Below are 122496 nucleotides of genomic sequence, written 5' to 3' on the forward strand. Positions count from 1 at the left end.
TCACTAAGTTTACGAATTTAAAGTATTGCTTCAGATATTGGTCAAATTTTCCTTGTTTTAGTTGAAGAAGTCCCATTTTCCACTTAGAATTTCAAAAGTTGATGTCTCAATGCACTCGGTAATTGTAATTATTTGACCAATTTAACTATAATCGATGTGGGATTATTGGATCTTACACCAATATGGTTGAATTTTGTGTAGGAGTTTAAGGGTCTGTTTGTATTCCATGAAAATCGGGTGAGAAAAATGTTTCCGTAGCCATTTGGCTGGACCAAGAATGTATGAAAATTGATTCTCCTAACAAATAAAAGATGGAAATAAAATCTGAATTTTTTAGTACAAAAAATGTGAGAAAACTATTTTCCTATGGTCACTTCACTTTTTCCGCTCTCTCCTTTACTTTATCTCTGTCTCAACTGCTCCCTCTCTCTTTGCAACTCAAGTAATAACACAACAATAAGAACTGAGATGGAAGGGCTGGAGAACCATTCCTCAAATAATCCCAAGTAATAACACAACCAACACGCTGCAATACTCGACATATTTACTCAGACGGCCTTCACTCTTGGCACTTTCGTGGGTCTGAACTGGCTTCAATCCGTGTTGTTAAAGCCCAGCACGGATTAGTCCGAGTGCCAAGGACTTACCTAGTCCGTGGAGAGCGAATAGAGAAAGCAAGCCTAATGAAAAAGGGGTGCTCATAGACAATTCCCTTTTTATCTTCACACTGAATCATTGAGTCAATAGGCAATGTACTTCCACAAAGACAGCCTAGGAGCTCAGATTCATATCAATCTGAAAACGCTCATCAACTTCTTCTTTGGGCTTTGTGATGTCCGCGTCTCGATCACTCTGCTTAGACACCAAATCTATAACCTCAAATTTCTGCATTTGTCTGTAAATGTCATTTATTATTTGGGAAATGATAAAGTTACAAAAGATTTTGACAAAAAAAGGTTCCCAGCTGATGTGGCGGGTGTGGTTTCAAACTTTGACCAAATCTAGGCCGTTGAGAGATGAAAATCACAACCGCCACATCAGCTGGGAACTTTTTTTTGTCAAAATCTTTTGTGATTCTAGCATCTCTCTTATTATTTTGGCAGCACCTTCTCTCCCAATTGAATATGAGTGCCTATTCCCGCCTTTTTGCTCAGGCCCGCCTTCACTCTCAGCATTTTCAGTGAGTTTTAGACGAAGCAGCCTGAGACCCACAGACAGAATAGTAGGAGGGCACTCGGACTGGCTTGAGTCCATGTTGTGCCCGACACGGGTTAGGCCTAGTCCGAGGGCCCTCAGATTTTCGTAGTCCGTGAGAGTGTCAAGAGTGAAGGCGGACTTGAACAAAAAAAAAAAAAGGCGGGGTGCCTATAGACGCTCCCAATCGAAACTGAGCTTGCATACTGGGACTTGCTCGTCGGAAAGAACAACACCAATTCTGTTCATAATGTCCTGATTTCTCCCTTGCTTTAAAATACAAAGTAGATTTGGACTTCCTTGAGATCTTTTAAGTTGGATGTTCATAAGGTGCCGATGTACATATTATTTGCTTGCTTGATTTTCCACTTTTAAAGTTAACAACGGTAGAGTTAACGGGGTTAAAACTTAATTGGTCGATGATGCAAGTCCTTTTTTTTGTCGATGATGCAAGTCCTTGCACCCTTCTTGAATTAATAAATAGTCGTGCCGATTCCCCCCTTCAACAAATCCAGAACTCAATGATTTTGAATACTACGAGATGCAGTTGGGCTCGGCAAGTAACTCAGAGATCGGATAGGGGAAAGGCCGAGTCAAGCCTCCGAGTCAAGTGTAAAATCTTCTTCTGTCCTTTTCGTTTACTATTTGTGAAAATGAATCTCATTTTGAACCAACAAAGTAAAGTACAGTGACATATTTATCTAAAAAATAACACATATATACACGTACACACACACACACGAGGATATAGTTCGCGCCCGGTGGCCACAAATAGTTCTCGTTTTAAGACGGTTAGAAAACTATATCCTTGAATATAAAAGGGGAACGGAGACTAGAGACTTGAAACGTGTTTGCCATAAGTGAATCGACACCAATGTTGGGATAATCCAACATTAATTGTGGAAGGGAGCAGGGCATGAGTTTATAAGTGTGGAAAAAGCCTTAACCTCATGAACTAGTTTTTGGGGTGAGAGAGACCCTCCTAAGATATGACAAACCTTTCGTGAATCGACACCAAATAATTTGTGAAGATTCACATTTAGAGCTTAAAAACATAGTGATGTTGGCAATGTAATCTTGTTGTAGATCGTTTACTACATAAAATTATAATTTTGGTAAACTTGATTCTAGAAAACGCTTAATAGAAAACAAAAGGACATGACTATCTCTAACAAAATTTAATTCAAAGTTATTATTTGAAAAATCAAAATAGTTAAAATTAGTTTTGAATTCATAATTGCATTTTTATTAATAACTAGGTTTGTTGAGTGCAATTAGAATGTTGCCCGTAAGTGTGTTCCCGAACATGTGGTATCCGATAAAAGCAGCGGAAAATGGCATATAGCGACGATGATATAGGCAATAAAAACACCCTTCCACATTGGTTTTTTTGATGGTTTATCAGGTGCAGAAGGAATAGTTGATTGGATTTTCAGGACCACATTATGGCCTGCATAAGCAAATGCGACATCCCCTAAAACACCGAAAAAACCAAAAACTTTTCCTTGTGGTGTTGAAGCCTTGAGGGCGTAACTAAAATCGGGTACAACTCCTTTGCGAAGTGAAGCACCCCAAGCAATGACAGAATAGCTGCAGAATACATGAAGTAGTTATTAGCATTATCCAATATCGTCATAGTAGAATTCGTGAAGTTGATAAGCCTAGGTCAATCCTGGCGCAATAGCCTCTAATTAACATAGTATAATATCTATTATCTAGTATTTCTGGCATAGTTTGGGACTTCATAACCTTAGTCCATACACGGAGGGCAAGTGTCGAGCGACTCTAGCCCTAGCTTTGAGGGAAGCCCTTTCAAAAGAGTCGGCTCAAATGGGCTTGAAGATTTAAGACACGCGTAATAAGATCGATCGAGATTGAAGGTTAAAGGAAATGGGTATATACCTCAAGGACATGACTGCAGCAACAAGAGACAGCCAAGACAGTTTGTTGAGGTTGGGCGCTTGTGCAAGAAAAAGATGAACCGACGCAAACACCATTATCCAGTAGGTCAGTTTAATATCATTTTCTGGCCAGTATAGATTATGGATCTTCATTAATGATTGCCCACCAGTAAACATATAAACTATATCAACACCAACTTCAACAATCAACTGTTGGGGTACGATGATCCACAATCCAAGTTTTTCACCGAAAGCATGTTGTCCAAGTTCATGGTAACGATCAAAACGTTTTCCGGGAACACTTTCATGCATTTCCACCAGCTGCCATAAGGTGTGCAGCGTAATGACCCATGGTATTATCATTATAGTGGCTCCTGGACCCCTACAATTCCAAAACATTCAAAATAGTCAGACAGACAAATAGATAAACAAACAAACAGATAAACAGACAGACAGACAAACAAACAAAGATAATGGGTTGGAATGAAGGTCACGTACCAGCCAAGTTGAGAAATGGCATAAGGAAGACTAAGAACACCAGTACCAACCGTGGCAGTAACATTATGGAACGTGGAGTACCACCATTTTGCATTTCTATCAGATGCTATAGGTAGATGGTTTGTGGGAATTTCCATGACTGTATAGCTTTAGAACAGAAAATGGGTTTAAGTTTATGAAGAAGAAGAATAAACAAGAGAAAAACAAAGTTTGAATTCTCTAGGAGATGGCCAAAATCTGGTGAAGAAGATAAGAGAGGAGCACTTGTTATTTATGAAGGCAACTATTGTTCTCTATCTCAAACTCTTTTTTGTTGCTTGAGTAAACTATTGAAGGCTCACCAACTTTTGCGATCATTCAAAATTTATTTACCACCAAACTTTAATTTCATTCGAAAAGTGCCTCACCAATATTTTAGAAAAAGACTTCCAGGTACACTTCCTCCAGCACTCCCTTAATATGACAAGAGGTTCATTTATCATTTTCGAAACCATAAATACAGAGCATGAGCCTTTTTTCCAGGGGCGCCCTTAGGCCTAGACAGCCTCCTACGGGCCCCAAAATTTAGAGGCCCCCAATTTATATAACGTTTATTATTATGCGTATTTTTTTATGTAGACAAAAATCAGGTTTATCTGGACGGCAGATTCGGGTAAAGTAGTTGATTAGATAACCTAAGGCCTAAAACGAACTCTTACGTGATTTAGTAAAACCAATTAAAGTTAAAGTATCAAACAAATGTATGCATCAAATAACAAAGACAAAATCATAACTTTTAAACTTAATTAACTACTCGTGAAAGCTTAGAAGACACCTAAAATAAAGAAGAACGAAAATCAAAATTAAATACATATTCTTGTAAAATCTTTTCGTCTTTTTTCTAATTTTTCTTCAAACTTTAATCTCACGTTTCAATTATATTCTCTACAAGGGTTCATTTACACAATAACATAGAGGTAAGTTTCTTGTTCTTTTAATTTTTCTTTGTTTTTTATTTTTTGTTTATGTTTAGATTCTTATTGCTAATTCTAGTGAGTCAAAATATCTATGTTGATTAGTATATACTTTTGTTTTTACCCCATTAGATTGTTATGGCTCCAAAAAAGTATTTATGCGACTCCTAGAAAAGAAAGACAAAGAAATTAGATCCAGATTTAGTTAAACAACAATTGAGAGCTATGGATAAATTCGTTGAGAAAAAACCAACGGAGACTGATAACCCAAATGAAATGTTGGTTGATGAATCATTTTTTTTCAACTTAAATCCATCCATACGTTCACCTAGAGCCGCAAAAAATCAGGGTTGGTACTGACTTTCTCCTGTAAGAACTCTTTTTCTAGGTTTTTACTTAGGTTATGTTTGATAGACAATTTCTCTGGAGAAAAGAGAAAAAAATTCTCTCAAACTTAATTTTTCATAGTGTTTGATAGACATTTGAGGGAAAGAGAAACTAAGAGGCACGTGACTCTTTTTTCTCTATTTTCTTCAAAATTAGAGAATCTTCTTACCCATCTTTTATGGGAGAAAAAGTTTCTCGTCCCTGTTATTATCGCCCAACCCGAACTTCTTCCAATTTCTTTTCCATTCTCCCTATCTCTCTCTACTTTCTCTCACAAGAAATGCCCAAAATTGATTGACAGAGGATATGAAGATGAAACTCAAACAATATGAGATTCTTATTCATCAAAATCTAGTAAACCTTGGCTCTCTTTAGCTCGCCTAATTCATTACCTTCTTCCCCGACAACTATTTCTATTCATCCTGGTCGGAAATCGGAACCGCCATAGCTACATTCTTCTTCGATCTCTTACCTCCTTCTTGTCCCCCTTTAGTGCTTCACATTTTGTTCATAACACTTGGGTTCCTAATAATAATCCCTCTAATTTGGAATCAACTGGGTTAACTTGTAATGGTGGATTTGGTGATTTTATAATTCAAGTGGACAAATTCCATTTAGTTTTAAGAATAAAAAGGTTGAGAATGGTTGTTACTGATGGTGCTGGATTGGTTGGAAGTCATCTAGTTGATCAATATATTAATTAGTTGGGGTGATAGTTTTATTCTTCAATCACTGATAATCTTGATGTGTTTGATTGATGCCCTCCTGTTCAAAGACCCTTGTTGTGAGGACTAATGTTCTCTCTCTCTAGAATATTACCAAGTATGTTTACCAATGTATCATAAAAACTTGTAAATCTGTAGCTTCATAAGCTAATCTCAGTATCTCACTATTGGGGAGAAAACACGTAATCTGATTATGTTTTGCTTGTAAAATCCTGAAATCTTGTATGAAACTTTCCAACGTTTATGTGCAATAAATAATGAAACATGAAATTTGGATAAAACAAAAGAAAATTCATAAGTAAAATAAACAATGAAAATGGAGAAAATGAAAGATTAATTTTTTTTTCTTTCAACGAACCAAACAGCGGAAAAAGTGGAAAGAGTAATGGAGAAAATGTTTCTTTAGTGAAAAAATTTCTCTGAGTAAAATTTTTTCTATTTTTTTTCTTTTTCCCAAATTGCTATCAAACACAACCTTAGTGTAGTAGACTAGTGGTAGTGAAACGTAATGGGGCTATATAAATCTTTGATTTATGGTGGATGACCACCACACTTTGGTAACTCCCACCACCATAAGTTCTCCACCATTATTTGTATTCAAGCACCATTGATTATATGTAACTCTTGTATTAGATATGTAACTCTTCAAAGGCCTATATAAAGAGGTCTCTAGCTAATGTAGCAATGTACCTAAGTGTACCTAAGTGTACCATAGTACCAATGTAGAGAATTCTCTACAAACATATGAATACAAATCAAGTTCTTCTTGTCTTTATCTCTTGGTCTATATTTTCATTATCTTTCTTCTTCCCTACCTCTTTTATGTTTCACAACACGTTATCAGCACGAATTGCTCTATGCTTAAAGGGAAGAAGAAATTATTCACTCCTTGATCAAGTTATAAGCAAATAAAAGATTGGTAAGTTTGGTCAATTGTGATTGGTAAGTTAAAAGGTATTTGAACCTTTCTTTGTTGAATTTACAAACTATTCATTCTTATTTATCGCTAACCATTTATTTTATTGTTGCTAAGAAATATTGAATCATATGAGAAGGATATGAGAATTGCATACATGCTAATAATGAAATAATTAACATTGCGATCAAATATGAATGTTAATGTGATTCATTCGATGGTAAGGTCAAGGTAAGTTATGATTTAAAAAGAAATTGTTATCACTTTCATAACAAATGTTTATTTTTGTATGAACATATCATAAGTGCATATTTTGGTTTGCTAAAGAAGATTTCTCCGAAGAGGAAACTCAACCACCAAAATTTGATTAAGATCAAACTGAATCATCTTTTTGTATATGAGGTTACCAAACCTGAAGTTTGGTGTATATACTTCTTCAAATCTAGAAAATTCTAAAAGAATTACTAGAGTAAATAATCTCTAAGGATGAAAAGATATATCCCTATGAGTTGATTAATTGTCAACAAAAAGGGTAAACCGTTGGAAATCAAATTTACCTACACATTCCTGAAAAATGACAAGTACTGGTATTTCAGTATTGGAATTATTTTCCATTGATTATTAAAGGATTATAATTAAACGGTGATAAGAAAAATCCTACACCGAGTTCATATTGGAAATGGAGTAACAAAATTGAGAATCTCATTTTACTATACCAACGTATAGTTTGATTAAATTTGACAAAGCTCTTCATCGTGGAATGTAATCAATTTTTGTGAAACTCATCATATATTAAGTCGAAATCCAGAATATCTATTCAGGTGATGATGATATTTTCTTACGTGTCTGTAGACAGTGATGAGTTGTAAATTCCTGACAAATAAAATTGTTTGATTATCATATTTCATATTACACCTGAAGTTGTAATAACCAAAGAGAAAGTGATGATGGATTTAATAAATAAAATAAAATAAAATCACATGAAGATGATATATCTCACATGTAATTAATCACACCCGAAGTTGTGATATTATAACAAATTGCTCACACCTGAAGTTGTGATCAGATAATAATTTTTTTCTAACGGAAAATATGATATGAAAATAAAAATCAAATTTGCCTAAAGCAATTGATTTTTCCTTCGTCTTTGTCACATCCTTGAAGTATGTGCTCATAAATAAGACGGAAATCTATCGACATTAGGGGGAGGAAGTCCTATATTCAATGTCGTAAAATACTTGAAAATGATCGAGTTTCTCTCATTTGGAATCAATATACGGAAAACTTGCTACCTCGAGATATTAATATTTTTCCAAGCTTAATATGCTTATATCCAGATAAAGGTAATGGAAAATGATCAGAGTTGATCAAAGTGACATATACTCTTTGACACTGAAGGAATAATTTTTCCTCCTGAAGAGGCTATCAAATTAGAAATGAATGTGATTCATATTCCTAATAAAATCTCCTGAAGAGGATATGTGTAAAAAGAGACACCGACCTTTTACAAAGGTACATACATACATGAGATCATTGAGCTATGTATGCTGTGAGAATTTGAGAAATCAAATAAATTATTTCAGACGATGTATTTATGAAAATATTAGCTACTGGGAGCATGTTGATCCCGAGTTACTCTAAGTAATTGGTAAAACTTTGATAAGATATTTCATTATTTATGGATTTTTGTTACAAAATATTTATGTCTTTAGACATGAAGTCGAAGCACCAACCTAGAGTTACCCTGAAGGTAATGAAGTAGACATACGTTAGAGTTGAATTATAAAGGATTTATAAATCCTATTTTGACTCCTGAAGAGTTTATCAAAGTTTGACAGTAGAGTATTGAAAAAGATTATTCGAGTAACGAAAATCTTGAAAATGAACATATTCTGAATTACTAAAAAACTATAATTCAAAGCAACTCATATTGTCTTAACTTATCATATGTCATGGAAATTCAGGTCCCGAAGTACCTAATATAGTACAGACAATACATTATGTGTGTTGTAATGTGGTTTTAGAAAACAACCATCATTCATATATAAAATGTCAATCACGTTGTACTCTTTTTCCTTCGTTAAGGTTTTGTCCCATTGGGTTTTCCTTATCAAGGTTTTAACGAGGCAACTATGCGTATTGAAAATTATTTTAATTTGTTTAAAAGTTGTAGTCTTTTTTCCTTCGTTCAGGTTTTGTCCCGTTGGATTTTCCTGACAAAGTTTTGGCGAGACAACTCTATTTTAAGACAATAGTCATCGAATGATGAATTTAACACCTCTTATGTGTGTCAAGTGGATTATACAACGAAATGTGATAAGTACATCAATTTCACAAGATGTTATAGTTATCTTACTGATGTACATGATACACAAATACGGATCACTAAATAGTGACTTCAATCGATATCCCTAAAGGATTAACAAGCTTCAAGTTAAAGTATGCATGAACTTTAAGACATTATACTAATGCAACTTGAAATGTCAAATGCTACAAATTGTATTTTGTGTATATATACTAAAAGGAAGCTGACGATAAAAAGTTGAACAATGCCCTCAACCTTCATGAGGGGGAGCAAGTTTATGAAGACACTATATACTATATTTTCACAAAGTACTCTTTTTCCTTCGTTAAGAATTTTTCCCATAGGGTTTTTCTTAACAAGGTTTTAATGAGGTTGTTTATGTGTTCATCAAAGATGTACATAAACAAAGAATTTGTACTCTTTTTCCTTCACTATGGTTTTGTCCCATTGGGTTTTCCTAGTAAGGTTTTAATGAGGCAATATCTGATGTGGTGGACATCCAGGGGGAGTGTTATAAATCTTTGATTTATGGTGGATGACCACCACACTTTGGTAACTCCCACCACCATAAGTTCTCCACCATTATTTGTATTCAAGCACCATTGATTATATGTAACTCTTGTATTAGATATGTAACTCTTCAAAGGCCTATATAAAGAGGTCTCTAGCTAATGTAGCAATGTACCTAAGTGTACCTAAGTGTACCAATGTACCATAGTACCCATGTAGAGAATTCTCTACAAACATATGAATACAAATCAAGTTCTTCTTGTCTTTATCTCTTGGTCTATATTTTCATTATCTTTCTTCTTCCCTACCTCTTTTATGTTTCACAACAATCGGAAGTTCTGTAAGAGTCTTTTTGTCACCTATTATTTCTTGACTATAAACTTCGTAATAACATTCAAATTTGATAGGGATGTTTTAGTTTATTTCCTCTTCAAACTTTATTTCATTTGAAGATAGCTATATTTCTATCTTTGTTATCCGAATGTAATGTGTTGTTCTCTCACTCTATAGATAATAGAGTTAATTCCTATTTGACCCCCTACTTTGCGACCAGCTTCATTTATGGTCTCCTATTTTTCATAAATTCATATATGACCCCCTATTTTAGTGTAAATGTTATAAGTACCTTTTCTATATATATTTTTTCAAAATAAAATTAGTTATAATACAAGAAATTCTACCTCACATCTCTCTTCACCTCACATCCTTCTCCACCTCACTTCTCTCTCTCTCTCTCTCTCACCACCTCACCTCTCTCTTCAACTCACCTCTCTCTCTCTCCAACTCACTTCTCTTTCTCCGACAAGATCGCCGACCGGAAACTTTCCGACTGACGCACTAAACATAAAAAAAAACTCTCATCTCTCTCTCTCTAAACACTCCGGCGAAGGGATTTCCTTTCGCCGGAGTCGGTTTGTTCTTGAACAGACCAGATATGGTGTGAATAGATGCGAGTAGGAGACTATACTTATCTACCAAGGAAGTTTCCTAAGCTTAAGCTTTTAACACCATGTAACTTTTTTTTTGATGAGCATAACACCATGTAACTTAAACTTTAGTTAAGATGAATTCCACTTAATCATTTATTCATGTTAAGTTTGATATCTCCAAACCAATATATCATTCACTGTGACTTGGATTTAGGGAATTTTTTGAACTGCGAAGCTCGACAAGAAAAACACGATGATAGATAAAACTAGAGAATCAAATGAGTGGAGTTTATTCGAATTTCAAAAGTTCGGCAGCTAAAATTGATCCAACATTTACTTATCAAAGAAGGGGCCCCTTGTGTGGCGGGGCAAGGTGCGAGCCCACGGCTCCCACCCCTCACCATACTCTATCATAGAGAAAGTTAGGGAGACTATAAAGAGCCAAAATCGTAGTGAACTTTAGGATTCCCTTAGACAGACTCGACCATTCTCCAATACTTATCTATGATACTGTTTTATAGCGAACAATTGTTATAATGACCATTTTCATCATAACTATAACATCCATCGAGTGGTTTAAACAATAGCTTCTTGTCTAACTTGTAATTGACATGGCAGTTCGAATGGAATAGCCCACTGGAAACTTCGACCATAGTAAAGTGTAAACAATTCTTATCTTAGAAACATTGATTAGAGTAGAGATATATCTTGGGTTCTACCCATCAAGTGGAATCATGTTGTATTTTGATATTTGTGTTAATAATTAAAATATTTAATATTAATATAATAAGAGAAATAGTAAATAAATAAATATATTGGTAAGAATAAAATAATGAGAAGTTGGTCCCCCATTTTCCAATGAGATCTAGAGAAAAAAGACCAACATGCTTTAAACTTTCAAGTGTCCCATTCTTCAAAAACCCACGAACACATTATTTTAAATCCTCAATTACAACAAAAATCATCTCAAAAATCCAAAAAGAATATGAATTAAAAGTTAATTAAGAAGTAATTAAAAAAGCAATAACTTCCTTCAATCCTAAGATATTACAGTAGTTTGTCGTCTATGAGTCGGACTCGAAATTTGGTCAATACAAAACCCTAGGAGGAGGAAAATCTCCTAGGGTTTTTTAATAAGTTGGAGTGGCACCACAAACTTCGGAAAGTACACCCCCACCATTCCCACATTTGCTGGTTTGGGTCATTGAGACATGAGTCTATTTCTCAGTGTTGCGTGTTAGACTCCCCCCTTTTAACTTTTGGGTGGAGATATGATTTTTATGTGGATTTAATCTAAAGAAAACTAATATTCTTTTTTTTTTTTTTGAAATACTAATATTCTTGTTATTTGCAACAAAAAAAATATTCATGTTATTTTATTTTTTTATATATTTATTTTTATTTCATTTGGTCCTAAATTAGTTTTTGGAGAACAAAGAAAAAAATTAAACATTACATATTGAATAGACTTGTATATCAGCACAACTATATAAGTTAACCACTTGGTGAAAAAAATAGAGTTATATAAGCTTGATGAAATTGAGACGACTAGGGAAGGAGTAGTTTGATTAATATGATTGTAATCTAAGTTCTTCTCACGATAATAGATATCCAAAATGGAAATCAAACTCATTTGATCAGGGGGTGTAATTTTGGATGTCTTATTGCTCGAAAACACGTTTTTTTCCCATTTCGTTAACCTTTTATTTTTGAATATATTGAGGAATAACTTAATAACAAGTCAAGTATAAGTGTCGAGCCCGACCTTTTGTGCACGGGACTCGACGATACCTTGACATCTAAAGACCCCTTTATATTCACTACTGTGCAAAAATATTAGATATCGGATATATAGTATCGTGTTATGTATAACAATTTCACAACAACTCTTTCTAAAATCTCTCATTTAAAAAAAAAAATTACATCATATTTGAATGTTTAAAATATCATTATGAACATATTTGCCCTTTAAAACATCATTAACTTTATTTTGACCCACTAAAATATGTTGTAGACCGTGTGAAATCTTACATTATCTTGTGACAAATAGTACCAACATTGACCATTTTCTTTTAAGCACGCCCATGGGGCATGGGCCAACCACTTGTTTCTAAATAGCCATGGGCTGATCCACTATATTTTCTTCGTGGGTCGGTCCAGTGCGGGCGCCCGTTTTACAATGCTACTCAGAAGTCGGATCCCATGAAAAAGTTGAAATTTCTTTATCTTTGGTTAGAAAAAGTGAAAACACAAAAACAAATTAAGTTGAAGGGAGAAAAACCACACAAAAATGAACCCGTAGGTTCTCACTCAGGGTCTGATTTCCAAACACTAAAGAGCATTTTAGGGTTATTGCTCCCTCCTTAAACATTGGATAAAAGCTAATGCTCCCTCTCCTTAAACCTTGGATAAAAGCTAATTCTCATCCTTAACTTTGATTTCAGTAAGAAAACACATTGTCTACTCTAGTAACAAATTTAAAGTACATAATATAAGTTTGAATTAAGAGAACATTATCTAAATGATTTTAAGTGGTTATTATGGCCCTACTTGATACACATCATAAGAGAACTAGTCGAATTTAGACAAACTAATCAAAATTAGATAAATAGAATTAAAACAATCGAATGCAAACGAATCACATAAGATGAATCAAAATTACGCAGCGAGAAAAAATATGACCACCTTGAGATGCGATGAATTAATGAAACATGAACACCACTTTTTGGTGGTAGTTTTTGGACTCTTTGTGCAAAACTCGTGTATTCCATGTCTAATTTCTAGTAGAAGAGACATCTACTATTAATCGAACTTTAGCTAAATAAAATAAAATGGATGAATAAAAAGATTTTAGACCCCCATAGATTGACTTTAGAAGTCTTTACATGGTCTTTTCGGTTCAATACGTCTTTCATAATGACAACGGTAAGGTTTATTCAATTCATGGTCTGTTCTGTTGGAATTAGGAAGTGAACTGACCCCAAGCTTCCAAGGGGGCTAAAGAAAAGGGTAAATCAAATATTACTAGATGATTTGACACATCAATTGCGCCTAAGTTTATGATTTGTGCAGTAAAAGTATAATGGATAGACAAGAACCATACATGCATGATACATGCTCCTGTTGATAGGGTTATTGTAACACCAAAGAGTATTTTAAGGTCAATGGTCCCTTTAATTAGAAAATAAATTATCTAATAATTAAACTTTGTCTTTTGTTTGTTGATGAAATAATTAACTTTGTTAGTAAATGACTACTAAATTGATCATATAACATAATGTCAATAGTGTATATATACTAAATGGTTATTATTAAAAAAAAAGAATTGAGCAAAATCGTGTATAAAAGTGTTCAATTGTAGTTTTAGTTGGAATTAAACATTTTTTGTATGCATATCGTGGTTATAACAATTTTTTCTTTGTTATGATCATTCCTTTCTAGATATGGTGCGAGTTGAAAATGTATCGTGGTAGCCAAGTAGAGAATATTCATGCTAGCACTTCTTACACACATCGACTTCCATTAGTATCGAGCAATTTTTTTTACTTCAATCTTTCTAAACAAAATGGATGAATATTTACAAAATTTGTTTTTATAATTTTTATTTACAAATGAAAAATATGTTATTTCTAGAAAAACAAATTGTGAGAAGGAAATAATTATTTGGGTTTAATTAACCTAAAAAGAAGGAAAATTGTAGGGTAGAAAGCTGAAAATTATAGAAAGAAAGAGGAGGAAAAGGAAACACTCATCATTCATTTGCTTAAAAGTAACAAGGAAAATATTTTCTAGGAAAAATAAATCCCCACATATATCAATAAGGAGAAAAAGTAAGCAAGAAAAAGTCAGTTGCTCGAGGAAGGAAGAAATAAATAAAAATAAAGGAAGAACAAAAAGCACTTATAAGATATATTTGATGAAGAACATCCAAGTCAGTTAATCAATCTTAATTCTTATGGTCAAAGCAGTCAAAGCAGTCAAAACCAACTTTGATAGCCCTAAAAGAATGTACAATACACTAAATAAGAGTAACAACTGCAAGCTAGAATAAATCAGATTTCCTTTATTTGTGAAACATACAAGAAGCACAGGAAAGAAATGATGAAGAAAAATATAAACCCTTATATTTGTGGTTTTGTGTATATTCAAAAAAACATGGGTGAAATACTAACAATAGAACATATGTTTTTCCACAAAATAAATTTCATACATGCTATGTTTTGAATTTATGAATCTTAGATTAAGTTACAGCAAGGTGAATTTATCTGAAAATGTTCAAATCCTCATAGAGAGTTTCGCTTGAACCCTTGAATTTCTTGAGGATTTTGAAACCCCAAAGGAGGGTTTTTTTTTCTTCCGGAAACCATTCTCTTTCGTCAGAGACAAAGAGATTATATCAATGCGACACATTCCCTTCATCAGAAAAATAAGTTACGAGAGAAATAGTGGTGGGGCATCCGATATTGGAGAAGTCTTAAAGGCGCATCCCAATAGTGTTATTCTGACCACCCTGTTGTTGGCGCCTCAATTCTGTATACATGATTAAAGGCCCCTGCTATCAAAGAAGCGACACCCTTTCTTAAGTTTGACCGAACAGTGACCTAATTCCATTAGGTCATTGTTATCTTCTATTCTCTTCGTCTAACGAGAGCGCCCTTTGTTTATCTTGCCACGTCTTCTTCATCCTGCTTCATCGTTTTTTTTTTCTCACTCTCTAAATCTAACTTTCATTTAATCTTTCTCACTACTTTTAGAGTTCCAGTCTCTTTTCTAAATCTTGTATCTCTATTTTTCTTAATCGGTCTCTCTGTTTCTCTATAAGCAAGACACATGAGCACATTATTTTTGCCTTAGATTTTGGAAGTTTAAGTGGTAGCACTTGTAATTGCTAAAAAATCAAGGGAAATGCTAAAGTTACAAAAGATTTTGACAAAAGGTAGTTCCCAGCTGATGTGACAGTTGTAGTTTGAAACTTTAACCAAATCTAGGCCGTTAAGAGATGAATATCACAACCACCACATCAGCTGGAAACTTTCTTTTGTCAAAATTCTTTGTAACTCTAGCATCTCCCAAAAATCAAACACTCTCTAAGAAAGAAAGAATTAACTAACGTCAAGGGATTGTTAGACACTGTCACTTTTTAGATCGTAAAATTAGTCATGGCCAAAACTAAGAAATAGTTTCATGCCCCTTGCTCATCCACATTTTCAAAATAACTTTGAAATAAAGAAAACAAAAGACTATAATATACATCATTTAAAGCTTTTTACAGTAGCTTTTCTTTTTGTCTTTTCACATTTTTTACTTATAGTATTCCAACCAAGGCTGTTTCAATAAAAAAAGTTGTGAGTTGTTTTTCCATATTAATATTTGTCATGGCTATGCCAACATTAATTCATGTTAATCGAATATTGTAATTTTTTCATATAAATCTTCCGATGTTATTAGAAAATGTTAAACCTTATGACTAAATTCAAATAATTATATTATTGTGCACTGGAATCAAATGAGATGACACTTTTGGCTTTTAATTTTTTTTTTTTTTTGTTGAGAGACTTTTGGCTTTTAATTTGATTATGAAAATCTCACACATGTAAATTTTTTAAGATATGGTTATAGTGTTGATCAAATTTGTAGTTTTGGAATGCCTAACTAGCTACATAGTTTCAAGTTTCAACAAAGAAAAACTAGCTACATAGACCTATTGTGTAATAGTGGTTATACCTCTAACAATTTTGATTTTAGGTTAATGAGTTGACATTTAATTAAAATTAAACACTAGATGAGTCTATAAAGAAACTCAAAGAAAAGACTATCTGCAAATGAAAAGAACAAGAGAAAGAGAGAACCCATCCCATCCAATCCAAATTATGGCTTGAATTAAGATTTGCTTTCCAAACCCATGAAAAGTTTTTATGTCTTGATTTGTTTTGAATTGTGAATTAGCTTCTCTTCTCAACTTTTTCTATATATTTTATTTCAATACTTATATACATATATATAATTGTCACTCTTTTTGCCCCTAAACTAACAATGAAAAATGGCAGCAGATTCCCAATCATCCTTTCTCCATTATAGGAAACACCCATCATTGCTCCCAACCATTCTTTTCACCCCATAGAAACCAGAGCTTCCTTCCTTCCTCCTTTCAACCTTCTTATTCTTTCTCTTTCTTTTCTATTTAAATATCTCTCATCTTCTTTCCTCTCCTCCCTCTTCATCCATCTATCTTTTTATTTCTTATTATTACTTCAAAACTCTATCCCTAATAGCTATATGATGGATCCTTCATCTACTTCCACTGTTAATGGCTTCTATTCCTTTATTAATAGAGGAATAGAAGATCTTGAACGTTCATTTTTATCTACAAATTTCATGTCCATTCAATTCCTTCAAAGGGTTCTTTCTCTTCTTAGATCTTTTCATTCTCATTTAACCCTTCTTGTTCAGAAACTTCATTTACCAGTTGGTGAAAAATGGCTTGATGAATATATGGATGAAAGTTCTAGACTTTGGGAAGCTTGTCATGTTATCAAATCTGGTATTTCAGGTATGGAGAATTATTATTCAACTGGAACTGATATTGCTTCTTCTCTTGATGCTCATCGAAATCCAAACCCTCAAGTTTTACGTCAGGTTAGGGTTTCAATCTCTCTCTGTTTATACTAGTCACAATTTATGTTCAAATGATCCTACCCATTATTTATTTTCTAGATTTAATCTTGGGTTTTCAATTTTAATTCGGATTGATGAGAGATTATAATTTAATTTTGGTTCTGTTTTTATTGTTCTGTTTTTTGATACATACAGGTAATTAGGGCAATTTCTGGTTGTAGAAGACAAGCAGTAGGTTTAGAAGAAGAAAACAGAGCTTTAATGGAAACAAGAATTCAAACACTTTCATTAAGATTTGATGAAAAAGTTTCATTAGAATCAAAATTTAATGGGTTTAATGGATTTAGAGGTGTTCTTTATGCAATGAGAAATGTTAGTTCACTTCTTCTAATGATTTTACTTTGTGGATTAGTTTATTGTTGGCCTGATTCGAGTTTTCGAAGAGGTGGGTATGAAGGTGGTTGTTTATTATTTGGATCTACTTTCATGGTATCAACATCAAGATTACAACAAAGTGTAGTTGCTGAAATCAATAGAATTGAAGGAAGACCTGGAATTTTGCTTTATGAATTTAGAAGAGCTAAAATTGCCATGGATGAGTTAAGAACAGAGTTAGAGAGAAAATCCTCTTCTTCAGGACTAATTGATTATGAATTAGAAAATGGAATTAAAGAAAGAATTGATAATTTGAAAAATTGTTATGGGATTTTGAAATCTGGCAGTGAAAGTCTTATTGGGCAACTTGATGATTTCTTTGATGAAATTGTTGAAGGTAGAAAGAAACTTTTGGATATTTGCAGCCATAGATAGAGAGAGAGAGAAAGTGTATGTCTAAGTTAGAGAGAGAATGGTTATGGGGTTTATTTATAAACCCTAATTTTCTACTACTCTTGTTTTGTTCTTGTGTCCTGTTTCTTCAAGCTACTACTAACCAAGTTGGAAGATTTTGAAATTCACAAGTAAAGAGGAAGAAGAAAAAGGTTTATTATTATTCTCTCTGTAAAAAGAACAAAGTTTTTTACATTTTCAAGTCAAAAAAAAGAAGAAGGAAAATGAAGATTGATTCTTCTATTCTCAAAAATTACAGATAAATCCCATGATTACATGTATGAAAAAATTGAGAGATTTTGTTTAAGAATCAAAGAAGAAAGTTATTAGATTAGTATTTTTCTAATTTTTTTTTTTTTTTTTTTTGAATATTTTAGTATTTTTTTTATGATGATGATGATAAATGATTATGGGTGGTTGTGAACTGATGATGAGGGGGGCAGAGGAGGGGAGTTTATTAGAGAAGGTGGTGGTAGTGAGACAGTAGTTTGTTGCTGTTACAGCAGTAGTTTAAAAAATGAGCAATCATTCTCTCTCTATGTGAAAGAAAGAATGATGGAGGAGACTGTGGAAGACTGAAGAGATTCCTGGTTATTGTTTAGCTTTAAACTCAAAAGCAACTTCTTTTCTTACCCTTTCTCTCTCTAGCTTTTGTCTGATCTGATTTGGTTCCATTTTGACAGTAATGGAGTTTATCATGGAAAGGGAACTTCACTCTCTCTCTAGTCTCTCCCCATCTAGCATTACCACCCAAAAACACTGACATCTTTCTCTTGTTACTTTTCTTGCCTCCTTTTGGAGATATCATCTCTCTATCTCTCTCTATCTATCTCTTTCTTGGGATGGTTTCTCTCTCTACATTTTTTAAGTCTTATGCTTGAGAAGAATAGATCAAATTTTGGGTGCATGTCACTATCTGTAAGGTTGCCTCCATTTTCATGCTTCAATCCCTTCAACAGAAATCAGTAGTGTCTATTTCTCTTCCAACCCTTTCCCTTTCAAGTGATATTTCCAACTTCACATCTGACATATAACCAGGCCTAGTCCATGATTATTACCTTCTTTCATAATACAAAAATGAGCCTGACAATATCACTTAAGTATAACAGAACATCACAGACTTGAGACCAAAAAAAAGATGGCATGGTAAGGACTAAGGAGGACTCTAGAGAGATAGAGAGAGAAAGAAAATCTTTAAAGTTCTTTTTGTTTTTTTGTTTTGAACCTACCAAGGAAGGAAAAAAGAAATGAAAAATTAGGGTTTTGAAAACAGGTAATGAATTGTGCTGGTTTTGTATATAGTACCCATAGCTGTAATTGCTTTAAGTTCATACAATAAATTTGATAATAGCATAACAGAGTGATGATTGAAGCTACCAGCCATGGGTTGGTGGTGGGGGCACTTCCCTCCACTCTTTTATTTTGGCAAATCAACATATGGGTGCCCACAACATCACCACATGCTTTCTTTTTTCAGTTTCTACCATCATCTCTGATCTCATTCAAATTTCCTATCTACCTTACCATTTACAAAGAAAATCATTTCCATTGACCTTGCATTGTTTACAAGAAGAAAGAATCCAAGAAATGGTATAGTTTTCAACATTTTTCTCTCACCAAACCAGAATTTTCTTATCCAACCTCCAAGGGTCATAGGGGTGGGAAACAGACGGGGCGGTCACCTACGGTATTATCTTTATCTTTTGGGTGTCTCGGATAGAAAATTTCATGGGGTGCGCTATCAGGTTTGCTTTGTCAGACGCTTGACAAATTTCTTTGTCCAAATTCCCCATTGGATTCAGAATAAGCTAGAAAGGATATGCGTCAGGAGTACGGGCTCCTGAATAGAGATCAAGTTAAGTGCACAAAGGATTTTGACAAATTTCTTGACTTGTTGACTCACCTAAGTAAAAGAACGATCCAAATTGTAGTCAAACTTTGAAAAACTTTATCTTGTAGTGAAAGTGATTCAGCAAGTCCTTTGTGCGCAAAACACTCCCTCCCTAATAACCCCGTAACCCTATGTTTACATCAACAATCCGTGGATTAACTTGTTATATATCCAACAACTACATTAAGATAAGTACTACTCAAGTGTGGAACATGTCTAATAGTGAGGGCCTAGGGTACACCAAGTCCAGTCTCCATTGGCATGAGTACCATAGACTCAGGCGCCTGAGACCCAATTCTGGCCAGCACCCTTACTTTGAAATGTCACAACTGTGTATGAGAGTTGAGGTGCATTTGGAACCAAGTAATTGTTTCCCTATTGTTTTTACTTCCTTTCCTCAATTACACATCGAGAATCATATTCGTAGAACTATTACAGGTGACTTTGAATTTTAACTTAAGTAATCGTAATTCATACACCTACCTAGAAGACCAAAACGAAATACTTATCGTTTGACGTGATCTCTTTCTAGCAATGAGTATTCATAAACTTCAAAGATTTTCAGTAGAAAATTTAAAACTAAGATGCCGTCTGTCAACCAAAAGTATAAATACTTTTACTTGTAGTAGAATAACTTTTACTTCATAAAGTAAAAAAATTATCAAAAATACATTTAGTGAAAATGTTGCTTATAAGTTAAAGCGTCAAAAAGTTAGTTTGTAAACGTACTTTAAAGCATCTCCAACCCCCAGCCTGTCTTAGGCCGAAAAAAACCACTTTTTCACCCAAAATTTTAGGCCTCAGATCAGCCTCTAAAATTCAGGTCCAGTCCCAGCCTCAGCCTCTCTTGAGGCCGAAAATTTGTTCATGTGGGAAACGCGTGTGTGGACTTTTAGTTGGTGTGCGAAAAACGTGTGTGATTTTATGTATATATAAAACACGTGTTTGAACTATTTTCCAATAATATTTTTTTTCCAACATTGAAAAATTATTCGGGGACCGACATTTGGTGGGATGTATTTTAATTATTAATATTTAAGTCTTTCTAAAATTTTAAAAAGAATTAAAACTAACTAAAATTACAAAATTATTATTTACATTAAAAAAATAAATGGGAAAAGATCCTAGCTGTTGATTTTATCCAACGGCTAGGATCACCCCAACATGACCGTTGGGACTCCCCAACGGTCATGTTGGGGAGCCTTTAGTCGCCCCTAATGTTAGGGGGGACTGAAGGTGCGGCTCCAGCCTCCGCCCCAGGCGACAGGGCCTGGAGCACCGGGCGGAGGCCATAAATTTGAATTTATGGCCTCTGCCCGACTGGGATTGGAGTTGCTCTTACTTTTTAATTTTTAAAAAATGGGGATAATAGTTTTTCCCTCTATTTCATTCCTTCTCATTTTATGGAAGAATTTTTCTGTCACCATGTTTTTAATTTATATAAAAAACTGTAACAAAAATAGTCATTCATTAATGGAATTTCACTCAAGAAGATGGAGATGAAAAGAAGATGGAGCAAGGGTGATATAAGAAAAAAAAAAATATTTGACCAAAAAGATGTCAATAGGGGTCATAAAAGAATTTGGTTACAAAATAGGGGTCAAAATTGAAATAAGCCAATAAAATTTCTATTGTGATCGGAGGAGGGTCTTCTGAAATTTCCAATTTGGGGGAAAAGCTTCTCTAAAGTTGACAATGGAGACTTCTTCTCCTCAACTTAATCTATCATATTGTGATTATGTCATCTTAATTTTTCTTCGTCCCTTGTTCGCAATCTCCTTCGTTCTCTCTTTGATTTTACTGGGTACCTTCTCCTTATCTCTCAAGTTCTTCCCATAGTTAAGTGTTTTTGATTTCTTAGTAGTACAAATTTTTTTTAAATTATGAGATAGAATGATAATTCCTTGATGTTTATGCTTAAAGTATTTTCTGTTTTGGGTAATGAAGGTTGGGTTTTGGCTTGGAAATTGGTTTTGGTTCATGTTCCTTGGGTGCAAGATATTTGCAAAAGTTTGAGGAAGAAGCCTCCCAAGGCTAAGCCTCCCATTGGTATGCTTTCTCGATATTACAGTGCTCGTCTCGCTCGTAATCCGACTTCTAATTGGTAACTACTCAACTAACTTCCCATTATTTCCTTTCTTCATTCATATTGTTTGATGAAATGTTTCAATGAACTTCATATATGAACTAGTTACCTTCATTATTTTTATATGAAACACTTGATTTGTAGAGAAAGGATATTATGTGTGAGAATAGTCCCACATGGGAGAAGGACGATCTAGCAACCAATAATATGATGTTTAGGTCCTCTCGACTTAGTGCCAATTGGTTTTGAGTTGGATGACCACAAACTTAACAGTATGCCAACTAGTGGAATGTTATAGGTATTTGAATAAGTTAAATGATATCTAGATTGCAATATCTTATGATTGATAGAATTCACCCTTCTCCCGTGTGGGACTATTATGTGTGAGAATAGTCTCACGTGGGAGAAGGGCGATCTAGCAACCTAGAAAATGATGTCTAGGTCTTCACCACTCAGTGCCAATTGGTTTTGAGTTGGATGATCATAAACTTAACAGTATGCTAACTAGTCGAATGTTATAGGTATTTGAATTAGATAGTTATATCTAGATTGCAATATCTTATGATTGATAGAAATTAGAATTCGGCGTAGTTAAGATATAAGTTAGAGAGAGAGCTAGGACCTTCGAACTGGTAGAAGGGTAAAACCCCATGACCTTTTAGGCTTTTAATTGCCATTTTAATACTTTATACATATTAAGGTGGAAATATGTAACTTATGCGCTTAGACTAAATTAGCTCGAATTTGTTTGGAGAAGTCCCACAAGTACAAAAAGCACGATAAAAACGAACCACATCACATCCAGTCTACCTCTTAAGAATTAAAAAGGGAAAAATATTCGTATGTTGGGGCGGAAAGGGGTTTGGACATGATCTTTAACAGACATTTCATATAAATATATGATTTATCAGTCAGTTGACATTGAATATCTGGTCAGATTGAAAACCAAAATGTTAGTCTGATTAGTTTGATATGTATTGAGATAATAAATAATAATAATAAATGAATTTTTTGGTTTTTTCAATATATATATATTGACAATCTCATCCTGTCTCGCTGGTCACTCGACTCATGGTTTTATGATGGTGGTGGCACAGCCCAAATACCATATACCTAAGTTGTATAATTAATATGACATAGGTGCATCGTCATGGGTTGTTTGAAATTTTCAGACTTCTAGGTTTTCTTTTTCCATTTAACAAGACTCTTACATGAAACTCTTAAGATAATAATCGTTTCTAAAATATACATATCGATGCATTTAGAGATTAATAGGTGGATAGAAAGGGATACTCAAACAAAATGGGGAACAAACATAAACTTAATTGAAGTAATAGTAAGTTAAAGTCCTCGACTGGTTTCCGTTCCTTGCTGAGAGATATCTTGTTTCTCTGTCTTTGCTTTTTGCAAATTAACTTATCCCAGGCTGTTATTTGCTTCTTGATGCAATTATTCTGTTCGAATCTCTGTTCTATTTGTGGCGGGAAGTGGAGTTACCACATACTCTACCTCCCTTTGTCTACCGCGGGTCAGATTTCTTGTACCCTTTTTGGGTTGGTTCTCGATCTGATACTCCAAATTTGGCGTACTTGAGTCTCCAACCTTAATTACCCAATTTCGTTTTAAAAATCTATAGGCCAAACTTGTTGAGTTGTAAACAGTTTTTTTGGTTAACTAGTTACTATTCTAATTTCTAAGATTAATAGAGATAAAATGGATGAGAGTGGGTTTAACTATTTTATATGCATCATAGTGATTAGTGAGTATTTATTGTCTAGTAAAATTAGACCAAAACTTACAGCATACTCCTATGGTAGGATACCTCGGACCGGTATCCATACCACGTAACAGATGGTTAACTTTATAGGTGACTCTTGCAACCATAACATCCATTTTATGTTGGTTCCCCATACTTGACATTGCACAAGGAGAGGGATCCGAAAAGGGGTCATAACACCAGTAGCCAGGATGAGTTTCTAAATTATTTTGAGTTAATTTGCTTAGGATTTTCAAATTGACCAAAATATTTCCACGCCTACCAATGTATAGACTGAAACCGACGTATAATCCTTGATTTTAACATTAACAATTTATTAAATTTAACTAACAGAGAAAAAACAAGTATTATGTTAGGGAACGGCAAGGATTTACCTGATCCTCCATTCAGGATCCACTATTCCTGAGACGCGGTATTCTTTGCTGGGTGGTTGTGAGTGGATTTTTTTCCGAAAAAGGTTGCGACTAGTAGGCAATCCCAACTAAAAACATTTATTTTTTATCCAACTCTTATGCAGGAACCGTGCATCGTCTCCTTACTTCTCAGGAAAAGTGAATAAACAACAAAATACTTCACGCTTACGAGTAAAAATAAGTAGATTTATAATACCAATTAACCTGAAGCTATGGACTTTTTGCCATTGAAATTTAGGAAATAAATAGATTGTGTGACAGTTTGATTGGAAGTATGAAGAAACAATAGTACATGTAAGATTGGGGAAAGGGTGCGTTTTTTTTTCTATTTTAGTTTTAGATCTTGTCAGCCGATAATAGTCTTTAACATTCACTACATTCTTATGCTTCTTGATATCTCCATGATTCTTGTTGCAGAAACAACTTGTGTAGAGGAGAAAGAGGTGGGCATGGATATATAGAGTTGTTAATATATTGTCGAATGCAGAAGCACGTACGTCAACCTTACAGAATCAATTTCAAACTGTTCCAGAACGTTACCTTTTATGTATGTAATAGAGTTCGAGAGCAGTTGGTGTATGAATTTCTTTAGAAGTTCGGATCCTTTTCTGTTTATAAATATAAATGTACCTCTATATTATCGATCTGTATAAGTACTTCCTAGACTAACCTTCTTTTCCTGTTGATTTTGCGGAAATGATTTTATTGTTATTTTTGTGAAGTGTATAAACTAAACTCAAAAAAATGTTGACACAGTACTGTCATCACTTTGTATTTCTTTCTGAGTTCGAGTGGCTATTGTTTTTTATTTCTTTCTGAGTTCACTCAGTCTACTCAAATCATTGGTAGCGGAGTTCGCAGAATCTATTGGTTTTTAATGGGATGATTTTTTGTAGTTCTTTAGTGTAGGCATCGGGCTAAATTGTATAGGGACATGGACAAAGTATCATTGTTGTAGATTTCTCCTTCTACCAATTGAAAAAGAGATTGTTTTCAAGAGGGGAAATTAAATAAATTAATTGTTATTGGGATAAAAACTAAGAATTAAAATAATACAAGTATATTGAAGTTTTCTTCAATATGTATATTATTCTTCCTTTTTTTGTTGCAAAATATTCTTCTTACTTGTAACTCATTTTTGTCATCTCCATCTTATTTAATGTTTATAATTCTGGGGACATCAACGGTGTTTCATTAATGGAAGATAATGCTTCTTTAATGGAAAATAATTCGTTACCATTTTGCACTTCGATACTATTTCACTATATTAATGAAATATTTTCGTTTTCGACCATGGGTGTCTTTCATTTGATTAATTTTGCCATCTTCAACAATGTTCTTCTCACACTTTCTATGTATAAAGAGTTAATAACGAGAGAAGAAGAAACAAATCTAGTGTTCATGGAAGGTCTAATTGAAAGGACAAAGGACTTATCTTGAAAAGTATCCTCTAGTAGTTAGAACGTAGTATATTTGTGTCCTATAATTTTTGGTCGGTGCGGAACAGTGAGTTTTGTCGAATTTTCCAAGGCAACAAAACTTCATCTTCTTCCTCATCTCCCCCTCCATCTGCGACAACCAACTTTGGTAAGCACCATCTCCCACCACCATCATTTCCCTTTCTTTCTTCCCCTATCTCTGGACAAGGTGGAGGAAGTCCTCTCCGCCGAAACTCTAACTAATAGATTGGGGGAATGCCCCCCCACCCCCTCCCCCCGAAACCAGGTGGAACTAGCTTCGGGTGAAACCCCCCACCCCCAAACTAGTTTGTGCAACTGGTTTTTGAGGAAAATCTTCCCCAAAATAATTTCACACCAGTGGGATTCCCCCCAAACTAGTAGCCAATCTGGTTTAGGGGAAATCCTCTAACCAGATCTGACATTCCGGAGCAATCAAAATGAAGGAAGAAGAGAGAAAGATAGAGCAGAGAGAGGGAGGAAAAGAGACAGAAGAAAGAGATGAGAGAAATAGAGGCAGTTGGTAGTGGAGGTTGGAGGAGAGATAAAGATGTAGAAAACAAAAAGATATTAGAAATAGCTGCCAGTGGGCTAACGACCAAGTAGCTCTATCTCGTGTTAAATACATAAAATTCTTGGCAAGTTCAAGTATATGAAGTGACAAATGCGAGCCCTTAAGACGATCATTTCTTTACAATATTGTCATAAATGAATCCTACCCACTTGACCCGATATCCCTAATTGATGAAGCTGATTTATGGGCAGAAGCATAAAGTAAGGTCAAACAGGGAAAGTTTGCAACACATGAGAAAGCTCATGGAGTCATGGGCAACTCCAGAATGGTTCAGACCGTTGCCATTGAAAAACGTCTGGATTCCGTTACGAACTATCCAAGCTCCATAACTGTCAATAGCCAAATTTCCAATTCATTTCTCTTCTACTCTTCCAACAATATCGTCTGTTCAGATCTGAAAACATCAAAAGATAACATTGTAGCTTCTTCATAAATAATCAAAATGAGTTGTACCTGAACGGCTGACCAATCTGACGATCCACTGATCTCCGCAAGTTGCAGAACTAAGATTAAGCTTTTATTCTTGGAGTATACTTTCTTTTTCACCATCTTGATGTCTAACTGATTCATCTTCTTGAATCTTAGATATAGACCTTTCCATTTGCAATACTGAATCCTCTTCTATAACTTCATCTTTCCTACCCACGTCTTCTTGATTCTCATAGTTTTTATCCACTGATCTTCTATCTTCGGATTGCTTTTCAGTTTCAGCGTGAATTTGTGTTTCAATTTGCGGAGGAAGGGGTGGAGAAGTGACAACCATCCCTTTAGAAAGAGAAACATATTTCAGAACAAGCTGTTTGTAATTATTAAGCAGGTTCTCAACGTCATCGACCGTCAAATCACCGACTTGTGCGTATAGATATGGATATTCATGGAATACTCTACTCATTTGATCCTCCTTCAAAAGCTCAGTTGCTCCTTTCTTCTCCAAGTCAGATATAGACGGCCTTTTTGCTACCGGTAAGTCATTATTTGCAAGACCTGATAAAACTGCTCGAGCAGATTCCATGTTATTTTGAAACTCGGTTTCGTCCATTGAGATGGATTTTGCATCAATGCTCGAGATGAATGACTCCGCAGAAAGCATGTTCGTGAAGAAATAAGCTGCTTCTGAGACTAATCGGGATTGAGACCTGTACCTTTGTATATAAAGTAAGTTTGAGTGTAATTGTGGAGGATTTGCCTGCATAAAGTTCACAAAAGAAGAATTACTACTCGAATTAAGATCCAGCGTATATAATATATAATAAACAATAGATGAGCCTCAACTCATTGCATGTGCTCTAAGCTAGAGCGGATACGATACTATTACCACACATGCCACATTGTTACAAAGATAAGTGGATGAAGTTAATCAAAGAGAAGAGAGAAACTAGTTATTTTTTTTTGTTGAAAACAGGTCTTAAAATTGAGCTTAAACAGGTCTTAAAATTGGTGAAATAAATAATTTTTCGAGTTAAACTTTGGACTACAGAACAATTCGCATAATGTTTCCATGTTGACAACAAGGATGTCTTCCTGCAGAAATTATTAGCTGACAAATAAGCCACAATGAAGTTTTGAGAGTACTCCTAACTTATTGAGAGAAGAAACTAGAGACTAAAGTTGCAGACATGGGGAATACTAAAACAACCCTTATATTGTAGTAACTGAAGCAAATACGTCATTTACTGTACCTCCCTCATTGTCCAAAACATTAATCTAAAAAAACTAAGAGCTTGGGTGAGGATCCATGTTTTACAAAACGTCTATTTCAGATGAGAAGCGGTTCCAAAATTGAAGTGTTGGACCATGTTCCCATCAATTAATGAAACGTTATTATATATGAGATGTGATGAGATTATAGAATTATAATAAAGAATGGTAACTCCCCAACACCCAATCAGTAAAGTAAGTAAATGGTGTTTGTGCTCACCTTTATAGTGACATAAATTAGAACTGGGAGGAACTCATCAGCTCCAGGAGGATTCTCATGAGAAGCAATTGAAGCATTGAGTAGTAAGTTGTTGATGACTTTGCAACAATTAAGGATGCAAACTAGTTTATCCCTTGGTGCCTTGTAGATATTGATCTTCTGAAGCTCTTTTTGTGCAAGCTGCGATAAGGAAATAAGGAAGAAAAAATGTCTTCGTTTATACCGGAAGATTAGCAAAATTAAGAACTCACAGCCGTTATATACACCCTCTTAACATCAAAATGCTCATAAAGATGTGAAAGAACACAACAAAAATCAAAATATATTGTAATGTCTCCTGGCATATCTTTGTAAATGAAGAAGTTATGTTGACTAAGTAAGAAAGTGCAGGAAGTGTTACTGAAACTGAGCAAACAAAGATTCCAAATTTTCAATAAATAAGAAGCACTGAGGAAGTCTGAAGCAAGACTTAGGTTGGAAAGTCTAGACTCTAGCAACCAAGTGCAAAACTCACCAGCCATGATGTTTCATTTTGGAATATAGGCTTGATATCCAAGTATTCTGGACGAACAAATTGTTGAATTAACGCCATCTTCTCAGATAGTTGCTCATCAATTTTCACATCTTCCGGTTGTGACGCGAATACGTGTGGGAATAATTTAGTCATGACATACTTCTCTAGTCCCTGCAATTGGAAGGCATTATAATCATCTTAATATGACAGAAGATAAATCTAAAACACACACACTGGAACACATCTACCTTAAGCTGGATATCAACGTCTAAAGATATATACTAACAAAAACGAACCATACACAGTGTCATAAGATAGTTTAAGAAGTAAGGACATCAAGAAAAAGTAGAAATAAAAGATTCATTTCTTGAACAATATAACATCCACTCTCCAATTGGCTTTTCACATGCGTATCATCTTGCTCACAAATGCCTATTATTTCCACCTTTGTTAACAACGTAAGAGAAGGAAATACAATTGCCTCTTACATAATCGAAATGAGTAATCATATTTCATGTTGTGTTTTATCACATTGTACAGTTAGCTGGACAAAAGAACTCTAAAAGCCACCTCATCAAGAATGAGATTAAGTTTCAAAAAGAATTCTAGAATGACACAAGAACTAGGCAAAATAGCTTACTTCGCCGGCACTGTCGAGCTCTTCCTCAGAACAGCCGGCCCAAAGTGAATGAGCTCTAAAAGCCCCTTCCATATTCGCGAGAAACTCTTGCACTGCTGCGCTATCTCTTTCTGGATCAGAAGCATTATTTGAGAAGGAAACAATGAAGCTGCAATATAAAAATATACCCAGATTCAGAACCTCAAATTTCTCAACTCTACTTAACAGATAATCTGTATAAAGATACATGGGTTAAGAATCATAAGTATCATTAACTCATATATTCCCCTCAATTTTGAGCTACAAAGAAGATGTCTGGATCCCAATTAGGTCTCAATTAAAACACATACAAAAAAAAATATTCAATTTTCAGTAAAAGGATTACAATCTTAAATTTGCATTATGGTATCAATAAAAGTAAAGATCAGAAATTATTAACCCTAGTAACTAGTAAGATCTAATAGATTAGTTTAGAATTGGGAAAAAAGTAGAAATGAAAACCCTACCTTTTAATGGATTTAACAAAATCAGCAGCAGTTGGATGTCGCATCCTCTCGAGAAAATCATGCCAGGTTAGTGGCGCCGTCGAAGAACCAAAGACGTCAGCGTTCTCCATTCAATCACCACCACCACTACCAAATTTAGTAGTTAAGACGAAACCGATAGTATAATCAGATCGAGAAGAAGTGAAAATATAGAATTTATGATAAAAAAAAATGAAAATTATTGAAGTCTGGAAGAAATTGATCAGAGAGTGGAGTGAGAAGAAGATGGATAATCCCACACCGACCAGTCAGTCGTCGCGCACAAAGAAAGCAAGACGATGATTTGGTAAGATTGATGCAAACACGACGTTTCAGTCGTGCACAGAGTGTTTTTGTTTGTTATACAATCTGTATCTGATTCGTCTGAATCTTATTCATCTCAGTCAGATCTTGAGGTGGTTCAGCTAGCAGCATATCTTATGGGAGTTTTGATAATGAACAAAGGTCCAACCATTCTAGGGTTTCTAAAGGCCTAGTAGGCATATTGGATAATCCAATATAAGCCTAGGCCTTTCAGAATGCTGGATGGTTTCTGATTTAGTTTAGAAACTTGGGTTATAATATATTGGTGGTGGTTATAGGAGAGGAAGAAAAAAGAGGATAAAAATGGTTGTAATGGTGGCCGGAGTTGGTGGTGGTGGGCGGAGTTGGCAGATGAAGAAGATGCTTTGTTTCCCTTTAAAATTTTACATCCTCGAAATTTGTTAAAATTCACAACTTTCCTTTAAAATTTAATACCTCAGAGATTTTTTTTTTTTGTTTCCCCAAAGTGCAGCCTTACTGAATAATGTTGAGTTATGCTGAGTCAGATGTTGGTCAGTCATGACCAGTCAAGAAGTAAATCGATTGATATGGGTAGCATGTGCCAGAACTCTAAATATGCTAGAGCAAGACTCAAGCAAAACCAACTAAGAGGTGAACCCAAAAGAAGGTGACCAATAGGTGGACAACCAAAATTCTTATACGGACAAATGATATTGGGTGTACACACAATCCGATTAAGGGACAAACGAAATTTTTACGCGGACAAATAGATATATGGACAATCTTATGTCTAACATTTCCTTAGTCGGTAGAATTTTTTTCTTCTTCTTGGTCATGGTAGATGTAGTTTTTGCAATCCATGATTCATTGAGATTAACTGGAGGAGTTGAATGGAGCTAAGATTTCCATCTTCACCACAAACAATCGAATGGAGCAGATGAGTGATGAAGATTTGTTATTTGATTGTTTTGCTTCTTTTTTCTGGTGATGAACTTCATTTTCAAGTAGTAGAACTGAAGGAGATGTCGAATTTGGTGGAGTAATATGACACAACAGATCCGAAGAAAAGAAAATTTTGAACTTTTCTGCAAATAAGATTAGGTTTTCTGAAGAAGGATGAAGATATATGTGATGATGATGAGAATGCCATTGAAGCAAATGTAACTGCTGCTACAGTTGACGCCATTGAAGTTCTTTCTTTGGCATTCTTCACCCTTTTCATCCTTCTTCTTGCAAAATTATCTATTGTAACAAATCTATTTGTAATTTCAGATATGTTTGTCATTCTTTCCACAAAGAGATCCATTTGTGGGTACAAAATAAACAAATCAGATCCATGAAATCCCAATTTCCCCTTTCACCTAATTTCTCCCGAAAGTTTTATAGTATATTTTTAGAGAGAGAAACGATGAAGGGGATGAAGACAAAGGTATAGATGATGAAGGGGAAAGTTATTTTTACACCCAATGTGATTGTCCACATAAGACTTTTGTTTGTCCATCTATTGGTGACCCAAAAGAACTATGAAACGAGAGGTCGACACCAGTCTCTTAGATACCTTGAACTCTGTCAGAACGTAGAGACCAACATAAGGGTATATCCAACTCTACAACATTAGTCCTGAAACTAAAAGTCTACAGAAGTAAACTCAATATCTCGAGCTCTGCTCTGAGAGAAATGTCAGTATCTCAAGCTAGCTAGGAACACAATTGTCAACTCGAGTTATTTAAGACAGTCTGCGCTCTTAATTAAGACTTCACAGAACCCCACGGTCCCAACCAAGAAACAGACTTCTAAAGCCAAAATTCTGTTCTGAAATTGAAAAAAGTTTAACACAACAAAAATGAATTAACAAAATACTCTCCCCTACCCAACATATCACTAGAGTTTATCTCTTAAGAAATGAAACAGAGTAAAGTAAAGCATGAACATTTAACATTAACCCATTTCCAAATCTTATATGGCCATTTTCAAACCTTCTTATATCATTGGAGGCAAGAAAATGTCAAAAAATCATAAAGAAAAAAAAAGTTAAAAAGATGAAACATTAATACAATAATACATACAGTCAGAATAAATGGAAAGAAAGAACACCACTTTCTTCTCCCTCCAAATTCCTGAATTCCCCTCCCAAGTCAGTCATTCAGTCACATGACTATTTGCAGAGGGAAATCCATGTATAAAATTATTTTGGGAAATGATGTTTTTGTACTGAAACTAGGTTTCTTTTTTAACAAACTAAATTACCTGAACAGATTAAATCATCCAAATTCCCATCTAGTTTCTACTTAGGTCGTATTTACATCTGACCTTCGTGAGCCTCTACGTCTTCGTCGCCTACGGCCCATGGCATGACCCATGTTGACAGCGGGAAATTCATCTTCATCATCATCACCTTCCCCTTCAGAAACAACTCCAAATGAAAGTTCTGGAATTCCAATCCCCTCATCTAACGAGCGGGAATACCCACTGCCCCTACCAAGCCTTCTAAGGCGGGAGTTTAGGCTAGTATCTCTTGGTTCTTGAACTGCGTGTAGAAGGTAAAGAATGTTAAATATGTCTCCACCGTTGAAGTTCATACGCGGAATTTCATCGCCATTAGCTTCCCCTTCTTCATCATCTGTATCCAAACCATGATGGTTCCTACCCTCTATTACGTAATCTCCCATTACCATAGCTCCTGGCATTGATGATCTTATCGTGCTGAGAACATCATCTCTTTCTCTCTCATGCTCAAGCTGTCTCCACTTCTGTTCATGTATCGGATCTACTTCATGCGGTCGTGCACATGGGTGTTCTTGCTTAACGTGCTTTCGAAGTTCCTTATAGGTTCCACTAAATGGGCAATCATCATGAGTGCAGCTTCTTTTCTTAGCATTTAGATATTCACGTGCAGGTTCGACTACTGTCATACCTTTGACTTGCCCTCGGCAGAGGGGGCAAGTGAGCTCCATTACTTCACACTTCTCGGACTCGGTAGACGTATGCCATGGTTCATCGTGTGCTGGTGATTTTATTTTGGTATGGGCTTTCTTGAACTGATCAAGACAGTTCGAATAGCGACAGCTAGTGCCACACATATAGGGACGGCAACCTTTGTCATGAGAAGAACAAAGGAGAAGAACTGCATTGTGAGGGTAATCCATGCAAACTGAACAGGTTGAATCTTCCCAATCTCTCTTCTCCAATGCTAAACTGGGCTTCTTCACACTAGCTTCACTATCTAGCCTGTAAGAAGATGAGAGCGAGTATGGAGCTGAACGAAATTGGTGTAGGGCAAATCTGCGGCGACTCCTCATTCCTGTCGTCATCTTCACACGAAACCTGAAAATTCGTTAAAAGAATAATCTTAGTCAACAAGCTCCAATAAATCTGCCGCGACCCCTCATTCCTGTTTTTTTTTATAACCTACACCCGACAAAATCCAATAAACAACCATGACAGTATGACACTAATACAAATTTCGAAATGCACTCCTCTCCTCCAAAGCTAACTGAAGCATGGTGAAGTTTAGCTATAAGATGATTACAGAGAGATCCTTAACACTGACGGGAAAGAAATGACTTCAAATCCTAAGTTCGCCAGACCATGGAGTCCTTTAAATAGAACCACATACTAATACTACGATGCAATTTTCGCTCAAAAACAACCCAATACCACAAAGGTAGTTAAGCGTCTATATTTTAAGTATTTAAATCACATAGGAATGTAAATCTAGGGAATGATGCATTCTCAACATTTCGATGTACTTTACAAATATACATTTCGGCCTCCATTTCTTCTCAAGGAAGAAATAAGCCAATTTTTTATCATGGACATCTAGGAGTATCAAGTATGTAGGTGGTAACGTCAGAACAATAATTTACATCTTTCATTGTCTTGTAGGAAAAGAAGCTTTGAGCAAATCCAAAGCCACTTCAAGCAACTAGGAAAGTGAGGCAGGATATACTTATGAATTATACTGGTACATGAATTAATTACCTGAAATTGAAAGAGCTTACTTCTGATAATGCTTGAATGCGTCTTCTAAGCAAACTGCAGAGATTCAAACAACGGAAAATAATTAACAACTATAACTAAACCAGCCATGTACAGAATCTAAAAGCATGTGTGGAAGAAAATGAATAACACGATAATACGTAACACCGAGCTATTATAATACATTTCTTTCAAAACCCAGTCCAATCTAAATGTAAATCTATGGACAGCTTCAGACAGTGCTGTTCTCTGCAACATCATGTCAAAAGAAAACTGCATTAACGATAAGGTGGAACCAATGTGGTCGCAGGCTACATCTACCGAAGTCAAATTCATAGAAAATTTCAAAAAGGAGAAGCATAGATACTACATTGAATGATCCAGATTCAGAACAAAATCTAAACTTGGAACTTTCAAACGAAAAAAAAACTAGAACAAGCTGAGCCAGATACATTATCAATCTTGTAATTTGATCTATATATGTGTTAATGGATTTACTTTCTGTCCAATCCTTCACTAAAACATGTTAAATGACCAGATCCAACTACGAAAGAGGAGGTTAAGAAATAAATTCCTAGAAGTTAACGACAAAAGTAAAAAACAATCATCTAACACAATATAATAAACTATAAATGCAAATGTTTAAAATCACCATTGTGGTTACTGAGGCGAAATCCCTCAAATAGTGTCGGCCATAGCCTCAAGGTTAAATTGAATGCAAGAGAAACCAAATAAATATCAAACGAATGGGGAGAAAATTATCAAAAAGAGATGCTAAAAAGCCCCAAGCCTCCAACTGAATTACTGAAGATTAAAAGCCTTGACGCTTAAATGATAGTCTCCCCTCGAAGCAAACCTCAAATAACATTTTAACAATTCATTACAAATAACATAATTGAGCTCCATATGGGTAAATGCAAACAGTATGAGGCATCCAAAATGCAACTTTATGAATCCTTATTAAAATTATAATATTTATTTTTATAAACCTATAAATTAATGAGAAAATTAAACTATGTAACGAAATTCTCAATACTTTTCATACATAAACTAAATCATATCTCAATAACAAGAAAACAAAAACCATTAATTTCAACCCATAAGATCATATATGTTTTAAAAAAGATAAACAACTAAGTTCATTATTAGGCAACATAAAGGTCAATATGAAATCCATTAGGTAATTACACAAGAATTCCTCATGTTGATCATTATAAGCTGAATTTGACTAATTTGTAAAACATAGGCTATTTCATGAGAGAACCGATCACAAAACAATCAAGTGGCCAATCGAATCATGACAAAATCGAGATCGTCAACTAAGAAAATCGAATTCGATTTTCAACCTCAAAAGAACTGAATTTTGGTATTCATTTATAAGTAATGAAAACTAAAGCACACAATTTACTTACCTGAAGCTAGAGTATTTCCAGATCCAAACAAGTCAAAACACAAAGAACCCAACTAATCTAATCAACAATATTCCCAGACCTGAACTTCTCACAGATTTGAAACAACACAAAATCAAAATTAAAAACCTAAAAAAAGATCAAACTAACATGGGAGTTTGAATAACCACTAAGATTGACAGTTGGGGATGATTACCCTTACCCAATATATAAAATATCAAAAACCCACCACCAGATTCCATGGAAATATATTAATGGATAATTACAACACAATTACATCATAGGCACATGGATTTAAGACCTAACCACGTGAGATTAAAGATTAAATATAGTAATAAAGGTGAAGAAATAGAAACTAAGAAAATGAAATTAGTGAAATTCTGCAGGAAATGATGTAAAAAAGTTTGAAACCCTAGATAAGAAATTGACGTACCTAGACGTTCATTTAGGTGATGATGGTGATTGGAGGTTGAAGATAAAAGGATTAATGTAGAGAGAGAGAGAGAGAAAGTGAAGTAGAGAGAGAGAGAGAGAAGGGGGGAATCTATCTGATTATGTTTCGCGAAGGTTGCGTGAATCGTGAGTTGTGGAAAAAAGAAAGTTATAAAACCGTAAAAATGAAAAAGAAGGAAGAGTGAATTTCTTGCCAACGTGGGTCTTAAATTACGGTACTGTCCCTTTTAATATCCGTTTAATATCTGTTAATTCTAAGGATATACGTTTGAGAGATGCCAAAAATACTGGTACCCCAATTATTAGGTTTTTTTAATTTTACCCACCCAACACTAATTGGTAGTTAAGGTTAGCCCCTCGATAATTGACATTTCACTCTACCGCTTATTCATGATTTTAAGCAAAATACGGAAACAATGCATGAAAAGCTCAAAATCTAGACCCCAATAAAAAAAACCCACTTAAAAATAATGATAATGCAAAAAAAAAAAACTCATTTTTTTGAACAGTGTTCAAAATGTTGACGACATATATAACTATGTTTTGTTAGCAAGACAACTATACTTTTTCCATAATTCTACTTTTACCCTCGTATGTTTATAAATTGTTGGCAACATATATAATTGTGTTGTTGTAAAATGTTGACAACATAAGTAATAACGTCCTGACTTGGTATGAAGTGTTGACGACATATATAATTATGTTGTTTTTTTTTTTTTGGAAGACGACTACGATCTACGTAAGTCGTGATATTTGGCATTTGATACATCATAGATGTGATAAAATCGATAACCGCCCACTCAAACACTAACAAATCGGGTCAATAGCCCAACAAGACAATGGCCTGAAGCTTAACAACATATATAATGCATTAGCCATAACACTATTTGTCCGTTAATGGGTTTGTCGAATGCAAAGGATAACATGCATAACATTTTAATTTTTGCAAAAGACAAATAAAAAAAATGCTTAAGTCTAAATGTTTCTGTCGAAAGAAAAATAAAAAATGCGGAAATATTTCTTTCTTCACAAGACAAATCAGAAATGTTTTAGCCAAAATGTTACTGTCAGTTTGTGTGTACCAAATGCAAAAGACAAATGCGAAACAATTTTTGAACAAAAATAAATTTGTTCAGAAATTTATAAAATTGTTGAGAGCAAACTAAGATTTGTTCAGAAATTTTCTAAAATGTTTTTTGACACTGATTTGGACGAAAAATTTCATTTTGAGGGTAAAATTGTATGTTTACAAAATGAGTTTTTTTTTTTTTTTACAATATTATTCAACTTTGAGTCTAATTTCCTATTATCCCTCACATTTTGGGTTTTATGATTATCCTCCCCAAAATATAAGGGTCATGTCTGGTGTGAAGAAATTTGAATCATAAGACAAATAATCTACGAACAATAAGTATTTACGAATATATACTTTTTTTTTTTTTTTTGTTAAGAGTTTACGAATATATACTTGACTTAACCTAAAAATAAAGTAAGGTATTACAATTATTAAAATCACATTACCCGATTGTAATACTTGGTAATCATATTTCTTCTTCCACACGCCAAACATTGTCATATGTTTTTATCGAAAGTAGTAAATTTAAGGGTAAACTCAATAATCAATTATTGAGGGAGGTAAACTCAATTATCAATTAGTAATGAGCGGAGAAATTATTAAAACCCCAATTATTCGTGAATAAGCGCCCATCTGAAGTCTTATTGACCCTATAAGTAATTTTTGGAGTATCTTAACAAAAAAAAAATGTAATTTTAAGAGTGGGAGTGTGAGAAAAAAGGGGGCCAGTAACACTTCAAAACGACACCTTTAAAATTATGTATTATTCATTGAACAACTACTTGTTCAGCTAGTAATATATCTGTAGAACTACTTGATTTCCCCACCAAATGCGTAAGTCTTTGGGGTTCCCACCATCAAAATAAATGATTTTTTTTGGAAGGGTGACTGCGAAGTCATGGACCTAAAGCCCATCAAACTAGAGGCCTAAAATCTATAAAATTAACTTTTAATAATTCAAATGTTTCCGTCCTCCGTTGGGAATCGGACTTGATCGCTGGACTCTAATATTGGGGCAGGGATCCCCTCCTAGCCTCTGGACTTCTCGGTTGGAACCCTTGTATAAAGGGCTGGACTCCCAAAATTTGAATTTGAGAACCCTTCCCCTCAGACTTCAGATTTGCTCTTAGAGTGAAAATTAGCTGAGTTGTTTTAAATAAAGTCGAAAAGTTCCAATTGTAGTTTATCTACTTGAGACAGACAAGCTCAAAATAACGATCACCACCAATTTGTGAGGTACAACTTCGAGCTAGTCGAACTCCACCTTTGGTAGCAATACTTCTAACTTAGGACAGTATAAGAGAGATATAGAGTATTTTGAAATCCCAAGAACGCCTTAAGAACTCTAGACGAGCTCTCAAGAGAGAAACGTAGAACTCTCTGAGAAAAAGAGAGTAAAAAAAATGTGCTGCAAGGGAATGGCCTTGATCCTCCTTATAATGCAAGATTAGTCGCCTCCTTAGGAGGTGAGTTTTCCTTTTGAAATCAGCCGTTTTGAAATCAATCGACTTACTTAAGTCGGTTCGGCCAAGGGTCGGCCACCTTCGTCCGACCTACGTCTAGACCCTTGGCTCGATTTGTCAGGCCACACTTGGGTCTAACCCAAGGTCGATCCTACGAGCCCAAGTCCATCTCAGCCCTTGGACTTCGTCGCTCTCTCTCTCTCTCTTCTCTTTTTCCTTTTATTTGACCATCAAGTTGAAACTCGCTCTCCGAGTCAATACTTTTAATCTGTAACCTGCGGTAGGAATTAGTCACCTTTAACTAGACAAACAATTTGGAGCGATGATCGTAATTGGTTTCTAGTTACACACTGCATCAATGTGAACTTGAAGATCTTCATCGTTCAAGCACTCTTAAATGTTTGATGGATTGTCATCTTAATCAAAGGACATGTCCTTCGATTATGGAGTTCCTAGGTTTTGAGAGCGGTGAAAGATTTTGGGAATGCTAATCGATCAGTTCGACAGATACTGACCCAGGGGTAAGTGTGAGTGAAATTCGCCTGGGTCACAGAAAATTTAGCCAAGTCCACCAAAAATATAAGGGTGGCCAGTAGAAGTGGTGAGCCTATGTAAATTTCGCACCAACCTTTTTTTCCTCTGTAAGATCAGAGGAAACGAATTCAAAATACAGAGACCCACTGATCAACAGTCAACCAGCAGCTGCCCATCCTGGGAACTGGATTCCAAGAACACGTCTCCTCCTGGAAGGGACCTTGTACAAGGCTTGGCAGAATTGCAAGGCCAACTGAAAGAGAAAAGGTACTGCACTTTTTCTCAATGGAGCCTTTCCCACACAACAAAACAAAGATAAAAACCAAGAACTACCAAAGGAATCCTATTTTCCCAAAGTCATTCTGTTTATTTTTCTTCCCTTTAGCTTCAAACTGTTTATGTCAAAAAATGGCAAAACCCTAGAAGGTTATAACTACCTTCTTTTTTTCCTTTAACCTCTCCAATACTCAGAAAACTTATAAGAGCACTCTAAATTCGGAAGCAGAAAATACCAATGTCATCACAATGTCTTCCAAGAGCACCTGCAAGATATGTCCCACTTTTCCACTACTACCCTCATCTTTTAGCTTACTTTTCGACTTTCCATTCTCAAATATCAACAAAAAATTTAATATGAAGGGAATAGAACCCTCTACTGTTATTCTTCCAGGCAATGCGATCAGGAGGTTTGACTGCAAATTATGCTTCAGATTTGGAATCACGAGAGTTGAATCTAGAGGATGCACCTCCGACATGAGAGTTGAGCAGCAACTGTATCTTTAACTGCTGAGCTCCCCCACACAGTTTCAAGGCTGGCCTCAGTTTCATGCACTGCACACTCTACCAAACATCATAACCAATATAAGAATTTTGTACGGAAGACTGACCCGATTAACTAATAATAAAGAAACTAGAGGTGTTAGTTAACAGGTTCTTTATTGGCATTCCAATACTCAAAGAGGTGAATCATAAGAAGGAAATAAGTTCCAAGTTTGATTCATTTCCAAGGTAAAGGACTTGCTACCAGTTATAAAGAAACGGGCTACTTTCCGTTGTGTTTAGTAACAAGTTCAGTATTTCAATGGTCAGAGTAGCGTGCCTTTCATTCATTTCCGTGGAACTAGCTTCTTGGTTTGATGCAGGGAGATTTTTCCTGCGTCATGGTATTCCACTCAGCCCGTGGAAAAGAAGCCATTTCCATGGAACACATTTCTACTAATGAGCACAAACTAAACCCAAGATGGGTATGGATTACTAATTACCTGATAGAAACCATTGATTTCCTCTGGTGTAAGACCTCCACCTTCTTCGTTTTCATCCCAGCCAAGTGAACGGAGAAATTTAGCTTCTTCCTCATCTGGGTACACAGTTGCATCAGGACTCACGTTCTCGTTATCTCCATTGTCAGAAACTCCTTGAGAATCTTCACTGATGTTCTCATTTCTGCCTATGTCCTTGTTAATCTCTGGTAAAATGGCAAGACCATCGGAATCTGCCAAAGGGGAATCACTTCCCTGAGGAGAAGAGGTAGTACCAGCATCCTTGATCAGTTCATTGGCCTTCTCTGGGGAAGTTAAAGGGTTGGAATCAGGTGTTGCAGATGGATTTCCAGAAGCTTTCATCCGCATGCGATTGAAGAAATCATTTCGGCTCTTGACTTGAGAGGGTGTCTTCTCCATGGGAGGTGCAAGGACAGAAGGTAAAGGAGATGCCTTGCGCGGGCCAGACACAAGCTTTGAATTCTTTGGGCTTGTTTGAGGAGCAGACGGAGCAATTGCTGATGTATTATTTGTTACTCTGCTTGCACTTATCAGGCTAGATCCATCCTTACTGGTGGTAGATGGGATCCCGTTCTTCTCTTGTGCTGGTTTAAGGACAAGCAACTTCCCACCATGAGACGCCTTTCCATCAGATCTAGAAAGTCCGCCTTGTACCTGGGGATTGAGTTGATGTGACAATACAAGCTGCTGCTGTCCGATTTTGCTAGCCATAGTCATCTCACCACTTCTGCCTCCTACTTTTGGTTTCTGTTTTTCGGAGTTGAGAACCTGAAATGTAAGAGTTTCTAAAGAGTAAGAGATGTGAACAATTTGAATAACCCAAGAAGCCTTTAGTTTCCCACTAATATATTAGCTGGTCAAGAACTGAACTACAGGAGTCATGTGGATACTCTTTTAGTGTGCTGTATATGTATTTGTGTTAACACCCTTTCAGCCACATCTCAAAGCCAAATTTACTCAAAAAGTTACAATTCGAGGGCCCAAAATTAAACAATCCAACTCATTCTAACACCAAGCCCAATGCTAGTATTCTAACTCTAAGCACATAAAAAGATTCACTAAACTGAGAGAGGCTGCTTCCCAAATTCATGTTTTATGGTGGTCTGTGGTTAAAGCAAAACAAAATCAATGCTAACAAAGGAAAAAAAAACAGCTCAAAACTAATTCTCATAAAGAAAACATTGACCCAAATGGACCACTACAAGATTAATTAATAAGGAAGCAAGAAGATATTTTATCACCTAAAGTTCTGGATGTGAAAGAAGTGAATCGATCTATTTTTCAACTGTTCTTCTGTGCAAATTAGTAAGGAGTTGCATTAATATGTAGTATATCATCTAGATAGATATTAACAAACCAGCCAATAAAATTCAAACCCGAAAGAAAAAATCAGCTGATTCAATCCGAAGAATTGAACTCAATTACACCCCAGAGAGAACCAAAATAGATGTTCAAGCTTCAAACACTTTTATGTGGCTTGAACAGCCACACACACCAACACAAAATCCGAGTGCTTTTAGTGCAAGATTTTGTTAAAATATGATAACCATTCCATTAAAGCTAATAAAGTTTCAACTCTTCTCTCGTGACAAACTCGGCATGTTAAGAACTCCGAACCGTAACTATAATTACATAAGGATTGAGGAATGGAAACACAAGCAATTAAGTTTATATACCAATTATCTATAAGTTACTCACTTAGAACAGCAAGAAACAAAGAGAATGCATGAACGAATGAGAGAAAGGAATGCAACAGAGATTGTAACTTGTACTCAAATATCAGATAATCCTGGATCAAATCGATCGAAAGAACTTCTAACAAGAAATATCCATCATTAATTCAGAACCAACTCTAAATGTTCCTGAATAATCTGAAGAGTAAATGAAGATGCAAATGACTTACAAAAGGCAAGGTAAGCTTTAAGCTGGGCGCTTACTCATGATTCGTGAGATAACACAAGCGTATGTATCTTGGGCAAAAAGTGAGTTTTATACGTATATGTGAAGGCTTCCTTTCGACATCATTTAATCTAAGACTGTCATTATCGCAATTTACCACTGAGAATCCAGATTTTATGAACAATAAATGCATGTATGTTATATAACAACCAGAAGTATTTTGTATATAAATGTGGTAACATTTCTTTCCAAATCAAATTTACGCCTTTAATTGAGGCGTGCAACTCGCCTGTTAAGAGCAAACAGCCTCAATGCAGAAACTCTTTTATTTTTTTACATTAACATTAACTAGAGTCGTGGAATCATTGCTTCCTAAAAGGTCTGAGTTGAATGGAAGGGATTATGTACAATTTAATTATCAAACCAAATCCTCTATATATTTTCTACCAACTGTGATGCACACTTACCAGATATCAAGAAAGTCATTCAAACATGACGCTACAAATAAGTTTAATAGAAGTGTAGTGTAAATACTCAAATGTACAACTCCTAACTCCTAAAGAATTATAAAGTGAAGGAAACAGCTCTTACCAAAGCCTTAGGCATAGAAGGTTTCATAGGTACTAGCTGCCTAGATCGATTGAGTGCCAGTTCCTCAAGTCTCAGCGCCTCAACAGACAACTGCAAGAACAATGACAAATAAGAAAGATAACTTCAAACTGAAATTAAATATGACAAAGTCAAACACACTCAAATACCTGGGGAGCAGTACTTCCTCGTGAAGGGGATTGCGCCAATGTTTCAGCCATATTAAGACCAGTGGTTATGCTTGAAGTAGCCGAGGTTGAAGTGATAGGTGAAGTTTGTCGAGAGGAAGAGTGAATATTGTTACTGCCAACAATTGTGCTAGGTGGGTTAACCAAAACAGAAGTCCAACCATCACAAAGCATAGAAGAAGTACCCATTGTGCTTTGAACTGCGCTGACCAAACCAGGGGAAGGGACCCTCCCTATATCCGAGCCTCCTCTTTCTTCAACTCCAAGCGAAGGGAAATCTCTTTCAAAAGTGGCCTTGTGAATGTTGTTAAGGACCTTTCCACCAACACTAACACCATTACTGGTGCTTTTGTTACTGCTAGGGAAAGCTACCGTTTTCTTTGGCCAGACATCTCCTCGATTACCTGATACCATTGACTGAGAACGTCTTAACAATGGGTCCTCAATCCTACTCGAAAGGGCATTGGAGGATATGCCTAAAGAATCAGAATAGTTACGATCCCTGCAGTCAGTTAATAGAGACCTCTCTTTCTCATTAAAACCAATGAGGTCTTTACCCAAGTCCTTCTCACGGTGGCTCCTACTAAAACTACTATAGACCCATGAGTTGGAAGGAGAATCTTTGCCATACCCCATTGAACCATTACTACTGGAACTCCTTCTGAAATACGAAGAGGATGTCCGATCTGAATATCCAGAAGAACGAGGACTATCATAATCGCCACCGGTGCTAGCAGATGATCTAGTCCTTGTGGTTGGTGTGGGAGCATGATCGTCTATAATCACATAATAAATACATAACGGAGGAATCTAATTTCAGATTTAAAGCGCAAGAAGCAGAAAATATAGAAATTTATTAATATGGAAGGATATGAAGTTAAAAATAAGCTTAAATTAGTATTTACCTAAATGCGACAAAGACTGCGCGGAGTGCTGATTGGAGGTGCCGCCGCCAGATACATTTCCAGTACCCTTTAACCATTCTGGAACTAGTGTAGGTTCACTTTTTTCCATATCGAGTGTTGAACATGATCAGATAGGAAAAGAATATCGCTCTGGGGTTTCACTTCAATTTTCTCAATAAATTGAAGTGTCTGTTTATAGAATTAATCCAGTTCAACTCCAGATTCTTCTATTGCTCAAGTGAAATCAACTAAAAGTAATCTACCACTTGTCCCAATCAGTTTTAAGAGAATATGCAAACCCTAACTAGTATTTATTAAGGCTCCTAAACCTCCATCTTTCTTCAATTGTTGGATTAGCAGTAGGCAAGAAAGAACGTTCACAAGACCCTCATTTGTTCAAGTAAATCCAATTGATATCCAGAATAACCTACTTCTCAATCCCTGGGGAACATTGACGGTTAACTTCTCAGACAGAAGTTAAACCCAACCAAAATAGCCTAGAATCAGAAAAACCCTTGAACAATTAATCTAATCAAATCAATATAAGATTAAAATCTAAGAAAAAGGGGAAATTACAAACCTAGCAAAAGAACTTTTTTTAACTAACTAGGGTTTGAACAACAAAAGCAAACAGATTAATAATCGAAACGCTAAATAAAGAAAAGAAAACAACCCTACCTCTTGAACGCAAAAAAGATAGTTTCTTGGGACAGCGACGATACCGAGAGGATCCAAATAGAGAAAACCCTAACCGTCCGATTAATCGTCGTACACTTTCAAACTCTATTTTCTTTCTTTGCAAATAATAATCGAAGGCTTGAAAGAAAAAGATCAGATAGAGAAAGAGAACTGTCAGAGTGATTGATGAAGTCGTCAGAGAAGGAAGATCAGATAGGGAGAGAAAGACGATTTGATAGAGAGAGAAAGAGAGAGTTTTGTGTGGGTGCGAAGTCTTCGGTGCCGCCGAGAAGGAGAAGGTGAAGAAGGTTAAGAAGAGAGAAATGAATGAGAAGGGTTTTATTATCTATCCTCCTCCTTTGAGTTGAGAGAGGTGGGGAGTTTGTTTTGTGTTGGTTTGGGACCGTTTGGGTTGCTGAAACAAAACGTATGAAGAAGAGTCTTTTCTTTCTCTCTTACTTGAAAATTAAATCCCCATTTAATATAAAAAATACTAATAATTTAATGTCTAGGATCTCTAGGATATTAGGGCTTACACCCAATCTTATGTTGGTTTTGGCTACTAGGTACATGTGCAATTTTTTTTTTTTTTTTTTTTTTTGAGCAAAACCTTACTTTCATTCAGTAGTGATAACAATTATAAATTTACTTGGTAGATAATTGTTATTTCTCTCCTATGAAAACTTCATTAGAGTTGCATAAGATAAATTCATAGGACTTTCGAATGCAAAGTGTCTCACAAAGGGAAAGAAATTGACACGACAATGAGTCAAAGAAAAGACCCTAAAGGCCGACAAAAGGAGATCCTGAAGATCTGAGAATTAAAGACCCTAAAGGTCTGACAAAATAGAATTCATAAAACAAATAGAATTGAAGATACGTCTACTTCAGATTTTCTTATTATAAATCTAAAAGATAATACAAACTAAAAAGGAGGAAAATTCGGAGGGGGAATCCCTCCTCCGAAAAACAACAAGATCTAGTTTTCTCTCTCTGGTGAAAAAACAGTTATTCTCTCTCTATACTCCTCTCAAAATATAAATATTTTATGTGCAAAATCCCATTTAATACGATACTCAATCTCAAAAACTCCGAGTGTCCCGTAAGACTTTTAGAATTTTACTTTGGTGATGTCAGAAATTGACTCTCAGGTTATTTTCGTAGTAATCAATTTTATCGGTCTTACTAATGAATCTTCCTTCTCGTCATGGTTGAACTCATGTAAAATGAAGGACTTACAAAAATAGGAGAAAACACTCTCGCGCTGGAGTTAGTAGGAAATTTTTGCAGTTAAAGGAAATAACTGAAAGAGTCTGAGTGGAGAATGTGACCATTGATCTCTTTTAGGGCAAACTTGATATGCTTATATAGATATTGGATGACCATGGCAGAGCACGACTGAGATGATGCAATGGTTAGTCACTAATTCTGATGACAACATATGGGCATGGCCATTTGGAGGGAGATATTTGATGATTGTGTAGCTTCTGGCAATGATAGATTCTCTAACACATAACGGTTTGTGTATGAAAAACGGATATTTGGCCGTATCTGGCCTTCTGCACCATTGATATGCTCTTCAGACAAATTTTGACTTCAAACTACTGAGCTTCCTCTTCTTGAACCCTCTGTTTTAAGTTTCTGGTCGTAGTTAGGTTTGTTGTTTATGTCGTAGCCTTGTGATCTGAGTGGAATCTCCGGCACCTAACGTCTAACACTAACTACTCTAGGATCGCATGCACAAACATGTAATGAACCATTCAAAGCAGAAATCATACCTTATTTCGCTTTGCTTGAATTAAATCGAATTGCTCATTTTTCGAAGATCGTGAACTCTAAGTGTAGTTCATCTACTTTAGACATACGAGCAATTGACTTAATCACTAATCTTTAGGTTAGCTAGAACTGAACCGAGACCATCTTGATTCCTCTTTAATGGTGAAGATATGCTTTTGATGACTAGATAGCTTTATGGGAATAATTGTTTATTTTTCATCTTCTTCCAGAGCTAGAGAGTTAGTTTTAAACTTTTTCGCACTTCTTCTGATTTAATTTTGTCCTTTTATAAAGACTTCAAAAGCCTGAAATTTATAACATTAGGTTTATTTAAAAGACTAGAACTTATATAAAATTGTAGATAAGATGTTATTTAGAATTCTATTATGTTCGGGATTCCCATATGAGGATACGACTATACCTCATCTAAAGGAAAATTTAATGGCCAGTAGGGAAAGTCCCACCAAAGCCTTAGGAATCCCATGGAATGGGATCCCAGCCCGACCGACCTTTAGTGGGCGTGGGAGCTTGCCACAGCCATATAAGCCATTATGGCCAATACCTTTCGAGCCCATGTGCATCCTTCCGCCGGTCTTCTACCCCGCCTTATGTATTTCTCCACTAGTCATTTTCTTCTGACCAAATCAATATTTTTCGCGTGTAATCTGATGTAACATTCAGTTGTAGATCGTAGTTGATTTATAACTAAACGTTACGATCTCTAAAACGACTAAATTTGATAATCATCATTTTCCATCTGACCAAATTGATTGCATTGTCACCCTGAGCGAAGGACTTTTCATTCGATCTCCCACTTGTCATAGAACAAGTGCAATGCTCGGTTATCCTGTCGCTTTATGTCTCATCAAAAAAATCAAACAAGACGAGACATCATCCTTTTCAGAATTTCCTTCATCCTGAGTACAACTGTCAAAACAAATGATTAACTCCTTAAACCATTTGAGCATGATCATGCATCTCCAACCGCCACTCTTCAAGTAGTCTGGAGACATTAATCCTATTGTAATTGGAGGACGTACAGTCTTGTACTCCCACTTACCTCCATGTCTCTCATGTTCTTCCCTAGTATTCGACTTTATAACTTCCTTTTGCAGCGCGAAGTTTGAATAATCTAACATGTAACCTTCCTTATATAAGATAGGTGCAACACGCATATAATTTCTTTAAGTTGTCTGTGAGATCTTCGTTTGGCGTTCATATCTTGTAGAACTTTTACGGTGGGTTGTGCCGTGTATATTCTTCAATCATACACTCATATAATTGACTGCGAATATAAATACATGTTACTAATTATGGAGACTGTTTTGTACAAGTATATTAGAATATACTACAAACATTAATAAATGATCTGGAATTTACTTCAAAAGTGAACCTTCTCAATAATGCACAAAGCAACGCTTTTGAGGTTATTGTTAGTTTTGTAAATAACAATGAAGGGTTATTATTTTTCCTCAACGATGATGGGATTAGAGCAGAAATAACATTTTTATACAATATAATTGCAGCACCATGTCAGAAAAATGCAATACAGTTATTACTGTTGTTTCATCCGGTATTGCCTCATTATTATTGGTCAGAGAAAAAAATAACTCATTCAACCTTTAGGATCCCTCTTGATGTGCATGAGTATTCCATTTGCAACATTAGTAAGCCAACTGCACTTGCGAATAAATAAATTTCTTAATGAGCCTCATTTTCTTGTTATATTAAAAGGAACCAGAGAAAAAAATAGCTCATTCAACCTTTAGGATCCCTCTTGATGTGCATGAGCATTCCATTTGCAACATTAGTAAGCAAACTACACTTGCGAATTTGTTTCGAACATCAAAGTTGATTATGTGGGACGAGGTTCGAAAGCAACAGTAAACCCTTGGTGGTCTGATAACAATAAACCTTTTCGAAAAACATCCATCTTCGTGTTAACACTAAACCCTAACGTCAACATTTTCTTGTTATATTAAAAGGAACCTGAGAACAAATAATAAGAGCCTCATTAAGAAATTTATTTATTGTACAATCATTATGGAGGCGACTCTATCAATTTTAAAAATAACTCAAGACAAAATGATAACTTACCTGTTACTGACAAGATGACTGAAATTGAAGATAGTGATTACTCTTTAAATGCTCGCTACCCAAATAAGTTTCTAAACTCGCTTAATACTTTTGGATTACCACCTTTTTAGTTACATTTAAAATTTGGCTGTCTAGTTATGTTGTTAAGAACCTTTTCCCTAAAAGATGGTATATGTAATGGTTCATAAAAATTAAACAATATATGCAGAACACTCGAATTTGTCTTACTCTCATTTTCTTTTATTCTGAGTCTACAATTCACGACTAACAACACCTTATACAGCTTCCTTACTTGTAAACAAAGCAGACGTTATTATCACTCATGAACATGATTTCAAATCTATTAAATAAATATTAGTCGTAAAATATGAACAGTGATTGTCTCCCTAACCTGATAATTAAACCATTATGTCGAATTTCAGTGTTACTCTATTTACTCTTTCTTCGATGTTTTCAATTCACTACTAACACCACCTTGCACAACTTCATTGCTTGTTAAACAGAAGAAATACACTTTTTTTAATCAATTCATATAAATTGTTACACAAATGTTGGTGATAAAGTAATCATTATACCTTTTCAAACATCCTTTATCCGTAATACTTATGCCATTCTTAGTTATATCAGTCTTTCAGACTGTCAATAAATATTTCAATCTCTTTCGAGCTTCTGCCTCCATGAAAACACTAGTATTACAAGCTCAAATAGTAAGTCACATAATAAAACAAAATACTAATGGACATGTATATATACTTCATGTAAATCAAGAATGATAGTACAAACTTTTTCGATATTCCATCGGAAGTCCTCTTTGAGAAGTCAGAGGCATATTTTTTTCCTTCATTAGTTTTCCTTTACGTTCAATCGGTACATCTTTGTCTTGGTCTTTATTTCTTCCTTAAAAAATAAAGACATATTAAAACAGTGCATTAAAAAGAATTTATTTATGAGAACTAATATTATTATAAAAAATGGAATAATATGTAACATATTACTTCACCTTTATTCTGCTTCAAATTTTTCAGCGTCTTTCTTAAGTTGAAGTTTCTTCCTCTTCTTTGAAACCTTCTAAGTAACGCTATCATTGTCTTTTACATTGTTACATTTTAACAAAATAAGAACAGTAATGTATCAACATTACAAGATATCATTAAGAAGAACTTAACTCCTTTTCTCCAGGAATTTAGATGTGTTCCTCCACTGTCTCTTTAACAACAATTGTCGTTTGCTTCGTTTTTTTTCCTTTCGCTTTTGCTCAACACCTTCACCAACAATCCATTTCTGCTAACCAATTGACATAAATGTTAATTTAATCAAATTTCATGAGGAATATAACAACTTAAAAATATTAAATTCTAGAAAAGAAAGTTAATCAAATAAAATCTCACTTGTTAATAACACACTCTTCAACTATAATCTGATCTTCATTTGTATTGTCGTTGAGGAACTCAACAAGTTGACTATAATCAACAAGTTCTTCAATAATAATTGAGAAACGCGTAATGTTATCAAAAACTTCAGCTCGTCACTTTACAGTAAAAAAAAAATAGCATTACTTAAATTCAACGAATAAGATTTAGGTGTCGTTTGGCAACCAAAAGTAGAAGTACTTTTACTTGTAGTAGAAGTTATTTTGCTTTAAAAAAGTAAAAAAAATTCAAAAGTATATTTGGCAAAAATGTTACTTATAAGTAAATTCAACGAATAAGATTTAGGTGTCGTTTGGCAACCAAAAGTAGAAGTACTTTTACTTGTAGTAGAAGTTATTTTGCTTTAAAAAAGTAAAAAAAATTCAAAAGTATATTTGGCAAAAATGTTACTTATAAGTAAAAAAGTAAAAAAGTTAGTTTGGTAACTTAATTTACTATTGATAATTTTATTTTCTTTCTCATAGAGATATTTGATTTTAATTGAATTTAGTTATGATTTCCATGATTACTCTTGTATACGAAGTAGTGGTGATATTGGTGGTAGTGGTGATGCCATGAAGGTATGGTTATGGGGTATGGTGGTGGTTGAAGTTTGATGGTGGTGGTGGTAGAGGTATGATGGTGGCAACGGACGTATCGTGGTGGTGGTGGTGGTGGCGGTGGCGGTTGTGATGGTGAAGGTACCGTGGTGGTGGTGGTGGTGGTGAAGGTACCGTGGTGGCGGTGGTGGTGCTGGTGGTGGAGCTACGAGGTAGTTGTTGTCGAGGTATGGTGGTGGTGGTGGTGGCGGTGGTGGTGGCGGTGGCGGTGGTGGAGCTACGAGGTGGTGGTTGTCGAGGTGTGGTGGTGTATGGTGGTGGTGGTGGTTAGGTGTGGTGGTGGTTAGGTGTGGTGGTGATAGTTGAGGTAAGGTGGTGGAGAGGTGCAATGCTTGTTGTGGTGGTGGTGGGAGTAGAATGGTATGGTAGAAGTTTTGTTGTGATAGAGGAACGGAGATAGAAAAAAAAATCGTCAAATAAAATTCATGCGTGTCTAAAAAAAGTTACTTTACTTTGAAGTCAAAAGCTAAAAATTATAACTTCAAAAGAAAGTCAAATTTAAACTTAAATAAAGTCGGTAATTTTTGCGTACCAAACTAACTTTTTGACTTTTCTACTTAAATAAGTAAAAAAGTAACTTATTTTGGTGTTGCCAAACGACACCTTAAAGTTAATGTATCAAGAGAAACAAAAATGAATTATTGGGCGGTCAAAGATTAAGATTGCTAAATGAGCAACCTCAACTAGCAAATTTAATCCGAACCAAACACCTAGTGTTACATGTTGCCCACCATTATGTTTCAATTGAATACGACAGACATTGTTTCAAATTATAGATAAAACAATCATATGAAAATAATGTGTCACGTATTTCATTTCTTAAAATAAAACAACAGAGAGAGAAACATATCAAGTTGCTTTCCCAATTATGAGGTGAAAATACACAAAACAAAGACATCTCAACATAATAAATGAAACTTACTATTAGTTTGTTGTGGATCATTGATAGAATGCGACACAAACAAGCTATTGTTGGTGATTGCAGTCGCGATTTCTCCATAAGGTTTACTAAATGAGACATTTATGACTATCAAAGATGAAACTAATAGCATAGTAGAAATAGAACTTCAAGAAAAAAAGTACACGGAGAAAATAAAGTTGAGTTGTATATTCACTTGGTTACCTGATAATAAACAAGTCTCAAGGCTAATCAGTCGCACATGTGGGCATTGACCTACGGTTTCCAGTATTCATTCTGTAGCTCTATCTAGATGTACCGACAACAAGAGATTGCATATATTATTGTCTGAATAATCTAATTTTTTTAATACAACCAAAATTGTCTATAATGAAGTTTTATTGTAGTTATTTTACATAGGTGCATATTTCATTACACTTCTTTATGTGACTTCTCACGTCTTTATGTAGTAATTTTTAATATCAAACTCTCTCCCTTATTATTATGTAACAAATAATCGAATTACTTCAACTAATTAAGGACAATTGTTAAGTAGTTTTCTTTAGCCATTTATGTGAAAACTATACTACATGATATCTTCATCATCCACACACATGTAAAGTACTCAATTTGACTTTCTATGCCCGAGTCATGGTTATACTTAGTTACTGATTCAATTACCTCAATTTAGAGATTGGATTCTTTCTTGATTCAATTGAATCATTTCATGTTGTTGGATTAATGACTCAATTAATTCAGTTAAATCGAGTCAGAATATCTCTAATGTAAAACTTAAATTGTCTTAATTGTCAAGTCTTAATTGAGATTTTGAATCCCAGGTGTCGAGATACAAATCCTCAAATTCTGTTGAATCTTTAATGCAAATCTTTATATGATCTTGTTTACTTATGCGGCTTGGTTAATTTTGTAAAGTAATAATTAGTTATCTTCAAGATTTTGTGAAGATATGATTTATGTTGATGAAATTCAAATATTGATGACCATGAAAACTAGAGATATCTCAAGAGAAACTGAGTGTCCTCTTGAGATTTCTCCATTTAATATGACCAAATCATTTTTGAGATCCTATTTGAATTTTGCATTAGAGCATTTTGCAATAGAGAAATCTCAACAAAATCTGACGTGACACTCGGAGTTCTTACAATTGAGTGTTACATAAAAGATAATATCATGGTCCTGGAATCATGTCATATTGTTGCAATCTAGTCATATGCGAGCGAGGCAGAAAGTGAGTCATTTTTTTAGAGTGAGTAAAAGAGATAGAGATTTGTGGTAGTAGAGAAAGATACTGGATTATAATGGTTAAGTGGCCTAAAGTTCTTCGACAGAGATAGTGAGAGGGACAAATCTCAGCGAATTTGAAATCACAAGGGAGACATGGTATCCTATCGGCTGAATCTAATTCAGTAGTAGGACAAATCGCAACGAACTTCAGCAAACCAAACTGCGACATTTCAATTGTTCCCAGTGTACCCTAGAAACCTACCACATTTCACTACACGAAGCCTTAAAGCATCTCCAATGTAAGAGCATCTCCCAATGGGACATCCAAACTCCAACAGAGGGCCCAAATTAAAATTAATCGAAAAAATTCATATGAACCAAAAAAACTCATATGAACCACCGTTGAAATCTGCATCAGACGCACCGTAAAATCCACCACCAGAACCAGGTAACGGACTTGACTATTGAGACCTTCTTCACCATATTGATCGTAAATTGATCTCTTTTTTTAGTCACTTAAAACTTAGAGAGATTAACAACCAGGTTAGAGACACGGGGAAGAAGAAGATATATGGAAGTAAGTGAGTAATTGCATCATAAGCTTGAGAAATTTGTTTAAATTTTGCTTCACCTAGTTTCTTGTTGTTAAGGTTTTTATTAGGGTGCCATTTCTTTACACACCCAACCCTTTTAGCAAATAGATTCTCAAACTGGTAAATTTGAAATATATTTGAAATTGTTTGAATACAACAGTAGGTACATTCTTTACATACCCAATCCGTGATACTAATCTTATTTCCTTTAACACTTATAGAAATTAAAGCAATTGATACCAATATCATCAGTACCCACTTACTCCCCATTGTTTAAATCTATCTTACAATCAACAAATCAAACAAAACATATGAATAGACTAAAGATAAAGTAAGGCAATCGAAGAACTAGAGGGAGAAAGAGAGGAAAATAAATAAATAAAATAGTTTTAGAGAGAGAAAGTTGGAGGGAAGAAGGTGGGAGACTTGATGAGGAAAGGGACCCAAAATATTTGTTGGTGAGCGAGAAGATATGGGCAAGGGTATTTTCGGCAAAAAAAATCAACTCATTAACTTCTGACGGAGAAAATGACGGACAAATACAAAAGGGGGCCAAATTGAAAGCTGGTCATCTTTAGGGGACCATTTCGTTAAGTTGGTTATCTTTAGAGGGCTAAAATAGAATTAATTTTTTTGTTTTTAACATTGGGCGGACAATTGAGACCCTTTAAGGTGATTCTCTTTCTACTGTTAACCTAATTTTGGACGGTGGCGATTCTTGCCCACGGAGGCTTAAATGTGATCTGGATAAGCTACGTGGAGATATTGGAGGAAATGCGTGTTCTTAACACACTGTTATAGAGATGCTAATTCGGCCACTCATGAGTTGGCTTGTTCCGCTTTAATCCAAAATTAAGTCGTTTTGACTCTTTAGTCCTTATTTAACTTTGTGCTCATGTAAATTTTCCATCTTTGTGATGGTTTTATTTAGAGTTAATTTTGTTTTAGCTCCCGATTTGTGACCAACTCACCGTTTTGGCCCCTATAAGTGTCCGACAGTTCGATTTGACCCCACATTTTTTTATAAGCTTCTCCATTCTACCCTTATTGCAATTCAATAATTTAAATGTGTTTTCTTTCTCTTTGTCCACCTCACCAAGCAATTCCCACGTCACATTTGTCTACATAAGATATCGCCGAAAAATGTCGCGGAGAAAGAGAAAGAAAATAGTCGAGCTCATCTCTCTCCCGGTACCCAATAACCTCCTAAAAGCCCCCCTCGTAGCGTAGGTTCAGTCCGACCAACCACTCCCAGTCTCCAGTTAAGGAGAGAGAGAGAGAGAGAAAAACAGAAGTGCTGGGAATAGATAGAGTGAGAAAGAAACCAGAGAGCCATGAGAGGTGGAACCGCTCTTCTTCTTCTTCTCCCTTCTTTTCCTTCTTCTTCAAAACTCCTCCCACTAACTTCTACAACCCTATCTTCTTCTTCTTCTTCTTCTTCTTCTTCACGTACTCATCTTCATCTTCCCCATAAAAAACTCTCATACATAACCTCCTATTCACCACTCCAATCAAAACCCTCTCCCAAAAAACCTTCTTTTAGGGATTTTAGGGTTAGGGCAGACGATGGAGACGCAGACGGAGGAGGAACCGACGACTATGACATGGAAGATGAAGAAATGGAAGAAGTTGATAACAAGATGGATTACGATGTCGAGTACGACCCTCTTCAACTAGCTACCTCACTCTCCACTTCCGCTGCCGCCGCAAGAGGTGAAGGAAATGGTGGAGAGGAAATAGAAATGTTAGAGCAAAGTAAGAATTTTGTTTTCACACAAGGTTGGGATTCTGAAATGGTTGTTGATTATAGAATTAATGAAGAAGAATTCCACAAAATTAGTTTACTTGAATGTGATTTCTTCATTAGGAAACCTCCTGATCCTGATAATGACGTATTTGATTTTCGTGAAATGTATGTAACTCCACCTGATACTGATGTTTATTCAATCCCTAAAATTCTTGCACCAATGCCTAACAAGGTACTATTTTTATTCATTCATTTCATTTCCCCCAATTTATTTTATTGATTTGTTATGTTATTATCTCTTAGTGATTTTGTTTAATTTGTGAAAATGATGGATGATAGTATATTCGTTGTGCGAAAAGTGATTATGGATGCTATAATGTTACTGAGCCTCCCATTGATGCGCCTCGAGATCCAATGTACAAATCTGAGAGAGAGATTATGAAGGTAATACTACATTGGACTTTTTATGATTGAATAAGTATCTTTACGATCATTTTCGGGTTCAGTTTTTTTGAGGTTGAGATCCTCTTTTCTACCATGACTCAAAAATTTTATCAATTGTTTGTGTTGTGCATTTACGGGTTGGTCTGCCAACTTTGGAGCTTCAAAGTTCTTGTGGCAAGTCAGCTCGGTTCTCGGTTCAACCTATATTGCTTATAACAAAATGAATATGGAGTCGAAAAAAGGGAAAACCTATAATGTATGATATGTACCACGATGGGCCACAAACTGTAGCCCTTCCAATTCTGTTATCAAAGTGTACATAGTACCATTAGGGCTTGTTAGGCGCATATTTTATTATCACATCTTTAACGGTCGATTTATGCATATGCATGGATACTTGATCGGATCCTTCTCATTTCTCTGGAAGGTAATCCTGTACTAGAATTGATAGGTCACCACAGATTGGTAACACACTAACATCAATCAGTTCCACTGTTAAACTAATCCTGAATTTTTTTTTTATCTCCATATTTAGCCTTGTCAAAAGTCATTACATACAATTTAGGCTCTACGTCTACATATTTATTGAATTGTTTTCTCTGACAGGTGTTCTTAACAAAGCACTACAAAAACAGAAGATCGGGTGACCCGGACTTTGTTCTTGATTTTGAAGAGATCTATGTCATTGACTCAAAAACAAAGTCAATAACTAGAGCAAAAGTCTTGGTGAGGGAAATTTATGGACTAAATTGATTATCAAACTGCATGCTCAAGCATTATTTCATGTTGGATCCTCGAGCTCTACTTCTCATTATTCATGCGGTTTAAGATTATAATAATTAGAAGGCAGAACTAAATAGAATTTCTATATAAACTATCAGTATACCGTCAATAACGAATAATATTGTGCATCGTGATGGATCACCCACTGCTGTCAAATTATCTCTGGTCTCGTGGAAGATTATAGGAAGAAAGTGATGAGAATCGAGATCCCCTTAAGGGCATTCCCTACATTAGAAGATCCTGTAACGTCCAAAGGCAGCAAACTTCTTTTATTTCCTTTGGTTTCTATCACACTGAGATATTTTGTGTCAAGACTACATAGGTTCTTCTTCCATGATAAAACAGGGTCAAGGAAACCCTACGATAAATATTGCTCTTTAACTGCTATCAAACTAATTGACCGATCACAGATAGTTTGTCAGTAGTATTGGAGTACTGCAATTCGTTGATTTAACCTTGTTTTGATTGAATAAATTGGTTTCCTTGTCTATAATTTATGTTTATTGACTAATTTGATCTAAAGACAGCTCTGGTTGCTTTCGGTAGGTCACAGTGCCAGGTGGAAGGGAGAGGGATAGGCAGAACGACATGCTCATAATACGTGACAATGGGAATTCCTTCAAAATCGTGGATAGGGTAAGTCAATATATTGCACTAATAAAGTAACCCACTATTCTCTTGTTTCTAATTTTCTTCACTCTTGACTATTCTAATTCAGAGTGAAAGGGATGACCCTACCACTATTATAGAGAGAGAAGAATGGATCAAATCAAGACAAGATATGGAGAGACACCTTCGGAAGCTTCGGGATTTCAACGTCTCAAATTGGTTCTAACTGAATAACGTTTATTTAGCACAATCGCTCCTGAGAGATCTTGAAAAAAGTGAAGTTTCATTTCCTTGAGGATGCACGAAGAAATGAAGGTAAAAAGTTGGTGATTTTGTACTTCTTCTCTTCGTCTCAGTGTTGGAGAACGGGGATGTTGTTTCTATAATCTGTAATCCTTCGTTCATTTTTCTCTAATGCAGTATCTTCTCCTTGGGAAGCACTTCCTATCTTTACAAGACCCAGAAAGAGTGTCTGGTTTACTAAGCTTACTACTTCGATCGATTTCAGTTCATTATAACATGTTAATGTACCAGAGATTTTGACTGAAATGAAAGAGGTGGGGAACTGACAGCTATCACTATTTTACTTGTTGGTGTAAGACAGAAAAGAAAGTTTTGGCATGAGAAATTGTAAATTCTGTCTTGATTTGTGAGAAAGAAATTGCAGTTTTGTATCAGTGGGTTTTAGGTGAACTGTTGTGAATGTTCGCAGTGATTTTTATAGTGATAGTGTAGTTTATCTCCCTCTGTATATTGGTCGGCAATTTGTTACTTCGTTTCAGGATTCCAGACCTAATTTCATTTGGAACTTTGAAGATAATGGATTCTACTTTAAGAGGGGCTAACCACATGGGAGCATATGCATCTGCTCAACCCCGTCTCTATGGATTGATAGATTAGTAAAATGAGTAGAGACCACGGACAAAAATCGGTCTGATACCTGTTGAAAACTTAAAAAAAGAGAAATTATTTTGATTGGATGATTGAATTACAAAGATCTCCCTTAATGATATACAAATGCAATTTTCGATAAAATGTGTAACTAATAAATTAGATGTCAAACAACTCCTCATCCAGAAATAGAACATGAAACTGTAAGCTCCCTAGTAGTGGGATGAAACTGGGGATCTGACTGCGTTGGGTTATATATCCATGACCAGAATGAAGCTTGGGTGAAGCTAAGTGGTTGTTCGAACCGACTAATGTTGAAGAACCAACGGATGAGTTGTGGTTAGGGGTGAAAGGGGTGAAATGCCACTGGAACCCAGACCTAGCTGGTTCTCACCGAAATGCGTCGAGGCACAATAGTTGACTGAAAACTAAAAGCACTGTTTTTAAGTTCTCGGTTCGAAATTCAGGTGTTACATTACCTTTCTAAAAACTGACAAACTAGCTACTAACTTACTTTAACTAACTGAGTCCGACATGTCAGATGAGTAAGCATTTTCAGCTAAAATGAGCTGAATGATTCTTATGCTTAACAATGATTTTGGTTAAGATTTTGTTTCTAATTTTGGGTTGATTGTGGTTTCTGTTGATATTGTTGTTTATTTTTTATCAGGAAATTTAGGAAGTTGTGACTTCTTTGTGAAACGTAACCCTGCTATAATATGATTCATCCAATGCCAAGCCGAAAAATCACAAGTACCACCTTATATTAGCACCCTATATAACAGTACTAATAGACTAGTAGTTCATACGGACTCCATAATAGTGTCTGAAGGCCCTGACAGACAAATTGGGTTGTAAATTTGGTTTGAAATAACATACAGTAACTATATAAGAAACAACAGTTCTCAGTGCGAAATACCATAATCGCCAAATGACAAACTAATTTATTTCACGGTTCACAATTTTACAAAGTTCAGCTTGATATAAACATGCGTATCTGTAGTTTATCGACAACCAATTGAAATCTCTCTCTATATCTTTCTCTCTCTAGCATTGCAACAAACATGAAGTGACATCTCAACTTCTTCTATTCTTCATTGTATTTTCATGCTCAGAGGAAATACAAACAAGATTCCACAAATTATACCATATTTCACAGTTCTAAATGTACCTCTTCATCAGAGGCAACTTGTTTTAGATAGGACAGACTTTTACCAGAGTACCTTGATAGGATGAGGCGAGCAATGTTCTCAGCTGCAACAGCGCCTGTTTCAATGGTGCTGGCTGCGCTTTCAAATGCATTCACGTAGTATAAATGCAAACCGTCCAACATAAATGGGGCAAACACCTCTGGAGCTGTGTAATGAGGATACGCACCCCAGTTTATCCTGACTATCTCCTTCCTTACTCTGTCAAAAATAAACATGACGGCAGTTAGCACTACAGTGTATATACAAATTTATATAATATTATAATATAGGCGTTAAGTTTGTGGAGATCCAACTCAAAACCAATTGGCAAGGAGTAGAGAGGACCTAGAGATTATACTTTAGATTACTAGGGTACCTTTTTCCCATGTGGGACTATATTAATATGCACTCTCACATGTGGCGTTCTTTGAGCCTAGCACAAGTCTTATTTTTGGGTGACGTGGAAGAAACAATATTAAGTACTTAGTGGACATCCAACTCACAAACAATTTACTACGAGTGAAGAGGATCTGATTAATAATATTATGGGTTACCAGAGTACTTTTGATGTAGGACAGAAATGGGAAACTGGAATTAAGGAAGAAACTAACTTGATTATATTATAGATATAAGAAATAACGCACTAGTATCACACCAGTACAAACTAGGAATCACTCCTAGAGCCCTTAGGCATCACACCTTTGGGGTATTTGCATCACACAAACACATAAAGCTTAACTAGCTGCTGGAATACTCTCTGTCTCCTCCTCCAAACAGCAGAATTACATGCCTTATATAGGCCTAAAACCCACCTTTGCTATCTTTACTTGTAGACTATTGAACTTCTAAACTCCTATAGCACTAAAAAACATTATAAAGGACATTTAAGACATTAAAGAGACACTATAAGACATTAAAGACATTAAAGAGACACTAAATGACATTAAAGACACTTAACCATCCTAATACTTAGAAACTAGTAGAATCTCCACAAAGACATGTGGATCTGGCCCGCATTATTCAAGGTTCTAAGTGGGCCATTCATGCAAGACACGCCAAATCAGAATTTGGGTCTGGCAATCCTTCTTTTGACGTCTCTCATATGCCTTAAACAGTTGCTGCCATTCATCTCTATCAATTCTCCCGGCCTTGAGAAAACTCGACCCCGACTAGTTAAATGCATAAAATTTCTCATCAAGGTCCTGGTCAAGTACTTTGGACTCATCATCTTTATCAACTTTTAGTCAAGGAGATGGATACTCTATTCAGATTTAGAGCCTTCTACGTAAACAACGAAGTAGAAACCATTGAAAATCACCATCTTCAGAATTCAGATATTCGATTTCTAATCCTAATCTAAAAGAAATGAAACTTCTTAATGTAAACGGAATTTTAATAAGCAAGTATGCATAAATCTATACTAAATAAGCGAAGGAATCTAGAAAACTAGAAACTAAAACAAAAGCACAATCAACCGGGACTCCCGATCTGAATCCTTGGTTTCTATTTTATGGTGTTTTACCAGTGAGTTGATCCTAGGCTCGAGCAAACAGCCTAGAGTCTAATGCAATAGTTCTACAACCTTCAGTCGTTAGACTCTTTTCTTGATATATTATAATAGGAGTTGAAGTAGCAGTACATAACTGCCGGCTGGGGGTGTGTGCCTTCGTAGAGTGGCTTAATGAGACACGATGGAGATCAATTTTGTAAGTGAGATGGCTAACGATCCTCCTCATAAGGAAGAAACTAAGTCCTTACTCAACTGAAGGAATTCCATTCTCTAGTCTCCGGCCCTCTTGGCTCAGTTTACATCACAGTTTCAAACAAGCAAACCTATAAAAGGTGTTCAGATGTGGCTCAGATTGCCAGTCTAGCTAAACACCAAAATTGCAACAGGCAATTGCAACATATGATTAACCAGGAGCATATAAATAATGTGAAGACCCTGGGGCTGGGGGTGTTGTGTTCTGACTACTAAGACTGCAAGGTAATAGAAATACATCAAAGAAGTATAGATAATTCATAATTCTATCACTTCATAAATCACCAGTAACCACATATTTATACACAAAGCATGGTGTTTTTTAGAACTCGTTTTCTTCCAACTTACCAGCAGCACCTATGCATTGGTAATCTTATCTTGAATCAGTGTTCGCAATTACCACTTCAAATATATTTAGGACATAAAAAAGTTATGTACTGATTAGGTTGCAGATGTTCCATGTGGTTTAATTCAAAAAGTATAAACTTCGAGGACTTTTTGTTTAGAAATGCTCGAAATGTGCACCAGACCAGAACTTCCTTTTCATGTGATATACTGGTATGATCGAAATGTCATCCTTCTTAGTAACTCCGTCTGTTTCTTGACATTAAGTGTTGTTGTTTAAATATACATTAGGTTTTTGTCTGAATCAAGAATACAATATCCAGCTCCAGACGAAGAGAAGTTACTCTGTCGTTACATATTAGTACTAATGAGACAGCAAGGGGGTTCTCTATGGCATTCTGGCATTTTCTTTATTTTGTAGTAGGATTTTCAACTCCTAATACATGAGAAACTCTACCCCAGATCATACTTAAAATTGGATATTAGATGAAGTGAAAGTGGTTATTGTGCTTCGGCGTTATTTTTCTCATATCTTCGGTAAACCTATTATGTAAGCAGTTTGGGGCAGGATCAACCTGACTAACCCTCGTATATATCTGTGCATATAATACTTATACTATAATACTACAGCCAGAAACTCTACTCATATAATTTAAATCTAATTATTCAAAATTTCAAACATAACAACCGACTCAAGGGGTTCAGTATAGGATCAGCTCGGGCTACCACACTCCTGATCCAATCCACGAGGTACTCAGGTAATCAGGTGGATCGGTCGAGGCCAACTACTTAGAAGTATCGTTACTGAAACGTGACAAGTGGGGTGTGCTTATTGTCCTAGAGGCAGGGATATAAGACAGCAACTTATAGAAACCCTGGATCATGCAGGGTCCACAAAAGATGAGTAAAAGGCTGATTTTCAGGGGGGATGTTCTGACTGTGGAATCATCTTTGGTATAACCAGCCTATTATAATACCTTTAAGCATACAACATATAGTTCTGAAATTTACAGTGCAATGGTTACAATTGATGTGGACGAGCTACAATAACCTTTTCATAGTTCCACTAGCCAATTTAGGTAAGGATATTCCTGTAAAGGAGAACAGTCCAACTAAAACTAAGAGGTTGCATGATTACTCGAGTTTGCCCCCAGATTTTGAAGGTTTTAAGTTGAGGTCGACATCCCTCTATTTCTTCTTGTCAACTGTAGTTTGAATGCAAGACCAAGGTTGTGTATTTAACTTTAATTTCCTAACAGTAGAAGACATTTGAAAACGGGAAAAGAAAAGCACCTAAATAACAGTCTTGAACCTGCTTTCGCGTTAATAGAACATGAAGAGATATATAGGAAGGAATACTACCTGAAGAGTTGATCAAGGAAAGAATCTTCCAGTGGTGCGCGAGAGAAAATCTTGTAAGTCACACTGTCTTCACCCTTTCTCTTGAGAACAGATATGCTGGAGAAGGGGATGTTTGGATCCTCTAGTGTTCCCACAAGTTCCGGGATATCCAGCTCAGAGTTCAGTCCAAAATATGCCTTTAAAAACATAAATTTATCAGCTGATGCAGCAACAAGAAGAAATTAAGTAACAACGGATGGACTATGGAATACTCACAGGGTCTAAGATTCCATTAACAAAAGTTGCATGTGTATGTTGCAAATTCCTTTTAGGGATTGAGATTGGTGGGAAAAATTGGATGTCCACTTCATCGAGTGGTGTAGCCACTACCGTAACTTCACAAGAGTAACTATTTCCAGCAGTCGAGTTAAGCTCATAATGACCACCGACATTGGAAACAGACTCAATTTCTTCATGCAGGTGTAATTTGGTATTTGAATGTTTTATCAGTCCAGCAGCAATCTGCCAGTTCCCTTCTTCAACTGACCATAGATTGTCATCATTGCCAGCCAAGGAAACTGCTCCAGCCATCCCACTGATGTTGGTACTTTGACCATAGTTGATTCTTGTGATTACCTAAAAATATGGGTACAAGTAAATTAAGTATGCTTCCCCAGTATTAGCACAAGCTTCATCTCACAAGCTAAAAGGATTTCTTATTAAACATAATTTAAAGCTTTAGAATATACATTCATTTGGGAAGGGTACCAGTAACATGGATACTCCTTTTCAATGTTCTTGTCGTGTCAGATTTGAACATTCATATACGATACTAGGATACTTGTCAGATACTCAGAAGTCATGCCATATCTAGTTATTCTCAGTTTATATAAGGATAAATTTGTTGAGCACTTTTAGGTCATATATGACTTTTAGAGAGGAGTTCAAGTCCAGTAAGGGCTTAATCTGGTCAAGTACAGTAGAGAAGCAGTTGACTGCTTTAAGTAGCATTAAGCCTCTATTTTAAACTGTTCAAAGGAAAACCCAAATTGCTGATCATATCTTTCTGTGCCTATATTTACTACTTATATTTTTTTTAAACTGATTTTATAAATATATAGAAACTCAACAGAAAGCGCACTCTCTCCCGACAAAATTGGTAGGCGAGATCTGCCGACAAGAAGTTTGCAGAGGAAAAAAATTCACGCAGTTGCTGTCGAAGCATCCAACATACAGGAAACTCTAGGTGTACGCCAAATCTAAACCCCTGCTTTAGTGAAAGGGAATTGCGCGGATGCTTTCTATAACTGTGTTCACATAGATTTTTCTATCTCTGAGTATGGCACAGTTCTTCTCCTCCCATAAACCCCACAGGATTGCATGGGTATTACTTCCCGAAGAGCTTCACCTCTCTTCAGAAGCTTCAGCCCCTGACAACTGATGAATGCACTGATCCACCCTTTGTATGCAAAACTGATCCTGAAGCTCCCAATAAAGGAGCTTTTCATGCCTTCTCTTAGTGGCTTCCTATAGTAATTAGTCAATTAAGTCTTGAGCAAGTGCCACATCTCATACATATATCCACAACATACCCAAAAAAATTATTGGAGTCTCCTTTTATCTTAAAGGGTTTTTTTTTTTTTGAAAACTTTGAATTAATATAAGGGAAAAAGAATACAACAAAGGACTATACAAGAGGGAAAGGAGGACTCAAGATACCCCCCCAATTCGACACAAAGTCAAAATACGAAAAAGCCCTGGTCCAGCCTGTCAGGAAAACTATTGTAAGCTAAATTCCTCAAGTCATTTACATTTTCATGTGCGCCTGTCAGGAAAACTTAAGACCAAGAAAATATGTAGCCAATTGCATCTTATTATTTCTAATTTTACTTGTAACCACTTTTTACAGGTGTAAAGGTGGAGATGGGCATTTGTTTAAAAGACAGTCAATAATGACTATAGGCCATAGCATGCTGCTCACAATACTACAAAACTTAAAAGCTGTCTTGAAAGCATAATATGAAGAAAACGAGATTTGTTTCTGCGGGAATAGTCCCATATGTACAAAGGGTACTTCCACAACCAAGAATGTAATATCTAGGTCATCTCCACTCATTGCTTATTGGTTTAGACTTTGTTGATGACCACAAACTTGACAAAGTAATGGTATTGTTTTTGGAAAACCCGCACATAGTACTTACTACTTAGTAGCTGATTATTAATAAGCATTCATAATCAACAAAAAAGAGTTAGATCATCTCCAATGCAACACTCGAACTCTAAAACTTAGAGTGCCCCATTGAGTTTTTAGAGTTTTCTGTAAAAACCATCTTTAACGCAAAATTCAACTTGAATCTCTAATGATGTGGTAGCATTTATTATAAAGATCCTCAAGAGCACACTCTAAATGTAGAGTGTTCTCTTGAGGCTCTCTAATTGCCATATAAGCAATTCATGATTTTATAGTCAAAATCAATGTTCTTAAATACGGTTTTACGCCTCCACGCGGTTTGCTCTCAAAGGCGGTTTGCTCTCATAAGGCAAGGCGCTTTACTCTCACAAGGCAAGGCGGTTTGCTCTCACAAGGCAAGGCGGTTTGCTCTCACAAGGCAAGGCGGTTTGCTCTCACAAGGCAAGGCGGGCCCTCGAAGTGTAAACGGCATACCTTTTTTTTTAAGGAAAACGTAACATAGTTTTTCTCTTTTACTACCGTAATATAAAGTCTTAAATGGTTAATAACAAAAGAACTAATATTTATGTGTTGTCCGGCTACTCTAAAACGTTTTATTCCCGAGTTCAAATATGTACGCCTCAAGACATCAGGTGACAGCCTAAGCCTTGCCTCGAGGCGTACGCCTAGAAAGTTTTATTTAATATTGACTCAAAGTACATAAGTTTTAGAGTGTTTCATTTAATGAGTTCCGCTTTGCACATTTGACACCTAGGATTTTTAGAGTTTTTTCTTGAGTGTTTCACACGAGATGCTCTTAGAAAGATGAAAAAAAATGAGCAAAAAGAAGAATAAGAAGATTTATAGTTACAGTGATGATCTCTGATATGAGAGTTGGAGAGAAGCCAGCATCAACCACTTCCTCTTGCAGAGTCCGACGAGTAAGTTCATACAAATCAGCCCATTTCAGCATCTCCTCCACCGTCTCAAACACAGGCCGAGTTTTGAAATCCATGTAGTATTTTAAGAAACACCCAACCATTTTCTGAGTCAAAAAAAAACATCAAACCCTAAATTGCATCATCAGATCAATATATACTACATATATGAGAGAGAGAGAAAGAGAGAGAGACCTTGACAAAAGGCTCCATTTTGAAGAGAGAGAAACCGTAACGATACAACATAATGAATGAATTGTAAAGAGAAGCAAGTTTCTGTATGAAAGGAGAATCAGACTTCGGACTTAGGGTTTGAAGAATAAACATTTTACCATCCCAAATTCCAAATGAGGAAGAAGAGGATGATGGTTTCTTAACAGTGAGGTTAAGTAATCGAGTGAAATTCAAAGCGTGGTAGTTCTTAGGATGGAGAATAGATGCACCAGCTTCAAATGTATCTCCGGCAATAGTGACTGTGGCTGTTCTACCACCGACAATTCCATGGCGTTCAAAGATACGAATTTGGTCAATGGATGGATGATGAGAAGAAGAAGAATAAGTACGGAGGAAATGAGCTAGAGATGAACCAGAGATTCCGCTTCCTATTATACAAATGTTGTCTATGGTGTTCTTCTTAGTAGTGAAGGAGGAAGAGGAGATGGTATCAGTGGTAGGTTCAGATGATGATGATGATGGATGAAGAGAGGAAATTAGTAGTAGTAAGAGAAGCGGGAAAATAATTGAAGAAGATGATTGAACCATCTTCTTGTCTTCAGTTCTATGCAAAAACAAAAATGTTGGATCTTCAGTTTCACTCTCTCTCTCTCTTTCTCAACACCTGATTTTTCTTCTTCTTCTCTCTTCTCAGACCTTGTCTCTGTTTTGACTTCTCATCTTTTCATTGGTGTGGGATTGTGGATGGAGAGAAATAGAGAATTGGTGGATTGTTTCGCCGAAACAAGAAAAAAAAAATTGTACAACTCCACCACTATTTTACGTGGACAACAAAAAAAATCGCGTAAATTTTTTATACTGACAACAGTTTTTAAAGGGGCATCAAACTTTAGAGACATTATTGATCATGTCACTAAAAAAATCAAAGGAAACTATTGAAGAATCTTCCCCAAACATGAATTATTGAACAAAACCAACCCAATCCATGGCAGATCTAGTCTTCTTCACAAACCCTAGAACCCTCTGAAATCAAAAAATAAAACCCTAAAAAGTTAATTTTTAGTACCAAAACAATAAGCAAATCTGGTTGTGTTTCGTGACAAACAATAAGAAATCTGTCTATATTTTCATGGCAAACTACAAGAAATCTACCTATATTCTGGTAAGCCGTCTCTTTCACTTCGAATTTTGCTCATGAAATCGTTTTCGATTCTTCCAAATTACAAAAACGAAAATAAAATAATAAAAGTTAAGATTTTATCTCATCAATATCATTAATTCCTACGATAGAAACGACTGGGAAAACTTCTTTGAGTGGAGATTGAGGGATTTTATCTTCCTCAACCATCTAGGGTTTGATAAATAAAAAAGTGAAGTGGTAGAAATTGTAGTTTTCTTGTAGTAGCCGTAAAAGAATAAGACTTGTGAGAATAGCCCCACATGGGAGAATGGGTAACTAACAACCAAAAATATAAAGTATAGGTCATCTCCACTCATTGTCAATTGGTTTTGAGTTGGATTGCCACAAACTTAACATGGTATCAGAGCTAAGCCCACACGTGATAAGCTTAAAAGCCACACGAGGAGCGTGTGAGAATAGTCCCACATGGAAAACATGGGAAAATGGGTAACTAGCAACCAAGAATATAAAGTATAGGTCCTCTCCACTCATTGCCAATTGGTTTTGAGTTGGATGACCACAAACTTAACAAAACTAACAAGAAGAAGAAGAAGAAAAAGAAGATGATGATGAATGATAGCTAGATTTTCTATTTTTAACTGTTATATTAGTCAATGGTCCTCAGATTAATTACTGGTTTAATATTTAGAGCCTTATAGAGCTATCCCCTTATTAAATCAAAGTCAATTAAGCCAAACATAATTGACTTACACCAGACCCAGAAATAGTTGTCCATATAAGATAATTGGTTGTTCATATATTGGCTATCAAAAAATTTGGGGAAGAAAGTTTTGTGTTTGTTTCCTCCAAACATTACTACCCACTTTTGATGTTTTTATTTCTTCTTCCTCCATCTTCTTTCCCACCGCCATCAGCTCGGACGACCATTAAATCGACGACAATGACTTCGACCGTCATATCTTTTTTTTTCTCTCTCTTCATCCCTCTCTCATTTCTATTATCTCTCTCTCTCTCTCTCTCTCTATCTTTCCCTCCCTTTCTTCTCTCTTTTACAGTTCCACCGAAGGGAATAAGGTCCCTTCGTCGAAACCCTCATCTTAAAAACCAGACGAAGGGACCATTCCCTTCGCCAAAACTTAGAGAGAGAAGAGACAAAGAAGAGAGAGGGAGAAGAAACAAAGAAGAGAGAGAAGATGTGCAATGAAGTCTCCAGTCGGAGATGTGTTTTTCACTTTTTTTTTCCTGAAATTTTTCTTGTTTTTCCGAAACACCACCCAGAGAAAATGTTTAGGAAATTTTTAATGTACCCAATACAATTATACATCAAATACACACCCACACTAGAGGCACTAGAACGGTAGTTGTTAAAAGAGACTTTTTTTTTTTTTTAGCTTTTGGTGGCTTTTTTTTTTTAAGAATTAAAAATATGAACAAAACATATCTTTTATAGGGATTAAGAAATAGTTATTAGAAATATTTATCGAGTGATTATGGAAAGGCCTTATGGAAAATTCTATAAAACTCCGTCAACATCTTTCTCCACAACTACAAATACCACTAACTACAAGTCTACAACTATTAAATTTTGAGTTCCTTAGATTTCTAGGAGTAAACTTTATCATGTCTTCCTGACATAAAATAATAGTACTTCATTAATGGAAGAAGATGATGGTCTTCTAAATTTGACCAACTACCATATTCACTCAAATAGTAAAAATTTTTGTGAAGACTTGTTTACAGAGGTAAAGTAAAATACTTTTTATTTTTCAATTAAATACAAATCACTATATAGGTGGAAGTCAAAATTTAAATAACCCAATAACTTTTGGTATGTTCAACAAAAAAAAAAAAGTACTAAATATTTGGTTAAGACACGCAAAAATTGAAAGATCGATATTTTATCACATGAGAATGAAAATCTCATTTGAGACTTGACACGTATGACTAATAGAGTCGCTTTTAGTTTGCATTAGAGACAGGACCGACCCTGGGCCTAGGCGACCCAGGCGGTCGCCTAAGGCCCTGTAACATTATGTATATAGATAATATTATTATATGTGTAATTTTATGCACATGTACATCACTCCCATGACTTGCATTTTATTTTAGATGATTTTTTCCTGCTAAAAACAACCTATTTAAGAGTAAAAGTCATAACATTTAAACTTAATTCAAAAAATGAATTTAAACATATATTCTTATATTTTAGTTTATTCTCTTGTCTAATTTCTCTTCAAACTCCAATGAACATGTCAACTATTATATTTTTCGCGACTTAAAGTGTAGGGGACACCGTCGATACGTTCGCCTAGGGCCCCCCAAAAGTCAAAGTCGATACTGATTAGAGATGTTCTTACACGGTTGGTAGGAATGTAGGATCATGGCTAAACCTTTTCTACGTCTTACATAGACAGAGCATCTCCGATGCAAAACTAAAAAAAGAAAAAACAAATTGTCTTATATGTCAATTCTGATATAAAAGACAACTCCAATAAAAGTCTCCCATATCGAGTTTCTTTTTAACACATGATCTTAAAATCATTGAAATTGAGTTTTGGAGCACTAAAAACCTAAAAAACTGAAAGTGACACGTAAAAGTATTGCATTGTTGATGCTTTAAGGCGCCAAAACCCACATTCTTCTTGGGTATCCAATATTCCTCGCAAGTCGTAAGGTTCACTAATTTTCTTCATTTCCCATATAGGATTAATGCTGTTAACTCAACTTTCATCATATTTGGGTTGTTTCACTGACTTGTGATTTATGAAAATCTTCAGTAAGATCAATGATATTATCAATGGGTATTGTTTGTACTAGTAAATTAGTCAATGGTTCATGTCATGATTCCATCAACAAAAGAAGAAAGTTGGAAAGAAAAAGTGGATAGGAAAGATGCACGTTAAGTGTTTGTCATAATATCTGATAGAAGCTAATTTAGCTTACAGAGTCAGGTGGAAGACTGGGTATGAACTGGTGTCTTTCTGTAACCCTATCCTTGTTCCAAACTCGACGAAGCCCAAACTGAGATTGCTATTAGTTTGAAGTTACTGCATTTTTTTCGGTACGAAAGAAGAAGAAGAAGAAGAAAGAAAATGAACAAGAAATGGCTGAACAGCTTCTCTGTTTGGCTCTCAATCGTTACACAAACAAAACCCTTTATGTATTAGCTAAGACTGTTCATGCTAGTGCTCTCAAAACTGGAAATTTTGTCTCAAATCTCAATTTTGCCACAAGGATACTTGTAGCTTATGGTAAGAGTCGTGTCACCGATGATGCACGTAAATTATTTAATGAAATGCTTACATGTCTTCCATTAGACGTAATTTGCTGGAATTCAATAATATCGGGCTGTGTTACGAATGGAAGTGACCAAGAAGCCTTCCAATATTTCAAACAAATGCAGAAGCATACTCAAAGTGATGATCATGGTGATTATAGACCCGACTCTTATACGATATCGAGTCTTCTTTCTTCGACATATTGCCTAGAACAGAATATACTCCTGGGCGAACAACTTCATGGGTATGCAATCAAGACCGGAAATTTATCAAACGTCTCTGCCGGTAATGCTCTTATCACTTTGTATGCTAGATGGTGTAGAATTTGCCACTCAAAGCTAGTTTTTGAGTCCATGCCCACGAAGAACTATGTATCGTGGACTGCGTTGATATCCGGTTGCGCTCAACAAATAGGCTATGAAGAAGAATCTTTGAAGCTTTTTGTACAAATGATGAGAGAGAATCAACAGAGACCTAATCAGTATACCTTCGCTTCCATTTTTAGTTCGTGCGGAAAGTTGGCGTCTCTCTCTCAAGGAGTCCCATTCATCTCAGTTTCTCTTAAGATTGGTCTTCTGTATGATTTACATATTCAGAATTCAATTCTCGGGTTCTTTTCAGAGTGTGGCTGCATTGAAGAAGCTTTAGCAACATTTCAGGCCATAACCAATCCGGATCTCGTCTCGTGGAATTCACTCTTAAAAGGTTATTCTCAACAAGGAAGTGGGCGAGAAGCTCTGCAAGTTTTCAAAGAAATGCAAGAAAGAGGTGAAAAACCAGACTCCATTACTTTCCTTTCCACCATTTCTGCTTGTAAACATACAGGAATGGTTGCGGAAGGGCTCGAACTTCTCAATAAAATGAAGCTAGATTATGGGATTGAGCTCCAAGATGAGCATATTTCATGTGTCGTTGATCTATTAGGCCGAGCTGGTCGCCTTGATGAAGCAGAAGAATTTATAAGAGGAATGAAATTGAATCTTGGTCCTTCGGTTTGGAGAACACTTCTTGGAGCTTGCAGAATCCATGGAAGAACAGATGAAGTAGCAGAATTAGCATCATCAAAGCTTCTTGAACTAGAACCTTATGATTCAGAAGCTCATATTGTGCTTTCCCACATCTATGCAATGAAGAAACAGTGGAATATGGTGGCGAAAATGCGGCATCTTTCTAGAGAAAAAGGAGCAAGTAAGGAACCCGGGTGCAGCTGGATCGAAGTGCGAAATAGTGTCCATTCTTTTGTAGCTGGTGGCTTCGGTCATCCTTCCATTAGTGAGATTCAAATAATATTGTGTGAGCTTACAAACCATATTCATCATGTCAAGTATGAATATCAGAGCATATATAGTGTTTAATGTTGGAAAAAAATTCTACATCTAATAGATCAAAATTCTTGAACTTCATCTTGGAACAAACATAGTAGACATGGAGGCAGAGTGTGACATTAGTGTAGTTTTTCTAGTAATTCCACGGGATACACTTCTTTAGTTCTTTGTGTCCACTACATAACTTCCATGGAATTCGCAGAAATGAACACGGCCCCATAGACTATATTTCATTTCTATCAACCAAACGTATCAGACGTGAATATATGTTTTGGTGGAGCAAAGTTACTGTAATACTCTACATATACTCTCTGTTGCAACGCGTATAATATCTGCCTTAGCAAGGTTTTCAGTCTAGTTGGTCAACATACAATGAAGATAGTTTATAACAGAATTGTTTCATCGGTGAAATTATTTTGTATCGTAATTTTTTAGACAATGTCAACTATATCATTCAAAAAAAATGTTGAAACTCTGGAAAGAAAAATTGAAATAGAATCTTCAATGTTTGACCCAAAAATGTATGTTCTTGAAAATAAAAGAAATATTCCTTTTACCAATTTCAGTAACTTTTTTTTTTTTTTACCCAAAACGTTATTAGTTGAGTGAAACACGGTTCATTAGCTAGATGAATAAGTTTTGACGACTCTTTAACAAAGACATTATTTTTATATCAGTTGACTTATATCGCTTGGAAGTGCTATTAAAGATGAATTATTTATTGTAATTCAAAAAATGAAAACCACTTGATAAGTTTTTTAACATTTACACAAGACACCCTTAGGTTTCTCCTCTATAAACAACTCCTTTCCTAACATATGGCTCTTTTCGAGTTGGGCATCATATTTGTTTTTTAAAACTTCGATTAAAAAAGTCATGTTAGTATTAATATGTTCTATGTTTATTTAAGATTTTTGTTTTTTTAGCACTAATGAAGCAAGTGCCAAAAAAATAATTTCAAGTTTATAATCTTCCTTTGTGGCTCTTGTGGTTTTCATTGACTTTAAACTTGAATATATTGCATCTTGTACTTCTCTCTACCCAAATATGATAGATGAACAAGTCAAAACCGAATGTGTAGATATCGTGCAAACAACTAGTTGCGTAGATAAATATTTATTTTGCTTTTGGTAAACTACTAAAATTTGACCACCACCTCCCAAACAAGTGGTGTAGCCCTGCTTTCTAAAATGTGTATTTTGATATCACTCCCGTCACACTTTCCCTTCTCAAACACCAATAAACATCATAAAGTCCGTCTAAAAGATTGCAGCCTCCATATTACCAACAAACCTGAGGGCATTTCAGTATCGTACAACAATTGTTTGTTAGGTCAGTAATTCCTTCCCTGTTTTATCACTTTCCCACCTATTACTGACCCAAAAAGAAAAAAATTCTGTCGCCCTAATTTCAATTCAATTCTTCCATTATCCGAACTTCAGTCGTGACTAATATTCTGTCGAAATAGGTTTTAGATTACAAAAATGCGGCGGAGGAAAGACATAATAAAGAAAATCCTACAAGGGATTCATTTGTATTACAAACAGAAATTTAAACTGCAATCTAGAAGTTCTAAAAAGCAGACTAATAAATGTACAAATTTTAAAATTTAACAGCGAATGGGGGATCACACTTACATTGATGCAGAAGCCTAGGGTTTGGTATACCTTCAGCCGATCTCCTAATGTTTTTATGGGCATTTTCGAAGGTTGTTTTTCCGGGAAATAATCCCGAAAATGATAGAATGGATATATCGATGGATCTGAACAGTGATCCACATTGCAACACAACAGATTATATAAGAATAACTCAAGAGGGCAATAATACCTGTTTGGTTGGTTAACCTAAATTTTTGCTATTTCCAGGTAACGATCTTAACATCGGATGGTGCCCGAAGTTGCTGGTGGAAGCGTTCCCTTGAGCAGCAGAAGCAGGGAACATACCAGTAGGGGTGGGAGAGGAGAACGAGGTAGATGGGGGCGGGTTAATGGCTGATAGGGGCAACCTGGGGCCATAACCGAACACAGGTTGCCTCTGCATGAATGGCATTTGTGAGATGTTTGGCTGGTTGTTATATCCAGGGATGTTTGTTTGCTGATTTGGTGTGGTATTAACAAACTGTTGCCTCTCATTAACGGCATTGTTCGCCATTGGACCAGGTATGTTAGGATTACTGGTGGCTCCAGCAGGTAAAAACCGGGTCGATGAAAGACGTGCCCTCTCCACTGCAAACCTCTGTCGTGTCCTCTCTACCTGTTCACATTCCCTTGCCAGCAAGCCTTCTAGCTCTGCAAATTGTTTCAGTTTCAGCTCTAGTCTTTTCAACTGCACCAACAAAAGCAAAACTTGTAACTGACAGAACTGATACAAACAGTAATAAATTCTTTCCTGACCTCAAATAAAATATAGGTAAAACTCATTTCATCAATTTAAATAAAGATCCACCGCCTTTGGAGCATAGGCTTTAGAAACAAGGGCCATCATAAGAATGTCAATGACTCAACAATACTAGATGGCCTCACGTCTCAAGGAATTAGCTCAATTCTACTGCTATACCGTTACGCGTAATTGGTATTTAATCTTAGCATTAGTTATCTTATGTACTAAGACGGGATGCTCAGTTTGCCTTCTGTATGTGCAGGGAACTAACAATCCATGTCTTCATATTTCAGTATTAAGGTCCTAATAATATTTTGCCTAAAACACGAGTTACTTTTTCTATTAGGAATCTTTTTGCTTGCATTTTTAGAAAAAACTTGATTAGTAACCTTTAGTTTTTAGATTTACATACTTATTTGTTATTTCTATCAGGTTAAGTTTTTCTATTTATACTGTTATTAGGCTTGATAAGGAGAACGGTATTATCCTATAAACTGGGCCACTCCCCTACTCCAACATACAATTTATTATGAACTTGTGTAAATGGACATAGAGATCCTCTCCTCTGAGTTAATGACGGAACAAAGAGATAGAAGAAAATGAAAGAGAAAACCAAAGACCAAGTTCTCTTATCTAGATCGTCAAAGCTCATAATCTTACACATGTATTTCCTCTAATCTTCCATGATTCCATCTCTACTTTAGTAGTCAAATTCAAACTCGACTAACAAAGGAAACTATTTTCTATTTGGTCTTTATCTCGTCTATCTTGGTATCTTCTTTCTCACTTTCCTCCCCTATTTCCCTCTTACTTCCCCCTTAGTGAAGCTTGGGGTTCACTAAACGTGAAATGTGTTATCAAATACTTTAAAGTAGTTCCTACAATTATTTTATGGGCCCTTGCGCATGGCGTTAGACCATATATTCCCCAATTGTAGAGTTGAACTCATGTTGTATAAAGTTAAGAGAAACGAAGCAGAATCTGGAAACACTTGATAATAATTAGCAAACCAATTACCTGATGATTTATGACATTGGCAGCCAGTCTCTGAATTTCACGTTCTTCATGGTCCGCAAAGAGTTTTGCCTTCACTGCTGCAGCAGCTAGGCCAACTTTTGCTGCCATCTTCACAGTTCTAATAGATAAAAGTAGGAACATATCAAATAGAGTATCAGATCAGAAAGTTCAACAAGCAGGTTATGTGAGAATAGTTCCACATGAGAGAAGGGGTAACTAGCAACCAAGAATATAATGTATAGGTCCTCTCCACTCATTGCCAATTGGTTTTGAGTTGGATGACCACAAACTTAACAATATGAACCAAAAATATCAGAAGTTACTGAAGCCTTTATATTTCTCAATAACATGACCATTGAAACGACAAACCTATTAGACTGTTTAGTGACAAGAATTGGATCTTACCTGCCATCAGGGATAAGGTCTTCTTGTATGGCGCTGTTGGAAGTAAGTAGTTGGTGATCTTCTTTTGATAATGCCTCCAATGACCCATGAGCACAGGCAGCGGCAACTCTTGGGCCTACTGCGTAAGCCAGAAATGAAACCTAAAAGTTCTCCAACTGTTAGACTTAAAAGTACCAAAGAACATCAACAGATATCCAACGAATGTTGCATTTAAGTAATAATTGTCAAGAACTAACCAAGAAACCAAATTTCGACTACCAGCAAATGCACACGTTAATAATTTTCTCATGTCCGAGAAAGCGTTTAAGTACATGTATTGATTAAGAATATTAAGCTCTTCCGGAATCTTTTGATTTGCCTTCTCAGTTAATGAGTTATTTTATATGATTTGGAGTTTATGCGACAAGATGAACACCACCAATACCTTTTTTGTTTGTGAAACACGTAACACTTAATCTTATTGAGGCAAAGCCTAGCTTTTTCAAATAAGACTTCCTTGAGGAAGAGACAGTTTTTAAACACATTGACTATCAGTGCTATTCATTATTCATGATCAAAGTTAATATCCGCAAATCATTCTAGATGAATGTCCTACTAATAAAAAAGGAGAACGTCGAATGTGGCCCAAGAAAAAAAAATGGGTTAGGTCTTACCTTAATTCAGACAGAATGCCTTACATAATGTACATACACATGTTTTCATGGGACTATTTGTTTCACTAAATAACAATTTAAGCCGGGCGGTAGGCCTAAAGGAGTAGAGAGTCCAATGACAAAGTCAGAAAACTAAACTTCACTTTTGGAAGTGTTGAATTTAGTGGTTTACAGTCTATACGTGGAGGGGACAAACAACAAATGTAGTTCGGATCTCCATATGCATTTGTTTCAAGGTTTAATGCTCCGAAATACAACATACACACACATGCATTGTGTATCCGATTCCTCTTATCGAATTTTGAGCACCTAAGATTTGAGCAATAATTTCACTACTTACACCAAAAAAATTCTTAGAATGTAATTAACCTCAAGATATTTATGGTTACGATTTGAGCTCTGTAGAGGTGAACTGTTTGAGAGTAAGTTATTTGATCCTACGATAAAGAGCCAGAAACACACAAGCCTTTGTGTCACTGCATGCAATTGTTTGACTGCATGCAATTAGTGACCTAAGTTTGAGAAGGTTTATGTTTAAATTCAAACTAATGAATGTGGTCTACTATGGATGCGAAGGAGATGAGTCGTCCATCACTATTGGAATGTTTGAGCGTGCTATGCTACTAATCTCAAATTGCAGCAGTGATACAATTGAATCAAGAGCAGCGACGTATAATGTTACGTAATTGAAAGTCTGGAAGAACATTTATGTGCATATCAGCAATGTTTAAGAAAGCGTTTTTCTGCCTCGATGCGGTTTTCTTTGACAGTGCGAGGCGGTGCCTCGAGGCAGTTAAGAGGTGTAGCTTCAATTACATATAATTTAATGTAGTTATATCATTTAATTCTCTATATAGAATATTTTATTGAATTTGTTCATAGTAGGCATAGTAAATTAGTTTTTATAGTAGGGTTTAGGGTTTAAAGTTTAGGGTTTAGGGTTTAGGCATATGAATGCTTTTGGTCACCTCTATCCTTCTGACTACCTCTACACGTTATATAAATAAGAGGAAAGAACAACAAAATTTTGGTATAAGTTTTGATGCGGTACATCTATATTTTGCTTCGAGGCGTGCACATTTTATGCGCCTTTGTAGACATTGCATAAGCTAGTCCTTGTAATTAAGGTTATATCTTCCGTAAGTTGCTTTAAGTCATCTAAATATCCAACTGCTCTAAGTGACTGTAAATCTAGGGTAGGTTCCCTGGTTTTCCCTGCGCAGAGGTTTTTACAGCACAAATATACATGTTGCAGCTATGATGTCAATACCTCCTTGTCTATTCTACTCACCTCTTGAAATACATTAGCCAAAATCACAACAAACATCTGAAAATAGTCGTTGACTACCACTACTTTTTTGGGGTTATAACCGGATATAAAAATCAATCTGTAGCGCTATGTCAACAGTCAGGTCACTGAATTACATACCAGAGACATCACTGGATTTTCTGCAGTTGCAAATGGAACCCTAAGCTCAGGATCATTTTCAACTCCTGGCAATAAGACCAACCATTAGAAGAGGAACATAACAATAACACAAGAGAGTACAATCTGACATTACTTCCATAAGAAAGTATTACAGCACCAGGGCCTACCTACTGAATCGCCATTAGAGCTAGAGTGTAGATTTCCATTTGACGGATTAGTTGAAACAGATGTATTAGGAACTTCAATATTTTCCAGCAGGTCCTCCTCCACAGGAAGACGAACAAAATGTGTGGCACATTGTGCTTTTGACTTGGTACCGACATGCTCAGCGATCTCGTCCCAGTTATTATTATACCTTTCCACAGCCTCGAGCAAAAGAAGGGTTTCCTCATCAGTCCAACTGTCCCCATCAGAATTACACAAATCCTTTATAGAATCCACTCTTATAAAGTCTATGCTTGAGTGACCAACAACAAACCTCCCCCCGTTGAAGCAATCTGAGCAGAGTACTATATCAACCTGTCAATAAAATGTGGATTTAGTCTTGGTGGAAATGGGATCAGATATTACATATAAATATACAATTAGAAGCAAAATCTCGAAAAGAATTATCCAATGCCAGAACACTGATGATGTAAAGCAGCCCAGCCACCCCCACCCCCATAAGAAATCCAAGTTTCTATTTCTTATTATTACTTGTTTCCTTTACTTATAGAGTGTTTTAGGATAGTTGTTATTTTGTTCCAACATAATTTCTAAATCCTAGAGTTTCCTAGACTAAGCGAAGTTGAAAATAGAAATTGATAAGGACATCTTTTCTTTTAGAAGGAAACAAGCACCCACAGAACGTATAGTATTTGATAACATGTAACCCAGGAAGGAAACATTTTTCCCTTATTAATCGAACCTATAAGATTTGAAATATGTAGAGTAGAGTTTAGTGGAGTCTTTGGAGACACATCTTAATTGATTATTGAACTATTTTATTTAGTTGAAATATGAAAGTTTGCTAGATTTTAGTCGTAAAGCTCCATTAATAATAATAATTATAGGTTCAATGGTATGAGAGGAAAAGTTGGAGACACGAAGACGAATAAAAGCAATAGAAAAACAAATGGGCAGATGATGGTTTTACTCCAAAGTCTTATGTGTAGCCGCCATAGATGTTCGGCCAAATGGCACCATATCACGGCCCATGGCAAGCGAAAGAGCTGCCAGCAGCAGTAAAACTGTAAAAGTACGGTCGTAATGGAGGAACCACTGATAAGCACCCCGACAATTAGTATTATTGAAGCCCGACCAAATACTCTGCTGAACCACCATTGGTATCCAAAACATAGCTAGGGAACTGAGGTAAATCCAGTACAAACCAGGCCAAAAGAGACTGATTTTCTCGGCCCTAACAAACCAAATATCAACTCCGTGCCATCTTTACCGGCAATATAAAGGATCATATTTCGAACTCGAACTTCATGGTTCGTAGGAGTTCTGACCGAAGTCATCAGAAACGTGAAGGAACCAACGAGTCACAGTTTGGCGATTGCAAGTCGATATGAAGGATAATACGAGAGTGACCTTTCTTTCAAGCCGGGAGAATGATGTAAAGCAGGCAGTCAATTCGACTCATTACAAAGTCAAGTTTCTAAATTTGAAGTGACATATTTTTTTTTTAAAGTTACAAATTTCCTTTGCTGCTTGCTTTGGGGGAGTTGTTTTTTATTCTTCATCATTCCTAAATCGGGAAGTCGAGGTAGTATCTAGAAGTCTACAAGCATTCTACCACTATAAATAGGACATAGAGAATAAAAAAAAGTGTCTCTCTTTTAAGTTAGATGAACTACCACTATACGTAAAGAAAACTACACATCACTCTCATGTGTGAACCTCTGAATAATACTCTTGTGTACGCGATCATGACAGCTGACTTCATCAGATTGGCAGATGAAGTGTAATGTGGTGTCCTCATTGTTAGGAATGGAGTGAGACGACTGTTCTCATGTATTTACCCATGAGATAGAACCCAAATCCTTATCCCTAAAGGGGTTTTCTCAAGCCTTAGAAGCCACTAGATTCGATCATTAGCAAATAGTTTAAGCAGCATTAGAAACTGAACATTAGTAAAATTGCAGGTATCCGAAACATTATTTGCTAAAGAATGTTTAGCTTTACCATATCTCTAAATTGTACATTGACAAAATAAACCTACCTTACCTGTCTAGGGAAATTACTATATTACTACAGAAGCAAGAAGTGAAAAGAATTACCTCCTTCTGTGACTGATAATTAACATGACGCAAGGGTCGAAAACAGCAACTGCAGTTGTTTTCAGATAACACTTCCCGGAGTCTGCTTTCCAGATCAGAGACCAAGTCACCAGAACCTAATGATGATGAAGGAATTTGACCTGGTCTGGAACAGTTCTTAGGCTTGTCGAAGTGGATCAAACTATCAATGGACTTTAGAGCACCTGATGGAACACGAAGCTCCCCATTTTGCTCCTCCAAGTAGTTTGAACCAATCATAGGCTCACGATTTGGCGCCGCAGCTGTGTAATTGATAATTCCCCAGTGTTCCAGAAACCGAAATATCTCGTTCAAGTTGCTTGCATCAAATTGACAATCCGTAACAGTTAGCCTCTTCTCTGGATTCTCCATGTACTTTTGTATAATTTTGTTTCTACATTCCATGTATTTCTCAGGTGTGTGATCAGCAGACTTTCCAGAAAAATAATGTGGTACTGTTTGCCGCTCCAATCTATGAACTGAATTTGGGGAAAACCAATCTGCAAAATAATATAAAACCAATGTAAGAAATATATTAATACCCAATACATCATTGCAGATTTTCGATGGAGGAAAAGAAATTCACAATTGAATCCGACAAGAGCAGAAAACTAGTTCACCAATTTAGAAACTTTAGGGCATAAAATGACTTAGTAACTGGTCAGTATACATGAACAGAATATATACATATGTCATTTATACAGAACCAAATTTGTATACACATAAGAGAAAACCAGATTAACAAACTGAAAAAGGCAATTGAAAGCCAAACTAGGGCACCGGCCACAGTAAATCACGGTAAATCACTTGATAACTAAACATAGAAACCCAATTCAACAATCAAAGCAAATACAACTCAAAACCAACAAAATTAGGGCAAAAAATCACTTGAAGGAGAGATAGAAGAACGAACCAGCGTGCATCGGTATAACAAGCTCAGCACCATTATCATCAAAACGTTTAACAACACCTCGGCCTTCAATAATAGGTGGCGGAGTACAAACATAAGACGAGGAAGAAGAAGAAGAAGATCCATCGAACTTATCTTGATCTGCCGGAACTGAAGATAAAGCTTGAAGCTGTCCGTACGAAACATTTTCAAGAGACAACAACGATGATGGTGTAGTATTTTGTTGATGATGATGATGAGAGAGATTACGATTTTCAGCAAGAACAATAGAAATTACTGAAGAATGTGGACGTTTAACATCTCGTTTAATAACAAGAGGGAAATTAGAGATTCGTATAGTACCAGTACTATTATCATCTGATAGAATTTCTTCGTTGATTCGATTATGAGAAGAAGTAGGTCCAGTTCTGAGATTTAGGTCTTCATCTTCGTTCATTTCATCAATGAGTTCATCGTTGATAAAATCTTCATCTTCGTAATCATCATCATCTTCAGTTCTTCCACCTTTTTTCCTTCCTTTCTTGTTCTTCTTCTTGTTGGACAAGGAGAAAGAAGCTCCTCCTGACATTGTGAGAAAATGAAATCAAACAATCAAGTGGGCAGTGGTGGGAGTAAGAACAATTTGGGGGGGAATTTTTGTTCAAGGGATTTCAACTTCTTACTGAAAAAGAATAGAAGCGAGAAATTACAACTAATGGGAAAAGAAAAGACCGCATAATCAAAACACAAGGGAAGTTTATTTTCCTAGGGTTTAGCTAATATAGAAAATGAGTACTGAGGGTCAGCCACCAACTGAAAGCACAATGGGTACGAGATTCACGTCTCAAAATCCAAAATATTGCACACAATAAAAATAAACAACTGATTTTCTTTATATAACTAAATGTTTGCCTCAACAAAAAAAAAAAAAAAAAAAATGTTTGCGATTATTATATATAATCATTACGGCTGTATAAAATAAAATAAATATCTCTAATTATCAATCAGGTCATTTCTTTATACGAACAAAAAAATCATTCTCTAAGGAATAGATACATTTTTTAGGGGTCTCCATTGTTTTGCTTCTTCTTCTACTTCGTCCGTATTTGACATCAACAAAAAGTTTGAGAGCAGCATCAAGTTTGTTCATTTTCTTCCTCTTCCCTATGACCATCTTCAATAGTTGTGGCAGTAGGTTGGTAGTTCATGATGTCGAAATTTTGGTATCTTGGTTATCACACGATAATGATCAAATCTCTGACTGTTTCACCCTCGATCCCTGGTTACTCTTGTGAAAACTCAGTTTGGGGGTACCTGTAAAACACTTTGACGTTCTACTAAATAGACATGTATGTGTACAGATTTTATAACATCATATTTTGAAATTCGTTAAAATGCAAAAAACAAGACAACCATGAAGTTGAACGTCACCGGATGTGTTGGAGAATTATAATCATGTTGGCAATAAAGTGACGAGAAGTGGGATAAGTGAAACAGTCATTTAAGTTATGGAGAAGATTTGAGGCCGATATCTAGAAATAGGGATGAGCAAACCGAACCAATTGGCCGAATCAAACCAAATTGAACCGGACCAATCGGTTTTTGGTACGAATCGATCACTATTCGACTCGGTTTGGCCGAAAAACCGAACAACTTAAATCGATTTGGTATGGCTTCGGTTTGGGTTTCTAGAAACCGCCCAAGCTGAACTAACTGAACCCTAAGGTATTTATCAACTAAACTTTAGTAAGAAGTTCTGAATATCTTTATTATCTTAAGTTAATAATAGTTTAATAAAGTTAAAATTGTTAAACTGAAAAGGAAAAGAAATTAAAAGAACCCTAATCAAAAATAAGAAATTTATTTTTTGTGCAATGAAATTGTGTTCGGTTAATCGGCGGGCCGAACTATGTCGGTCGGCCGAATAATCGACTCGACTTCTGCCAACGATTTAGTCAAACCGTCACTTATTGGTTCGAATTCTGCTCAAATTAAAATCGAAAAAAACCTACCGTTGCTCACCTCCATCTAGAATCTCACACATGTCAGATGACGAGAGAAAAAAAACGAGTACAGCGGAGCAAAGCAGCTCTGATCCACAAGGCCTTACCTCACAACAGCTTTGTCTTGCAAAGGGAGCCCACCATCTTCCCAAGGTACGCTCACTGCCTCTTATTAGCATTGACGTCTTGCTAATATTATGAGATTTATCTATGGCTAACCCAGACATGTTGAAAGGTTTTGGTATAGTTTTCGTACTATTCAGCATCCCTTCATTCTCCTAAAGAGTGGGAAAAGCTTGTGCTGAGCCAAATGGTCAACTTTAACCACTCAAGAAGACGATAGGTTGACTTGCGTGGCACGTGACAAGTCTCACACGCATACGAACAAGCCTTCGATTAAACTATCATGGGTGGAACCAAAAGAACTCTGCCACTTGAGCTCAACCATAAGCCACCAATCAGATCCGCTTTACAGCATTCAACTCGACATTTAGGAGGTTTCCTAGTTGATAAGCTCTCGTCCTTTTCTCACCATGGCTGGTGCTGGTGAAGAAACCATAAACCCTTCATTGGTAGAAATCGAGGACGATCCACCACCTGATTTAGCAAAAACTTCACCACCCACATATTCGAAGTAGATTTTCTTATCAAATTTAAAACCATCAGGTGACGAATCAACGAAACCAGAACCGCCACTCTTCCAAATATCCATGAGTATTAGTTGCCCCTGTCTTAGTTTTCCTTCATGCTCTTTCTCGAGGCATAAAAAGAGAGTTGAAGTGGTAGACAGAAGTGGGGTTTTGATTTTTATTCTCTGAAGAAGAGAGAGAAAAATGAAGTGAAACTCCAACACCCACATCTTCGATGTAGATTTTCTTATCAAATTTCAAACAATCAAGTGATGAATCAACCAAACCAGAACCACCCCCTCCCCAATATTCATGGGAATTGTTTGCCCCTGCTTTAGTAATCCTTCACGCTACTTTCTGGGAGCATGAAAAGAGAGAATCTAAGCGGTAGACAGAGGCAAGCTTGGGTTTTTCTTTGAATTAAGGTTACTGGCCCGAGACTTGTTAATAACATCGCCTTCAATTTAAAAATACCATTGCCTATAAAATTTCCCACACATGATCGGTCGTACTTCCTAGAGTTGATTTCTTTCAGAAAATATCATATTTTGACCTAGTGAGATCGATGTCCGTCCTTTTAAGATCTGTAGGTATACATACCTATTCAGTACAAAATGTGTTTGCTAGATTTGTTACTCATTTCAAATCCCGAAGAAATTTCTAGCACAAAAAATAATACATGAGCAGCAAATGGAGAAAGAAAGCCCTCCGCAACATAAATTTCCGTAAGAACAAAAGCGATACTTTTCACTTCATGTGCAGAATTCTACCCTAAATCAAGTTACCAGAAAGATAATTTGTACAAAGAATGACAAATGGTCTAGAAGACCTTGAACAGAAGTAAATGATTTATTCCCAATAAGCTCAGTTTTTCTCCCTTAGTTAAAAAAAATTGTAAAAAGCAAAGAGAAAGGACCTTTACAACATCAACATGTATGAAGGTTACACTCCTCTTTTAAGTAATAAAGAAATGGGACTGACATCCACACTATTTTGAACTATTAGTTTTCCTGAATTTGAAAAAAAGAAAAGAATGTCAAGTACATTTTTGATTGGAACAAAAAGGTTTACCTCCAATCATCATTCCTATGGATGTTGTTGATACATGTTTGATGAGCTAGTTTGGTAGTCATTTCCTCCATGAACACCCTGAGATCGATATAGATTACTCCCATTGACCACCTCGTTTTTTTCATTTACACTCTGTGCGACTGAACTTCTAGAGATATTGTTAGTGTTATTACTTTCCTTCGATCCTCCTCGCCATCTATCATTCCTTCTTGTAACCCATGGACGACCAGTTCTGCAACTATTGTTCCACTTCCTCTGCCTGAAAAACCCCCTTCCTAAGTTACCACCACCTGACGACCATCGGTTTTGCCCCCCATTCATTTGATGTTCATTGTTAGCTGTAACATTTGGTTGTCTGGCCCCTGATGTGCTTGTTTCTGCAGAGCGACTTTCACAATATTCTTCTTTGCATCCCCCGATGCTTTTGTCACGAGGATATTTAGGTAATGGTGGAAATGAATGGAAAGGAATGGATGGTGCAACTACCCAACTATTCGTGGTTCCTGCCTGGGTCGGTGTTCCCAACTGCTCCACGAATGACACCGGGATCCCGAATGACACAGGCAAGTGTGAAATATACCTGCTCTGCAAACACCCCACCACCACCTCTAAACCACCAGTGTTTGAAGGAAGAACTGTTGTAGTTGAGGAAGTGTTTGACGGAACAGATTGATTGCTACTAAAGGGGGCAGAAAATCCAGGAGGTGCGTCTTCATGTATTTCCATCATCGGATCACCAACTTGTGTCAGAAGACTTTGATCACAGACATTGCCCATATTGTTCTCTCTGTTGATTCGGAGCTCAGATAGATCTTGGTGGATTTCCACTTCCTTTTTCAGATTCAGACTGCAATCTTTCATTATGATATCAGGTGGTTGAGAATCTTTCGGTTGATCCCACCGGCTTTTACGTTTGCGGGATTTTTCACCGTTAATAGGGTGACCGTCCATGATAAGTCCAAAAGTTTCCGTACACATATCAGCATTTGTTGCTTCACTGGCTCTTACTGCACCACGATCATTCCATCGTTTATATGGAGCAGACCTGCTGAAGCTTGAACCACCATGTGCTCCGGGACCGCTATTCTCCCTATTGGAGAAATTAATTCTTCTATATTGACGAGGAATATACGTGTCCCGAAAGATCCTTGCAATTTGATGCACCTGTATATGCATACACACCAAGCTGGTTAAAGTTTATCTGACCCAATATGTAGATTGAAGTTCCCGGAACTTCCTCAAGAAAAATTTATGAAGCGTCATTTCAATAGCCGGAGCCCAGAGGTACTCTTCCGGCTTTGCAATGGGGCCCAATTACAATATCAAGGTCCAAAACAAACACGCCAAGAAAACTATCGTCTTCTTATAGATCGGATATGATAAATATGAATGTCAAGATATTACAATTGTTATCAGGGTGAAAGGTTTATATTTAATGCTTGGTTGATTCAATTAACAAACCAGTTCAAATCCGTGAGTCTTAATTTCTCTGCAACAATGTTATTGCTTTTAAAATATGGGTCTTCTACTCTAACGAACACCTTGATGGAAAAATTATCAAAAATACTTCAAAAGACTAAACACAGTATTAAACTAGTCTTTTCTCAGTTTTCTAGTTTAAAGAACTAAAAGACGACAAAAGCTTTTTCAGTATCTAGGGGCCTGAAGCAAGAACAAGTGTGCACTTATCAGTTTTGAAAGTCAGCATGATATGATTACTTGTTCAGGCTAAAAACTGCTGGAATATAGATCTTAATGCCTTGACCCTAAATAGATATCCCAAAAGAAAGATGTTTCAAGTACCAGAGCTGGGTATAATTGTGGTCAGGGACTAAGAGACTAGAGCACGCACATGAGGGAGTAATAATATATCTCGAACTAAAATAGGAACTGAAGCGAGCAGGACACAAAATTCTCAACCAATATATCCCGAAATAACTAAGAGCATTACCTGTACGTCGTTATGCCTTGTTAACTCGAGCATCGACTCCCGAAAGCTGCCACAAAAGAAAACACCAGAAACCAAGTAAAGGGACTTTTAGATTTGTCATCTCAAGACATACTCGAATGTAAGGCCAGCAAGTAAAGGTGATACGTATCATTTCTTCCGCTTGGACACACTAAAAGAGGAAGCAATGACACGGCTAAGGAGTTTCTGTCTATATATTTATATATACACATATATAAAAGAACAGACATACAAATGCAACTGTCAACAATCTGGTGCAAATTCAAAATTACGGACTTGATATCAAGCTAGTGAAATCCAGAAAAGAGGGTTGTGCCCAAGTTTTTTCCTGCATCATGCTATAGTGCCTCCTGGTTAATTGTATACATTAACCAAAGAATTTCTGAAATATGCGCTGATGTATGTCAAAATACCAAAGAATTTCTGAAGCACAACAAACATGAATGTATTAAACCGTGCCTGGTGCTACAAAGGCTCTTATCCTCACCAACTTGGCTTTAACGAAATAACGAGTCAAAAGCTAATTTGAATGTCTTCCTCGGGAGGAATTTGTCCCCAGCGTCCAAAAATAACAAGAGTATATAATGAAGGCCCAAGCTTCTTACCCCTTTATAGTAAGGATAGTGCCTTCTAAAGATTGATGTCAACTGACAGAAATACCAGTGAACTGGAGAAGTTTGCCATTGCAAACTTAATTTAAACTTCAAAACGACAAATTTTCACGGCCAATTTTGCCACATTCAGGACTAACTAACAATTGGTTTGATGACAACATACCACCAACCTTAAATGCGATGTGAACATCTGGAATCTTTCCCGGATACCATATGAAGCGAAAGTAGTTCCAGACAGATACTTTTACTTTTTGTCACCTTTTACGCGAACTTGAGCTTACGAAGTAACTTCCTTGACGCTGAAAATCTTTTTCTCAAACATTGATGAAATTAAGATTCTAGCGTTTCTTATGAGCTTAAAACGGAAAGATTCACTTTCTTTTTGGTTTTGTTTCTTTCAGAATTCTGTTGCCAAATCCAGTAGCCAACCAACAGGAAACCTTTACTCTCTTTTTTTTTCTCTTTATAGCTTTCGTTCTTTTAAAAATCTTCAGAGACTCACGTTGACAGGATGGTCTGGTTAATATACCATCACTAGAGAAAATGTAATCCATATATGACAATAACCCAAAATTAGACCAGAATCACATTTTCCGTTCAATCCAATTACTACAGAGCATGATATTACTACACAGCATGATAGGCTAATTAATTTAATTGGCCATCAAGACCTTCATATGGGCAATTATTCTGGTTTGGATAATTATTCTTATTGGTTCTGGTTTGGGTAATGTAGAACACTTTGTAATTCCTATGTAAGAGTTAAAAGATGGTAAATATATAAAAGGTATATGACTTGTTAATAAGCTAATATATCCATCAAAGTACTTCATATTCTACCATTAAAACTTTCAAGGAGGGCCGAATGTTACATAAATACATGAAGACAAAAGAGATAGTATTCTGACCTTTCAACTCCAACACATGGAGGACCGCTAATAATGTGGTCTACTGTTAGAATCTTCTTGTCAGCAAGATATTCTACCACCTGCACAGAAAAAGATGAATTATGTCGGTAGATTCATGCCGGGATTTCACAATATAACACTGAGAACATCACTAGTTCCCCAAAACACTTTCCACAAACAAAAACATCTGAATGCATTTTTCTAACCTGAAACAAAATTCATGAGATAATCATCATTCATAAGCAGAAGGAACAATCGAGGAATCAACATGTAAACAAAACTAAGACACGTGAGTGTTTCTACCCATGCTACTTACTAGTTAGTAGCAGTGGTGCATACACACCGAGCGAGCACAGCCATAAGACTGGTTAACGCGACATCAAGCCCATAAGACTAACAGGTTTGACATTTGTTGGGGTTAGTATGGTTAGGTGTGGCAAGACTGGGGTAATTATTGTATGCATCAGTTGTATTCTTGTCCTTTTATACTCGATTTATATGCCACCTGCCCTGGAAAAAAACCTCCCACGTCTAGATTAGTTCTGCTACTATCTCTCCAACTAACTAATATCAATTGCTGATGAAAAACATGATGCTTGGACTTCGCTATCCTAGGTCGTCAATGTGATAAAAAAAGGTCATTACATTTATAGGTTGTGACAGGGACGCCCTTGTTGATATTTTTTTCTCGTGTTGGAACTTGGAAACTCAAATATACTTGTCGCAAAATTCCTGTCACTTTATGGGTACAATGCGAGGGTTTATATGTATATTTGTGTATATGCTTGCAGAAAAGCGTTTCACTAATTACCACTGTTGGTTAACACGTGCAAATGTAAAAATTGTTCATCCAAAAGTAAGAGAAAATTGTAAGTAGAAGTAGAAGACATTAAGATATCCAGTTTTATGTTACCGGTACCCATATTTTAGCCCATGTTGTATATTATCTCTAATATATGAAAAAAATAATATAACAATGAATGAAATTTCGGTAGGCATGGAAATTGAAATATTTCGGTCATGTCGGGCGAAATATTTCAAAATTTCTTTCCTTGATCAAGCATTGTTAAGAAAAAGTAGTTAAATATCAAGCATTGTTAAGAAAAAGTAGTTAAATATAGGTTTCGGTGGAAATTTCACTAAGCATGGAAATTGAAATATTTCGGTCATTCTGGCCGAAATATTTCGAAATCTAACTACTTGATTTATAGACCATGCACAAATGTGAAATGTTAACCATAATCCATAAATACACCTTTTTTGATTTTTTTTTTTTTTCTTATTAGTAGATTCAAAGGCAATCCTCCCTAAACAGGCAAGAAGTTCCTTTAGTCATCAATCATAAAGGAGTTGATTTTTTGAACAGTGTTACTGCTATGCCAGATGGCAAACGATAAATAATTAAAAGTTGAGTAACCTTGAGAAGCTTCCGGATAATGGGAGTTTTGTTAAAGTTCCTTCGATTCTGCTTCATTATGTTGTGCAGCATTTGCAAACCTACGGACCCAAGAATCGTGAATAGTGTTAACGCAGCACTACTACAATAAATTCCAAACAGAAAATCTAATTAAGCGACCGGATGCACTACCGTTTTTGCTAATTATATCGCTCAAAACCGTCTTCGATTTTGTTTTCAAGAGAGCATCTAGAATAATTGATAGATCTCTTGTGCTGCAAGTAGAGAAACAGATAAATAAAAATAAGTATTTTCTTTAATTAAGTTTGGTAAGCAGTTTATAAATGACAAATCAGAATGAGCACGTAAAAAATTCTCAGTACCTTTGAACTGCCTCGCCTTTAACATTATCTCCTGAAGCTGCAGTGACAAATAACAGCTTCAAGTAACCTTTAGTGGCATCCTGTTCACAAAGAAACTGATCAGTAGCAAGTCCGAATTCAATAAGGAAGCAACATGAGAGAAAGAGTTTATAAGCCTTAGTAAATTTTAAAGTCAATTAAGGGCAATTTCGTCGATTATTGTCCTGAGGCATACAGAACTGAAGGCTCAAGCAATTTGTACAGTTCAGTTCCGAGGTATAGGTATAAGCTTTGCAACGAGAGATACCTCCTCCGCCTCAAATATGTGGATTGATTATTGTTTTCATTAAACACGAGAGACTTTATCTTTTTGAAATGGTTCACTTGAGACTTTATATTATTATAGAAAAGTAAAAAAGGAAAAGTATTTGTCCCTATCTAAGTTGTGGAGTTGTTGTTCCTTTCGAAATGGATGACCACCCTTAGCCTCATATTTTTAGAGTAAAGTAAACCACCTTGATGTGGAAAACTGTCTTTTTAATTGTACACACACACATTCTACTCAAACAAAGACCATTCCAACAAAATTATATATTACTCACTTTCTTTTTGCTAATTCCACCATCAAAGTCCAACAATTCGTTGAGTTTATCCTCCACTGCAACATCAGGTAATAAGTCAATGGATAGGTAAAATTAATGGCATTTAGCAGCATAACAAAAAACTGCTCACCTCCTTCGGGCCCATTATTAGCAGGCCCCTGCACCAGATTTTTGTGTTTATTTGCCGAAACGCGTGGTTTACTTGTGCTTGCAGTGTGAGAACTGGACTTGCCCTTTCTAATTGGAATAACTGAACGAGATGATCTCACAAGAGACTGTGATTTTGATATATGTTGCTTCTCTTCAACAGTCTCAAAAGTGCACTTCCTGTCCCTCATTGGGCTTGTCGCTGAGTTGGAAGCTCCTGATGGTTGAACCATGGATGAGGACGTGCTTGTCTCATCCTTTTCCAGGGAAATTTGTAATGGTTGAACACCTAGTGAGGATTTGGAAGTACTGTCGCCGTTGTGCAAATCAGATGGAGATCTGCTGGTATTATCTTCTGCCTGTACAGAAATATCCACCTGCCGAGCAGAAGATAGAGATCCGTCCCTGCTGCATTCCATCTCTTCAAGAATTTGCAGCTGTGCAATGGGAGGTGCGTCTATTGTACTGGAAGTATCTAACCGACCCTCTCCAGGTTTTATATGAGCATCAGGCAAGCAGGAATCGGTAACTTTGCTGTCCGTAGTCTCAGGAACCATTAAGGATTCAGGATATTCATCATCTGAATCACCTTGTGCAACTACTTCCGTACTCTCAGGAACCATTAAGGGTTCCGGATATTCATCATCTGAATCACCTTGTACAACTACTTCCGTACTCAATGGATCACCACCAAGGTAGCCTCGGCATCCTGGAGAACCACAAATACATCGTTTGGCGGCAGCACCGAACACCCGCACATAGTTGTAATCGAAAGTTACTTCTTCGCCCTGATTTAGCAGAATCACCCAATGTTAGTATTGTCTACGGTTTAACAATGCATATTTGTAGTTCAGATTCAGCCTACAATAAAGTAGCGACTCGAGGGAAACCTGATTGTTTTGGAAAGACTGCATTACAAGGACTTAAAGAATTTCGATGCACAGACTAACACAGTTTCTGTGGTTGGTATTAGTAGTATATAGGTACCATAAGCTGTTAGGATGTTGAACTCTAGTAGTAAGTAAAAATAGAAGAATCAATGTGAATACTGAAATGACAAGTATACCTTCTTAATATCCCTTTGAGCAAACAATCCTATACAAACTTCTCCATTCACCATCCACTGCTTGCACAAGATAAAAATAGGATAAGAATGTTTATCTTGTAATTTATTTACTACACGAACATGAGACAGATGACAGAAGTGAGGTGAATTACACTTAAACTTCAGGTCAAGTAATTTATTATTTATGAAATAGAGCAATAGAATTCTGTGCAAATGTGCAACTGCTCTCAACATGGTAGACTGACATTTTTGAGATGTGAGCAGAATCCAAGGAGGGCTCAAGGGCATGCTACAACAACCACTTCTAGAGAATCTAATAAGATCTTTGTTTTTTATCATATTTTAAATTTCACACCACCATTTTCTCACCAATTTGAAAATATGTCTAGCACAACTAGGATGAATCCAAACTCTCCCACCTCCAGTAAGCTTGAGATTCAACCCCCTACTTTAGCATTCCCCTACTTCAGCATTTGACGTAACCAAGAAGAGAATTATGATTCTCCCCACATTCCTAACTTGGTGTTTGGTTCACTCATGTATAACAAATTAAGAATAAAGAGTTCGTCACTAATCGCTTTATGCCCTTGATTACAAGACATGGAAAATCTACTTGATTTGTCTCAATGATTCACTTTTATTGGTTTTCTCAATGAGATTTAGCTACATTTTTTGAAATTAACTTCAAGAGAAAGAAAATCAACAAGAGAATAAACATACAAAAACTAAACCAATAAGAAATTGAAGAACAAGACTAAAAGTAAACTAGTGCTTTAATCAAACCATGCTTCACTTGAGCGTCGAAAAGAAAAGTCAAAAGCTCTTCCAGGAGAAGTTATACTTGTTCAGAAGTTCGCCAGAAGATTTTTATTTTTCTATACAAATCTATATATCAGCAATGAACTATGATATTTCTAGAAGTTGATATTGTTTATGCATTATAAAATTTGATTTGGAGTTTTGGAGGGACGGTAATCGCAACCCACCCACTCCTCTGGCTTTGGGATTGCCTCAGAGGAATGGGACTCCTGGTTCACTCCTGTTCGGCCTTCACCAGATGCAATTTTGGAATCCATATCATAATTCTACACAAGGATCCATGATATACTTGTAAGCGGCACAATATGCCGCCTCCCAAGCTTGAAGGGTGTGACTTCTATACAGATGCATAAGAAAGAAGCTAGGATGAATAATAGCTTAATTCTAAGCCAACCACTGTAAACCACATTGTTGTGCAAGTGCACCAAACAAGACAATTGCAGAAGAGATTAACCTTTTCTGTACGGCAGTTAGGGTCACAACTATGGTTGATGAAACGCCCCAAATTTCCTTTTGCACACGCATCTATTACCTGCAAGTGGCGAAAATAAGTTAATAGATACAGTCGCAAAAGGAGAAAGATGAAATTGAACAGCAAAATAATTTGGGCAATGGAACAAATACAGTAAATATAAACCAAACTATCTTTAATTGGAGGCTAGTAACATGCAACCTTCAGCATAAGAGTGAGATTACAGAAGTTAACACTTAACAATACAAGCCGAACGCTAGTTTCAAAAAAGGATTTTGTCTTGCTTTCCTAACAGGTTTCAAACAGGTAAGTCCAACATTACTCACCCAATAAAACAAAAAATTAAATCAAGACAGTAGGAAGGTATAGGCCATATATAGCTCCAAATATGCTGTATCAAGATATAGCATTTGCTCAGACAAAAATGCCTAGATCTTCTAATGGCATATCAATTTTCAAGCTATGTGGTTGGTCTCGGCCGAGACGGCCGAGAATCTCGGGTCTCGTCTCGGCCCTCTCCCGAGATGAGACTCGGCCGAGACCCCGAGTTAGGGTTTGGCCGAGATTCTCGGCGAAACTCAGCCGAGACAACCCGAGACCGAGACAGTAATTTCTAAATATTTGGAACTTTTATTTTGGAAAACTGTTAGACCTAATTGTGTACTACTATTTATTATCTTCTTAAATCTTAAGTACTTATTGTATTCCCAATAAATCTAAAATAAATAGCAATAATACTATATAGAATTTTTAGGTTTTATGCCTTATAGAAACTTCGAAAATTCTTTTAGAAAGTTTTAGTAGATTAGGATTTATTTATACAATTATTAAGTTAGAATAAGTAGTAAAAACTAGAATTAAGAACTAATAAAGAAGTAAAGAACACAAGAACCTAATTTTAGTAGATTAGGACTTATTTTATGCCTTAGTATTAGGCCATTAGCTAATAGCTAAACTTGCTGTCTCGGCCGAGAATCTCGGTCCGTCTCGGTCTCGTCTCGGTCTCGGCCTTCGGCCGGACCGAGACCTACTACATTGTTTTCAAGTAAACAAATTTATTTATTTTTTGAAACTTTGAATGAATATAAACATATTACACAGTTACACTTGATCAAGCAACGCTATAAGGAGACGACAAGTACCAGTAGCTAAACTTACAGAAGTACGTACACGACAGCAGAACAGAGCTGCTGATACTTTTTTCATCATTAAACTCTCAAGCAACAAACAGTACACTAGATCCCACTAACCGGAAGCAAACTCTTCTTTGAGAGAACATAAAACAGAACTTCTAAGTTCTAAAATATCTAAAGTATGCAGAATGCTCACCTCACTGCCGTTCAATGTCATAAAGTAGAAATGCTTTTGACCTATAGAAGCATATTCCTTCTGTCGCACTTCATATGTGTGCAAATCAAGTACCTACATGTAAAATAGTTAGCAAACCTTGGATTTAAGTTACAGAGTTAGATGAAGTTAAACTTAGCAGATAAGAAATGCAATATTTGCAGTTCTGGCCCTACCAAGATACATGATCCATATCTCCTTCCCTTTAGAATCATCATTCAAAAATAAGGTTTTTACCTAGCTTGGTGTCCCAAGACACAGCCTTATATTTTTCAAATTAGTTATCAAAGAAACATAACTTTCTAGGAGTTCAACGAGTGTAGTAATCATGTAATCTTCTTCACTTAACATGTTAAACTCTGCTGAGATTAAAATGCTCCTTGTAATAAGAAGAGCAAGAAATCTACATCAATTGTATGTGTTCTCTGTGGCCTTTGCCTGTGAGTGCCGCTTCTACACAACACCGAGTACCAATGGCAGGATCTATTTAGTAGCTTGTCTGCCTGTACTTGCTATAAACATAACTTGATTCTTTATATTGTAAGTGCAACATGGAATTCCTTGAGTAGCTTGCTTCTCATTTTAACTTGTTTAGACATCTGGTTGGAAGGAAATTGTAAAACAGAAACCAAAGAGAAAAACGGCACACTACCTCTCCAACATATTCTATCAAAAATGCCCCTTCAGATACATTTTGTTGCAACTGCAGCCCAAATCCCTTCTTTCCAGTTCGAAGCCACTTAAACTTTGCATACTTGCGTTTCTGAAACTGCAAGCAGCACAAGATTATTAAATTATGTAGAAAATAGATTTCACTGAACCAAAGTAACACTAGGTGCTAACTTACTTGTTGATTTGAACAAAAATCTCCACAGGGACAGGTTCCATGCACACATTCTATGTTAAGCATCCGATTTAGGCATTCATCTCCACAACCCAGCTGGCCATCTTGAGGTGGCTTGCAGTGACAAACCATTATCTGGTAGGAAAATAAATAATTTAAGTGATTAAAATAGAATCTTAAATCATAAAGCTTATCAATCAGATACCAGGGACTGGGTAAAGCACAAACAAGTCAGTCATCCCAGATCTCATGAAAAGGGTTGAGAAAAAGTAAAGGACTACTAGGCCTCTAAATCATCTCGTTTCCGGAAACAAGTTGGTTTAGCTAGTAAGACCTGCCAGTCTGCCACATCCCGACTAGCAGTAATCGGGGGCAAGTCCCGAGTTAATCACTAACTACCAATTTTAACTGCTTAGATTTGAAATAGCCCGAAGTCAAATATCCAAGAAATTGGAAATTATTCTCTCGGCTATTGTGGATCTAAATTTTTCAGGTAAGCTGCACATGATGCAACTACAAAGATCATAACCATGAAACTGAATTCAACTAGTAAGTGGTGGTTTAACTTTTCTAAGCATTGGAAGGACACCTTCGTTCTAGAGATGGACTTGTAAGAGTTGTACAAAAAAAACCAAAGGAGACTGAGTGAAGGAGCAAACGGATAAAAACTACAAAAACGATTCGTATGGTAGATGTCTATGTAGATAATGTTTGCAGGGACCATGGGGTGTAATATACTTAACGTAATCCAACTGCTTGTTTCGTGCTCGTCAACTTCTAAACATCCTTGTTATACACACAATTCCTCTTTCTGAACTGTTTGCTATTATAAGAATAAGTAATCCTCAACACTTCCACGAACTAAATAATGAACAAAATCAATTCGATAATCGATACAAAAACTAAAGTCATGATTTGTTTCTCATACATCCAGTCATCATTCATAAAATGACCACTAACTACTACATGAATTTTTATCTCTATAATAACACTAGACAAAAAGAGGGAGCAGTTCAGACCTCATCAATGGTTTGGGTTTTACGTTTACGATGCAAAAACAAGTTAGACTTGATACGCGACCAGGTTGCTGGTTTGGAAACTGCAATAGTAGGAAAGGAGTATGTCAAACGCCAAACACTATAAGTAACAAGATTACAAAATTCATTCTTCACACAAATCTTCAACGAAAGCAGCCTACCAGTTAACTGCTTGGTTTCAGTCACCTTCGGAACTGAATGTTTGTCACGAACATCTTCCTCACCAGACCCACCTGATATTTCTAACTCTGCGTTTATTTCTGCATTTGACTTCTCTTGGGGAATTGAACAGTCAGCAAATGCCTTGTCCACGTTATCCTTACAAGTCCTGCAAAATGTGAAGCACGCACAAGAGAGTAGTAAGCCACAAAGATCTTTCTTCGATTGGCATAATAAGAAATCAAGACTCAGCCGGATCTTTTGAGGTTAGTCTGAATAACAATAGAGATGAACAATAGGAATGACAGTCTTCCAAACTACACATCCCAGTACGTACTCTTATTTACATATTTTGTGCATGATATGAGTTAATAAATTAAGTTTAAAAAAAACTTCCGGTGACAAAAAGAAATTCAGTAAGGGTTCAATGAACAAAAAAACTTGCAATGCTTTTTACCAGTGGCGATTTGTTTCGTTAATGGAATCAGCAAGTGCAGCTGATATACACCGCCATTTCTGGCAATCGTCACAACTAACCCAGGCATTTGGCGGAGTCCAGAACTGCTCAGCTAATGCATTTGAAGCCAAAGAAGGCTTCAACATTTCCTCGGAGAATTCAACAAAGTTCAGATTCCCTTGACCATCAAGAGTGGAAGGACCCAATATTTCAACATCTGCAAAACAGTATATAATCTTCAACGTTTTCTTGCTCAAATCCTTTTAGAACATAAAAGAATTGAACAGTGTAAACACATTGAAAACTAAAATAAAGGTTCAAGGTAGACGGACTAACTGCTCATATCAGGAGGCCCTCTCAATTCCAGATGCTTTCCCGTCGGTAGACAGATATTGAGATTTGTGTCTGTTTCAAGATGACTTTCATCTTTAGAAGCAACCTGGGCTAAAGCATCATCCCCCTTGACTTTGCTCTTATTAACAAATGTCAGGGAATCTACATTCTTCTTTTGACGAGCATTTGCACTCCTACGCCTTGCTGAATCAGGAGCCCGTGATTTGCATTTACCAAGTCCAGCACTGGGTTTAGCACATTTAGGAAGCTTAACATTGGCAGTTTCTGAAACAGGCAAGAAATGCCCAGAAAATTCACAACTATCAAGAACAGTATCTGCTTGCAGCCCTTCCTCATGTTCCCCCAGTCCCAAAACCGACGGTGATTTTGTATGAGATCCTGCAATGCACGAAAGGTTGAGGGAGACGTTTTCACTTGTTGCTGAAATGACAGTGTCAGTATGCTGAAGCTTTTCTTCTCCTCTAAGTCCATTTCTGCATTTTGCCGATTTTCTAGTACTATTCGGATTCCTATGAGCACTAAATTTTTCTTCAGCAGCAGGGGATCCCCCCAAAGAATGTGGTCCTTTGACCTTACCCTTTTGCTTTCCTTTTGTTCGGATCTTAATCTTCATATTTGAAGTTTTAACATCAACAGGATCAACCTTTTCAGAGTAAGATAAAACAGAGTCACACAAGTCGCCCTGTGCTCCTGCAGCAATATCAGCATCCAGGATCACATTAATCACTTCTGAATCAGGTGAGGTTCCCGGATCTGAATATCTAAGATCAACTGCTTCCCCCATGTTCTTAGTTGCACTTTGAGAGAACACTCCAGGGCAATCACCCAATGTATTTCCAATCAAAGTATCCTTTGTTGCTGGGCTTGCTGCTAAAGCAATTTGTGCAGAAGGAAGGGGATCCATATCACAAGGAACAACAATTTCTGGATTTCTTTCTTCCTTATCTTCCTCACTGTTAACCTTCAAAGTAACACAACCAGTTATTGCCCGGCGTCTTCCTTTTGACATGCGGGAATTCCCACTAGCTCGGGCACTCTTCATCCTTTTCCCGCTTTGTCCACCCTTCCTTTTCTGTGACCCCTGTCTCACAATTTGATTTGACAGGGAATCTTGGTTCAGTGTACCATCATTTTCTGGAAATGCATGTACAATATTTTCCAGTGTTCCCCAAATGGAAGAGCGTGCCGGTTTAGAAAAACAGCTTCGTTTACCTCTGGTAAAATCCAAGGACATAGCAGCGGCGCTACATGGAAACAATGTTTTATTGGACGCCATTCTTCTGCGTCCAACTTTTCTTGTCTCAGTGCTTTTATTTAAATTTCTTCGCCTTGTGGTTCTTTGAGGTTGACCAGGCAGTGCATGTACAATGTCATTACAAGCCGATAAGGATACAGAATTAGTATCAACGGTCTCAGTGCTTTTATTTAAATTTCGTTCCTCCTCCGCAATCCCCTGACAACCCTTAACAGTTTCATCTGAACGTATAAGTATCTCAATGTTATCGTTATGTTTGGTGCCTTTGCTAGGGGATTCACTCATGGGCGACAACAGCAAAGGTGTTTCTACAACTTGTGCCAAAATTTCCTCGCTATTCCCTTGCCGATAAGTGGAGGTCTCGGTTAAAATATTTTGTTTATTTTCCACAGTCCCCCTGTCATCCTTCACAGTTGAACACGAAGTTATAACCATCTTTGCATTTTCGTCCTGTTGAGTGCACTTACTCATTGAAGCAACCATAGGTGATAACACAGAGCATGTTTCACCATATTGTGTTGAACTTGGCTTGCCATCCTCACACTGAAGTTTACCTCCATGTGATACTTCAATCATCAAGGTATCCAAGGACCCTGGTGTAATATTACATGTCCCTTCCACAATGGCATGTTGATCATCAACTGTTTCACCTGACGATGTAAAAACCTCACTAATATCGTCACACTGAAACTCTTCACTTTTCTCTAACGATTGTTTAGTGTTCACTAAACAACATGATTGATCAACCCCAACCCCGCTGTTTGGCATTTGATCTGTTGTCACGGAGAGAACAGTGCTCAAATACGCATCCTCTTGCCCACCACTTCCAACTCCATCAACTTTATGATCAACGCCTGAATCTATGTTTCCATCATTCCTTACGGAGGAGTGAGTCGTGCTAGATGAATTCTCTATTTCTACATTAGAATTGGATATCGTGCAACATAATACCACATCATCACTCAGTTGATCAATGGTATTCCCGTCACTATTCACGAACAGAGTAGCCGGTTCAGTACATAAACGGTGTTCAACAACATCGTTTTCACAGTCCTTATAATCTCCATTATTATCAACCGAAACAATCTCAATGTTTTCCAGTGAATCTCCTAATTCTAGGACTGGTGTTCTTACTGAAAACAAACAATTGGGATCCGGTGATAACCCAGATAAAGATTTTTCCACCAAAACTGAATGCCCGTCACAACCCATCTCAATTCCTCCTAAAACTTCAAAAAATCAAAAATACCTTCAACATATAAATCATAGAAAAAAACAAAACTAACAATTCTGAAATCCAAATTTGTGACCGCATTGAAAAAACAACAACTTGAAGTACCTCTATATCAGTACTAATCAACCAAAGCAATCTTCCCAGAACCGAAGAGAGAAAATCATACCAGGGATATCCTCTTCAAGAGAAGTCAATAGATAACCACAAGTACAAACCCTAGAGTCACAATCACATGTCCTCCTCGAGTTCTCTGCAAAAGAGAGAAAACAATAAAAGTAAGACCAGAAACCCTAATTTCTGAAAATAACTGATCTGAATGCAAATGTAGAGAGAGAAATAGAAAAATACCTGATAATAAACCTAGAGAGAGAAAGAGATGATGAGAACGAAAACGGAAGCGGAGAGAAAAAAAGTTGAGATTTTATCTTTTTGTCCGTTTTGTTCCTAATTTTCTCTCTTATAAAAGAAGAGCGATAGAGAGGGGAGACGATGATTGAATGATCGCCTTGGTTCAGGAGTTGGTGGGTGGTCTTCTCTTAGCGAAGAAAAAAAAAACAAAGGGAAGTCCGAACAAGGACTTGTTATTTCTTAATCCGAAATATAGTAACCTTCCAAGTTTCCTCTCAATTCTTTACTTGCTTGATACAGCCATCTGGCATCTAACTATACACATAGACGACCCAAAAGGCTCAAGGCCAAAACCAAGCCTACGATTTAGTGTAGGGGTTGAACACTCACTCCATAATCCGGAGGTGTCAGGTTTTATTCTCATTAGAAGTGAAAATCATGAGTTATAGACCTTGCGATAAGTTTAGGCCATGGGTCCCCTCGTACAGAGACGGAACCAGAATTTTTATTTAAGGGGGACCGAATCTACCCATGAACTATTTTGAGAAAATTACATAGCAAATTCATTGAAAATTACCACCTAAAAATATCGTTAAGTCTTAAAGATTAAACACAAGCAAAAATAACATGGGACTACTGTGTCTAATAGTTTTTTCTCTTTAACGTATTAAAAGGAACCCGCCACTCATTCAAATCTCTAAAATCATCTATGGTGGATTTTGTGCTAAACTTCTGAGCAAATTTTTTTCCATGCCACTTTTGGATCGTCATTAGTAATTCGATTGCCCCCGTAGCCTTTTGAATCGTATAATTTGAGAGACAACAGATTTTGGTTAACTGTGGCGCCCCATGTTCCGAGACACGGTTTGCCCGGCAGTTTATAAAAGAAACTAAGTCTCAGTCTCGCTTAAACAGAGTTTCTAAAATAAACCAAAGCCAACACACTTATCTCTGTTATCAAACAAATAAAATGAAGCAGCGGAAATCTAATAAGAAATCATAGTTTTTGAAAACGAACTAAAAGTCAAAAAGACGAGACTAAATTTCGGCAGAGTTTCCTCTGTAAATTGAGTCTGTAAAACCTGTAAAACCTGCCAAAACATACATATATACATGCACATAAACTCATATCACGACAAAACAAACTACAAACCCCAAACATCTCGCACCTACTATATACTACAGTGATACATATATATTCTTCGTTCTGATAATATACATAACTTCAAAATATACAAAAACAAATCGATCTCACATCACCAGTTGCTCACAAGCAAGATTAGATCGATCTGGAACTATAGTACCTGAACAAAAACAAATGAAGGAGTGAGATAACTCGAAAGTTAGCTCAGTAGGATACCTAGACATCCTACCCGCACCACACATCAACATTTTAATAAAACAATAGTTTAGGTGATACAATAGTACAAATAGATATTATGCACATCAAGCAAGGCAATACAGCAAGATAATTCTTCTAGCTTACCAAGATCACGACTGAATACGCCCTCAGTCGGGGTAACCTACTATTCGGCTAGGAAGAACCGTTAGGCCTTTGTTAGTACGTAGGCAGGCGGCGCCTTATCGAACAGTTGACTACTGCAGTGTACACATGGATCCACGTAATACCCCGGTAAGAGCTTCCGTAACTCTCCCTTCGTCATCATCGCCCATCGGGCTAACTTGTGATCTCAATACGCATCGAATAATAAATCCCACTCAAACAACGATACGCTTAGAATATGCTATGACTTACCCAGACGACTATAAGAGTATCGTCGTGAAGTAGAGCCATATACCCACGACGATACAATTATCTCGTCTTGAGGCGCGTCCTACCTCCGGCCAGATCTGACGCTCCCTCGCAAGGTAACTCATTAACCATTCGAAGAATACCCAAACATATGCATGAACCTATAATAATATTAAATGATCTGAGTGACTCCCAAAGCTACAAGAACAGAGCTCTCCTAACAGGTAACATCCACCAAAGGAGAAGAGCGTTCTCGCATCTCAAGGTAGGGTAAACCCTGTTTAAAGCCAAGCTTTTACAAGTTTCCACTTTCAGGGATTAAGTATTTTCTTATTACGAAAACTCGGGTAAGCACCCTATTTCATTTCGGTGAAAATGTTGTAAGTATCAATGACATATCATACAGAATTCAAACCACAAACACCAGTGGCTTAGCAGAATAAATAAACAAACATGGCACTGGTCAGTCCCCTAATCACTCCAAGGGTCGGAATACCCCAACTCCCAATCTCTCTCGGACCCCATTCTGGGTAAACTGGAATGGTCGTTACCAAACGGCTGCGCATGCACCGAGTGTAACCCTTGACATGAATTCATGGCTAATCCATAACAGAAAAATAAACAAGGGGACCAACCAATGCCCGACGTCAAACAATCATTACACGTAACACGGTCCAGGCGATTCCGCCACCATGTTATACACGCAGCTCAAGCGATTCCGCCACCACGTGTTCACAATTCATACAAAAAGATCACGCAGTTCAAGCGATTCCGCCACCACGTGATTAGTTTTCAGAAAAACCAAATTGTTTTTAAAAGATAAACATCCATAACACACAACACACCACATACATTCCCACCATAGCATATTACGTCAAATTTTAACTAAAGAACGGAAAAGAAGAAGAAAAAGATAAAAACTAAATATATATATAAAATGGTGTAACGGGGAATACCCGTGCTCCAAGTAAGATTCATAGGATCCTACCTCAGATGTAGTACACTTCCGGTTCGCTGTCGTCCACCTGAGATTCGGACTCCTCGGGTCTCTCTTCTACGTAGTATTCGCTTCCTGCTGAAAGTACAAGGAACAAGACGGTCAATTGACAGTCAGAAAACTGTCTGAGGAGATCTTGCAAACTAAGAAGACAATATATCTGAAGAACCCATAAACGATATAACATTCATTACTTAGCTTGCGTCCTAAACCATTGGACGATTCCATAAAGTCTATTATGTGATTCCGAGGTCACAAGAGTCACCTTCACTCTGACAACACGAATATCTTATTCACACCCTCAATATACAAATCCAACCTATATTAGGTTCCGTTATAAACCAAACTATTCCGAAGTTGTTCCTTGTAACGAAATCGACTATACCGAGTACTTTCGACCATTTAAAAACTTTCGTTGTCATACTCAATTAAGTTGAATCATATATCGCTTAAAGTATATTTATGCCCTTAACATGTTCTATCGGTTCTCTTTGCTAAAATCCGAATGAACCGTATCCAAAATGCATAAACACACAAAGTAGTCTTAATTGCGCACTGCGCACTCAAACAAACAATACTCTTTAGTCCTTAATCCGATTCAACTGATTCTTAAGTTTTCGGAAATTTAACTTCACTCCTAGCGTTTCATTCTCAGGTGTCTTCTCCTAATTACGACTAAAACATGCCGGAAAAACCTAAAAGATACGCAGCAGTGCATCAGTTTTACTGCTCGTATGCTGCATACTCTAACCATCATATCATCCTCATCCGAACTCCGAATAATCATTATAATATGTTTCTGGAATCGGAACGAGACGAGCTATAATATCTATGAAGACTCGAAATTCTTCCGAAGCCTTTAAGACTGTCTAAACACCCAAAAACAGTAGCAGTTTTGTTCTCAAACCTACTGTTTTTCATCAAGTCTTGACCTATTCATCCAATTGTTTCATCATACCTAACTTCATAATTCTTTAAGTAAACTAATGGTGCGTTTGGTTGCAGGATTCATGAATCCACGGATTCATGAGTCCTTGGGATTCATGATTCCACGGATTCATGAATCCTTGGGATTCATGATTCCACGGATTCATGAATCCAAATGGTTTCTTTTGGTTTGTTTGGTAACCAATAAGAATTCTAGGATTCTTGATTCCTTCATTTAAAATCCTTTGGTTTGTTTGTCTATTATACTTGGATTCTTATAAAATAAGATTTTAATTAAAATAATATCCTTCAAATTTATGAATAATATCCCAAAAACAAAATCTCATCCAAATATTGTCTCTAGGTAACTGAAATTTCATGAAACCTATTTTTCTCCGGTAACTGAAATTTCATGAAACCTATTTTTTTTCACGAAAATTTCAAAAATAGTAATTTCTTTCTACAAGATAATTATTTTAAAAATATTATTTTTTTTTTAAATCATTATTTTTTTTAAATCATTATTTTTTCGCAAATTATTATTTTTTCAAAATCATCATTTTTTCAAAAATCATTATTTTTTGTAAAAATCATTATGTTTTACAAAAATCATTATTTTTTAAAAACATTCTTTTTTCAAAAAAAAATTATTCCTTCTACAAAATAATTATTTTTCAAAAATAATGATTTTTGAAAAAAATAGTGATTTTTGAAAAAATAATGATTTTTGAAAAAATAATGATTTTTTGGAAAAAAATGATTTTTGGAAAAAAAAAGTGATTTTGAAAAAAAAAATAATGATTTTTGATAAAAATAATGATTTTTGATAAAAATAATGATTTTTGAAAAAAATAATGATTTAAAAAAAAATAATGGTTTTTTTAAAAAAATAATGGATTTTTTAGAAAAATAATGATTTTTGGAAAAAATAATGATTTTTAAAAAAAATAATGATTTTTGGAAAAAATAATTATTTTTGAAAAAAGTAATGATTTTTGAAAAGAATAATGATTTTTATTATTTTGTAGAAGGGAAATAAATTTTTGTTGATTTTAAGTTTGAAAATTTAGGTTTATTAATCCAAAATCCTAGCAAATCCTAGGGGGTAGGGTAGGATTTTGGTCCAATACAAATTTTGGAATTAGGAATCCTTAGGATTCAAGAGTCCTAGGATTCTTGGTAGCCAAACAGACCAAGGATTCATGATTCCTACCAAATCCCACTTTTGATAGGAATCCTACTTAGGAATCCTGCAACCAAACACACCATAAAATCATACCATCACACATAAAGGTACAAAAACCCTTAAAGAATCATTATAAAACCATAGAGATCAAAATTCCTTACCTTGATTCCAATAAAATCGATTTCAATAGCTTTCTCTTGATTATTCTCTTCCAATTCCTCCTCAATTCACCAAGTTCTTCAAGTAGTAAAGAAAACTTCCATTAGAACTCAATTAATCAATCATAGAGAGAGAAAATTAAGTTTCCATCAAAAACCTAAACAAAAAAGCTGAAGAACAACACTTACTTCTTGATTGAACTCAAAATTTCTCTTTAAAATTCACCCAAACTCTCAATCTTAATCAATTTCTTCCCTTGAGCTTAAGCCCTAATTTCAGTCGGTTTGAAAGAGAGAAAGAAAATCTGATTTTTTTGGTTTCTCTCTTATCCAATCGAATTTACAGTTTAGTCCCTCAATTTCTATAAACTTGCAAAGCAGCCCCTAAATATTTCCTGGTCGCAGAAAACATCCTAAATTATGCACCAGTTGTTTATTTAGTCCTTGTCCTAACTTTCTCTAAACTTCAAATGGCCCTTCGCCTAACCTTAGTCTTATATTTTCTGAATCGAAAGCACGGGACGTTACATTAACAATAACTCAGAATTTAGATCAGAATTAAGATGAGTCAAATTGATTTCTCTTTACAATTAAAATCGATATAAATTAACAAATAGAAAAGAAATTGAAATAAATTAACAATTGAAACTTGATATAAATAAAAGATAAAAAAAAAAAAAAAAAATTGAACTATTTCTTTTTTGGTCTCTATTTTGTGACCAGCTTTCTTTTTGGCTCCTTATTTTTCGTAAACTCAAATTTGGTCCCTTTCTATTAACACCGTCAGTGAACTGTAGTGATTAATTTTTTTTTTTTTGTCTCCACAGTTGTCCTTGTTATAAAAGTGATTATGTAAATTCAAAATTGACCCATTTTTAAATACGGGTTAATTTTTTTTTTTTTATATTTAGAATAAATTAGGGAGCCAAAATGGATTTTGTTTCAAAAACATCACAAACATTGGGTATTTATAGAACTTTGGTATAGATGAAGTAAAATTATATTAGGTGAAGTAAAAGTACATTAGGTGGCCTTTAAACCTGTTACGATGGCCCATAAGGATTGATGTATGGTCTTTTAAGACTCCAGATGTTTTAACTCTGACTGCCACAATGCTTATTCAATTCATAAAATTTGTATTATCTTTTCATAATGTATCGATGTCTCATAATGACTCTTGTAATCTTGTCGATAAAAAATCGCTCAGACTGATTTTATGTGAAAGATGGTTTTACTCGTGCATAATAATATTTTTTACATAGTGATTTAAAATCTCATCACAAAACTAAGTCGATTACACATTACATTAATAATTGGTTTATCGTCATGGAGATAATTTCTTTTCAGATTTAAGGGTCCGTTTGATACGTGTGAAAATGTGAGTACCCCAGGAAAATCAGTTTTTCACTGTTTGGTTGGCCACTTTAGGTAAGAAAATTAATTTCTTAAGAAAAAAAAAAAGTGTGCATATGGTCTAATTTTTTCCCACATTTTAGATGGGAAAGTTGATTTCTCACACACTCTCTCTGCCTCCTCCCATAACTCTCTCCTCCCGTAACTTTCTCTATCTATTTCTCTCCTACCATAACTCTCTCTCTCTCTCTCTTCATCTCTGTCTAAGTAATAAATAAAACTGAATTAATAAATAAGCTGAAATTCTAAAGACACCCCCCTTATATTCTAGAGGCACCCCTTAAATGCTAACATTCATATATTGGTTAAAGACCCAATTAATAAATAAAACCTAATTAATAAACATTTGTCTAAAGGCACCCCTTAAATTCTAAAGGCATCCCTTAAATGCCTAACATTTATATATTGGTTAAAGGCTCAATTAATAAATAAAACTTAATTAATAAAAGGTTATTTCCCAAATAGCCCCCAACTTTGTGACCGGTTTCCTGCCTAGCCCTCTACTTTGTCGAAAATACCCTGATGGCTCCCTTTTTGAGTTACCGTTATAACACTGTTAACCAGTCATCAATTCTCTCTCCTCTATCTCATCATCTCTCTCTGCCACTTCATATTCTCGCCACCTCATCGTCTTCATCGGCGAAGGTCGTCGACCGACTAGTTTTCCGGCCAGCGACCTTCAAATAAAATAGAAAAATACTTTTATTTTATCTCTCCTCTCTCTCTAAAAATAAATTTTCAAATTTTTCTCTCTTCTCTCTCTCTCTCTAAATGCTCCGGCGTTCCTTCGTCGGAGCATTTAGAGAGAGAGACAGGAGAAAAAAAATTTAAAAAGTTTTTTTTATAGAGAGAGAGGAGAAAGAAAATAAAAATAAAAATAAAAATTTATGTTTGAAGGTCGTTGACCGGAAAATTGGTCGGTCGGCGACCTTCGCCAATGAAGACGATGAGGTGGCGAGAATATGAGGTGACAGAGAGAGATGATGAAATGGAGGAGAGAGAATTGATGACTGGTTAATGGTGTTATAACGGTAACTCAAAAAGGGGGTCATCTGAGTATTTTTTACAAAGTAGGGGGCTGGGCAGGGAAAGAAGATGAGAGGAGATAAGGTGATGACTAGGTAACGGTGTGCTAACGGTAACTCAAAAAAGGGGTCATATGAGAATATTTGACAAAGTTAGGGGCTAGGCAAGAAGCTGGTCACAAAGTTAGGGGCTATTTGGAAAATAACCTTACTTATTTCCACATAAAAGAAGAAGAAAGGGGATGTAGAAGGAAGAAGAAAGAGTAGATTTTTTTTTATGTCGGACGGTCGTCGGGGAGATGAAGTGGAGGAGAGAGGTAATGAAATGGAGGGGAGAGGGAGAAATGAAGCGGATTTGATTTGTTTTAAGAATTAGTTCATTTTTGGCCTTTAAGGATACTTCCGGAAAGAGTTAAATTTTTTTGTACTTAAGGGCCAAAATGGTGAGTTATCACAAATCGGGAGCAAACGGAATTAACCCAATAAATTTCAAGCTGGGTTGGGCCTAAACAACTCTTTATGTGGCTCCGTTGTACTTGAGGGTCGAAACAAGATTTTGTCCAATTTGACCTCAAGTCTCACCCTGCTCCAAAGATTGAGATTATAGAACTATTTGTGCCTTCTACGCACGCGTTATACCCTCGTAAGTATTTAGAATATAATGTCTTATTTGAGGGGCATTGAGTCTAACTCACGAGCGACTTACCAGTTCACTTAATAGAGGGCATTCGTTTACCACTCTTTCGTGCAGTGGTTGGACACCCCCTCTTAAGCCCAAGAGATCGTGAGATCGAATCTCGGTAGAGTCATAGGGCCCAAGAGGTCTTAGTTTTCGTGCATGTTATTCATGATGTATCAACGTTATTATATCAATACTAGAACTACACCTCCATTTTTTTTTAAAGTTTTTTATTTACACCCCACGTGGAGGGAAAACAAAAACACATTGTTAAGTTTGAAATGTGCGAATAACATATGCGAATTTGAACAAAATTACCCTCTACATTAACATCTCTAACTCAAGTCCATCATCTTCTTTATCATCATCATCATCATCTCCTTCTTCCTCTTTACCATTAGTCACCTCCATCACCACCACCACTCCACCTTCACCACCACCACTCCACCTTCACCACCATCATCCATTACTAGTTAACCCACCACCATCAATCTCTTTATGATCATAAGGTTTAATTTCAACGTTTTCATTTAAATTAGGAGCCACGTTCATTCAAAAGAATCGATCCAAAATAGATTAAGATGGAGGAGGAAATAATCAGATGGTCCTCTATATTTGGAAGAAGAGGTCGAGGCGTTATTTTCACGTTAAAGTAATCACAAAGAGTAGGTCTCTGTATATTAAGCCATTGAATAAATTTATAAAACTTCTTCATTCTTAATCTTAAATCCGACATGCAATCCATTACAAACCACCATCTTTTCCGACCTACACAGCCGCCGCCACAATCTTTATCTTCACAAATGACCATCATCACTACCATCTTCATCGCCGTTACCATCTTCATTGTCATCAACATCATCACCACCACCATCGTCATCTACCATTGCAGTTAGAATCATGGAATGAAATTTCGTTTTGGTGAAAATTTCGATCGGTCCAAAAGTAGCAACGTTTCGTGAAAACATTTTGGTCAGTGTGGAAATTTTACAAATCCATGAAAATGATAGAAATATAATGCAATTGTATATAACAAAACTCTTTAGCCATCACTAAGCATAAACTAGATGCAATCTTGTGACATTGCCAGCCAATGTCACCGATTCTGCATTTAGGTGACACCTTTAAGAGAGAAATTAAAATAAATATTAGAATAACACCATTGAAGATGGATTTGTAATGACATTTGCTAATTTAAAAGGTAAGATGCATGATATAAGAAGTGAAACTGAAATTATTTATTGAAAATTAGACCCACAAAACAACTCGATTTGTAGTAAAGATATAATCTAAGGGGCTTAAAATGAAATAAATTGATAGGTTAGTTACAAAATCTTGGAGGGTTAATCTGCACTAAAATAGTTAGATTCGTGGGGCTAAATTGAATTACTTACGAAAAATAATATCCACAAAATAACATCTGTTAGTTTGAGGGCTTACCTGAAAATGATCCCCCTAAACTAAAGAGAAATCATAAAGGCACCTCCTGGAGGTGTTATTGGTGCCCCATTTATTCGTGTTCTCCTTCTAAAAAATTTCTTGAGGGGCGCCAATAACACTTCACAGAGGCTTCTTTAGAACTACTCACAAATAAACCCTAATTGCAAATTCCCAACTCAGTGTCGTTGAAGATAAGACGACTCCTCCCTCATCATATTTTTCTAGGTTTTCTTTCCAACTCAAAACCTAAAACATTGATAATTAAGCTTCTCAAGATAAAAGAAATATGTGAAGAAGTGAAGAAATTTTTGAAGAAGTGAGAAGAGATGGTGAAGAAATACAGAGTAATAAACCTAAAAAGAAGAAGAAAGAGATAAAGTATGGTCTTTTGATCTGATTTTCGATTTTAACAAGTTTCGATTCTAATAGGTATGATTTATTGACCTGATCTTTCGAACATTAGCATTGGTTTCAAAGTTTCTGTAAGTGAAGTTTCGTTGTTGTAACTTGAAAAACCAAAATATATCGGTCATTTCGACCGAAATATTTCGATTTTTTAATCCTTGGTTGAAATGGTGTTCGTCGGTGTTGCTGTTGTTGTTTTTTGTTTAGATTGATGTTGTATCACTAATTCTACAGGGTTTGATGTTGTATTGCCTTTTCCTTTTCTTCTTATGCTTGTCCACGTTCTTCTCTTCTTGGAGCATTAAAACTCTTTTCGTTTTTCTTAGTAGAGAGATAATTAGCTAGATTCTTTTTGTAATTGTGAGGAGAAAAATTAGAGTGAGAAAGTAATAAATAGCTTTTATGAGTACAAAAATGTATTTTTTTCTTCCTATTATAATCATAAGGAGATTGATGGTGATGGATTAATTAGTAATGGGTTGATGGTGGTGAAGGTGAAGTGGCGGTGGTAATGGAGGTGATTGATGGCGAAGAGGAAGAAGATGATGATGGACTTGAGTTGGAGATATTAATATACAAAAGGGTAATTTTGTCTAGATTTGCATGTGTTATTCGCACACTTCAAACTTAACATTGTTTTTTTGTTTTCCGTCCACGTAGTGATATAAATCGAAAGTAAGTCGAGAGTGCTACAATGACAAAATCCTTGACACAATCTTTAATTAAACGACTCATTTTCACTAAAAGACAGAATTTTCTCAAATTTAACTTTTATCTAGACCGTTCTTTTACCCGTGTAACTCATGGAGTCAAAGATTTCGTCAAAATCCTTTCGACACTTGGGATTTCCCAAAGTAAAAAGACGGAAGTGTAATCCTAATAATTTTTTTTTTGGAAGTGTGTAGTCCTAATATTGATGTAGTAGTGAGAATCGTCTGCCATCCTTTCGTGTAGCGGATGGACACCCCTCTTAAACCCATGAGGTCGTGGGATAAAGGCTCGGTGGAAGCAGTTTACCGTCAAAGTTTATCTCATGTATTTTAGGCAATATATAAAATAAATAATATAATAATAAATTTGTCGGACTTCAAGCTTCTTTCATATTATCGGGGTTTAGACCTCTTTCATTATGGTTTAAATTAGTCGGTTATCGTATTCATTACATTTTCATGATATATCAATGTCTTGTAACGACTCATGTAGATCGTAGTATATTCCTCAAAAAAAAAAAAAAAAAAAAACTATAATAGTGAGAAACACAGTCAAAATCTCCCTTAAATGTAAGGACAGACTCTTTCAGTCTGATTTTGTTTTTTTTTTAAAAGGACCAAGGATATTCGGTCAACCAGAGAACGCACAATAAACTTTATCCTGTATGAACGTTACGAGCATCTTTTATACAGTGCGTTAAAAGTACGAACAAGCCAAGTAATTATCCACTCTTCAATATCACAATTTTAACCCTGTTAGAGTCAAAGAACCGGTCAATCCAGAGTCAAATCTTAAAACCCCCACTCCGTATGTTAATCCCATATAACCCAATCTATCTTTCAAATGTACTTCGTGCTTATCATTCACTACCACGTGTCGAAATGGCAACTCATAATACCACGTGTTTCACTCACAGTTAACTCAATTTATTGATGTTTCGCATTATCCGTGAACTAAATACCGGTTCCTTCACTTTTGGATGACGTGATTTTTATCTTCGAAACTGATTATTTTTTACAGATCTCGAGGAAAAATAATTGAGAGCGAACCGTCAGATTAGGATCCGGGAGGCCGTGATCTGTCACAATATTTATTAGTAGAATGAATTGATGCCCACCAAAGTGAACAACTTTTGGTGGAGTACTTTCTATTTTAAAAAATCGCCTCCAAAGACTCCGGCGATAAATGAGTTGGCAAAATTCCGGCGACAATTTCTTCAAATTTGGTGGAGCCGTTAGAGAGAGAAAGTCCTTAGTGGGATCGTCGTCTGTTTCTCTCTCTAAAAATTTCTTCTAACAGTACACAGAATATTTTTAGACTAGCCGATTAGGATAGAGACCCTTGAGAGAGAGATATAAATAACGTAAAACACGCAACTACTTCCATTCATTCATTTTCTTCCCCCCTTCTTATACCAAAAATTTAAAGATCGCCGTCTGATTTCTCAGGCGAACTCATCATCATTTTCGTCAATCGGGAGATATACTTCTTCTCATCTTTTATCACTATGATAAATCACCGGCCGCCGTGAACCTTTTTTCCTTTGATCCGTCGTGATCTGATTCGATTTTGGTGATTTTTTTTCTCAATTGACGGGATTGTTGATATGGCGCCGGTAGTCAGATCCAATTCTATGAGTCGTGGACGTGATTCTTCTTCTGCATCTTCTTCTTTTACTTCTACTCCTGATCTCAATACCAATAATAATAATGGATTTCGTGGGAACAATCATAGTCACAGCAAAAGTAGTAACAGTATAAATAACAATGTCATCAATAGCAATACTAACATCAATAATAGTAGCAGCAACAATATCGGAAGTGGCGATCATGTCCGGTTGACTCAAAGAATGTCGCTGCCGTCGTCAATGGATAGGGCATCTTTTGTTCACGATCCTCAACTCTTATCGGTGGATCATCGAGATTTGAAGATTAACGATATCGTCGGTAATGGAATTTCTGGTATTCTTTATAAATGGGTGAATTACGGGAAAGGTTGGCGTTCTCGGTGGTTTGTATTACAGGACGGAGTTCTGTCTTATTACAAGATTCATGGTCCTGATAAGATCGATCTCAATCAAGAAACTGAGAAAGGATCTAGAGTCATTGGCGAGGAATCACACCGTAGAATTTCTTGTTACAAGAACAACAACAACGCTCATAACAATCATCATCTCCGCCGGAAGCCATTTGGAGAAGTTCACCTTAAGGTTTTTTCCTTCATTCTCTATCAGAAATTCAATTTATATGTAATTGATTTGGTCTGATTCTAAAATTTAGAGTTTAGATAGGTTTTTAAATAATTCAACCTTATTTATTGGAGTAGATAGATTTTGGTTGATGCAAAAAGTTCTATTTAGTTTTTGTTTGATCAAGAAAATGTGTTTAGGTTTCATCAATTCGAGAGAGCAAGTCGGATGACAAGAGATTTTCGGTTTTTACGGGCACAAAGAGGCTACATTTGAGGGCAGAGACAAGGGAGGATCGAGCGGCATGGATGGAGGCTTTACAGGCGGTGAAGGATATGTTCCCTCGGATGTCAAATAGTGAACTTATGGCTCCTATTGATAATGTTGTTGTTTCCACAGAGAAATTGAGGCAGAGGTTGTTGGAGGAAGGAGTCAGTGAGGGTGCCATCCAGGATAGCGAACAGATCATGAGAAGCGAGTTCTCGGCATTGCAGAACCAGCTTGTTCTCCTTAAGCAGAAACAATCTCTCCTTATGGAAACACTGCGGCACCTAGAGGTACATTCATCGATTCAAATTCGGAATTCTTCTGAGCAGAATTTTGCACCGTCTGATGTTTTTCCAACCATCAAAATCATAAGACTTTAGGTCTGCAGGAATTTGTAACCGTTTTGACTTAATTCTTTTCTTTCCTGGCATTTTAGCATAAGATCATTTCGTTTAATTGTAATATTATCTCTTTTCAACTCACATTGGCAAATGTACGTCTACTCCTTACAATGAACAAATTTATGTCTTTGTTATAAACACTATATATATAAACAAAAGTTTTTCTTTTCTTGTTTTCAACTCAACTAAACCCTTAATCATATTTATGTCCGGATTGCTAAATTACTAACAAATTAGTTGAAGATCTTCTATGAGCGAACTCCCAATGCTTTCTCTTGCTTCTCTCTATCTATCCTATACAAACGTAAGTAGATCTCATGTAGTTTTTGATGTCTCTTAGTTTCTAATCATTTGGTAGATGTGTACAAATTAACAAATTTAACATCCAGTTAGTGATGCTAATGAGGCATTAAGACTTTCCAGTTAGTGATGCTAATGAGGTAGGTTCCTTAGGTACTATTAATTGCTTAAACAATTAAGGCATTAAGAAGTAATCGCGGAAGCTATTCTCTGAAGTACCTGGGTATGGTGTAATTGTGGGACTCCTGTTTGGTTTAGGGTTTTACTTGTGTGGGATGGACATTGTTTCAGCTATTGGTATATGTGGATACAAGGCCTCCTGACTTGTAGGAAAAGGGCAAAATGAGTATGCAAGATTATAAAGAAAAGGGAGAAATGGTAACTCCTAGATGGATAAATCATCCGATGATTTCTTTGGACCGAGTCAAAATTGTGGCATTCTTCGATCATGGGGCTTGGGAGTTGTGGCTGGATCACTTGAATTTCCGCAGATGAAATAATTTTATGACTTAGGAATTGGTTGGGGATTGGCTTGGGCTACCGCCAAAACGAGGCTTTAGTTACTCGCGGCTTTGGGTTTCTTTGTCTTCTGAGGTCGGAATGTTTCTTGTCTCGCTGCAGATTTGCACGGGTTGCGCTGTCTACCAGAAGACAAGCACACTCTTTTCCTATTTTTTTGTTGATTCATCCTACTTAGGAAGCAGGAAGATGCTTTGAAATTCAAACACACTTTAATACTAAGAACATATTTTGGAGGTATGTTGAGATACTTAAATTTCATTTGTAATCGAAGTCCCTATTAGTGGATGCTAATCTTACGATATAAAGCTGAAGGTAAGTAACCTCTTAAATTTTTAACTACAATCAGGCATCACACCAGATGAAATTTTCACATTAGAGTTAATATATACCTGTACATTATATCCAAGGGTTTTCTTTGTAGCTCAATATCTTGGTTGCAAATTCCATTTACCCTAAAAGTTGCCAGTTTTGTGGGTTGGCATGGATGGCTTTTATTCTCTATGTGGTGAAACAAGATGAAAAGTCAAACTAGTACATTTACATTCCGTATTCCACGAGTACTTGTTTTTAGTTTATTCATTGGCTAGTTAATTCTTAGATCTTTAAAGTTGGTATTATCTAAAAATGTGGCTAAAATTGTTCTGTATGTGTCCCAAATTACTTTGAGTTGTGGTCTGACAGCACTTCATCAATATAAAGTGTAGAAACTTTCGTTGATCATATGTATTGATTAGTTGAAAATTCTGTTTCAGAGTTCTTTGAATACATTTATTAAAATAGTAATGCTACTTGTGCTAAATAAATATCGGTGCTCTAATGTTTACTCGTTAAATTGCTTGTCTCTTTAGTTTATTTTTGATTGACTAAACTGTCGTTTAGAGTGACTCGGTACGTCTACAGTAACTTATATAATCTTCTTTTATTTCCCATGTTAGTCTTTCCCATGTATAACTCAAATACCTTTAATAGATGTTTAGTTATTGACCGTATGTGGTACATGTTACCCAGAACCTCTTCTTTTCAAGAAACTTAAAGAATTACCTTAATCTCTGATTTGTAGACTGAAAAAGTTGACTTGGAGAATACACTTGTTGACGAGAGCCAAAGACAGACAAAAGAACAAGGGGGTTGCTCTAGATCAAAACAAGACAAATCTAGTGGTATGATGCTATACATTTACTATTCCAGACAGTTAGATTTATCATACCACTTCATTAGTTGATTGTTTTGGTGCTTTTTTTTTCACGCGTTGTCTGGAACATTAATCTAACCTTGCTTATCATTTTTAGAGTAAGGCCTTAATTTGGTTTTAATGACTACTCCATGGAGGGTTTTTGTAGAAAGATTCATGTGTACGCGATCCTTGAATATCTTCTTTTATGTTTCCTTTGATTTTTATTATTTTACCCTGAAGCCAGTATTCTTCCTATTTCTTATGAGTCAGAATATGTTTACTATCTATTCAGTTCAGATCTTATACAATCTGATGGCAGGGGCCTAATGGTAGATTTAAACTTGGAAAGTTTATTTTATTATGAAACTTTTATACCCATTATCCACTAGTTGAAATCGAGGATTGAGTCTACAGTTGATGGCAAGTAGTTGATGATTTGTCTCTGTGAACATATGCATATAATATGAATCAGGGTCCTGTGAGCTTAGGTTAAATGTCACACCATAAAAGAGTGGATTATTCAGGGATTTTTTTCGTGAAATTGTTCACATGACAAGGTAGATCATCCTAGGGTCACTTTATCCTTTTCCTTGTGCATGAATTATTGTTTAGATACGGGCTGGAATTTGCATTACACCTTTCTGGATTCCTATGTACTTTGATCAGTGTTGTATTTGAATTGTTTATTTTAATTATGCTTTTCAGAAGAAAGTGTCAGTGAATCTGACGATGATAATGAGAGACAGGACGGTGCAGATGAAGAAACTGATGATGATGAGAACGCTTTCTTTGACACACGAGATTTCCTGTCATCAAGTTCTTTCAGAAGCAGTGGTTCTGATTTTCCAAGATCATCCTTTGACTCAGATGACGAAGAGCTTTATGCTGTGGATTCTGAGGATAGTGTTGATGCCTCAATTAAATGTGTTGGATCTAACTATCCTTATGTTAGGCGGCGTAAAAAGTTACCCGACCCTGTCGAAAAAGAGAAGGGAGTCAGCCTCTGGTCTATGATTAAGGATAACATAGGAAAAGATCTTACTAAAGTCTGTCTTCCTGTTTACTTCAATGAGCCATTGTCTTCTTTACAAAAATGTTTCGAAGATCTGGAATATTCTTTCCTTCTCGATCGAGCATATGAATGGGGCAAAAGGGTGAGTCTAGATAACATTTTAAAGGGGTTGAACTTCCATTCTATCATTTCTCAAACATGTTTTTGATCAAAACGATGTGACTGATCCATCTTCTGGAAGACCAGCGTGTCCTTGGTTATTCTTCTGGATGCTGAGATGGAAGTTTGCCATTGAGCCGGATTATGAATCCATTGGCAATGTCATTGTTTTCAGTTTACTGTTAGTTGTATTGAGTGAACATAAAGAAGTTCGGTTTTTGACAGCTGTATCCTATTATTTTGCAGGGTAATAGTCTTATGAGAATTCTTAATGTAGCAGCATTTGCCGTATCTGGATATGCTTCTACAGAGGGTAGACATTGCAAACCATTTAACCCACTTCTGGGTGAGACTTACGAAGCTGATTATCCAGACAAAGGTCTTCGTTTTTTCTCAGAAAAGGTCTCATCTTCATTACTCAATACTTTTTATGAAATGGATGATTTTAACTCACACTCATTGTGTACAGTATACAACTTTTGGAGTGCTAAATTTTAGTCGTTTTAATGGACCTGTTTATTGATTGTATTCATGATCTAATGATACAGTGATGATGGTATTTTTTGGTTTAGGTTTTTCATTCATTTTGAGATTATTATTTCTACCACCATTAGATTGCTGGTTGATTTCTTTCAGTAGTTACTTTAGACTTTAAGGAATGTCTTATATTAAATTTGTGTTGCTACTGAGACAGGTCAGTCATCACCCAATGGTTGTAGCATGCCACTGTGAAGGAAAGGGGTGGAAATTTTCGGGAGATAGCAACTTAAAAAGTAAGTTTTGGGGACGCTCAATTCAACTCGATCCTGTTGGTGTTCTTACTCTTGAATTTGAAGATGGAGAAGTTTTTCAGTGGAGTAAGGTATTAAAAAACAATTTAGATGATTGAATATATATATATATATATATATATAACATACATGCTCAGCTAAATGGTGTTATTTTTTTCATCAGGTTACAACATCCATTTACAACCTTATATTAGGGAAGCTCTACTGTGACCACTATGGTACAATGCGTATACAGGGCAATCGCGAATATTCGTGCAAATTGAAATTCAAGGAGCAGTCAATCATCGACCGAAATCCTCATCAGGTTCTCACTTACTCTTATTTGTGTTTGCGCCGCGGAATTACATACTTAATAGTCGATACCAACTTAAGATTTTAGGATATTTCCCAGATTTTATAATGTACATGAAATTCAAAGTTATCAAATGTTAGATTAGGGAGTTTGCTGCTCTTAAAACTTGTCTTCCTGTGTAACATTGTATGGCATATATGAGGTTTTTCTTTTAAAGTCGGTTCAGGGCATACATATGTTTGAAGGCCACAGACATGTTAGTTACTTAGTTGGTACGTGCCAGGCCTGTAGAAAAAGAAATTCTGAGTCATATTGAAGGGAGTTGATAAAACCCTTTCTAACCACAATACCTAGCTAAACCGACAAGCTAACTTTATGAAGTCCCCAACTCACTAAACCACCCCTTTCTAATTCCAGAACCTTTCTAACCCCAATCTGACAAGCCAAGCTAACTTCATGAAGGCCCAGAGTGATTAAGTTACCTCTTACTAACCCCAAAAGGCCAAAACCTTTCTAACCCAAGTCTCTTCACCTTGCTACTCTGTTCCTATAAAGCATGAACACTAGGCTTCTATTCTTATACTGTACCACTCCTAGTCACAGACGAAAAAAGGGAACATACGTACTACAGTCCAAAGATAAATACGTATGAAGCTCTGTCCACTTATCGGGATATTAGAGTCAATGTGTCTGACGGTAAGCAGCTATTCTCATATGGAAAATCAGTATGTTAAGATGATAATAAACCATTGTTCAAAGCGATATGATTTTTACATAGACCATTATTTCAAGCGATATTATTTTTACATAGACCATTATTTCAAACAATATGATATTTACGACAAATATTAACAATATCTACAAGTCAGCGGAGTGTGGACAAGTCTATCGTTGATACTTGTTGGTTGAGATGAGCTTTCAGTATTCATAGTAGAGTTCTCTTTAAGATATTTGAGGTAATGGAAGCAAAGACTGAACTCTGAAATATGGTATACCACCTTGTGCTGTCAACACTGGTTGTCACCCGGCATACTATAACTGCACTTGAATTGCACACTTGTTTGGTCGAGTGACAGTTGTAGCAAAGTTACGGGGAGAAATTGTTTCCTATCCTTATTAGTCCCTAGTCAGTTCTTTTTTTATACCTTACCAAATTTTACCGAGTTTCTTCACATAATGAATTTGTGTTGCAGGTACAAGGTGCAGTACAAGATAGGAACGGCAAAACAATAGCAACAGTTTTTGGTAAATGGGATGAGAGCATGCATTATGTACATGGAGATTGTTCTGGGAAAGGAAAAGGATCAGAATCATTACCTGATGCCCACATGCTATGGAAACGAAGCAAACCCGCCAAGTTCCCTACAAGATATAACTTAAGTCGGTTCGCTATCACACTCAATGAACTTATACCTGGACTTAAGGTCTGATGACAAATTTGCTAGTATCTCCTCTTACTTTCAACTTAATTCCTCGATCTTCTTCACACGAAAGTTTTTAATTTTGCAGGAAAAGTTGCCACCAACCGATTCAAGGCTAAGACCTGATCAGAGATGCTTAGAGAATGGGGAATATGAAATGGCTAATTCAGAGAAATTGCGGCTTGAACAAAGACAACGTCAGGTATCATTTTACACTTATACCTTTTAATGTTTTTGAGATCTGAATTAAACAATAAATGCTTGGGTAATGTTTGTTTTCCCCATAGTCGGATTTGAAAGCTGACTCGAAGTCTGATTTGAGTCAGAACTCACAATGTGTCTGAGTCGTTCAAATGACTGATTTGGACTGATTTTGGGTCTCATTGAGTCTGAAAATTTAGATTCAGACCGGTAAGATTTAGACAAGGAGGAAAAAACCCGCCTCTCGTGTTAGAGCACTCCTAACCGTAGTTCTAGGGGCTACAGATTTTTCCAAGTTTTTCTCGTGTCTTTCTTTTCTAGCGAAAATGACATGTTATTTTGTGTTAATGCAGTCAGGGAAGATGCAAGAGAGGGGATGGAAGCCACAGTGGTTTGCCAAAGATAAAGAAAGTGATGCATACCGATATATTGGTGGGTATTGGGAGGCGAGGGAAACTGGACATTGGGAGTCCTGTCCAAATATCTTTGGCCAAGTCTCTTCCGATTCATGAATGTTCAACAATTGAACCAATTATGTTTCGGTTTCTCTCTCTACTTTGTTACTATATTATACTCGGCCACTCAATGGCTCGTCATTTTGGAGCAGTAATTGTGCCAGGCTAAAAACAGAAACAAGAGGTATAGATGAAGGTTTAAAGTGTAATAACGAAAACAAAATGCATTCATTCTTCTTTTTTTTTTTTTTTTTTCGAATTCACTTTTTTTTTTTTTTTTGTGTTGATATGTTTAGTTTCTGCTTAAAAGGGATTCTTTTTTGTTCAGCTGAAAGATTGAGAATTTATCATTTCTAGTCTTTAACATCAAATATAAAATTGTGTTGTGTCAGTTAGGAACCTCTTTCAGCTCTCATTGTTGAGCTTGTGTTTTTCTTCTTTTCTTATTTTCATATATTGATATTTTCAAATTCTTTCTTGGCCATCTTTTTACACTACTAGATTCAGTGGAAGCAAGGGAAAGAGCAAGGAAAGCTCATGGGTGCTTTAACAGCCCACTTATTTTTTTTTTTGCAATTGGCTGGCTATTCTGTAGGTGCCCCTCCTTTGGAGCCATGTGGTCTGCAGACGTCCTAAGAGCAAGTACAATGTGGGGAATGTGGTTCCAAAAATTTGGGATTTTGGGAGCTCCTCAAATTGAATCCAAATTATGCACTGTCATGTGCATTTTCGGTATTTTGATTTCAATTTTCAACTGTAAATTATTAGTTTTAAATAAAATTAAAATTTGATATAATTCTAAAGAGAGAACTTAAAAAGAGAATAAAGAGAAAGAACTTAAATTGAAAACAATGGAAAAATTGAAAAAAAAAGATTTAAAAATTAAAAAACGGGAGATCTTATTTTTTTTTTTTGAATATGATAAGCGGGAGAAGCCCGAAACGGATACAAAGAAAAAAGATAAAAAAATATCAAAGAAATCAAATTACATCATATCATTAGCCCCACCCTTTCCTCATTCTCACTGTTCCTCTGGAGTCCGCATTAACAATATTGACTAATTCCACTGGAAGTTGATTAATATTCAAGTGGGTTACCCTCGGTCCGAGCTTCATCTTAGACAGGAAATCAGCAGCCTGATTGGCTTCTCTATAGACATGAAAAACCCGAAAACTCCGGAATTGACTTCGAAGCCTCTGAACTCTCTTCCACAGACGCCTCGCCCTCTATGGTAATTTCTGATGTGGTTTTGCAAGAAGTAACTTGATATTCATCGAGTGAAGACCAAGTTCAACTTCCTGCAATCCGGCATTGAGTGCTAGCTCCAATCCCAACTCAACACCCTGTAGCTCGTGTATGAAGATAGCCTGACCATCAACCTGACCTGTGGCTGCTCTCACAACAGTCCCCTCCGAGTCTCGAATAATGGCTCCATACCCCGCCTCCACCTCGTTGAGTGCACCATCCGTGTTAATCATGTGTCTCCCCGCCGTCGGCCGAGTCCATTTACATGAGATATAAACCGGCTTTTGGAGAAAGATGGTAAGATTCCAGCGATCGATGGTTCTTCGATTCTCCTCTGTATCTTCAAACCGTTTGGTAACGGTATTCAGCTTGATCCTCACTTCATCACAAATAGTGTGTATAATCATCCCCGGTGACATCACATTACTTCTAAATATCCTATTATTCCGCTCCTTCCAAATATGATAGACATAGGCATTTAGAAGCATACGACCCACTCGGGCAGCAATAGAAATCCCACCAAAGTGATTAATACACCATTGTAGTTCCCCTTCCCAATCAGCAGCACATACTCTCTGAAATCCCATCTTGAGTAATAGTGATTCCCATATAATCTTTGTGGCCGAACAACCAAAGAATAAGTGGAAATCTGTTTCTTCATCTCCCCCACAGAATACACATGTAGTGTCTATATTCATACCTCAACTAGCCAGTAACGATCTGGTTTTGAGGCGTCTTCGACAGGCAAGCCACGTGATGAAGCAATATTTGGGTATACCACCCGGTGACCATACTAAGGGAGTCCAGCTCAATCGAGTTCCTCTAGGTCGGATTACTTCATACGTCTCTTTGAGAGTAAACTCTCCATTCTGGCTGGGCAGCCAGACCACCTCATCTCTGAGGGTACTATCTACCACCACATCTCTTGCCTCGACCGCGATAGTCTCTAACATAGCTGCAGTGCGAGTTGGGAAAACCCAGTCTGACTGCCAAATAAACTGAGAGACTCTTGCCTCTAAATGTAGGTGAGTGTTATATCTATACCCCTCTTTAAATGCATCAAAGAGAAGCCCGCGAGGATGCCACAAATCAGTCCAGAATTTGGTATCACGACCGTCCCCCAAAGAAGTATCAATAAGTCGCCGGGTCGTTGGCCTGCTGCCTAGAATCCGACGCCAACACCATGAACTAGTACTCGGAGGTGAAAGAGTCCAGAAGTGCTGATCTTTGATAAGATTACTTCTCACCCAATCGGCCCACAGGGTCGGCTTACCACTAACCAAATCCCATATGTGTCGCAGATTTGACGCCTCGAATAGCTTCTCGATATTGAAAAATCCAAGCCCTCCTTCGTCAGTTGGGTAACATAAGTTTTCCCAGCCAATGGGAGCTTTCTTACACCCCATATCAGCACCAGACCAAAGGAACTTACTAAAGATGGAGTTGATGTCGTTCATAACTCTTTTGGGAATAACAAACACCGCTGCCCAATATAATAACATGTTGTTCGAAACCACCTTAATGAGAAGAACACGCTCCGCAAACGATAAAAAACGACTCTTCCAAGACTGGATTCGTCCCTTGATTTTATCAATCAGCGGGATGCAGTGATTATAGGTAAGACGAGAAGATATAAGGGGCAATCCCAGGTATCGAATAGGCAGAGAACCAGTACCAAATTCCAGGATGGTGGTAATATCACTCTGACCTTGAGTCGAAAGACCAGCAAAGAAGATGGTACTCTTGAGCACGTTGGCCTGCAACCCCGTCGCCCGATGAAAACCAGTTAGCACACCTTTTAGAGATTGAACCGAGCCCGTGTCTCCTCGAAAGAAGACCATAAGGTCGTCTGCAAAACATAGGTGAGTAACCTTCGGGACTAGGGGGTTATTGTAAGGAATCCTTGGCTTCTACCATTTTTTCCCCTCCATTTTCATATCCATCTCTCCTCCAAAAGTTTCATAAAAAAACCTAATATTTCTACGTATTTTCCAAAGAGCATCATTTATATTTGTTCATTGAAAAAGAGACTAAAAATTGACTTCAAACGATTTTCATTTCTTATTAAGTCTTTGAAAAGTGTTTATCATCAATTTTGGGTGGTTTTAGAATGTTAAATAGTAACAGAGTTTATTGTAACTCAAAATTATGAATGGTCTCAGATTTGTACTCGACCGAGAGC

General features: G+C 36.2%; 10 protein-coding genes, 1 long non-coding RNA gene and 1 pseudogene across 23 annotated transcripts; 4 read left to right on the forward strand and 8 right to left on the reverse strand.

Moving 5' to 3' along the window:
- Positions 1 to 2353: 2353 nt before the first annotated feature.
- LOC147551864 (lysine histidine transporter 2-like) lies at positions 2354 to 4941 on the reverse strand (annotated as a pseudogene). The gene is made up of 3 exons (XR_015238453.1): positions 3594 to 4941; positions 3097 to 3477; positions 2354 to 2784 (listed from the first exon to the last, which is right to left on the reverse strand). The product of XR_015238453.1 is annotated as a lysine histidine transporter 2-like (transcript).
- Positions 4942 to 16336: 11395 nt separating this feature from the next.
- LOC147551865 (uncharacterized) lies at positions 16337 to 18095 on the forward strand. The gene is made up of 2 exons (XM_086672360.1): positions 16337 to 16954; positions 17129 to 18095. The coding sequence occupies exons 1-2, from the start codon at positions 16595 to 16597 to the stop codon at positions 17741 to 17743; spliced, it is 975 nt and encodes a 324-aa protein (XP_086528486.1). The 5' UTR covers positions 16337 to 16594; the 3' UTR covers positions 17744 to 18095.
- Positions 18096 to 25938: 7843 nt separating this feature from the next.
- LOC147551866 (vacuolar protein sorting-associated protein 9A-like) lies at positions 25939 to 30304 on the reverse strand. Of its 2 annotated transcripts, XR_015237641.1 has the most exons (6): positions 29517 to 30070; positions 29032 to 29179; positions 28392 to 28562; positions 27878 to 28057; positions 26413 to 27145; positions 25939 to 26288 (listed from the first exon to the last, which is right to left on the reverse strand). XR_015237641.1 is itself a non-coding variant. In XM_086669277.1 (5 exons), the coding sequence occupies exons 1-5, from the start codon at positions 29624 to 29626 to the stop codon at positions 26477 to 26479; spliced, it is 1278 nt and encodes a 425-aa protein (XP_086525403.1). In that variant the 5' UTR covers positions 29627 to 30304; the 3' UTR covers positions 25939 to 26476. The 2 variants fall into 2 exon arrangements, 1 of the variants encoding a protein (XP_086525403.1); XM_086669277.1 differs by having other exon boundaries at positions 25939 to 27145; positions 29517 to 30304.
- A 1428-nt stretch (positions 30305 to 31732) lies between these two features.
- Positions 31733 to 35840, reverse strand: LOC147551867 (uncharacterized). 4 transcript variants are annotated; one of them, XM_086670035.1, is made up of 3 exons: positions 35640 to 35840; positions 33801 to 33854; positions 31733 to 33143 (listed from the first exon to the last, which is right to left on the reverse strand). In XM_086670035.1, the coding sequence occupies exon 3, from the start codon at positions 33128 to 33130 to the stop codon at positions 32108 to 32110; it is 1023 nt and encodes a 340-aa protein (XP_086526161.1). In that variant the 5' UTR covers positions 33131 to 33143; positions 33801 to 33854; positions 35640 to 35840; the 3' UTR covers positions 31733 to 32107. The 4 variants fall into 4 exon arrangements, with proteins under 4 accessions (XP_086526161.1, XP_086526162.1, XP_086526163.1 ...); XM_086670036.1 differs by having other exon boundaries at positions 35210 to 35645; XM_086670037.1 differs by lacking the exon at positions 35640 to 35840 and adding an exon at positions 35409 to 35507.
- Positions 35841 to 39077: 3237 nt separating this feature from the next.
- Positions 39078 to 45141, reverse strand: LOC147551868 (uncharacterized). 4 transcript variants are annotated; one of them, XM_086664984.1, is made up of 6 exons: positions 44270 to 45141; positions 43592 to 44053; positions 42669 to 43462; positions 42502 to 42591; positions 39994 to 40779; positions 39078 to 39571 (listed from the first exon to the last, which is right to left on the reverse strand). In XM_086664984.1, the coding sequence occupies exons 2-6, from the start codon at positions 43698 to 43700 to the stop codon at positions 39431 to 39433; spliced, it is 1920 nt and encodes a 639-aa protein (XP_086521110.1). In that variant the 5' UTR covers positions 43701 to 44053; positions 44270 to 45141; the 3' UTR covers positions 39078 to 39430. The 4 variants fall into 4 exon arrangements, with proteins under 4 accessions (XP_086521110.1, XP_086521111.1, XP_086521112.1 ...); XM_086664985.1 differs by having other exon boundaries at positions 43592 to 44088; positions 44270 to 44882; XM_086664986.1 differs by having other exon boundaries at positions 39078 to 39562; positions 44270 to 44777.
- An 8863-nt stretch (positions 45142 to 54004) lies between these two features.
- PTAC6 (plastid transcriptionally active 6) lies at positions 54005 to 57241 on the forward strand. The gene is made up of 6 exons (XM_086666146.1): positions 54005 to 54886; positions 54994 to 55098; positions 55705 to 55824; positions 56428 to 56517; positions 56600 to 56805; positions 56911 to 57241. The coding sequence occupies exons 1-5, from the start codon at positions 54242 to 54244 to the stop codon at positions 56714 to 56716; spliced, it is 1077 nt and encodes a 358-aa protein (XP_086522272.1). The 5' UTR covers positions 54005 to 54241; the 3' UTR covers positions 56717 to 56805; positions 56911 to 57241.
- A 1061-nt stretch (positions 57242 to 58302) lies between these two features.
- Positions 58303 to 66130, reverse strand: FCLY (farnesylcysteine lyase). 2 transcript variants are annotated; one of them, XR_015236960.1, is made up of 5 exons: positions 65323 to 66027; positions 65061 to 65234; positions 62296 to 62655; positions 59810 to 62216; positions 58303 to 59132 (listed from the first exon to the last, which is right to left on the reverse strand). XR_015236960.1 is itself a non-coding variant. In XM_086666145.1 (5 exons), the coding sequence occupies exons 1-5, from the start codon at positions 65887 to 65889 to the stop codon at positions 58535 to 58537; spliced, it is 1533 nt and encodes a 510-aa protein (XP_086522271.1). In that variant the 5' UTR covers positions 65890 to 66130; the 3' UTR covers positions 58303 to 58534. The 2 variants fall into 2 exon arrangements, 1 of the variants encoding a protein (XP_086522271.1); XM_086666145.1 differs by having other exon boundaries at positions 58303 to 58790; positions 62041 to 62216; positions 65323 to 66130.
- A 2684-nt stretch (positions 66131 to 68814) lies between these two features.
- LOC147551871 (putative pentatricopeptide repeat-containing protein At3g25970) lies at positions 68815 to 71123 on the forward strand. Its single transcript, XM_086669386.1, has 2 exons — positions 68815 to 68868; positions 69110 to 71123. Exon 2 carries the CDS (start codon positions 69546 to 69548, stop codon positions 71073 to 71075), a length of 1530 nt encoding a protein of 509 aa, XP_086525512.1. The 5' UTR covers positions 68815 to 68868; positions 69110 to 69545; the 3' UTR covers positions 71076 to 71123.
- A 1329-nt stretch (positions 71124 to 72452) lies between these two features.
- SWI3C (SWITCH/sucrose nonfermenting 3C) lies at positions 72453 to 81257 on the reverse strand. Its single transcript, XM_086664992.1, has 7 exons — positions 80124 to 81257; positions 79193 to 79710; positions 77096 to 77447; positions 76929 to 76993; positions 74847 to 74986; positions 74442 to 74559; positions 72453 to 73370 (listed from the first exon to the last, which is right to left on the reverse strand). The coding sequence occupies exons 1-7, from the start codon at positions 80686 to 80688 to the stop codon at positions 72885 to 72887; spliced, it is 2244 nt and encodes a 747-aa protein (XP_086521118.1). The 5' UTR covers positions 80689 to 81257; the 3' UTR covers positions 72453 to 72884.
- Positions 81258 to 83561: 2304 nt separating this feature from the next.
- Positions 83562 to 99630, reverse strand: EFS (histone-lysine N-methyltransferase). 4 transcript variants are annotated; one of them, XM_086664989.1, is made up of 19 exons: positions 99193 to 99630; positions 99011 to 99094; positions 96338 to 98839; positions 96002 to 96218; positions 95547 to 95713; positions 95368 to 95447; positions 94352 to 94483; positions 94157 to 94273; positions 93487 to 93579; positions 92140 to 92217; positions 90867 to 90923; positions 89784 to 90588; positions 89654 to 89709; positions 89073 to 89152; positions 88882 to 88964; positions 88711 to 88790; positions 87294 to 87373; positions 85754 to 85799; positions 83562 to 84966 (listed from the first exon to the last, which is right to left on the reverse strand). In XM_086664989.1, the coding sequence occupies exons 3-19, from the start codon at positions 98820 to 98822 to the stop codon at positions 83818 to 83820; spliced, it is 5805 nt and encodes a 1934-aa protein (XP_086521115.1). In that variant the 5' UTR covers positions 98823 to 98839; positions 99011 to 99094; positions 99193 to 99630; the 3' UTR covers positions 83562 to 83817. The 4 variants fall into 4 exon arrangements, with proteins under 4 accessions (XP_086521115.1, XP_086521114.1, XP_086521116.1 ...); XM_086664988.1 differs by having other exon boundaries at positions 98950 to 99094; XM_086664990.1 differs by having other exon boundaries at positions 96338 to 98833; positions 98950 to 99094; positions 99193 to 99576.
- A 672-nt stretch (positions 99631 to 100302) lies between these two features.
- Positions 100303 to 104509, reverse strand: LOC147551874 (uncharacterized). The gene is made up of 4 exons (XR_015236612.1): positions 104403 to 104509; positions 104217 to 104292; positions 101934 to 102020; positions 100303 to 100496 (listed from the first exon to the last, which is right to left on the reverse strand). It is a non-coding gene; the product is annotated as an uncharacterized LOC147551874 (long non-coding RNA).
- Positions 104510 to 111004: 6495 nt separating this feature from the next.
- LOC147551875 (oxysterol-binding protein-related protein 1A-like) lies at positions 111005 to 119460 on the forward strand. Its single transcript, XM_086664993.1, has 10 exons — positions 111005 to 112095; positions 112275 to 112631; positions 114625 to 114724; positions 115444 to 115892; positions 116156 to 116311; positions 116604 to 116771; positions 116864 to 117004; positions 118186 to 118416; positions 118502 to 118615; positions 118968 to 119460. The coding sequence occupies exons 1-10, from the start codon at positions 111493 to 111495 to the stop codon at positions 119124 to 119126; spliced, it is 2478 nt and encodes an 825-aa protein (XP_086521119.1). The 5' UTR covers positions 111005 to 111492; the 3' UTR covers positions 119127 to 119460.
- Positions 119461 to 122496: the final 3036 nt, after the last annotated feature.

The sequence above is a fragment of the Eschscholzia californica genome, unplaced genomic scaffold (assembly GCF_041429995.1).
Source record: "Eschscholzia californica isolate CP2 unplaced genomic scaffold, dmEscCali1.0.p SCAF_3, whole genome shotgun sequence".
NCBI lineage: Eukaryota > Viridiplantae > Streptophyta > Magnoliopsida > Ranunculales > Papaveraceae > Eschscholzia > Eschscholzia californica.

Coding starts and splice junctions, on each gene's coding strand:
- LOC147551871 (XM_086669386.1), top strand. CDS start 69,546: ATGGCTGAACAGCTTCTCTGTTTGGCTCTCAATCGTTACACAAACAAA.
- PTAC6 (XM_086666146.1), top strand. CDS start 54,242: ATGAGAGGTGGAACCGCTCTTCTTCTTCTTCTCCCTTCTTTTCCTTCT. Junction 55,099..55,704: donor CTGAGAGAGAGATTATGAAG/GTAATACTACAT, acceptor TTTCTCTGACAG/GTGTTCTTAACAAAGCACTA. Junction 55,825..56,427: donor TAACTAGAGCAAAAGTCTTG/GTGAGGGAAATT, acceptor TGCTTTCGGTAG/GTCACAGTGCCAGGTGGAAG.
- SWI3C (XM_086664992.1), bottom strand. CDS start 80,688: ATGTCAGGAGGAGCTTCTTTCTCCTTGTCCAACAAGAAGAAGAACAAG. Junction 79,711..80,123: donor TGTTATACCGATGCACGCTG/GTTCGTTCTTCT, acceptor ATTATTTTGCAG/ATTGGTTTTCCCCAAATTCA. Junction 73,371..74,441: donor CCAATGTCATAAATCATCAG/GTAATTGGTTTG, acceptor TTGTTGGTGCAG/TTGAAAAGACTAGAGCTGAA.
- LOC147551865 (XM_086672360.1), top strand. CDS start 16,595: ATGATGGATCCTTCATCTACTTCCACTGTTAATGGCTTCTATTCCTTT. Junction 16,955..17,128: donor ACCCTCAAGTTTTACGTCAG/GTTAGGGTTTCA, acceptor TGATACATACAG/GTAATTAGGGCAATTTCTGG.
- EFS (XM_086664989.1), bottom strand. CDS start 98,822: ATGGGTTGTGACGGGCATTCAGTTTTGGTGGAAAAATCTTTATCTGGG. Junction 93,580..94,156: donor TGATAGAATATGTTGGAGAG/GTAGTGTGCCGT, acceptor TTTTACATGTAG/GTACTTGATTTGCACACATA. Junction 88,965..89,072: donor AAAGGCGAGGCAGTTCAAAG/GTACTGAGAATT, acceptor CTCTACTTGCAG/CACAAGAGATCTATCAATTA.
- LOC147551866 (XM_086669277.1), bottom strand. CDS start 29,626: ATGGAGAACGCTGACGTCTTTGGTTCTTCGACGGCGCCACTAACCTGG. Junction 29,180..29,516: donor TTTGTTAAATCCATTAAAAG/GTAGGGTTTTCA, acceptor TTTATATTGCAG/CTTCATTGTTTCCTTCTCAA. Junction 28,058..28,391: donor AAAATGAAACATCATGGCTG/GTGAGTTTTGCA, acceptor TCCTTATCGCAG/CTTGCACAAAAAGAGCTTCA.
- LOC147551875 (XM_086664993.1), top strand. CDS start 111,493: ATGGCGCCGGTAGTCAGATCCAATTCTATGAGTCGTGGACGTGATTCT. Junction 114,725..115,443: donor AAAACAAGACAAATCTAGTG/GTATGATGCTAT, acceptor TATGCTTTTCAG/AAGAAAGTGTCAGTGAATCT. Junction 115,893..116,155: donor CATATGAATGGGGCAAAAGG/GTGAGTCTAGAT, acceptor ATTATTTTGCAG/GGTAATAGTCTTATGAGAAT.
- LOC147551867 (XM_086670035.1), bottom strand. CDS start 33,130: ATGACGACAGGAATGAGGAGTCGCCGCAGATTTGCCCTACACCAATTT.
- LOC147551868 (XM_086664984.1), bottom strand. CDS start 43,700: ATGGAAAAAAGTGAACCTACACTAGTTCCAGAATGGTTAAAGGGTACT. Junction 42,592..42,668: donor GAGGAAGTACTGCTCCCCAG/GTATTTGAGTGT, acceptor TTGTTCTTGCAG/TTGTCTGTTGAGGCGCTGAG. Junction 40,780..42,501: donor CTTCTATGCCTAAGGCTTTG/GTAAGAGCTGTT, acceptor CTTACATTTCAG/GTTCTCAACTCCGAAAAACA.
- FCLY (XM_086666145.1), bottom strand. CDS start 65,889: ATGGTTCAATCATCTTCTTCAATTATTTTCCCGCTTCTCTTACTACTA. Junction 65,235..65,322: donor AAATGGAGCCTTTTGTCAAG/GTCTCTCTCTCT, acceptor TTTTTGACTCAG/AAAATGGTTGGGTGTTTCTT. Junction 58,791..62,040: donor TTCCTTGATCAACTCTTCAG/GTAGTATTCCTT, acceptor TATTTTTGACAG/AGTAAGGAAGGAGATAGTCA.